Genomic DNA, 143,428 nt, shown 5'->3' on the forward strand with positions numbered 1-143,428 from the left:
GGCTGTGCTCTGAGTGTTGTGTCTGCACTCTGGGTGCTGGATCCCCTTGCTGTGCCTGTCCACGGAGCTGGGGGGTGGCAGCAGCTCCTTCAGCCCCTGCTGGGGCTCTTTGCCAGGTCTGTGTGGTGCTGATGGCCAGCACAGGGTATGGATGCCCAGCACAAGGTATGGATGCCCAGCACAGGGCTCTGATGGCCAGCACAGGGCTCTGATGGCCAGCACAGGGTATGGATGCCCAGCACAGGGCTCTGATGGCCAGCACAGGGCTCCAATGGCCAGCACACAGCTCTCATAGCCAGCACAGGGTGCCGATGGCCAGCACACAGCTCTGATGGCCAGCACACTGCTCCGATGGCCAGCACAGGGCTCTGATGGCCAGCACAGGGCTCTGGTGGCCAGCACACAGTATTGATGGCCAGCACAGGGTGCTGATGGCCAGCACAGGGCTCTGATGGCCAGCACAGGCTCCGATGGCCAGCACACAGCTCTCATGCCCAGCGCAGGGCTCTGATGGCCAGCACACAGTATTGATGGCCAGCACACAGCTCTCATAGCCAGCACAGGGTGCTGATGGCCAGCACACAGCTCCTATGCCCATCACAGGGCTCTGATGGCCAGCACAGGCTCCGATGGCCAGCACACAGCTCTCATGCCCAGCACAGGGCTCTGGTGGCCAGCACACAGTATTGATGGCCAGCACAGGGTGCTGATGGCCAGCACACAGCTCTGATGCCCAGCACAGGGCTCTGATGGCCAGCACACAGTATTGATGGCCAGCACAGGCTCCGATGGCCAGCACAGGGCTCTGATGCTCAGCTGCCAGACGCCTTTGCTGGCTCTGCACAGGGCGGGCTGTAACACAGCCTGGTACCGGGTGGGCACTCCAAGCAGGGCACAGCTGGGCTGCAGGCTCTGGCCAAGCCCCCCGAGCTCCAGACAGTCTCTCTGCTCCCTCCTGCTCTCCCTGCAGCCCGAGGCACAGAGCAGCTCAGCCTCTCCCCAGGTACCTGGGCAGCCCTTGTGGCTCTCACACCTTTGAGGCTGTGACAAGAAATACAAGTGTCCTGAGGTTTCTCTCTGTCACACATACAGGACATTTGCACGATGTAATTAATTGCACCCACAGTGCAAATATCCAAGAGGAAATAAATAGTTTTAAAGGTGCATAATGTCTGGGAAGCGTGCGCTGATCTCTGGGGAGCAGCTTGATTTCCTGAATGCATTTTGAAACTACCACTTCTGACAGGTCTCAGTGTTTCTACAAGCCATTTTCCCATCACTTACAGAACCCACTTCAAGCCCGAAATAAGGTTACCAATGTTTTCTAGTATTTTTTTATTAACCACCTCCACCATCTTGTAATTTAAAGCACCTGTCCATTTAAATTTTCCTCCTGACCTACTAAATAACCCTGCATGATACATACAATGAAACTAATGGCTTTTGGATGATGTTGTTGAAAACTAGCTTATGAAAAGTGAGTTGAACGAACCACACTGCAGGAAATCCTTTTCATACCCCCTGGAAAACTGAGCTGGAACACCTTTCTGGTTCAGCATACGGGCCTGAATTCTTAAACACTTATCACTCACTTTGCACTCGAAAAATGAGGACTGTCTTGTGATTTCTCGTGTTGTTGGTGTCACTGTGCAGCCCTTCCCGTGGTATTTTGTGAGGAATGCCAGAGGCATGGCACACTCAAGAGCACTTGCCCACTAAAAACAGCCATGCAAAGAACCTGTCTGCTGCCTTCTGCTTCACTTACTCTTGTTCTTACAAAAATAGAAAGCTTTGGCTTTTGTCGAGGAGTAATGACTACATTTTCTCCAGCCAGAAAAAGAGCAGCTCTGTGCCTTCGCTGCAGTTCCCACTTTAGTGTTTGCGGCTCCTGAAGCCTGAGCCTGGCGAGCCCTGGGGAAGGTGGGCAGCAGGGAGCAGAGACGGCACCTGTGGGGTGCCAGCTGCTTGCAGAGGAGGTTTCCTGGGTCCCTTGAACAGGGGGACCATTTGCAATTCCCTTGGGAATGGCAGTGACAGCGCAGGTGTGTGGGAGGCACAACTGCAGCCCTGTCCAGGAGGCCACAGAACCAGGACCTTTGTTTTTCCATGGAAAGCCCCTCTCCTGACGGGCAGCCAGGCATCGTTATCCACATCCTGCAAGGGCCTGCCACAGGCCCCCGAGGTTTGTCATAGCAAGCAAGGAAAAGATAGTTCAAGAGTTAGGTAATGATGTGCGCTGAGAATTGGAGACTGTGGAGATAAAAGGCAACTAGTAGCAAAGCATAAAGACTGACACCACTTAAAAGGGCAGGAGAAGTAAAATGGCTAGACACATCATAGCCCTAATGGGAAACACATGAGAGATGTTGATCAGAGAATGCTGGCAAACAGATGAGGTCTCTGAAAAAAAGGGAGAAAAAAAAAAGGAGGAAACAGAAAACAAGATGGAAAGATAAAATTTCAAAGCAAGCCCTAAATGGATAGCAGTTCCAACTAATAGGAAGACCTGTAGTGATTTTGCCAAGTAGTACACAGAGAAGCTGATGATCATTAATATCTTGATAAATTTATTATCAGACAATTCGGTCCTGTCAATGTCAATTCTCTCCAAGAGATTAGAGGTGGTTAATGTGGGTAAAAGCAAGTGAATTCCTAAAGCCACTGATCCTCCTTGTCTGCATCTCCATACACTGAACACTCAGGAGTTAAGACAGGCACAAGAGCAGCCAGCAGCAGCTTCAGGCCTGCAACTCTGTCACCTCCTCTGTCCTGTCCCAGGAGGGGATGGCTCCTGTGTCCCCTGAGGGCATGCCCACCCCAGGATTGCCCAGTGGCACAGATGGAGAGTTAGAGTCAGTCCCTGCTCCCTGGCACAGCTTCCTGCCTGCCTCAGTTTCTGGGAAAAGCCCTTTTCAACACCCCCTGTGCTCGTGGTGCTGAGGACAGGTCCAAGCACCCAGCCCTGCTTGGGGCGATGCCAGCAGGGCTCAGGGAGGTTCCCTGGGCACACTGGCTGTGTGTGCCTGTGGAGCTGCAGGTGCTGTGCCACGCACGAGCCGCATGCCCACGGTCCCAGCTGAGCAGCACAGCAGCCACTGAGCCTCATGGACAGAGAGAAAACTGAATTTCAGCAGTCCTGTCTGCTCCTGCCACCACCTGGAGAGCTGCTCCTGCACCTTCCCCATTGCTTTCTGAAGGAAATGTGAGCTCTGACCGTGTGCTGGAGTCGTTCTCAGGGCAGGGAGTCACTCACTGCCAGTGAGACACAATGAAAGCTCAGAGAGAGCCAAAGGCTTGGCTGTCCCACGGGCAGCACAGCTGAGGCACCGTGCTCTGCACACCGGGTACAGCCCGGGCAGAGCTCTGGGGAGGAGTCCCACTTGGCTTTATGGAGTTTGATGCACCTTGATTTTTTAAATAAGTTCATTACTCACGCCTTACACCATCTTTTGCAGCAAGGCTCTGACACATTTTAAAACTAAAAATACTCTTCTTACATTTTCAGTCAGGCTTCATTATGAATGGCAGATGCTTGAAACTAGAATGAAAATCATCATCAGTTGAATTTATTGGCTAAATTCCTGCAACACTCAAAGCTTGAGAAAAATCAAACATGTTTGACAGCTGGTAGAATGAAAGGAAAGGATAAATCTTACCCTGACAGCATGCACCATATTTATCATAAGCTGTTAAACTCAGAGAAGCACCAGCCTTCCACCAGAGCACCATCACTGCTCCAGCAGGGCCCCCGAGCTCCTGGGCAGCTGCTGGGGCAGCCGTGGGTGCCAGCTGTGCCCAGGCTGGGCTGTGCCAGGGCAGACAGGGCTCTGTGCCAGGGTGGGCAGGGCTGCAGGGGCCCACAGGCAGCGCTTGGGTGCCACCCACCCTCTGTGCCAGGGCAGACAGGCTCTGTGCCATCCCCAGCAGGGCTGCAGGGGCACACGGGCAGCGCTCAGGTGCCACCCACCCTCTGTGCCAGGGCAGACAGGGCTCTGTGCCAGGGTGGGCAGGGCTGCAGGGACACACGGGCAGCGCTCGGGTGCCACCCACCCTCTGTGCCAGGGCAGACAGGCTCTGTGCCAGCCCCAGCAGCGCTGCAGGGGCACACGGGCAGCGCTCGGGTGCCACCCACCCTCTGTGCCAGCCCCAGCAGCGCTGCAGGGAGCCCCAGTTGTGCCCGGGCCCCTGCCCAAGGCAGCCACGGCTGCAGTTCCTGCTCCTCCTGCACAGCAGTGACCCTCAGCCCTCGGGTAAGCAGGGCAGCACTGGTATCTCTTCCATCAGGGCTGTGAGATGATTTCCCAGTAATTTAAGTACAGAAAGATAAAGTTTCAGCTAACTTGTTAGCCTGATTGGTGAGCACTAACTGCAGTGTCACATTTCACCTCCAAATAATTGGGAAATTGTGATTTGCGTTCATTCCCTCTTCACCTGTGGGTCAGAGGTCTGTGGCATGTCCTACAGCATTTGAACAGCTGGTTTGAGGTAGTGCTGGTGCTGTGAGCAGGTTCAGCACCGTGGGCGACCTCCCCGTCCCGCTCGGAGCTCAGCGTGCCTCAGTGCTCCCTCCTTATCACCAACTGCTTTGTGACTATACAACACGCTTGCTAACTTCTTGTGGATATGTGTTTTACGGGCTAATATTGCTTGAAGACTGACTGTCTGTAAAATGGATTTCTAAAGAGAACACTGAAAAAAAGCCTGCCTAAAATAGAAATGCCTGTGTTACAGAAAAGTCCCATTTTATTATCAGAAGTTTGCAGATTATTATTTAGGTCTGTTTTCACTTGATTTTACATGATGTGGATTTATTAGGTTGCAATTAAATATTGGGGTAAAATAATTCTGCAAATGAGTGATTTACTGTGCTTATAACCCCATGATCTGTGTCTACAGAAATTAGCATTATATTTACTTTCTACTGAATGCAACAATCCCAAATTCTATCATCTTTCATTAAATATACACAAATTACTGCAGAGGGCAGTACTCTGAGCCCTGCTGGGGTCAGTCAGTCAGGAGCTGCATTGTGGGGCAGGCTGGTGGTGTTCCCCCTGCCCGTGCAGCAGTGCAGGGTGCCAGGCACAGGTGGGCAGCGTGGGCCTGGGGCAGCTGGGCCTCCCTGCCACTCTCTTGTTTGCTTTATGCAGAAGCATAGCATAGACAATGTGTAAACTGTTGGGAAAGAAGAAAATGATTTGGGGTTGAGCGCCTTGTCTGAACTTTGTCCTTTTCTCAAGCAAAAGAAAATATTATTTCACCTTTTAAAGAGCCACACATAATAAGAGGCAAAATGTCAAGACCAGTGTTGATATAAACCCCCAAGGAAAACAAACTCTATGTGACTTCTCCAAAAGGTCTCACTTCCTCACCCCTCTCCCCGAGTTTAAACAGATTTAGTAACTGAGGAGGAAGGGGGAGGGAAGGCTCTCCTTGGTCGCTGCTGAGGGTCCTGTGCATGCACCCCCCTCTGCAGCACCCACCTCTGCAGCACCTCGGCGCAGGGCCTGGCCCCACACAGCCCCTGGCAGGATGCACACGCAGGCTGGGAGAATCCCTGACTCTGCCCAGGGAACCCGGCTGCACAAGCACAGGACAGAGGCACAGACCCATTGCAGCTCGCGGGGCACGCAGGCTGCACAGCCAGGGCTCTGCGCTGCTGGGGCTGCCTGGTGGCACCGCGTGTGCGGGGCTGTGCGGGCTCCCACCGGCACGGGTGGGCACCGGTGGGCACGGGTGGGCACGGGTGGGCACACGGCCACCCTCGGGCTATTGCCTGTTTGGATCCGTTGCCTTCTCCAAGGAGTTACACGAGGTTAAAGCAGTTGGCACCTGGCACTGAGGAATGAAAAGCTGCTCCTGTGTGGGGTCATTCTCTTCCTGTGTTTCCTTTAGTCGGAGGCACAGCGAGGTCTGAGGCCCGGGCAGGGTGGAAGGCGCTGCACGTTTGCAGAGCAAATCTCCCCTCTGCCCTGCCCTGTGTCCTCACAGCTGCCGCTGGCCTCACCTTCCCCTGGGCTCCGCATTCCCCAGCATCCTGATCCTGCCACGGATCTTGCTTTACATGGCGTGTGTCCCCTTGCTGGGGACTGGTTAAAGCTCTTCCAAAGCCATTCAGCAGTTAGCCTGAAATATGAAATTCCCAATGATAATGCGGTTACTGGGGAACACAGGCCCAGTAATTCCTACCCACGGCCACAATAATGTCACGTGGTGCAACACAAAGTACAGAAATTAATAATTAATAGCCTTGAAGAGGCTTCAGAAGAGCTGTGTTATTACGTGCATCAGAACCAGGATAAATCACAAGCAATTCAGAAGTATATTCCCAGGTTCCCTCATAACCAGCATGGTATTTGGAGTCGCTTTGGGAGCAATAAATGACAGAGAGCCCATATTATAAAAATAAACATGAACTTAAGTGGCAAGGATTCATTTAAACCAAAAGGGAAAAGACTTCTCTACTTGCACTATCAGCTTAACGTGAGTAGAGCAAGCCTTACCCTGGAGTATCTGCCCCGTAGTGGAGGCAACTGGTTGACACTGGCTGCTTCATCTCAAAGGTTTTAACAAAATTCTCCAAAATATGAGCCTCAAAATGCTGTTCCAAAGTGAAAATAAAAGGCAAAATGCAGCTGTTTGTCTCATGGCACTCGTACTCAGTATTTTCTTAGATGTGGCAGTGACCTGCCTGTATACAGGGTTTCATCACAGGCATCGTGGCATTCAAGAGAGCCTTTAGAGCTGCCGTCCAGGAGCCTCAGTGGGATTCCCTGCACCGAGAGCCCAGTCCTTGCTCTCACTGCAGAGCTGACAGTGCCCCTCGCGCTGCTCTGAAGGCACGAGGAACTCAAACTTTATTTATTGACATTAATGGTTTGAAGCCACCTGAGTGGATTTTAAGAGCCTGGTTTGGAGCTTTTTGCTGAGTAAGAATTTCAGCACTTTGCCCAAAAATGCTTGTTGAAGTTTATGTGACGACAGGCTTTTGCAATCTGGCATCACTATTTTTTTCCTTTGGTAGAAGCAATCTTACAGTGTCCTCCAGCACAGACCAAAAAATACCAACCAAACAGTGCCAATGATTTGCTCAGCCGAGCCAGATGTGAAATGGCACCCTCCCTCTGCCCGGCGGTGCCCGGAGGGGGCACAGCCCGGCTCTGTGGCCAGCCCTTGGCACAGCGAGGATGCAGGGGGCAGGCAGTGCCAGCGCTGGCGGGAGCAGCCCCTCATCGCTGGCCGGGGAAATCACCGGAGGCTCGAGCAAACAATCCTTGCCCTGGCGATCCCGCCCCTGTGGCACCACCGCGCCCGCGGGCACTGCCAGCCCCGGTGCCCGCCCCGGTGCCCGCCCCGCTCCGAGCTGCGCTGCGCTCCCTTCCGATGCCGGCTCCTCCTCCGGCTCCGTTCCAATTAGCTCCCTAAATAAACAGAATTCTGATGTGTGGTCTCATAGTGGGTTATTAAACTGGCTCCAAAATGCTTTTCAGCGAGAAGCAGCTCACTTTCCACTGGATTATCCTGCTTCGCACTTCTGATGTAAAAACCCCGCGGGGTAAACACACACAAGCACTTGTCTTTTCCTTCATAGCAGCCTTTCTCCTAATCTCTTGAAGAATTAGCCTTTAAAGGGTTCTTGGTGGCCTCGGCCGTGTGCAATCTGCGGCGGCAGCGGTAGATGGAGCCAAGCGAGAAAGGAAAGGTTTGAGGATTGCGGCATTTCTCCCACGGTGCAGCTTTAGCGCTTGACTTAACTCGATTAAGAAAAAAATTTCGTTTAGTTCCTGATGCTTTGAAGGTAATACAGGGAATAATTATGTGTAGCTCTGCCAGCACAATACTCGGTGGAAAACAGTGACTTTTGGAAAAGTAACAAGTTGGAGGCAGTTTATCTTGAGGGATGAAGTATATAGTGGAAGGGAGAGAGGATAGTTGTATTATTTTTTTGGGAAGTTGAGAGATGAGGAGAGTAATCTGGGGAGGTGGCAGTCGGGCTTTGGGCACTGAAATACTCCTTCCTCTCCTGTGAGTCCTGCCAAGGGCCTCAGCGGGGCAGAGCCATCCCCAGCGTGCCCAGGGCGGCGCTGGGGGTGCTGCTGTGGGGCAGCAGGCTGAGGAGCCCTGCTGCCATCACCACTGCCCAGGCCAGAGACGCTGCCTTGCTGCCGGCAGTGGCAGGGAAGGTGGCATTCGTGCTCTGTGCGCTGTGCTGGGCTGGCACACACTTGCTCCGACAAGACACTCTGGTCTGAGCAGTGTGGCTGGTGCACGGGAGGCTGCCTCCTCTAACCGTGGGCCACGCACTCCCCCGAGCTGTGGAGGTGCTGTGTGCTCAGCAAACCTTGCTGCAATGGATGTGGAACAATAACATTTTGCCCAAGGCACACTCTAGAGTATGTGCTGGCTTGGTGTAAGGTATCGTTAATATCTGTGTTTTGGGGAAAAACACTTTGCTAACCAGGGGAAATGGAAAAAGTCTCAAGTGCTCACAACGGCCTCTGGTTTTGGGGCAGGAGAGTTACAAACTGACCCGATGGCTGCTCACAATTGTGCTGCTTGGGCTGTGCCTGCCTGGGGGGCGGAGCTGCCCCACCCGGGGCTGACCCCGCCCAGAGCTGCCCCACCCAGGGCTGCCCCCACCCAGGGATGGCCCCACCCAGAGCTGCCCCACCCGGGGCTGACCCCGCCCAGAGCTGCCCCACCCAGAGCTGCCCCACCCAGAGCTGCCCCACCCAGGGATGGCCCCACCCAGAGCTGCCCCACCCAGAGCTGCCCCACCCAGGGATGGCCCCACCCAGAGCTGCCCCATCTCGCCCTGGCTGCTCTGGGGGTGGGTGAATGCCCAGGTGGGAGCCCAGCAGAGCCCAGCAGAGCATTTACCCCATGTCCCTGTGCCCCTGTGCCAGGTGGAATGTGGCTTGGCAGTGGATGGCTGCGCAGAGCAGGGCAGGGGCAGTTGGCACCTGCATGCCTCGAGCAGTTCAAGCAGGTTGTGTGAGGGGCAGTAACTGGGGCTGAAACAGGAAAATATGAACGAGACCATATTGAACCCTCCCTGCAACTTTCATAAACCATTCCCTTGTTTAATGTTTTTAATTGGGCTTAACTCATGCTGAATGTTGCTGTATGAAGATGCTGTTTACTTGGAAGTTGCTGCATTCTAGTGGTCAATGAATACATCTCTGTGTGCTCCGAGTTCCATTAAACATCACATGGAGAAAGGTGATGGAGAAAGACAAGATGTAATCCAGTCCAGTTCTTTCTGTTTCTGCATTTGTTTTATTTTCAGCATCTGAGGTTTAATTCCTCGCCAGGAATACATTGTATGGGAAGAACTGAGAAAGACAAATCACTTAACATTGTTCCCTTCTTCCTCTGCCCTTACCTGTCTGTGTCCCTTCCCCGGGAAGGGGCTGCCCTGGGCACGGCAGGGCCAGCATCGCTCTGCAGGCAGCTCTGGGTTCTCACACAACACTTTTAGTACAGGTCCAAAGGTGCCAACAGACCCAAAGGAGATGAATCAGATGTTTTAAAGAGGCACAGAGAGCACTCAATCTGTACAGTTTAATAAATGCTTGAAGCACCGTTTGATTGGGGGTGTTTGTGGGGTCCCTTGGCTGCAAGGGGAGGAGAAGGGGCTGCAGGAGGCCTGGAGTGGGCTCTGCCTTCACAGACCCCGGGCAGGTGCCCGGGCAGGGCTGGCCAGGCCTCCTCCTTCCGTGCCACTTCTCCCTGTGCTGTGACCAGGCAGAGACAGAAACTAATGAGTAACATATATGCAAGCAGGGAAAATATATGGAAATACTATATTCCTCTGGAAGTACTCAGAAGGTGAATAAAAATCATAGATTTAAAAAGATTTAAAACTCTGGCCTTTTCTACAGTCCATTTCTACAAACACATTGTGCCCGTGCTGCTCCAGTGTCAATCAGTCAATGCAACTGGCAAACAAAAAAATGCTTTAGAGTTGTAATTACCTGAATGTTCTACGCTTAGCACATAAATATTAAATCCTCATGAATAATGTTGTCAGATATATTTGATTTCAACTGTATTGTACAGTTGTTAAATGAAACAAACCCTATATTTAAATTTATTCCCCTTACAGTCCCATTGTTCAGATTTATTTTGATTTCTTTTACAAGACAAAGAGAAAAACACGTCCATCCTATGAAGAAGGCTACAGCCAAAACAAATGCGCATCAAGTAAGTTTATTTAAGCAGATGTGCTCATAAAATGTTAACAAGACACGAGATAATTACAGGAAAAGGCTAAAGTCCAACTCAGTATGGAGTACAAAGGTCTGAGTTTTATTTAAGACTGAGATCAAATAAAATATGCACTGACAGTGTAACACCAAGTCTTCCATCAGTAGTGATGCAGCCATTGTTTTCAAGGCCAATAAACTTTAATGTACCAGTGGAGTTGTATCCAAATCACATAAAATGCCTAGCCATAGAACATGTAGAACAGACTGAAATGGGGGTTACGGTTCAAAATATTGCCCTAGTGCAGATTTATTTATTCCCACTCCCGTTTTGACACGGAGGCTGTTTCTTACATCGAGACGGTGCTTCAGTAGTTGGTGTTTCTGCTGCAAACACACCTTTGCTCTTTGCAAACCGGTTGCCTTCATTTACCTAAATCAGGCACAGGATGCAGATCCCTCGAGATGTCGCTCGGGATCCCTCCGCAGGCAGCTGCTGTGGCTGTCGCGATATTGGTGACAGGGTGCTGTGGCTGTCACAGTGCTGGTGACAGGGTGCTGTGACTGTCACGATATTGGTGGCAGGGTGCTGTGACGGTGCTGGTGACAGGGTGCTGTGACTGTCACGATAATGTGGCAGGTGCTGTGACTGTCGCGGTGCTGGTGACAGGATGCTGTGACTGTCACGATATTGGTGACAGGGTGCTGTGACTGTCACAGTGCTGGTGACAGGGTGCTGTGGCTGTCACGATATTGGTGGCAGGGTGCTGTGACGGTGCTGGTGACGGGGTGCAGCCCCGGCCGGAGAGGCTGAGGCCCCGGAGAGGGGTGGCTGCAGGCTGGGGCTGCCCTGCTCTGCCGTCCTGTGCCGGCCCTTCTGGCTGGAACTGCCGCTGCTTCTGCCGTGCGGGAGGGTGCCCTAAGGCCTGGGGCAAGCTTCAGGCCAAAGAGCTTCTCTGACTCAATCTTCGGGCTCTAAATAAATGGCTTATCCTCTCTTTGTTCCCACCCTTTTCTTATGGAAAGGGCTGGAATGCCGTTCCCTGAGCCGAGCGCTCAGCTCTGCTCTCCGCGGTCCGTGGTGCCCTCGGAGCCTGGCAGAGCCCCTGAGCCCCTCCCAGCACCGAAGGGAGAGAGCCCTGGTGCCCCCCTGGCTCGGGATGGGATGGGATGGGATGGGATGGGATGGGATGGGATGGGATGGGATGGGATGGGATGGGATCGGGTGGGATGGGATGGGATGGGATGGGATGGGATGGGATGGGATGGGATGGGATGGGATGGGATGGGATCGGGTGGGATGGGATGGGATGGGATGGGATGGGATGGGATGGGATGGGATGGGATGGGATGGGATGGGATGGGATGGGATGGGATGGGGTGGGATGGGATGGGGTGGGATGGAATGGATGGGGTGGGATGGGATGGGGGCCCTGCTGCAGCCAGGAGCTGCCCTGGACATGCAGGTGTCACTGTTGGTTCTGGCTCCGTGGGCAGGGATGTCTCCGCTCCGTCTGGGCAGAATCCGCTGGGGATGCTCGGCAGAGAGAAGTTTGGCTTCTCCTGCATGCAGGCACATCCCGAGCAGCGCTGTAAGGTTAAGAAAATGCTTTCTCTGCATGCAAGGAAAACTTAGAAATGTGACCAGAAAGGACCCCGTGTTTTAGCCACTAGGAATGAAAATAAAGGCTGGTTTAAGATCCTGTGCTTTTAAACTGCTCTTGTAAGCTCTCTAAAGCTAAGTGATGAATTTTGAGCACCTTGGCTTAGCGCTACCGGAACTGCCTTCCCCTCGCTGATTATTTTATTTCTATTAATTCACTAACAATGAGCAGCATTCCTACCTCCACCTGCTGGAGAAGTGCAGGTCTCGGTGTGCCCTGTGAGAGAAATTTGGGTAACATCTTTCACTTCATTCCAAATTATGGATCCAACAGATACAATTTGCATGTAGTAGCAACTGTAAATATTCCGGAGTTGTAGGATGGTGACCAAAATGTATGTGCTAGCAGATGCTTCTTTTTATGTATTTCACTGTAGTGAAATTCATCCTTTTGTTTTCTTTTTAAAATTTTCTTTTTTATTTTCCTTTTTATTTTTTTAAGATGCCTACTTGATTTTATATAATTTTAGAATATATAAACAAACTTTAAATTGTTTTCCCTGGACATTGTCTGGATTGGAACAGCAGTCTCAGAGGTGAAAGTCTTGTAATTAATACAACCTGCCAATCAAATCCCATCAGTGGCACATATTTCTTTAATATCTCTTTTTTCATTGTTGAGCTACATTTTAAACATTTTAGCAGCTCACATCTGTCTCTCATAGAACAATTGTAATTGAAATTAAAATTCTATTTTTTCCTAAACAATTATATTTTAGAAGCACACATTCTTGCTTAGAATACGATATTTTCAGCTCTATATCTCACAATGCTGAAAACTCTGTTTGACCACCAATAGCAACTGTTCTGTCTGTCTTTCACCTGCCACAGGGAAACAAAATGTTACCCTGAAAATTCCTCTTCATCCGTGCCCTGTTTTGCCCTCTATACCTCTTGGTTTGGCAGAAGAGATGCGTTAGGACTCCCCAACAAAATGAAAACCTGCAACGTTTCTCTATTTTCTTTGTAGAATTGAGAATTGAAAATTCAAAATCTTGCAAACTTCACACCCGTTTTATTCCCATTTAACAGTAGCGTCTTAATATCTTGTTAATAACAGTATATCTCATTAATTAATGTCTTGTTTAAATGTATTATTTTACTAATTAACCACCATTTTTCTTAACATTTTTGACTGCAACTCCTGCTTCCCACACAAAGGCAGGGAAAGGATTCTCCATCGTAAAAGGCGTCAGAAGCGGAGTTGTGAAGGCGCTGCAGGCTGCGCGCTGGGGCTGGGGAGCGGCAGGACGAGCCCTGCCCGGGGCGCGCTCTGCGGGGAGAGACCCGCGGGAGAGAGGGGGGCCCGGCCCGGAGCCCGCTCGGCTCCCACGGCGGGGACAGCGGGGCTCGGGCGCCGCTCGAGCGGCTCGCCTTGGCCCCGGAGCGATCTCACATCCCTCGTGTGCTAGAGCATCCACGGGCTCGGTGTGCGGGCGTTTACGGGCGATGCGTTTGTTCTGGGCGCTTATGAAGAGCAGGAGCCGGGAGCTCATGTGCTGCTGACGCCGGAGCCTCTGAGCTCGCTGTGTCCCAGCAGGAGCGCAGGTCCCGCACGGCTGGCCGGGCTCCGGAGCCTGCAGAGGCGCAGGCCGGCTCTCCTCCGCCCGTCCCGCTGCCCATTGTCCCGCAGAGCCCCGCGGCCCGAGCGGTCCGAGCTGCGGAGCGGGGCCGGTGCCGCCGCGGGCTGTGCGCGGCCGCGGAGCGCAGCCCGTGCTCGGCTGTGGTGCCCCTCTGCCGCGGCCAGAATCGGGAGTGTAAATGCATTTATCCATCAGTTTATATGATGGGCTGCTTGGGACAGAGGGGTTGGGGGTTTTTTGTTTTCTAAATTGGGTTTAAGCAAAGATGAGGAGTTGAGCACGCACGGAACTCGTTCTGTGTGGGCAAGTGATTGAACAAATCACTTTTTGCAACGGAACTCGCTTCGTCCAGAGCATAAGATCATTCCCGCGAGGGTGGTAGGCTGTTCCCGACAGAGCTTTCAGGTGACCGCGACTGAAAACGCGAATGTGTTCATATCCGCAGGGACCACATCGAAAATCACACTTTGAAGTTCTCAATACGGTCTTTCGGTTCCCTCTGTGCAGTCCCTTTCACCCAGGTTGGAAGGATGCTCCAATCTGCAGTAAATGTGACTGTTCGGGCACGCGTGTGTCCCATAAACTGTCTGTTCCTGGGGAACATCTTTCCCCGTCCATTACTGAACTTCAGGAATACCCAGGGAATCCCTACGGAAAGGGCAAAGCCAAAACTGGTCTAGGAACGGAGACCCTGCTCCTGACTCTTTATCCCCGTTTTCACATGTGGAGTCCCGAGACACCAAAAGGTCTCGATTAAGGAAGAATCGATCACCGCGACTCCGACGAAAAATATGCGGGTCCCTCGTTTTGAGATGAGCGTGTCTGTGTTGTGGAAGAGTGTCATGTGGACCCGTGTTCTTGGCTACCTGAGGCTGCGGGTGAAAGTGCTTATTGTCCATGATAACTTTTTAGCCGTAGGATCAGAGGTGATCCTAAAGGAAAAGACCTTGGGAAAGGGAATCCTCAGCAATTCGGTGCCGCAGCTGAGTTTACATAAATTTACTAGAGATAAATAGAAATAGTAAGCAATAAGCTGGGCTTATTTATAATGGGAGGGAAAATTAGCCGTGTTCCGGCATGGCCGCTGACAGGAGCGCGGGCAGCGGCCGCGGCAGGGGCGAGGGCAGCCCTGCGTCCCGGAGCGCTCCAGGAGCCGCTCCAGGCTCAACCGCGCCAGCGCCTAGCACGGCAGGTAACTCGGATATGCAAGAAAAGGAGAGAGAGGACCAGGAAACGCTGCCAGAAGAGCCTGCAGCCTCACGTGCGTCTTCCGAGCGATCAGCTGGCAGCAGGTGAGGAATCCCACGCTGGGAATTGCACCACGCAGCGCTCGGCGCGACGAGCTGCCCGGCGCGAGGTGCTGGAGAGCAGGAGGGTCTGAGGGGAGCGGGGCAGGAGCGGCCCCGGGGCTGGGCTCGACCTGGGGGGCAGCAGGGACGGCCTCCTCGACGCCCCCTTAGCCTCTCTCGGGGTTTGCTCAGCGTTATCCCCGCTTTCTGTGCGGCACGCAGGCTGCGGCGGTTTGCTTCTCTCTTGAATCGTGTGTGTTTCGAGTCCCGAAGCAAATCCTTCCACCCCTGCATTCCTTAATGACAGCACAATAATCGCTAATATAAACCAGAGCGGAGCGCTCCGCTCGGAACAGCGCTGCTTACTCGCGCGGCTTTTGATTTTTCCCGTTGTAAGTGATCGTTTTCTATTGACAAAGGCAGCTCCGGAGAGCCTCAGCAGCCGCTGCAGCGCCGTCACCCCTGACTGCAGCTCCTGCTGCTCATTTCTTTACGTAAAAGCGACGTCGTCTGCAGGCAGAGTCCACTCCTCTCTTTTCTCCTCTTCCTCCCCAACGCGTTTTTTCATGTCTCTTTTCAAGAAGAGCCGGGGCAGCGGCTCTGCGTGGGCGCGCAGAGGGCGCGGTGTCTGCGCGCTCCTGCCTGGCCCAGGCGCTTCATTGGCCCTACGCGGAGCTCGGGGCGGCCCCGGTGGGAGAAGGAGAGCGGCTCGGGGCGGTCGCGGCCCGCGCTCCCCTCGGCACGGCGCAGGGAAACATTAGTTATAACGGAGAGGCCTCCCAGAACAAAAAGGAAACGATTTCTCCTTGTTGTTATATTTCTTTCCCCCTGAAAATCGAACTGTGTTTAGGTTCCTCGATTAAACCTACAGAAACGATCCCGCAGCGCCTCGGAAAAGCAGAGGAGCGGCCAGCTCCCTCCTGCTCTGAGGAGCCGAGCCTCTGACGAGAGCCCGAGCGGCCCCGCCGCCCCGGCCCGACGGCTCCCAGCGCCCCCCGGCCCGGGCAGCCCTCCTGCCCCGGCAGCCGCAGATGGAGCTCGGGGGGCGGCGGGTCCCGCGGTGCCGGGATCCTGCCGGACAGCCCGCGCAGCTGCCGAACCGGCGGAGCGGGCTCCCGCCCCGTTCCCCACGCCGCCCGGCCGGCGCCGAGCGCTCGCCGTGCCCCGCGGACAGCCCTGGCCCGGTGCCCCCGCCCGGGCTTCTCCACGCACCTGGCAAATCTCGGGAGAAAAAGCAGAAGACTGGGGCGTTCTCGTCCTTTCCCGTCCCACTGCCCCGCTCGCGCCAGCTCGGGAGACGCGGCTCTGCCGAGCGTGTCCCTGCGGGAGCGCGTCCCGCCGGCGGGGACAGCCCCGGGACCGGAGCGCCCGGGCCGGCTCGCTGGTTGTCGCGGCCCTGGCCCGCTCTCTGGGGCACCTGCCGAGTGTCGGTGCGGGCACGGCCTCTGCCCGCTCCCCGGCAGCGGCGGGGCCCCGCCAGAGCCCCGGACGCCCCTCGGAGGCTGCCGAGCCCCGCGGCCGCGCAGGGACCCCGAGGCCCCGGCGGGCAGCGCGGGGGGGGCCGGTGCCGAGGCTCGGCACATGAAAGGCTGCGCTCGCAGGCGTTCCCCGCGCCGTCAGGTCCTGTCGTTCCCCCCCAGCCCCCCCGGGTGCACATGTCAGAGTTCACAGACCTGGCTGCTGCCTTTTACAACACTGAGCTGTAAAAGAGCGGATATTAAACCCGTATAATGGATCCAGCTCCAAGGAGAGGTTGAATTTCCCAGTGAAACGAAGGTATTTGCCCTGAACCGGGAAAGGACCCCTCCCACACCCCCTGGGCTGGGAAACCCGCAGAGCCGTCAGAGACCGGCGGTAAACTCTGCCCCCAGCCTCGCACCTGGCATCGGTCGCCGCCGGGGCACATGTGCGCGACACGCTGCTGCCAGCCGGGCTCGTCGCGCCCGCCCCATCGGGTCCCTGCCCCCGGCGAGCGGCCGGAGAGAGCCCTTGCGGTCGGTGCCAGCCGGAACCGAGCCCGGCGGCCGCCGCTGCTGTCCCGGGGCCGCCCCCGGCCCGGCCCGGCCCGGCCCGTTGGGTCGCTGCGGCTCAGGGCGGGTGAGGGACAGGGCTGAGCCAGTAACACGGCCCGCGCTAGAGCTATGCGAGCGGGCAGCGAGAGCCGGGAGCCCGATGAGGATGAGGAGCAGCCTCCGCCTCGGGCGCAGCCCTTGCGGGCCGTGCCCGGCGCCGGGTTGGTCGCGGACGCAGCGCGGAGCCGAGTGGCGGAGCTGCCCCGCGCCGGGCCTTGGAGCCGAGCCCGGTCCTGCGGCTCCTTGGGGCAGGCGGGGGGCTCGAGCCCTCCACGCCACGAGGCCGTCAGGACGGGCGCTCCACGGGCGGAGGGAATGCGGAGCCCGAGCTTGTCTGCCGCGCTGCCCTCAAAAATCCACTTAGGGAAGATGAAGGCGCATGCAAATGCGTGGCGCCTCCTCGCCTGTGCCTTTAATCATGGTAAATTGGCTCCCGTTCCTCCAGGCCCCCCGAAAAGGCGCTCGGCGGCACCGCACCGCGGCGGGGTTGGGGCTCAGCGCTGCGCAGCGCCCGCCGCTCCCTGGGGCTTTCCGGCTCCTCGGCGCGGCACCGACGCCCTGCCTGACCCGCCTCGCTCAGCAATTTTCCTACCCAAATGCTGTCGTGACGGGAACAGAGAGCAGAGATAGATAGCATCAAGCAGCCTATATCAAAGAGGTCCTGCTTAATTAAAATACCGGCTCCGCGCTCGCCGCTTTTCACGCGGCGCGGCCTCCGACCGCATTCTGCCTGATACTGCCCGCACCACCTTCCCTATCGGCCACCCTGGCTGGCCCCGTCCCTGATCGCTGGCCCTGTCACCTGCTCCGTGAGGCCGCGGGCGAATGGGGTCGTCTCTCCGGGCCGTGGAGCAGCCGCTCGTCAGACGGGCCGGTCCCGGTGGGGCTGCTGCGAGGCACGGGGAGACTCCGCGCTGTTCACGGAACATTTGTTTGCATTACTGAGCAACAGTCCGATAATTTATTGTTATTGTTATTAGTAACTACACTTAGTAGCTCGTTCACATCCATCCTTCCGAGGGGGGAGCGCGGGCTGGATCAGTCACCGTCGTGCGCCGGCGGCGGCGGCTCGTCCCGGGCCGGGGCCGTTCCGCTAGGGCTACCGAGCCAAATCGGCCCTGTCCTGGGACTGCCCGCTCGTCGGCGCCCGGGGGAGAGCCCGGCGACGTGGAAGCACCGGGCGGCGGGCGCCGCCACCGGGGCACGGTCGGAGCTGCGGACTTGCAGAGCCAGCTTGGGGAGCGCCCTGTTGTGGGAGGCTTCGCGGACAACCGGCCATGAGGCCGCCCGGGGGCCGGTCTCCGTGCCGGTGCCGAAGCTAGGCAGCTGTCCTCCGTGCCGGCAGCCTGGTGCCCCGGCTCCCCGAACGCCACGGGCGTTTTTCTGCGCGCCGGCGTCGGCCGCTGACGAGCGGGGAAGGCCGGGGCTCCGCAGGGGAGCGAGTTGCGGAGTCCGGCTGTGGGTGGAGAAGAACAGGACGCGGTGAGCCGTCGGCACGCGGCTGCCCAGGGCCTTCCCCCCGCCCCGCTGCCGCGGTGCCGCAGGGCTGGGGCCGGCGGCCGCGCACCGCTAGGCTGGAGGCTGTCCGGCCCGTCCAGGTGGGGAAGCAGCGCCGTCCCGGCGCTGCGCAGCTCCCGCTCCGGTCAGCCCCGCTCGCCCCGGCTGACCCCGCGCCCGACGAGCCCCTGCCGTGCCGCCGCGCGCCGCCAGGGGGCAGCATCGCCCGAGCCCCGCCGCGGCGGCACCGGGCCCGGCCCAGCCCCGCTCAGCCCGGACCGGCCCCGGCCCCGGCCCCGGCCCCGGCACCGGCCCCGGCACCGGCACCGGCCCCGCCCGGGGCTGCCCCGGCCGCGCCACCGGCCCGCACGGCCCGCACCGAACCGCAGCCTGCGGAGCGCCCGGCACCCCACTGGTCGTGCCCGCCTCAGCAGGGGAGCGGGCGGTGCCCGTCGCTACTGGGGAGAACGCGCGTCCCGGCAGCCGGGAATGCGCGCAGACAGACTGCACAGACGCCCGCGCATCCTCCGGCACCGCACGCTTCTGCGGAGAAAGCCCGGCGCCCCCTTCCCGGGTGCGGAGACGCCCGTGGCCCTGCCGCGTTCCCGCTCCCGCCCCGGGTCCCGCGGCGCTCCCCGCAGCGCCGGTACCGCGAGCGCGTGCACCGGGCGGCACCGACGGGCCGGCAGCCGGGACGGGGCGGCCGGTGGGGCAGTCGGTGCACAGGGCTCGGCCGTTGTTAGTTATCCCGGTGGTTCCTTCCTCCTGCCTCGTTTGGGAAGGATTGGGACCGACTGCGTTACTTGTTCGACTCTCAAATTTAACTCAAAACAAAGAGATTTGCCTTGCAAATAAAAGGACAATTCGAAGGAAGCCGCGGGGAGGTGGGGCTACTTAGTCTGGTTAGGGTTTATTTCTGTGATGGTTTTGCGCGTGGGTGTTTTAATTGCGTTTCGTTTTTCGTTAAAAGCATTATATAAACCTATATAACACCTCATCGAATTGTTCTCGGGGCAGGAGCGGGGATAACAATTACCCGGCGCAGTGCTCGTATACACACACGGAGAGAAGCAACAAACCTTTAATGTGATATTTGCGAGTAAAAGCCCACGAACAAAGCTGGAATTACTGCTGTGGGTGCAGGGCTGGGGGCTTTCGCTCTGCTTCCCGGTCCCGCTGCTCAGCGATGCCTTTTCGTTGGGTTTTGAGGAGGTTTTTTTTTCTTGTTCTTATATAGTCAGAATTTATGAAAATTTCTGCGAAACAGGGGCTTTAATTTTCCACGCAGTTGTAGAAGATGATTTGATGGAAGACCCGTGTGATGGAGAACTCCGAAACCTTACGCAAAAATAGGAAGCGGACATAAAAAATTAATGTGAACAATCAGCTTTTGCGCCACTGATTGAACTGTGAAATCTTAGCAGCCTTTATCTTGATCTCAGAATTAAATAATAATATATTATTTTTTCAGCATTAACGACAAAGATTTTCCGATTTCTTCCGTCTAGAACAAAAACAAATAGGCTCTATTACTGAAAACCTTTTCGAAAATAATTTACTAAAACACAGTGACGAATTTCTATCAAAGATTTTTTTCCCTGCGAAAACGGCTTTAAAAGAAGTTTTATCTTAAGAACCACAAAATAAAAGCATTAAGTAATTTAAGTAAACATTCGTCCTGCTTATTAAGTATCAATGTTTTAGAAGCATTACAAAATATACTCCTTCTCTTGACAGGGTCATGGCATATCACAGGTCACATTAAGAATCTCCACATAGAATCCTTTCTGGATTTTCATTTCCTCATATTTAGATTTTTAACGGTATCGGGGGGAAAAGGCAAACAAAGATACGAACAAAAACGAACGAACAAAAAAAAAAAAAAAACCCACGAAAGGGGAGCCGTCAGCGCGGGGTGCGGCGCTCCATGCAGGATCCCTTTCCCGTCGGTTTTGTCCTCAGAGGGAGTCCCGGCGCGGGGAGCGCGGGCTGTCCCGCACACGGGCGCACCGCACCGAGCCCCGCGGTTCAGAAGCGTTGGCGGCCGAGCCGAGCGGGCAGCGCTGCCGCGGGAGCGGGCACGGGCTCCGCCGCCGCAGGAGCACCCGCAGCCCCCGGGCCGCCGCTCCGTTCCCGCTGGCAGCCCCGGCGGGACGGTTCGGAGCCGCCCTTCAGGAAGGGCGTGCGCGGCGCGATCCCCGGGGCCGCGTGCCCGCCGGGGCCGGTCGCGCCGCCGCCGTCCGCGGGACAGAGCCGCGTCCCCGCCGGTGCCGGGGCCCCGAGGGACGGTCCTGCCGCCACCTGCCCGCGGCCCGGCGCTGGACGCGCGCTGCTACCTACCCCGGACAGGGCAGGAGCCGAGAGCCGCCGTCGGGCCGGGAGCGGCGCGGGGCGCGGAGCGGGGAGCGGAGCGGCCGGGGTCCCGCTCGTCCGCCACCCTCGGCAGCCGAGATCGCTCTCCCCCTCCGCGGCCCGCGGGGGCGCGACCCGGGCCCGCGCTGCCCGCGCCGCTCGGCCGCCCCGGGGCGCACGGAGCCGGCCGCCCCGGGCGCCGCCGCGCTTCAGGGGCCGCGGGGGCCCGGCGGGGCCAGGGCACTATTTGACGTCGAGGAGACGGATCACCGCGGCGCAGCGATACGCCGCGCACCAATGGAGTTCAAATGTCAGCAAGTTTGAGGAGGGGTGAGGCGCCGGGGGGTGTGTTCCTCCGCCGCGGCCCCTGCTCTAAACGGCGCGGCTCCTCGGGCCGCCGCACGGCTCAGGGGCTGGGAGCGCCGGGAGCCCCGTGCCCCGCCCGGCCCGCCGCGCCCGCGCTCCGCCCGGCACGGCCCGCCCCGGGAGGGCCCTCCGCGCCAAGCAGGGCGTGGGTCCGGCGCTGCCGGCGAGCAGGTGACACCGCGGCTGGCCGGCGCCGTGTGCGCGGCATGTGCGCGCCCGTGTAGCGGGGCGGCCCCATGGGCGGCGGCGCCGGCTCCTGCCTCTGCCCCCCGTCTCTGGAAGCCCGGGCAGGAAACGCTCCTCATGTCTTCCAGATAAAAATAAAAGCGACTCCTTCCTCCCGGCCGCAGAGTGTCCCCGCGCCCGGCCCGACGCGGGGCTGAGCTGGCCCCGCCGCCCGGCAGCGCCTCTCGCCGCCGCTCATGGACATCGCGACGGGTCCCGAGTCCTTGGAGAGGTGCTTCCCGCGGGGCCCACCGGACTGCGCCAAGATGCTGGACGGCATTAAAATGGAAGACCACCCCCTGCGCTCGGGGCCGGCCACGCTGGGAGTGCTGCTGGGTGAGTTGCCGGTCGCTTCTTGACTACGCCGAGAGCGGTCCCGCGCACCGCTCGGTGCCCGGGGCTGCGCTCCGAGGGGCCCGGCCGGCCTGATGCCGACTGTGGCCGGCCAGCCCCTGAGCCGTGCGGGGCGCGGGACTGTCTCGCCGGCATGTGCGGGGCATGCAGCCGTCGAGCTCGGCGTTACCGACCGGCTGGGCCGGGCGGACTGCGCTGCCCGGGACGGGGACTGCGGAGCGGGGCCGGGTTGTGTCGGGGCTGGGAGCGGGGCCAGGGCCGGCGCCTGACGCCGCCGTCTGCCGTTGCAGGGTCGGAGTGCCAGCACCAGGCCGTCTGCGAGGGCTGCCAGCGGCCCATCTCGGACCGGTTCCTGATGCGGGTGAACGAGTCCTCCTGGCATGAGGAGTGCCTACAGTGCGCCGCGTGCCAGCAGGCGCTCACCACCAGCTGCTACTTCCGGGACCGCAAGCTCTACTGCAAGCAGGACTACCAACAGTAAGGGCGCGGGGGGCGGCGGGGGTCCCGCCGGGGCGGCCCGGCCCGGCCCAGCCCGGCCCGGCCCGGGGCGCGCGGCGGGCTCGGGGCGTGTTCCCGACCGGGCCGCGCCCCGTGCCCGGCCGAGCGGGCAGCCCGGCACCGGGCTCACGGCTACGGATGCGGCCACGGCCAGCGGGGACCCCGGCGTGGGCTGCGCGGCGGGCACGAATGGGACCGAAGACACCGAGCCGTGGCGTCCGACACGGGCAGGGCCGCCTCCCGCCCCGGGCCCGCCGCGGTCCGGTACCGTGCGGTGCCGTGGGACGGGACGGCGATGGGGCGGCCCGGCCCGGTTTGGGCTGCGCGGGCAGCGCCGCGCTCGGAGCCGTCCCGCGGCTCTCTCCCGCCCGCCGCGAGTCCCGTCCCGCCCGCCGCCCCGGGGCCGCTCCGAGAGGCCGAGGCCCGCAGAAAGGCCGGTGCCGCTGCCCGGCGGCGGGCCCGGGGCTCGGCGGGGCCGTCGCTGCGCTGCCGCGGGCCGGCCCGGTGGAACGGCCGTCGGGCGCGGCGGGGCCCGGCCCGGGGAGCGGCGCGGCGGCGGGAGGAGCCCGGCGCTGGGGCTGGCCCCGGCCCCGGCCCCGGCGCTGCCCGCGCTCTCTCTTATTGCGGCTTTATCCCCAAATGTCAGGCGCCGTCGGGAGCGGCCCCCGCCGCGGCGCGGCCCCGCGCAGGGACGGAGCCCGGCCCCGCGCCGGGCCGCCCTCCCCTGCAGAAGCCCACTTCATGCTTGTCACCTAAATTGAGGATCCTTTTTGTGCCGGGAGGGGGGCGAACATGGGCATTTCAATCACTAGGACATAATATGGCTCTGCTAGAAGTCTGGCAACAAACAAAGAACAACAACTATTGGTTTGCATCAACTTTTGTCAGGCATTCAGCAGGCATCCAGAAAGGCCTGAAGTGGCTTAGTGGCAACAATGTGCATTTCATAGCTACAGCATGAAAATCCATCTCCATGGAAACGGGTAGTAAATGCTAACATGACATGCTGAGTATAAATATTGTGAGGGTTATAACTCTTGTATAAATGGCCCAGATAAATGTCCCCCTGTTTAGGAATTACAACAAAACATGTTATTTCATGCTGCAGCCCTCGCTAGCTCCCAGAGAGTCCTCCACAGCCCGGGCACCGTGCATGGGAATAACTCCAGGCTTGCCCGCGGGCTGCCGCCATCCCTCCCGCCCTTGTGGGGCTGCGGCTGCGGCACCTTCAGGGTTTTCTCGTGCCCGGTTTAGGGACCCCGTCCACAGGCTTTGCCTTGCATTTCTACGCAAAATAAACCACCCTGTGGTAGCTGTAGTTGGAGATCGGTGAAACTTCTTTTTCTATAGGTAGTAACACCTTAGATACTTTTTTTAATTAGTAAAGAATGTCGAATAGTCTTTAGGCTACCTAAAAAAGCATTATTTGGCAATGTAAATATTTACATTAATTGCAAATAAATGTACTCTCTAAAGTTCCCAACTTTAGTTTCTGTAAAATAAAGAATTGTACTTAGTGACCTAAAAAGCAAGATCAGAGACTATTGCTTTGTAAAACAAAAACACTTTTCTGACTGAAAACAGAATTGTTGCTGCTTCAGAACTTCCCGTATTACCAAAAGTGTCCAATTGTAGAGGGGGAAAATGGGGTAACCAGGCTGCCGAGCAATAAAAAGATATCAACATGTTGGCCTTTGTTGAATCCCAGCACCTAGTGTGACATGACATGGTGCCCTGCTGCGTGTGCCCCCGAGGACTGACAGCGGCAGCGGCTCGCGGGAAGGGGAGGGGAGACACGGTAAATCAAAATTTGTTTTCTCTGAGATTTTATTAGCCCAAAAGAGCGAACATGGGAAACTGTGCTGACACGGATTGTGTGCCCTTTCGGAGCCGGAGAAATATTCGTTTATGGTAGCAAAGGATAAAAATAGCTGTGTGTCCGTGCGAGTGGCCCTGGGCTGTGCAGTGCAGAGGGTCAGTTCCATCCCTCAGGCCGGGCAGGGAAGCCGTGAGCGCGCTGAGAGAGGACCCGGCCGATGGTGGAACACCGGGGTGGGAATGCCTGTGTGCTCAGAGAGAGTGCCTTGGGCTAGTGAGATGGAATGGAGCCCGTGCGGAGCAAGACAGGGATCGGTAACATCAGATGCTTTTTGTTGTCCTGAGTCCTATTTACAAATATCTGGGGGAAAAAAATTAAAAAGAGAGAATAAAGTTTACTTAAATATCTCAGTTCCTGAAATTTGCCTTAAATAGATTTTTCTGTACGTAGTAATGTAATTTAAAAGGTCAGATTTCTCCAGAACTCCCAGGACTATAATCAAGTGCTGTGTATATATCTTTGGGAAAATGGTGTCTCATCTTTCTAATGAAAGCAAGCTTCTGATGGGTCAGATATCAGACCTTACACCTTTCCCTGGGTCAGGAATGATTGCTGCCCATCCTTGGATGAGGGCATTTCACATTAGGGGGAAGGGTGAAAACAGTTTTTCTTTTTCTTTTTTCTTTTTATTTTGTTAAGAAAAATGTTGGCTATGGGAAGCTACCCTTATGCTTGGAATGTTACAGCAAATCCTGGGGGAGGTGGATTAGTAGCCCAAGCCCAGTTTGAAGTAGTCAGAGGTGCCTGATAAATGTAATTTATCACAAAAATATCATCAGTATGTCAGTGGGATAAGCTGGGCATGTATTTTGGTCTCTTTTTAAAGAAGGAATTAAACTTGCATGACTACGTACTGATGTTTTGAGTTAATGCAAAGTACTCATTTTGCTAAAATTTAGGATTTTGAGGGTCAGGTGCATTTGATGGCAAGGTTTTTAAGAAAAAAACCCCCAGAGCCGTGTCACCAGGGAAGGCTGGCTTTCACAAGCCCCAGTCAAGCAGAATGTCTTTGATTTTAATTAGAACTTTGCCAAATTGCTCCACTTTTGGAACCTTACACTGTGGGTTTTTGTTTTGGCGTTTTGTTTTTTTTTTTTTTTTTTTTTTAAAGAAGTTTGGTTTCTGAGAAATTGAAACCTTCAGAATTAATGGTTTTGAGTGTTTTTTTTTTTTTTGTTTTTGTTTTTGTTTTTGTTTTCAAAAATAGAAGGCTTGTGGTAGTTGCATTTTGGTTCTTTGCTTAAATGAATTTACTTATTGTATCACTCATAACAGTGCTTTCTAGTACAAAATGTTAGCATTTATAAATGATACATTTATTTTCCATTTGTGATTTAATTTTTTTTTTTTTTTTTTTTTTTGTGATTGTGGCTTTCTGGTTTGTTTTTCTCTCACTGCCCAGTGTTATATAGTGATTTGCCCTAGTTCTTGCTGATAGTAAAAAAATATATGTTATGAAAAATAACTGTTCCAGGATATGTATTTCATATCTAAGCAGTGCATATAATTTATAGAAAGATCTCTATTCCTGTTTAAGTTTTGGAAATAAAGGCTCTGAAAGAGCTTTTTATTCAGGGGACCAGATAGCAAACACCCACAGTCGCTATGTCAATATTTTTCATTAATGCATTCTAAGTTTTGCTTAGGGTGAGAAAGAGAAATATTCAGGCTTTTGTTCTTTTCCATGTGTCAGGTATCGTTTTAGCATCACTTTTGGATGCTGTTAAAAAGACCCACCATGTATTTCTGCTCTTCATCTCTGGGTCCTTTCTTGTCGGTGCTGGGCTCGGTGTGGCCGTGCAGTCAGCACGGAGCAACGCGTCCCTCGCAGGAGGGAAGGAGCCCCTGAAGCCCCGGAGCTGGGGGAGCCTTGGCCCCTCCAGATTTTGGGAATGCTTTCAGGCGAGCGGAACGCTGAGGCCGATGTTTCTCACTTCGGCTGCGTTTTAGATTCAAAATATAACAAAAGCTTCCCGTCAGTGAGTGTCTGTCGGTTTTGTGCCTGTTATTTCTCGCAGAGCGCGGGCGGTGGAATGTGGTGGGAGCCCGGTGCGGGAGGGACCAAAGCTCCCGGATTCTGCTGCGTGCTCAGCGGACCATGGCAATCCGCGAACGGCAGGATTTGATGCGTTTCCAGTGTTGCTGTTTTATTTTTAACGGGGGATCTGTTCGGCTCGTGGGTGCAGCCGTGCAGCGCTGTGAGCTCGGCAGAACCGTGCGGGTCGGGATCCCTCCGGCTGCCTTCGCCCCGTGCTGGCCGGGCGCTGGTCCTCGCGTGCGGGTCCCTAGGAAACAGCACGGAAACCAGGTGAAACTTAGAGACAGGAGTAGCCTGAGCACATGCCCAGGACATGGAGTAATGATTAAAGTTATGTCATCCACTAAAAATGCTTTTCCAAGTCACTGGAATACTCTGGCATTTTCTCTGAAAACCCCGCCGGCCCTGCACCATCGCTCTCATCGGCCCCATAAAGAGTCCTCAGCAGGATCGGAGTTTTGCGGATCTCGGAGCAGCCCCCGGGCGGGAGCACGGAGGAAGCGGGGCTGTTATTGCACCGCTGACGTCAGCGCGGTGGCCGTGCTGGGGCCGGGCCCCCGCGGGTCCCCCGGGCTCGGCCCCCGGCTGGCACCGGCCCGGCCCGGCCCGGCAGCGCTGAGCCCCCCGAGGGTCCCCCGGGCTCGGCCCCCGGCTGGCACCGGCCCGGCCCGGCCCGGCCCGGCAGCGCTGAGACCCCGCGGGTGGCACCGGCACGGCCCGGCCCGGCACGGCAGCGCTGAGCCCGCACCGGGCCGGGCCTGGCCCCGCCGCACCCCGGCAGCTCTGAGCCCGCACCGGGCCGGGCCGGGCTGCGAGCGCTGCCCGGGATCTGGGAGGGAATGTGTTCAGGATTTGGGGAGACATTTTGGTGTGCTGCTGCAAGCGCCGTAACACTGGACAAAATAACTGCAATGCAAGGACGCGATTTGCACTGATCCGTGACAGAAAACGATAGGGAAGATGTCTGTGCAGTATAGGCCATATGCAATTAAATTAACAGGAGTATAATTTATAATGCTTTACTTCTAGCATGAGAAAAAAAATCATAGATGTGAAATACATCGAAAGAAAAATTCACTTATTATAACAAACAGGAATACTTTGCATTCTGTTTAGAAACTGAGTCTGTTATTTTTGGGTCTAAATTTTTGAGGTAATTCAAAGGCATACATCCCCTTTCCAACTATCAATAATATATCATAATGAAACAGCTGGTTTATAATGTCTCTTTTTAAACTAATTAGGCTATCAGTGTGTTTCAGTGGTAAATATACACCCCTGTCACTTGCCTCCGTTTTGGAGCAGGCTGTAAAGCCTGGTATCTCCTAAAGTGCTCACTGCTCCGGTGTACCTGAAAGGGGGGGCGGAGGGGGGGCAGATTTAGCCAGCGGCTGCTTCATTTGGTCAGATATCTGGGCAGAAATATTCGAGAGAAAATGGAGTATGCTTTTCCTAATACAGCTGTGATTTTTATTTTTTTTTTTAATTCCAGATAAAATTTGGATTTAGGCTAAATCTGCTTTTTCTTGCTCGCAACAGGAGCTGATTCAATTTTATTCAATATACTCTTTCTTCTGGAATGGCGAGTGCAGCAGATAAAGGGGTTGGTTGGAGGAGAGCTGAGCCCCCTGCGCTGGGTGTGGAGGCCGGGGGGAGCTTTGGGAGGTTTGCAGCTTTGGGAGGTTTGGAGCTTTGGGAGGTTTGCAGCTTTGGAGCTTGGGGAGCTGGCGAGGCTGCGGCGCTCGGGGACGAGCGGGGCCCTCCCGGCGGGAAGGGAGCGGGGCCGGGCGCCCAGGGGCGGCTGCTCGGGGCCGGGGGCGCTCGGGGCCCGTGGGGCTGCTCGGGGCCGGGGGCGCTCGGGGCCGTTCCGGGCCCGCCGTCGCCGCCCGGCCGGGAGCAGAGCCGCATCCTCGGTGTGCGCGGAGCTCCGGCGCTCCGCGGGGCTCGGGCCGTGCCGAGGGTAACCGCAGCAGCCACGCTCCAGGGCAGAGTTAGAAATGGATTTTACACGGCTTGGGCCAGCCTGGACCAGGCTGCATAAAATGCAGAGTCAGAGAAAGGCTGTGGATTTCAAACCCCAGCAAGCTGGGAAAAGGCCGTTGCTGTGTCCTCTGCAGAAGGTGTGCAAGGCGAGGGACAGGTTCACAAAAAACAGGAAAATTCTTCTCTTTGCCTACAGGTTTTTTCCGCACATGATAAGTCGTGTTAATGCTCAAGTGAGGTAATGAACAAGCAAATAAATAAATAAATAAAACGGTGAAGTGACTTGATCAGCAATCTGCAGTAAAGGTAAACAAACCAGGTATTGCTCTGGGATGGTTTGGTGTGGTAGGAAGGGCTTTTGGCATGATTTGGGATGATTACATTACTCACAGGGCACAGATTGACTCATAAAGAAATGACAGTTTCTTGTTCATTGCAGAACATAAAATTTCCACATTTGTTTTAAAACAAAGGACAAGATTAGTTATAAGTTACCATGTGTTGTGAGCCCCAACAGCTGAGTCTGCAGCAGCCAAACAAGGGAGCTAGAAGAGTCTCGAGATAAATGGGTACAGTTAGGAACAGAATTTTCCTTTCTCCAGGTGAATTGAAATAACTAAATGAAGTGGGCAGGAAGTTTTTACTGAATATCCACCTTGCGGACTGTGTAGTTGTGGTTTGGTATAGCCAAAGCTATGAATGAAAACTGATCTTTTTGATAAAATAGTTTTAGAATTTATTTAGAAAGCAGAGGTGTTTTCTGAGTTATGGTATTTTATAAAATGTAAAAGGGAGATAACCTCATTTTGCAGCAGCGGAGCATTAACAGCACTGTTTACATTTGGGAAAGAGACATCACTTTTCTCCATTAGTAGCTAAGTAAAAAAAATACATTAACAGCTTCACATCTAACTTAAAATAAATGGTGAAAGTCAAGCTAGACTTCTGAGTCTGAGGGGAGAATGTATAAAAGAGAAAAAAGATGAAAATACTCATAAGGTAAAATGAGCCTGAATTTTTGTTTGAAATGCAGTGTTAGTGTTTCTAACATACATGCTAATATAGATCTGAATCTTCAGTATCTTGTTCAGGCAAATTATTAACTTGTTTTAGAAGCCTCTTTAAATTCATTACAAAATTGAGACAGATACTCAACTTTTTTTTCCTTTTTTTTAAAAAAAAATTATTTTTACATATCAACTTACGTTTAGTTTGCATTGCTGGACTTGCTTTAGCTAGACTTGTACTTCTTAGAAGCAACGGTGCCCTGCCGGAGCCTTGCTGCTCGGCGTACCTGCAGCGTCTCTGGCCGTGGCTGCTGAGCCCCAGCAGCGGGCTGGGAGGAGAGGCTGCTGCCCCTGGGCCCGGCAGGCTGCTCCCAAACAGCCATTTCGCAAAATAGGCTCTGCTTGCTCACAAACAAATCGCTGGTGGCTGTTGTCTCCTCTTACCCGACCAGCACTACCCCGGATAAGTGTGTGCTGCCACGGCCTTGTTCGTGCGCTGAACGTGCCTCAGAAAGACAAACACCGTGTGCCGTATGTTGGGCACTTCTGGTGCAGATCACTTTGAAGGAAAACCCTTAAAATGAAATATTTCCAGTGAGCAGCAAGTGCCTGCAGACTCCGGAGGGTGCAGTGCTGGGGTCAGCATGGAAAAGGGGGTCTGAGTGCACCACCAGCCCAGCCTGGCCCACCTGCTCAGCACCTCGCTCCCACTGAATGGGAGGGAGTTTTGCCTTTCAAAAACTATTTGCCTGTGGGCAGCCAACAAGTAGACTTTTCTGAGATTGTATTACAGTAAAGGGATTGTTAATATGACTAATTTCAGTTCATTATTTTCCTGGGTTTGAAATTTTGCAGCAATCTTCCTCACAGACACAGCAGAACTGCTGCAGCACAAATTGAATAAATACCCTTGATATCAGCATAAATAAGATATAGCAGATTTCTTTGTGACTTGTTAGGTGTTTGTGCTCTGATTCTTCTGTAACAGGCAAATAGAACACTTGTTATGGAGGTAATTTCTTTGCTTCCAAAACATAATATTTTCTTTAATATGCACAAAATTTTCCCTGCAAACATTGACATGAACTTGTGAACATGCAATTCCTATTGGCTTCAGTGAGAGCCATCCTCGCTCATCAAAGGAGGGAATTTGGCTCTTGATTTTACTGCAATCAGTGTTTTATTTATAATGTACAAAAGTGCACGTGCACCCTCCCAGTAAGAGCTGATGGGATTTATGTGCACATGCTGAGGACCAAATCCTCCTGGTAGCTGTCAGGAAGTTTACTTTCACATGCTCGTTCCTTGGTGTAACCTGAATCACCATTCACTGATGACAAAAACAAAACAAAACCAAACAAAGAATAATTGTCTACATCAGTATTTTTTTTGCAGTTGCTACTTTCATCATGTTAGTATTATGATAGGGAGCAGGCAAGCTGGTATTTGCAGAAGAAACTATGAATATAGTTTTAAAGCATTTTTAGTTACAGCCTGGGATTACTCAGATAGAGAGAGGCACCTCTGCTCTTAGAGGCTGGCTCTGGTGCATTCCTTGTGTGTCAGTGAGGGAGCACGTGTGGTGCAGCTTGTGCATGGGACCTTTGATGGGCACAGCTTGCTGCAGCCAGTGCACGGGGACCTTTGATGGGCACAGCTCTGCAGTCCCAGCAGAGGAGCTCACAGGGTGCTGGCTCTGCTCGTGCAGCTGCAGCCGAGGTCGGGCAGCTCTGTGGGACGGGGCCCTTGGGGGTGGCACCATACCTGACAAAGATCCTCACTGAGAAAGGCCAAATTCTCCTCGAACACCGAGCCCCCAGAACATGGTGTCTGACCTGTGAGGTCCTGGCAGGATGAGGTGTTCAGATATGGAGCTGTGGTGGTGTGGCTGGCAGCTCACAAGGGTCCAGTGCCACGGGCTGTGGTGGCTGGATGGCAGCTGGCACGGGGGAGCTGGCACTGGTGCTCCCTGCCTCCGTGGGGTGGGTCATGCAGGTTACCTGGGCAGGTGGGTATGCTGCTCTTCCAGCATTTCTGACCTTCCAGAAGAGGAAGAGCTGATCCTCCTCCCCCCTCCACCCCACTGTTAATAACCATGGTTTGCAGACTAAATATCTGTTCTGCGCACGTTCGTGTGTACCTGCAGGCTTGAGTCAGTCCTGCCATCTCCCCGAGTGCTCTGGGGCTGGCAGTGCATTCCCCAGCAGCCAGGGCCGTTCCCTGCATGGGGGGCTGGCGCTGCCACTGGACAGGCCCCGGGCAGGAGCTTGGGCCAGCAAATCCCTGCTCCCAGCAGTGCCAGTGCAGCCGATTGCCCGGCGTGCAGCAGCTTGCAGTGTCATGCAAGGTCAGTTTACCTGACAGCAAGTGGCTGGTGAGGGCTCAGTGGAGCTGCTCACCACAGTTTCTGGGGCTTTTCACAGGCCTAAGCTTCTCACCCACCCTAAGCAGAAGTTGCAGTTTAATATCATGAGATATCTTCGCAGTTGGATTTTGGCATGCGCTTCATCTGGCAGTAAGAAAAGTTTCCCCTATGGATTGGACCCTGTGGAGTCAGGTCCCACTCACGCTGGAGTTGATATGGAAAGTGTGGTGGGACCCTGCATGAACATTAGCGCCAGCAGTGAGGCTGGTTATTGTTAAGTGTGCAAACAGTGCAAAAATACAAACAGAGTAAAACAATTTGAGGGAAGAAATGGCAGTGTAATCTTGCAGCAATGCTATCTCTGCATGGCATTATTCATTTGAACCTGCCAGGCTCACTGCTTGGAGCTGCAAGAAAACAAGTGATTTAGCTGATGGGAGCAGAAAGTGTTAATAGCACTGACAGCTCCTTTGGTAATGGAGGAGCAGGCGGATCCTACTGCCAGGGATTCCCGCTGAGCCCTGGCTGCTCCTGGCCGGAGCTGCTGTGGAAAAAAGTTCCACGGAGGCGGCAGAGTTTGTGTTTCAGCAGCAGCTTTCGTTCATGCCTCGCGCCGGGGCTGCAGGGGCACACATGGCCTGTGTGGGGTGGCTGAGGGTCTCTGGGGTGTCCAGCTCCCCCAGCTCCCTGGAGCTCACAGCCCGTGCTGGGGCTGGTTCCCAGCATGGCTCTCTGGGTGTAGAATACATTAGTCGTGATGGCGCCTGCATTAATTTTATGTGGGAGAATCCCCAGGGATTGCAGAGCAATTACAGGGAGCGCAGTCTTGCCCCGTGCAGCGTCCTCCCCATGCTGCTGCCGCTCCCCACAGAGGGGACAGGCGGGCTGGCCGATGCAGGGCTGGCAGCATCCTCTGGCAAAGCCAGTGTGGGTGCTCTGTGGTCCCACTGCACGCCAGGCTGGCCCAGGTGCCTGCATGCAGTGCCAGCAGCAGTGGGGCTCACTTGGCCAACGTGTCCTGCAGAAAGGCTGGAAAACAGGCCCAAGGCAAGGGCACCATCTTGGCTTCATTCATGTCCCTTGAACACTGAGTAATTGAAGGCTGTCCCATTTGTGGCTTTTTTCTTGAAAAAATCAGCTCATGCTTTGGCAGGGTTATGTCTGAGTGTGTAGCGGATGCATTCAATTTTGTAATGTTCAATTTGTTGGATGCCACAATTAAACCTCAGGTTTTTCACCCAACCATCCAAAAGCTAATTGGACATTGTCAGGCAGAAATACACACAAACAAGGGCAATCCACAGCCCCGGATCTCAACAATGTGATTTTCATCACCTTACCACTCTTTGGGGAGTCCTCAGCTTCAATCTGGAAGTACCTTCAACCCTTTCCACCTACAGATCCTGAAATAGCTATAACAGAGAGAAAACCAAAATTACATGGAGTTTATTGCCATTTCAGAAGGAAAAAAGTGTTTGAAAAAGTTTATTCAGGAAGCCAAGGGAAGTTAAGTGGGAGACATTTGCCATTTCATCAGTCTGTTGGTGATAGCCATTCATGTCATAAATGGCTTGTGTCATTTGATGCCAAAAATAACACTGTTTTCCTCCCCAAAGGCCTATAGGGTTTTTTTGCAATAAATGTTTATTTGTTAATAATATACTTTAAACAGTCCAGCCTTGACCTCAAGTCTCCAAAAGAATCCATCTTCTCTCTGAAAAATCCTACAAAGTTTGTGTAATTTTTTCTGGGAAGGTGTAATTGATGGCGCAGTGAAGGGCAGTGTGTTTGCTTTAACTACTGCAGCTGCGTGGATTAACTGTTTATAAGGGCCTACTGTGCTTTGAATGGCGACTTGCTTAGATTTCAGGCTTTAGTTGACAGCACTTCCTAATTGTTCCTTGGATTTGCTTAAGTTCAATCAGTAAAAATAAATTTCTGCACTGAGCTCACCCATGGCTCTTCCCTCGCTGCCGCTTCAAACCCTTTGAACCGCTCATTTGTAGGAGTTTGATTCCATGGGTCACCCTGCAGCCGTGAAATGGGGGTCACCAGCACTGGGGCTGAGAGGGGCTGAACTCGTTCTGCATCTCCTGTTGATTTCAGAAAGAACGTCAGAGGAGTTTGGGTGCCGAGCAAATAACCTGCATGCAGATGTTGTTGATAGGCTTTTGGGTGTACTAATGGGAGTCTCTGGAGTTGAACATACAACTGACAGGTATGAAATGTGATTAAATGTTCAAAAATTTAACAAAGGGTTTTGTAAATATCCGTAATATAGAAACTGTTGTTTTGGGAGAAAACAGTAAGCAAGATAATTAATTTATAATATGTTGCACTGTTTTGAAATTGCCGTGCCAAAAGCTGGAGTTGGATTTCTGCTGGCAGAGTGTTTGTGGAATGCCAGTGACATGTGACCAGTACCACAGCAAGGCAACAATTGTCTCTTCACTAAATCATCAACTACCACTGATTTAACCAATGTTAAGTCACATTTTTAAGCTGTTTCTGTTCTGCCATCAGCCACTCTGATCCTTCTCATACAATTTTTCATGTGAACTTTCACTAAACAAGCAAAGTATTAAGGCATTTGTCAGATATTTTTTTGTTAGTCCTTTAATGAAAATGTGATTTTCTAGAACTCTGGAGGACTTATTTCCTTTATAATCATCTGAGTTGTGGCAGAGAGTTACACATTTAATTTCTCAAAGCAGTTCAGATCCCAGTGCTAGTTTGTTTTCAGTTCAACAGGCACTTGGAAAAAATAAAGAACAGTATGTATAAAATGAATGGAATTCATTTTTTTCTTTTAACATTTCACATTTGTGGAGCTAAATCTTTTGGATAACATGGACACTCAGGTGCTTTGTATAAAGTTTATTTTAGTGGAACTCCATAGTACTAAATGGCACTAGTTGTTTGCTGACAATATGTTTATTGTGTATTAATTGTAACAATTATATGATGCTTTAAAAATCTATATTTTGAGAATCAAAGCTTCTGGCTTGGGCTGTGCTCCCACATTTTGTAGTTGGCTAATTTTGCTCAATCTCCTCGAGTGCAATTTACAAGGAAAAGTTACACACACAGCTGGTTGAAGAACTGGGTGCCTGGTAGGTGATCGCTGACTTCCAGGGCATTTTCTGGGGCAGTCTGGGGCACAGCGACTGTCCTGGCGAGGGTTTGGCTGTTCACAGGATGGGTAAGGCAGGAGGGGACCATGGGGGCTCACCTGGTCCATCCTCCCCGCTGCAGCAGGGCCATGCCAGAGCGCAGGGTTCAGGATTGCATCCAGGGAGCTCTGGAATATCTTCAGGGAGGGACACCCCGTGCTCTGCCTGCACAATCTGCTCCAGTGCGTGCTCACCCGTGCAGTAAGGGAGCTCTTCTCACGTTCAGGTGGAATTTCACACCCATTGGCTCCTGCCTGCTGTTCAGGGCAGACACACGTGTGTAGGCTCACACAGTGGCTGCACAGCCATGCAAGTGACCCAGCTGCTGTGGCCAGGGACAGCAGCAGTGCAGCCGCTCCTCTGCACCAGCCCTCAGGGTCTGTCCTGTCCCGTCCTGTCCTGTTCTCCTCCTCTCTCCGAGAAGCGAGGCCTGTGCAGACCTTGCGGGTGCCCTGTCAAGCCCCCCTCAGGCTGGGGGTGCTGTGGTGCCAGGGCTGCTCGGGCCACCCTGGCCTGGGTGCTGCAGGCTGGCCCCGAGCTGCCCCTGGCCCTCAGCACAGCACGGGGGCTGCGAGGGCGCTCAGGGGTGCAGACACAAACGCTCCCTGACCTGGCCCTCCTGGCTCCCTGGAGGTTCTCCTGATTCATTCTCAGGTGATTCATGCTCTCAGCATCAGCTGCCTGTTTGTGAAACTGAAAAGAAGCAATCTGAAAGCAAAACCGTCACATTACTGAGGCTAATATGGATTTGCTCTTGTAAGGGGATGTTAAAAGTCCCTTTGTTGTACAGAGACTGAGCTTTACCGTGTTTTATTCTTTTTGTCAGCTTTCTTTGGTATTAAACCAAGTGACAAAACATTTAACTTTATCCCTGTGCATGAGCACTTGTGCTAATTAATTCAGTAACTCTTTTGACCTTCTGTTTAAACGATCACAACCTGTGCTGTTCCTGCCCAGACACCACCATCCCTCAGCCCCCTTGGTTGTTCTTGTATTCGAAGCGTAGCTCTGGTGGGGATGGCTGGCATCTGCGTGTTGTTATATTCTTGAAATAGCAAACATTAAAAAAGTTAAATGGACAAATGAATAAGAGAAAAAGCAGAAAAGCCAAGGAGCAATTAAATGTAACGTTTCATCATGAAAAGGATTTTGCTGGTTTATCTTCTAATAAGATTATGTCACCGACACAAGTACCTAGGAGCCTGTGATTGACAGCCTCCTGTACTTTTATCAGGCAGTGTGACACTAAACCTCGGGGCCTTTTGTCCGATAGAGTGAGCTCACGGAAACTCTCCGTCCTAATCCCCTTATTCATGTCAGGCACAGAAAAGAAGTTCTGATCAGATGGCATCTTACAACAGTGTCACCTCCACCCCCTTGGTGCTGGGTGGACATGGGACATGGGCCGCTTTGTTGGCGGTGTGCCGCGCTCCTGCCCTGCACCCTGCGCCCTGCCCGCGCTGCTGCCCGGGCAAACCGTGTGTGTCTGCAGGGCACCAGCGTCCCAGAGACGTGGCAGCACCGTTTGCAGGCTGGCTGATTCTGTTTATATTCTGCTTTTATTTCTCTGAAGAACGTATGACCTTTAAAGGAAGTACTTCCTTTTGTGTTGTAAGACCGTGTAGTGAAATATCTCCCTGAGCTTCTTCAAACTTTGCACCCAGGCAAAAGAGTAAGTGGAACTAAACCCCCTGTCTTTTCAGATGCACAGGATCAATGTTGTGGAAGTCAGCAATCGATCCCAGTACTGGTATTATAAGTTTCATAGCTCCAGCTCTTTCTTAGCTGCAGGAATTCCTTTGTGCGTATCCCTGCGGTAACCTATTGCAAATAGCGGTTCCCTGTGGTGCTTTATTTACTTGTCCAACTGTTTGGAAGTCTGTTAGTCTAAAGATCAGATGCTCTGAAACAAATCTTATTACCTTAACCAGCTCTGCAAATTCTTCTTTCTCCATTTTTATTGACTTCTTTTCAGCTAGAACTAATACATGTGCAGCAGGTGGGCAAGTACATCTTTCAAAGTTTAGCCCCTCAGATTTAACATGAGAAACTATAAATCTTTTTGTTTTCCTTGGAAAATGTGGGAAACCACAGGTATTTGAAGAGTTGCCTCCTCAGTGGATTTGTGAAGTTTATACTGGTTGCTGTAATTCTTGAAAGAGAAGTCTGGGAAATTTTGAAAGAATGCTTCATTCTGGGGCATAGTCCAATTAATTACTTCTTTCCTTGCATGAAGTATTTTTTCAAGTTGTAATCAAAAGCAATGGAATGGGAAAGTTTTAAGATATTTTTCTTTTCATCCAGCCTGGCACCACTGGCAGAGAAACTGCATCAAACTCCCTCCAACTCATCTGCTACAAGCTGGTTCTGTCAGCAATACTCACCAGTCCTCATTTGAGAAGGCGTGCCCAGCTCCTCTGTATTTTTCATCTCTATGCACATTTTAAAAGTAATTTTAGATGTAAAAAGTCAGTGCTAATTAAATGTTTTAAGAAACCATCCTCCAGGAATTCCCCTTTCTCCTCCCCGTCCCCCGCCCCGGCTCCTGGCGACCTCGCGCTCCCCGGTGGGTGCTCACATCCCATCCCGGGCAGATGCTTCCTCTCTTGTGGCACTTTGCTCCGGCAGATATCAAAGTCCTTTGCAGAACGGCCTGTCTGGGGCTCCTGCAGGCTGGGGCCTGTCCCAGGCACGCTTATTGCTGCGACACACAATTTCTTCCCGTGTCTCCTTAGGGCCAGGCTGCCCCAGGAGCCGAGATGGGAACGTTCCCATGTCTGGGGTGTGCGGAGCCATTCGCTGCTGCTTTGCCTCTATTTGTCTTTCCACTGTAAGCACCAGCAGCTGCCAGTGTGAAGTGTGAAAGGGAGCACACACAGAATCTCATTTTTAAAAAGCAAAGGAACCTGCAAGGCTGCGGCTTTCCTGCAGCAGAGCATGTTTGCTTTGAACAGCCAGCTCTGCTGGGATCTCGGGAGTGCAAGCTGGTGTCAGTTTGCTGTGGCCCCGCAGCATGGACAGGGCTGGAGCTGCTCTGCTGAACAGAGCCTTATGTACCCCGGAAACTGCGAGGCTGCTACAGTCCATCAGCGTCTGTAAACTTCTCAGGTCAATTAACTGATAGGTGAATTGAGCAGACTGTGTGATGGCAGGGTGAGCTTGGGGAGAAGGTTCAGTAAAACCCCAAAGGGAATCAAAACATTGGGAAAAGCCTTACTGAAATCCCGGAGTGTTTAACAGATATGAAGTGTTACATGCAAGCAGAAGTGATGTGGTATGAAGATGTGTGTATGTCAGAAAAGGGGACTTCAGAAAGCATCTGAGATCCTGTTAGTATCCCAGGTTTGACCATGAGGGCTGTTCACTCTCCTCGGGGCTCCGCCAGCTGTGGTGCCAGTTTGGGGCATCCTGCCCTAACACTGAACACATCTGTTGCAGAAAGGTATAGGAAATAAACATGTTCTGCATCTTCCAGAGGGAACCAAGCCTCACTGTGTGCCCTGACACTACACAGAACAGCTCCTCTTGCTCTCCTTGATGTGTCCTGTCCTTCTCTGAGCAAGAGGATCAGTAAATAGGGAAAAAACATTCACCCACAGTGAGTTTGCACTGGTGTTCCTGCATTAACAGCACTTGATGCTACAGCATTCTCATTTAAAGAAAAATAACGTTTGTTTGGACAAAAAAAAAAAAAAAAAAAAAAAGCCAACAAAAAACCCCCTTTGGGGATTGAATTTCAGAGACTCCCTGCCTTACTCTCAGCCCCCTCTGAAGGCTGAAATGATTTGTGAGCCAGGTCCTGTGACCCAGGGAGGCATCAAGCAGCAGAGAAGGGAAACATTTGGAGTTCAGAGGGACAGTGGGTCTTGATGACCAGTGTAAGACAATGCAGATGTTTCAGATCATGAGGTCTCTTAGGAAGATGAGAAAATGCCCCTAACAGCCTCTGGGCTGGGGTCTTCTCTGCCCTTTTTCCTTGGTGTAATGTTATCACATCTCACAGGATTGCATTTTTAGGGGTCTATAATGGAAGAATCTTGGTGCTTATTGCATTAGGTAATTCTGATGAGCAGGGTGGGATTTTAATTTCCCTCTGGGAAGTGAGTTACCGCTCTGCCCCATGAGTGGTGCAGGGGCAGGGGCACCCAGAGCAGTGGTGGTGGGGCTGGGCTGTGTGTGTTGCCAGCCCTGCCAGCCCAGTGCAGGGCTTAGGTACCAGAGCCCTCACAGGGCTGGGGGATGGCTTTATTCCCAGGCAGGAATCACAGTGAGATGCCTGAGAGACCACCCTGAGCACCAAGGTAGGCGTGGGTGCAAGCACCTCACGCTGCCACAGCTGGAAGTGACAGTGGGCACCTTTTGCTGGTGCCACGGAGGAAAGCCCCATCCTGTGCTGCTGCCAGGGTACTGAGCAATGGGGCTGGGCTCACCTCACTGGGTGTGCTGCAGCCACTGCTGCAGCAGCAAATCTCGAAATACCTCTGCAGTGAGAAAACAGGACACAGAATTTAAAATACTGGGTGTTCATTTGTTTGTTGGGTTGGTTGGTTGTTTCTCAAAAAATAGACAGCTGCCTGCTGGCTTGAGGGAGTGCAGAGGCTCCTCAAGGTCTCCCTGACATTTTCCTGGCTGGGAGGAGGGTGTGCCCTGCGCCCAGTGCAGGAGGGGATGGAGCAGGGGTGGTGAAGTCAGCAGAGCTGCTGGGGCCCCGAGCAGGCAGGGCTGGGCAGCAGCAGCAGCAGCTTTGCATCCTGGTGCTGCTGCCGAGGCCACTCTGGCTGGAACAATTCCCCTGGACACTGCCAAGCTGGAGCCTGGCAGCAGAGTGAGAATTTCCTAACTGTGACAAACGCCCGCCTGAAAAAATGTGTGTTTATTTATCAGTGGTGCGTTCAATTAGCCTGAGCTCTGGAAAAGCTGTCTCATTGCTCCAGCAGTTCCCCCTGCCGTTTGAACCACCTCTGCTGAGGAAAAGAATTAAAAATTTTAGGAACTGCTTATTTCTGGTGCTCCCCTTTGCAGCCCAGCTCTGCCTTCTGATGCTAACTGGAATGGGAACATGCTTCTTGGTTGTGTTTGCTATCGAGAGCCAAGTTTTTTGGGCCTTTTGTATCTGATGGTAAGTTATTGCTTTCTTATTGGCTAGAGTTAAAAAAATGAAACCAGAACTTGACACCCAGAGAACTTCTATCCCAGGGGGTTTGATTAAAAAGTCACGTCCATGATCTGTGATTGTGATAAAATTTACTTTGTGATTTTGGAGAGGTGGCTGCCACCTCAGTGTGGTTCCCCACCAGTGGGACAGACACAGTTTTGCCTTTTGACTTTGGCATTCTGCGTTGGGCTTACGATGGAATCCGAGCATGGCCTTTATTGTCATTATGGTTGAAGGAGCGTTGTCACAGGCAGAACTGGAGTTCTGTAAGCATGTGCTGGAACATGCACTTAAGATATTAAAAAGAGGCTTTCAATAACAATCGTGTTTAGAAACAAATGACCTTGGTTTTCCATTTCTGGGCTGTTCCGTGTGAAGCCAAATGATCGCTGTTCCACTGCTGCATTGACTTTGGGGTTTCAGGCACAAGAGAAGCAAGCTGCCTACTTTAAAATGGTGCTGAGCTAGCAACAATGCTTCTGCCTCCAAAACAACTCCACAAAGTACCATCTCTGGTAATCAGCTGATTTTTTTAGGTCATATGTAAATGAAGAACACATCTGCTTTCCATATGTCTCACATACACAGCGTACATATGTTTTTGGATGTATTATCTTAATCATATTTATTGGCCAAAGCAAAAAAAAATTGAATTTTAAAATATTTTTGGATTCATAATATTATAAAATCAACAACTATAAAGCAAATGAGTCATGTACTGCAGTGCAGCTACAGTGTACAATTGCAACAAGTATTTAAGGGCTGTATTTCTTCACTGGATCAAACTCTATCGGCAACTTTACTATCTCTCCTGTATTTTTGTCTAACAGAGATCTAAAGAAAAATTAATTACACTTCTCTGACTGATTGTTATTCTGCTGAAGTATGGTTCTAATCCTTATTAACATTCTCTAAAGTCATGCATGAAATATGACTTTTGCACCACACTCTGTGGCATATGTTTTCTCTTTCCAGTGTATTTTTCAAACTATCTTCAACCCTCACTGCTGTTCATTATTTTAAGATAGGTTTAAAGTTTGCCACAGTCTCAAAACTGATCCAGTACAGAGCATTGCAAGGAAAAAAAATGACACATCATTCTGCTCATGAACACAAATTGCTTCTGATTATTTAGCTTTGAATGTTCCCCTCATACTGTTTTTATTAAAAGCCCCAGTATATTTATTCTTGATAGTGTCTTCAATTAAGTTAAAAAGAGTCCCTTTTCTATAGCAGTATGTAAAGAAAATAGTTGTTACAACCGCAAAATTACCGAAAAAACCTGGTTCTAGTAAAGTACTACTTCAGTTCAACAACCACAGCACGAAGTTTGCTGTTTTCTTGTAAACTTTCCAGCCATTAGATAAACAGTGTCTGTGTCTTCACACAGAGCTGCACCCTCACATTGTTTGAGGACAGTTGTTTTCCTGCAGGTCTCTGCAAAATATGAGGTCCACTAATCCATTTATCAGTATTGGAAAATCTGTCTGTTCGGTTACAGAGTGACTCTTTGGCCAGTGGTGAGTAGGTCTCTGCTCTAGGAACAGTTTGTGTAAGAATTGCCGGAGGAGCTGGGCAGAGCACTCCAGTTCTGCTCATTGCCTCCCAAGTGCCATTAATTTGAGCTGTGACAAGGAAGGAAAGTTGTTACAAGTGGGATCCTGTGACTTCTGCACACATTGCACACAGCTAGGAATGTTTTCCTTTTACTCTTATAAAATAGTGATTTAGGAAAATGGCCTAAGTTTAGCAGTTTCTGTAGCTTCTGCTCTGTTTGCTTGACAATAGCAGATTTTTTTGAAAACACCATCTTTTGGTGCTGTGATGTCACAGCTTAATATTTTGCAAAGGTGTAACCGGACCAAACATGTCAGGAACATGTCAGTAACTTTCCATAAATTATTCAGTCTCTTTGGGAAAACCCCTAATTATGTGTTAACTCATTTTCTACTTCAGAGAAGTTTCATCCTGAACTTCAGAGTCCAATTGCTGGGAAGCTTTTATTTATTTATCTATTTATTCAACTTTTTTTTTTTTTAATGGGAGTTTACTGTATTTCTGCTCAAAATTCTTTGTGTGTGAGTTCTGACAGAGAACTGCAAAGATCTGGCAGAAATGGGATGTCAGAAATCAAAGAGAGGAGTCGCTTTAAACTCGTTTACAAACAGCCACAGGATGCAGAGGTCCCTGCCGAGCGCTCTCGCCCTGGCTCAGCCACGGCCGCACATCCCCGAGCGGATCCTCACCCTGCTCCAGGCAATAAAGCTGTTTGTGCTTTGAAGGCCATGGGGTATGAGCAGAGGGCTGTTTGAAACGTGTCACTTTGAACTGTGCTGGAGGGTCCCAGGGAGCTGGCCACCTCCATCCCTCGGAGGTCTGGTTCCAGTCTGCGAGCCCTGGAGCCAGCCCCATCGTCTGCTCAGGTGGCCCCACTGTGAGATGTCAGGCTGATAAGTGAAAGTAGAGACTTTCGAGAGAAGATCAAGAGTTTACTGCTTGCACTGCGTCCCCCTCTATGTGTAAGAGTTCAATATGGCAACAAAAGGGGTTTCCTGCCTGCGGACAGATGCTGCCTTTTCAAAATGTTGCTTTACATTTGAAGCCTCAGCATATGCTGCAATAAAGGCCATCCTGAAACTTCAATGGGTTGCATCATGAGGAAATTCAGAGAGGAAGGAGCTTTAGGTGGAGCTGTGGAATCTTTTATGAACTAATCCTCCGTGAAAAAAATGGGACTATCAAGTTGGGGTCAGTCACAGCTCAGGATCAATGTTTTAGCTATCCTGTGTTTTAGCTCTGCAGGAATTCCTGACAAGATGACTGGGTACAGAACAGGAACTGGAATGCAGCTGAAACACCCAAACTGCAGTGCTGCAGAGGGGGAAAATAAAAAAGGAAATGTTGATGCCATGCTTCCTGCCCAAAGGGTACACTGTCCTGTTAGCTGATCCACAGAACTTAGGTAGGTGCAGGATAAAGCCACATTCAGCCAGTTGCTGCACCAAGAGCTGGGAACTAATTGAATCTCCCCTTGGATTGAATCCGTGTGCATCCTCTGTGTCAGTGAGGCTCAGCAGGCAGACGTGAGGATCTGGCTGTTCTGTTGTCACCTTGGGTACAGTTTTCTCTCTTTTTCTTACCATCTCTGCTCCTCCAGACAGGTCACAGACTTGCATCGTAAGGAAGCAAGTGGCCAAAGGCAGGGGCATGATCCCGACTCCCTTGCTGAGGAATGTTAGGGCATCCTGTGAATGGGGAACGGGCAAAACATTTCCCTTGGCTTTTTATTTTAAAGCAGTTGTTTTCAATATGCTTCTGCATCCTGCTTCTGAAGTGGGCTGGCCATTAAGCTTTACTGGTACACGTATTTGTGAAAAGCAAAACAAATAAATTATTGTTTATTCTTCAAAATTAATCTCACAATGTGCATTGTGAGATTAATAGTTGGAATAGTTGGGAATAGAGGTTGTCTAAAGCAACACACGGATGCAGGGTGCAGTGGTTTATGGTGGATAATGACCAGAGTACAAATACTGGGGTTGGAACATGGAAAATGTGCGAAAGAGAGACAGAGTAATTGTGGTGAGGGACACAGTTCATTTTCTGCAATTTGCTCAGTGACAATGTTGAGTGGAAGAAAGGCTGTAAATTCCTGTTGGGTTTGGGACTGACAGTAGGGAGCAGTGCTAAGCTGGCTGCCAGCGAGAGTCACGTGGGCTGGAATGGATTCTTGCTTAAAAATGAAAGGATTTCTAAAAGAAAATATTTTGTGCCAGGAATTTGAATTCAGATTTTGTTATGGTGGGATTTTTAGAGGTTGGATTTGTATTTTCCCATTTTCACATATAAATTTTTGTCTGGCAATAGTGTAAATCTACAATACTTTGACTGATGCAGAGCAAAACTAGTGCAAAGTTTTTGCAACTCCATCTAGCTCAGATCTCCCAGAGCAGGGCTGTCAGATGAGCATGAACTCTCAAGCCCCCAGTAAAGGTGCTGTTATTAAGTATAAATATAGAGTAGCTTTTAATAGCTATAATTAAGATGTGTTATAGTTTTAAATTAATAGAAACAGGGTTTGGTGGCGGTGAGCAGTTCAGCCCAATTCAGCACCGATCCAAAGATGTCAAGTTGGTTCCAGAGGCAGAGCTCAGAGCCTGGGCTCAGGACAGAGCTCTGGGACAGGGCTTGAGGACAGGGCTTGGGCACAGAGCTCAGGGTCAGGGCTCAGGACAGAGCTCCGGGACAGGACGCCGGGGCAGCGCTCCGGGGCAGCGCTCCGGGGCAGCGCTCCGGGACAGGACGCCGGGGCAGGGCTCCGGGGGCCAGGCCGGCGCTCGGCGGGTGCTCTCGGCCGCGGTGCCGGAGCTGGCCCGCTCCCAGCTGAGCGCTCGCCAAGCGGAGCTGCCGCTGCTGCTGCGCCCGGGCCCGCGGGGCTCGACGCCGCGGTAGGCATGCAGGAGCTCACCGCGCACGCTGACAAGATCAGGTTTCGCACAGAATGCAGCGGCAGCCAAAACCTTCTCTTAAAGCGCTGCCGGAGGAGGAGCCGGGGCTGCACCCCCTCCCCTGCCCCCTGCAGCCCCCGGGGCGCTCGCTGGCGCCCCGCTCCCCTGGCAGCAGCCTGGGCACGGCGGCGGCCGCCTCGAGTGGGCAGATGAGCGTCCTCGCTGCGGAGCACCCCGATCCCCCCGGCCCCCGGGTGCTCGCCCGGTGACTCATCTGTGTGGCGCAGGGTGCAGATGGGACCTGTCACCCCCTAGCTCACAGGTGAGAATGCTCTCCAGGCTGGTGAAGGTGTGCACCTCTCAGGGGCAGGGGAGAGCTAATGTCTCCCACATCCCTAATCCACAAACTTGCAGCCCACAAATGCAATTTTTGCCGGCTGCAGGCAAAGGCCACTCCATAGGACCAGGCGATTGAGCCCTAATTGCTGTTTGCAGTGTTGTAAGATAACATACACTAATGTGTGTCCCACGAAGGAGCAATGAACAGCCTCTTGGCACTGTTCTCAGGTCTGTGTGGCACTGTTCACACGTGGTATGGAGGTGCCATCCCCTTGGCAGGGGAAGGGCTGTGTGCTGCCCGTTGTGAAATGTGGCACACGCAGCCCTGCGCTGGCACAGGTGCCCGCAGTGGAGCCAGAGCAGGCTTGCAGTGTAGAGTTCTTCGCTTCCTAGAGGCTGAGGGTGCGTGGGGTGAGGAGGCGATTGAACAGGCTGGCCTGGTGCCAGCTGGGGGTGACTCTCCACTTGGATTAGCGCTGGCACCAGGACTGCTCCCACACACAAGCTGATGGGAGGCTGCTGCTGCTTCGGTCCTGGGGGAAATAACTGGTGTGCACGTGTGAGCCTGCCAGGCTGATGCTTGCATGATACTGAGCCGGATTCCTGAAGCTTCTTCAGGACAGGTTGAGTGTCAAACAGCCTCTGTCAGCATTTCCCAAGCTGTTGTACCCCCTGTCCCACTTCCAGATAAACTTGACTCTTACACCCCCACATTTCTCAGCCTGGGCACAGTGCCGTGCTGACACGGCTGTTCCAGCTCCAGGAGTGAATCCAAAGCCCCCAAGCATTCCCAAATCCTGTCAAGAAGGAGTACCCGCAGTTGGAAAGTATTGGCATGTGTGGAAAATACTGGTTCTGTGGTCTGGAGAGCTCCTGGAAGCTGTAACTCCTGCTGATGTGTACCAGCGCTGCTGGCAGCCTGTTGGAGAGGTGCTCCTGAGGTGAGCAGGGGGACGGCCAGGAGGCTCCTTGTCTGAACCTGTGTCTGCTGTCCATGAGCAGAGTGGACAGGACGCTGGCTGTGAGCACAGGGCCTGCATTGGGTTCAGCCATATCTGTGCACCCACAGGCTCCAGCCCATGCACCCATTTTCACTGGAGCCCCGTTACACCTGTGGGTGCTTTTGTGTCCCCAGCTGCTGCTCCAGCAGTGCCTGCTGCAGTGCCTGAGTCTCAGGGCATACAGAGCTCAAAGGCACATAGTCCTCTCACCTCCCTGATGTTAGCAGGTAAATGTCTCAGTGTTTAGAGTCTCCAGACCCAAACATTATCTCACGGTGTGTCAGCACTATGACTACTGTCTGCCATATGCTGTTTACTCTGTCCTTCCCATGAGGACAGGCATGTCCTCTGTTGCTCTGTGTCCTCTTTTGGTGAGGTCCTCAGACTGTCAGCTGCACATTCAAGAGGCAAGGTTGGAAAAAGGTAGAAAACAAAAAAAAGAGTTTTGTCCTTTTCTCTACAGAAGGTCATGATGTGTTCACTGAGGAAATGCTTTATTCTCTCTTGTTCACTGACATCATCACTACCTTATTCACTTATGACCTGGCTGCTGATTGTTTATCAGTTGGCAACATGTGGGCACAGACTTCCTCTGGACACGACCTACACAAAAGCTTAAACTTTATTCACCTCTTTTTTCTAAGCCATCAGCTGTATTCCATATACCAAGGCAATGAATGCACCATGTACAGAAAGTGTCAGGGACAGAGGTGATCTTTGCAGGGACTTTAAACAAGGGATCCAGCAGAGTATCATGAGTGCATCTTAGAACCATCCTGGTGACAAACACCTGACCATTTTATTACTCTTCCCTGAACCTCTGTGCCTCTCCTTTCAAGAGACACAGTTGAGGGCAGTAGCTCCTTATTGCTGGCTTCACCTGCTGCCAATTTCCCCAGAAAGTTTGAAAATGGCAACTCCACCCTGGCTGTTTCCTGGGGGCTGGGCTGGGCTGCAGGTCTGGACTGGCTGCAGGCACAAGGGTGGTGCTGCTCTTCAGGGCACCCTGAGTTTCTGGGCAGATAAAAGTGCTGAAGGCTGAGAGTGCAGAGAAGTGACTGATGTGATCCTGTTGCAAGTGTTTCTTAGGGCCTGTGGTCTTGCAGCTGTTTGACTGCTGTGGTACCAAGGTGGATCATCTGTCCAGACAGCACCAGGCATGGACAGCCCTCCTTGTTGCTGCGTGGACCAAGGTCAGCTCAGCACCAGGAGCAAGACCACAGGAGGAGAAGAGCTGTGGGAAAAGGCTGAACTTCAGGCTGGTGTGTGGTGAAACCTCCCAGGAGAATGAGTTGTGGCATTTTGTTGCTGCTGCAGACAAGGTACCTGTGAATTTCTTGGTGAATCCTTTAGTCTCTGGTGGTCTGTAAATAAGCATAAAATGCGTGTTAGTTTTGGCTTAGGTTTCTATTCTCAGATGAATGAATTTGAATGAACTTGTCTTATCTGTGGAATCTCACTTGGAACTGATGTTTGCAGAGAAGATAAATGTGCTGCTGCCTGCCTGCTTGTCCTGACTTAATCTGTGATGCACCAAACAGTGTCCTGGGGGAATTAGGAAGGCTGGAAGCAAGCTTGGGATGTCAGGCTGCCAGAATCTGGTGCTGTGACCTGTATCTGTTTCTCTGTCAATGATAAGGCTGTAGATTGTGTGTCAGCAGTAGAACATCATGGTTTCCAAAGTGGTTTTTTGGAGAGCAGCATTAGACACTGGTGTTCCTGTTATAACAGCATCCTGATGAAGATACGTACTGGATGAAATTAATTTCCCATTTGCATAGGGCAGGCCGGCATGCCTGCCCAGTACAGCACATACTAGGCTTGTCTGCCCTTGGACGGAAATGTTTTTCAGCTTGTTTTTAAAAAATGTTAAACCAGCTTCAGGTTAACTGGACTGTATTACCAACTCCTTACTTAAATTTTTGCTACCAAGAGCTTGTGAAAATCCTAAGTGAGAGCATGCTGTACGCTGCAAATGCCATTTGTGTAAGTTACATTTGTAAATTGTAAACCACAAAAAACCCCAAACTATTGAAACTGTTTTATAATAGGAGTCCTTTATGATTAATTCAAACTTGCATTCAATGTCCTTAAAGATGCAAAATAAGCAATCTGGTCTCAAAATTTCATTTTCATATAAATGAAGTATTTTACCAGAGAATTGCTTAAGCATCTTTTAGTTCAAGGATTCATTCAAGGTGGAAATAAAGCTGAAAAACTGAAAATGACTGAGGAGTGAGCAATGAGCAGTCCCCATAGGCCAAATCTCAGTAGGAGAAAACACTTAAAGTTTCTTTAGTGCTGGCAGGTTCAAAAGTCAGGGCTGGTTTCAATTAGCTTGGGAGAGTCTCAGTGATAAACAATTCCTGTGGTCTTGAAGCAAAGGGCCTAGCTGCATGCAGCCATTCGAACTACTTGAGCTGGCCCTATTCCCTCTGCTCGGGGAGTAACTGTCTGTTTGAATGAAGTATTTGTCATCGTTTGTATATGAATTCTTCTGAGTTTTTGAGAGCAAGGAAAACATGAAGTTTTCTGGTTAAGGCATTTTTGGTCTGAAAATCCCCCAGGGTATCAGTTTAAAATATGCACAACGCTCATACGATTTATTTTCTTTAGGGGGCTGGAAAATGTGAGTGTGTGCAGATGTATTTGTGTGCACATGTGCTCATGGCTGTGTGAGCCTCAAGTCCTGCCTGAAGGGGAAGTCTGTGGGACTGCCCCGTGCCCCTGAGCAGTGCAGCCCCACAGGTGAGGGGTGGCAGCCCTGTGACAGTGACAGTGCTCCTGCCCACAGACTGGCCTCCCTGTGACAGTGACAGTGCTCCTGCAGGCACACTGGCCTACCCGTGACAGTGGCAGTGCTCCTGCCCACAGACTGGCATCCCTGTGACAGTGCTCCTGCAGGCACACTGGCCTACCCGTGACAGTGACAGTGCTCCTGCCCACAGACTGGCCTCCCAGTGACAGTGCTCCTGCAGGCAGGCTGGCCTGTGACAGTGACAGTGCTCCTGCCCACAGACTGGCATCCCTGTGACAGTGACAGTGCTCCTGCCCACAGACTGGCATCCCTGTGACAGTGCTCCTGCAGGCAGGCTGGCCTCCCTGTGACAGTGACAGTGCTCCTGCCCACAGACTGGCCTCCCTGTGACAGTGACAGTGCTCCTGCAGGCACACTGGCCTACCCGTGACAGTGACAGTGCTCCTGCCCACAGGCTGGCCTCCCCAGCACTCCCCACCCTGTGCACCTTGCTCCCGTCTGCCCGTACAATTTCAAGAGAGGGGACAGTGGTTCCAGGGTGCTCCAGCTCTGTGCGTGGGACAGGAGCCCATCCAAAGCTCCTGAAGCAGCTCTTGCTCTGTGGCTGCCCCATGGGCAGAGCCCAGTGCTGCTGGCACAGCATGGGCACCAAGGGACCAGAGCATCCTCCCCATGGCACTCAGGGCTCAGAAACTGCTGAGCGAGAACTTTCATGTCTTGTACATGTTATGGAGGGGGGGGGAGCAAGAGGCTGGGATGGGAAACGCTCTGCCTTTTATTCAAAAAGATCATATCCTCAATGTACAGTGCTGCTTGTAGGTAGTAAGGTGACAGTCCCTCTGTCATTGCCGTGACCCTCACTCAGAGCTCATGCCAGTTCCTTTTTTCCTGCCTGTAGTGACTGGATGTGCCTTTTCAGATGACCAGAACAGCCCTCTGAAAAAAACCCTTTAAACTAAAATCAATCACCAATAATTCAAATAATCTTTAAAAAGGGTCCTGGTACCCAAATCTGTGTCTACCCAACTTTCAGAAAACATGAGGGTGAATATATTTTTTTAGAATCACCGTTACAGCATTTCAATTTTAAGAACCTTGAATAGCCAAATCCATCAAAGAATGCAAACAATAGCCCCTAGTCTCCTGTTGGAAATTTTTAACATGTTTTGGACATAGCTGTTTTGATTGCAGGCTTGAAAAGTCTGAAGCCACAAAACTACTAAACACACACTACTTTGTGATCTTGGATACCTCTATTCAGACTTACTTACTGTTAAAAGATTTATGGTAGCATGCTTAGGGATGGGTTGTATAAAAATTATGAACCACCATATGCTCTTACTCCTTAAAACTTTTATGTCTAGACAAAATGTTAAGAAGCATAAGCTTTTGTTTTACATTTGGGAAAAAGAGGCTCTATTTTCCCTCTGTGGCCAATACAGCATCACCTATTCAAATGAATCTTGGGGAAATAAAGGAATTTTTGACAAACATGATTTTTGTGCAGCAAAACAAGCTGCACGGGGTAGTTCAGTAAGGGCCCTTAAATCACACACAGTGCAGATCCTGTGGAGCAGGAGGCTCTATTTTTATCATGTGAGCTTCCATAGCAAAAGCTGATTTAACTCCTTCAGGTGAAGTTCACGCCGGCGCATGTCTCAGTGAAAGATCAAACTCCCTTTAGCACCAGTGAGTGACCTGCAGAGATGCTGTGTGTGGAGTGCAGAGCAGATGTCCGGGCACAGCCACTCCAGCGTGTGCTGGGGACCCTCTGTGCTGCTGTGACAAGGTTCCTGCCCTGGCAGACACAGGATGGCGGGGAACTGTGCTGAACAAACTCCCTGGCAGTTTAACTGCAGGACAAAAACTCCCCTGTGGGCAGTTTGGAGCAGGAGGCCTTGCATGAGGCAGCTGAGAGCTCCATTCTGTGTGGGGCAGCCCCGGAGGGAGAGCCGAGCAGAGAGCAAGGGTGTGAGAGGGTGCAGGCGTCCCAAGGGAGGCACCTAGGGGCAGGGGGCTCTGGGCAGCTCTGTGGAGCGCGGCTGCTGTGAGGGCAGGGGAGCAGTGCCCACCCCTCTGTGCCGCTCTCTGGGCAGGCTGGGCTCCTGCAGCACTGCAGCACGCTCCGGCCACTCTCACAGGGTGTCCCTACAAGCTGTGATCCTCTGAAGCACAACACAATTTCCCTTTTTTCCATTTTCTATTTGTTTTAAAGTAAGTTTCTCGGTGCAGGTTCCACAGAAGGGAAACGTGGGGCGGGGTGGGGGGAGCTGTGACCCTACCATGGCACCTCAGTCACCAAAAGGTGGTTGGTGAAGGAGCCTACACAGCCAGTCTCGTTTGGCTGTTGTGTTCTCTCTGTCATGGTATAACACAGGTTCTGCCAATTAACTCTAAAGATGGATACTTGTAATTAAAATGTTTGCTTGAACTCAAAAGTGGGGAAAGCAACAAACAAAAATTTGATTAGCTTTGCAAACAAATTCAAATAAAAGTTCTCTATTAAATAAATGCAGAAATTAAAAGATAATTTCTCCTTCCTGAATCCTTCCCCTCTCACTACAGTAGAGTTTGGTTCTAAACTTTATTTCACTTTGAACTTCTTCTGAAGATTTCTGCACACCTCTTTAGTGTGCAGAAATTATTTGGGGAGTTTTGCTTAAGGTCCCTAGAACACCAACGGGTTTTGAACAGGAGTTGAGTTCCACAATCTCTGATCAAGCAGGATTCCCACAGAGTTCAGGGTAGGCTGTGTTAATTTTAAAATGCACAGGATTAATTCCAGCTTCAAAAATTTGACTTGTCATGTGTAGGTAAAAATTCAGAGCAACGTGCAGGCTCTGCTGTTGAAATGGCTCGGGGTGTCAGTGTTGAGTTGTGGAGAGTGTATAAATCATATGTGTGTGTTTCTCAGGCTGGTACCTGGGGATTTGCTTGATATGATTATACGCACTGCTCTGCTCACTTAGTTCATTTCACGGCTGCCTCAGGAGCGACCTCAGGAGGCGTTTACATTGATTATTTCCTTCACAACAGCCAACACAGTTCAAATAAAGCAGACTATGCATAATTAAAGGCATCATTGCTTTCTCACTCAAAATAGTAATGGGGCAGTGGATCTAATTTCCTACTTAACACAGCAAAGCTGTGCTTATTAACTATTCCTCTGATTATTGTTTACTAAACTAATTTTAATAATGGCCTGTTGTGTGTTTTTTCTCCTGCAAGACCCAAGCTGTTCTGCATGTGCTGTAAGAGCATGACGGGGCAAACAACGGGTCAGGAGAGGGATCGTGCCCAGCCCCTCAAAAGCGGGGCCAGCCAGGGCACTGTGCAGGTGCTCAGCTGGAGGTTTGCTCTGCAGACTCAGATAGATGCTGTGCTGCAAGATACACCAGTAAAAACTGCCACGTGTAAGGTGCCCAACAGAAGGCTGTGTGTGCAAATGCCGTGTTTGGAGTGGCCAGGGAGCCATCGTGCCCCTTGCCTTCAGGGAGGCAGGCAGGGCAGCTGTGGCGCAGCTCGGTGCCCCCAGGGCCGCCAGGCTCAGCTCGGAGCGCAGGCTGCCCTGTGCTGCAGGGAGCACCCGCTGCAGGCACTGACCTGTCAGCACGCCCCGCCAGGCCTGCCTCAGCTCGCTCATGTGGTGGACAGCTGTGGTTTCTGACAATGCAGTGGTTAGTGTAGAAGACGCCCACTCTCAAAGCCAGCCTTGTATCTGTTTTTCCTGTGGGAGCAGTTTTTAGCACTGCCCCTGGCCTCTGGCTTGCATGCTTCAGAGGACTATTGTGTTCTTATTTCATTAGCATAATAAAATCTGCACCTCCCAGATCATTCCAAAATATCCAGCTCAGACACTGACACCACTCGTGGCACTGAAAGAGAGAGTTAGCTGGTGAGGAATGGTAGCTGATGGCACCGAGAGGTGTCTGCTCCAGCCTGTGTCAGCTGTGAGCCCTGATCCAGACTCCGTGCCCTCACGGCAGGAAGCGATTGCACCACGCAGGGCTCCTGCTCGGGCAGGACTGGCACGTGGTGTCAAGCCCCAAATTACCAGCTCTCCAGAAATAGAAAAGCTAAGACGTTTTGTAAACTGCTCTTATCATCTGCTGGAATTACTAAGCCCAGGGATCCTTTGCTAAAAATCCAGGGAAGCTTGGGGCTGAATTCTGGGTGAATTTAGCCAGAGGTGGCAGGCAACACACTCAGCTTCGGGGCATGTAGTGAGAAAATGTTAATCTGATCATTTTCTCATCTTCAGCTTTTGCTGATCCTTCCCAGGGCTGCATCATGCTGGTGAGTGTCCTGAGGCCAGGCTGGTTTGCATTTGCAGTGCTCATCCTAGCAGGGACACAAATGACAGTAACTTCATGATGAATTCAACATGCTCTCACATGTTTAAATTGTTCGTATTTTCTGGGAAAGATAGACACCCACCCTGACAACAACTTGCTTGGTGAGTAGGGGAGCCTATAACCTGTGATCCTTGAGAAAAATATGTCAAACTTCATTACTTTCAGTGAATGAGCACTGTCAGCTTTCCTGGTTTATACTTCTCTTGCAAAGTTATTAAATTTCTTATAAAATGACTGCACCACTTGATGGTTGCTCTCCTGCTGTCTTTTGGCCAGTCCTACCACCCTTGCCCACCTTGCTCTGTGCCAAAGCTGAGCCCTGCATCTCCTGGTGCAGCTGGAGGCCAGGGAAGCACCTCACTCGGGCCAGACTGCTGCCTTCTTGAACAAACTGAGTTAAACCAAAAGCTAATGATTTTAAGAAATAACTGACCAAACTTCTGTGAAACAAGTCCCAAACTCCGTTTGCTCCATGAGCTGTTAAATATCTGACAAACTTCTGGTTAACTTTAGGAACGACCAACGACAAGAGGGTTATTGCCATTGTAAATTGTATCTAACAGTTTAATAGTTGTAATACCTGGTATGTTCTTTTTAATCATAAGTGTCTGGAGTGTTGCAGAGCAGAGAAAGCATCTGGATCTAGAGCTGAAGTAGAAAGTTGTTTTCCTATTTACAATATGACTCTGCTCACAATAACTAAATGAAATGCCTCTGCTATGTATTGGCTAGGTATTTAGTGTGTGAAAAAGGTGTATTTTTGTGTACCAAAGTTAAGATTATAGTGGGGTTTTTTTGTGGGGGGAATGAGGAAACAAACACTGTTTCCACTGTTTCCAGTGGAAAATGTCAGTCAGCTGGCTGCAAGGTTGTGTTACACTGAGACTAGGAGGTGAGCAATGTCCATCTGGGCTGTGTTGCATCCACAAAGGCTGGCCTTGCTATCCTTGAGCTGCAGCAGCCTAAAGCATTTCCACTCCACAAATGCCCTGCAGACAGCTCCAGCAGCTTAAACTTTTCCAGGCTGCAAGTACATGCCTTTTTAGATTCTCTTAATGGAATAGTTTCTCTTTAATTTAATAGCAATGTGTCCATCTGAGGGTAAAGGGGTTGTAGATGTGGCTGTATCATTCCTGACTGTACTTTAGAGACTTTCCCCAACAGCTTCTTTTACAGAGGAACTGTTTGCTTTAACTGATAGATAACTGGGAGGTAATAAATGTGATTTTGCAGAGCTCGGTGTCATGGTGTCTGGTCTCTGCGCAAGATCAGTTTTGGAATAGGTGAAAAGGATTCTCATGAAAACCAAAGCTGTACAGAGGGATGGGGCTCTTTCAACACAGCCAAAGTGAGCTGTGGTAGACCTACAAGGCATGTCAGATGAGACACTGAGACAGGTTTTTGTTTATTTCACAGATAGCTCATTTTTAGCTGATTGTTTCTGACCTGTTTAATAACGGAGGACACCGTTCCTCAGAGGCAGATTTGATTGAGCAGCGCCGAGTCCAGCCCTGGGCATGCTGCCCTGCCCTGCCCTGCCCAGATCAGCAGCCCCCGCTGGGGAGGGGTCCCGGCCCGAGCATCCCCGAGTGCCCCCAGGTGGGGCAGCCCTGGGGCACGGCTCTGCCCCCATCCCCGAGTGCCCCCAGGTGGGGCACGGCTCTGCCCGCATCCCCGAGTGCCCCCAGGTGGGGCACGGCTCTGCCCGCATCCCCGAGTGCCCCCAGGTGGGCAGCCCTGGGGCACGGCTCTGCCCGCATCCCTGAGTGCCCCCAGGTGGGGCACGGCTCTGCCCCCATCCCCGAGTGCCCCCGGGTGGGGCACGGCTCTGCCCGCATCCCCGAGTGCCCCCAGGTGGGGCAGCCCTGGGGCACGGCTCTGCCCCCATCCCCGAGTGCCCCCAGGTGGGGCACGGCTCTGCCCCCATCCCTGAGTGCCCCCAGGTGGGGCAGCCCTGGGGCACGGCTCTGCCCCCATCCCCGAGTGCCCCCAGGTGGGGCACGGCTCTGCCCGCATCCCCGAGTGCCCCCAGGTGGGGCAGCCCTGGGGCACGGCTCTGCCCGCTCCTCGCTGCGATGGAGAAAGGAGGGCTTGCTGCAGGCCTTCATTCCCCTTGTGAACCCCTCGGCTTGTCATTAATCCCCTTCTACCCACCCCAGACACGCTGGAGAGATGAAAGCAACAACATTTTAACAGGACTGTTGTGAAATGGAAATGGAGTAAAATAATTCCCGGGCTGGGGGTGCTTTGCTTCCCTCCCTCCTTCACCTGCAGTGTTGTCCTATTTCCAAATCTCTGCTGGGGCGTGGAGGACCAGACCCTGGTTTGCAGTGCCCTTGTTTTGGGCACAGCTGCGGGCAGGTCTCGAGGCTGGCAGAGCCCCGGGTGCAGGGCTGGCACCCTCAGGACAGCAGGGCTGGGTGCCCTGGCAGCCCTGCCCCGGGGGCTTTGCCACAGACCTGTCAGAAACAGAGATCAGAGGTCATCTTAATCTCTGGAAAACTCCAGTCCTTGTCCGGTAAACGAGATATTTGGGGAGCAGGCGTGGCAATTGATGTTTCAGTGAAAACTGGAAAAATTGCAGGATTTATCAGAGCAAGTTGCCTCCTGTAGCCTGTTTATCCCAGCCAGCTGCTAGTGTTCAATCTTGCCAGATTTCTTCCTCTTGCTTCAAAAGGGTATTAGCTAAAGTATTTTTAATAACAAACAAATGGTTTGATCACAAACAAATGTTTGAGAATTTGTGGGGTATAGGAGAAAAGCCTCTGTGTCATTCCTCTCTCTGTGGATAGATAGGAGGGGACTGGGGAGCCCCAGGTTTGGACTGGTGTAACTTTTGTCATTAATATCCTTGTCATTAATAACACTTGACAATTGGGCTCTGGAAAAGGATCTGGCTAGGTGGTTACACAAATGCTGACACCTGCATTTATGATTTCATGCAGTGAAGTCAAGTTAAAATATTGTGATGGGCCATAGAAGAGATCCCTAGCCACCGTGCTTTCGCCCCTCTACGGGGATGAAGCAATGTTGACCGATTTTGACAGGTTTTGCGCAGGAAATTGAGCTTGCACGGGGCTTATGGACCAGCCATACATAAGGTCAATGGGGTTCTCCACAGCCATCCTCGCTGTTGTTCTTGCTGTCCCTCACCAAGAAAGGTGTATGTGAGGTGGTTTTTGTCAGGACCGCAAGCTGGCTTTATGTGGGCTGCTGGTTTCTAGTTGATCAGCTAATTGTGGCTACTTTTCTTTTTTTGTATGGAGTATTTCTTCCAAGCCTATAGGAAGTGATGCCTTGTGTTACTGATCATCAGCTGTGGCTTAAGACTGTCTCACAGTGTTCACACAGCTGAGGTGCAGATACCTCACCTGAGTCTTTGAAAGTGTGTTTACTTTAATTTACACATTTAACATATGTCACTTAATCCTTGTGCTACTTCTCAGCCTGTAGAGGTGGAAGGAGTATGTCATTTTTCCAAAACTTCAGGACAAATGGTATCAGCAGTATCCAACCTCAAAGAACCGCTCATATGGAGGAAGATGTAGTTACTGCGTGTGTGATGTGCTCAGTTCTTGGGATCAAACAAGTGGAATTGACTTCTAGTAAGTGTCCCAGTAGGCCTAAATAGAACTTGGTTTTCTCAGATTCTGGATTTGTGCTGGAGTTAAATAAAATCACTAATGTATCATTTGAGTCTGTAGATGTTGACACAGAAGTGGTGAGGATCTGGAACATCGTCAGCCTGCTGCTCTGCTAGCAGTGGTGCTGCTTTGTGCTGGCCTTGTTCTCCAGCTCACAAAAGGAAAAATAACTGAGATTTGTCTTGTCTTGGGCTGACAGTATAGCCAAGTGATTGCCAGTCCAATTTGGCAGTTTTTAATCATTTTATCTCTGTTCTCCTCTCTCTGGGGAGACAGGCAGTGTTTAGCAGTCTGCTCAGAAAGACCTTGGGGCTAGTTTCAGCGGCAGTGGCTCAGAGCTCCGATTATTAGCTCTGCTCTTAGGAGCACACTGCGATCCTTCCCAGGGGAGTGGTGTGAAAAATTAACACAGGCTTAGAGCAGCAGTGCAGCAGCAAGCTATGTAACTGTAATTACTCCATTGATATTCCTCACACAATAACACTGTCATCAGTCATTTACATAAACTTTTTCTCCATGAAGAGGGAATGGCTGCTTATAACCCTATTGGGTGCTTCCAGAGCATGCATTATACATTTTATTTGTTCTAATTTCAGACTCAAGGCCTGTAGGAACAGAGTGAGGAAACGTGCAGCCTTTTTGTTGTTTTCTTTTCTCTTGCAGCAGTAAGTGTGCCACTCTGCATGCATGAGCATGCAAGCAGGCAAAAATGTGTCTTGACAGGGTTGTGGGAACTAATTCCAGGATTTTAAATGTTCAATGTAATTTCAAGAAATACAACAGTATATTTTAAATATTTTAAAAATGTAGTACCAAGCTCTGTTCCCGTATCTCAGCATTTTGACCAGGCTGGGTCCACAAGCAGCAAGGACTGTTGGGCTCTAGAACTCCTTGGGCCACACTGGGATTACTTGGGTTCCTTTTTCTTCCACAAGCGCCATGGCATGGCTCTGTGCCCCCTGCCTGTACCAACTCTCCTGTAGCTCTATTTCTTTCACTGTCACCAGAAAGAATGGGTGTTTAAGCCACAAAAGTGCTCTTCCTGCCAGCGAATGATCAAAGAAAGCAACAGAAAATAAGTGCTTAGTAAAATATAAAATTAGTACCATCTTGTCTTCTGCCAGGGACATTCATTTCTTTTGTGTGTCTCTAACGGTGTAAAAGACAGAGCTGCACAAAGCAGATTACCTTCCTTGAGGCCAGAGCCAGGCAGAGATGACATGCCAGAGCTGTGCCCATGGGTGCCTCCTGGCCTCGGGGTCAGGCTGGCAGGGTGGCACACTGTGTGCTCCTCAGACACAGGTGCCCACTGGAGGCCTGCCCAGCCTGAGCTGCTGGGCGTGCTCCTGCCTCAGGGTGTCACCCACCTGCAGAAGGGCTGAGAGGAGGCCATTTAGTGCTCAGCTTCATTAGGGACCAAATGTCCCTGTTCTCCTAGCAGGAGTGTTAAACTTGTGCAGATATTATGCTTCGTCTAATTAAAGTCTTTGGAGGTATTGCCGGGGCCAAGACTAATAACGTATTCAGGAGAATAATCGCCCTGTCTGGGCTGCAGTGTGTTTATTGATGGCGCCAGGAGCTGCTGGTGCTGCCCGTGCCCTGCGCGGCCACGAGCCCTGCGGGGCACAGCCGCCCACGCCGCTGCCACGGCGGGCCCCGAGCGCTGCAGCGCGACACATCTACTGGGGAAAAGGCGCATGATAGTCAAATTTCACTTGCTGAATATTTAATGAAGCCTGCAGTGTTTATTTGGTTAGCCTGTCGATTTTTATCGTTCTGTCAATAGCTTCTCATATGTGGCACGGTGATGATCTTTAGCAGCCTGTCCCCTGGGAGCCAAAGCGCTAAATGCAATTATGGATTTTATACCGCAATGTGTTTGATATTTCCAGTGATCTAATTTGCAGTCTGGTAGTTTATTGTTTGGCATTTTAATGGCGTTCAAATGCTATGGAAAATTTGATTTCTCTGTATAATTCATCCTAACATCATTAATGCTGGTAGCCGAATGGCATGGATTTTAGAGGGCTAAATATATAGGAAAGTAATTTTTTTAATATGGACCAAAACGAACAGAGTTTTAACTAAAAGGAAAACCATGTTGTATTTTTTCACGCTTCCTCTTTGTCACTTTCTATTAAATATTAAGATTACTTTGAGGAAATGGTGAAACAGATGCTTGACCTTACCAAACAAAACACAAGTGCAGTGTGTTGTATGATGGAAGCTTCACCATACAGCTCACAACTGCTCAGGAACCTTTTGAGAGAGAAACAGAATGAGAGTTATTATATTACAAAGTCTTTCCTGGCTGTTTCTCTCTTCTGTTCCAGACCACTGGTGACTGATAATTAATCCTCCATGTATATTTTTTCCTCTTTTGTAGCTCACAGAAGTCCTGAGTCAACCACTTGAGCAGATGCATTTATTTCACTAAAAAACCAAAACAAAACCCAAGCCCACCACCACCAACAATCCCAACGCCAAGCCACAGTGTGGTTGAGTTTTGGGTTGGGGCCATGGGCAGAATGAAGGGGCACACAAAACTGTGTGGGGCTGAGTGGCTTGGGGGAGTTAATCGTGGTGTTATTTTACACATCTACACCACTTTTATTGTGCAGTAACTCATGAGTTATGGGTCCTCTGCAACTGCAAAATAAATCCTTTAATTAACCACCTACTCAGAAACAATTTAACCTCCTCAGTGTATCTCATAAACTACATTAGCCCCAGATTTATTTAGAATAGTGTTGTGCAAGTGTGATCTATTTACATTAAGGAGTACATGCCCTTTGTTATGTCAAGTATTCTGGGACAAGAAAATACAAATCTATTTTATATGGTTTCATCCATGACTTTTAATAATTTCACTGAGTGTTTCCCAAATAGAAGCAAACCCATTTTTGTGCTGTTAGATGAAAGCAGAGAGGGCGATAACAGTTTCATCTGGGCAGGTAGCATATAAGTTCATTCCTCGTTGAGACTATTTCACAGAGAACAGTGTTGGAGAGGAACGTCGCTCTCCTCTGATGTCCAGTGAAGTCAAACTACACAGTGGCATGTTGACAAGAACTTAATCTTTTCCTTGAGTGCTGAAGAATTTGTTTCTGTCTTTCAACAGAGGTGAACGCAAGTCCAGTTTGTGTAATACATTTTACAGACTGACAGAACTAGAACATGCTTTGTGGTTTATGATTTAAGAACATTAAAGAAGTTGAAGAGAGTTCTGCTTTCAATGTAATCAAGTAGAAAAGATGACAGAAAAATAGGAGTCACAAAGGAGAGAGAATGAGGTGCCAAAAGCAGTAAGAAATGAATATAGGACATTCAGCTTTGTGTTTCACAAAACGCTTCAGTGTTGGGCTGAGCGACCTGTCTGCTGTCTGGGTGAGATTCCTCTGATGCAGAGGTTTCCAGTGCCTCTCACAGTGGTGACAGGGGTGCTCCTGCCCCTTGTGCTGCACTCGGCAGTGCTGGCAAACCTTGATTACACCTGTAACTCATCTCAAATCTTTCCCCTAAATAGATTTTCCTCGAAAAAAACTTGATTTTTCTCGGAACTTACTGAGTGACAAGAGCACAGGTGATCCTCTAGAGGAGAAACAGTCAATTGCCGTATTTCTTTCAATGGGGCAGAAGTCCTTCTCAGGTCCCTGTTTTGTCCTGTACTTGTTTGAGGCAGTGCTGGGTCACAGCACTGCTGGCCCTTGGTTTGCTGGTGCAGGAGAGGTGGCACGGATGTCACCTGGAGTCAGAGATATCCTTGGCCAGACCCTTCTGGAGAGCTGGGAGCAGCTCTCCGCTGGGAGCCCATCTTCTGCCTCGGGAGGTGCGGAGTGGGCTGGGAGTGCAGGAGAGGACAGGGCAGGAGTGGTGCGGCTGTAAAACGGGAACAAAGTGTTGGGAGAACACTCTGTGATACACAGACTGAGCAGCGGCAACGGGCTAAAACATCACACGGCTGTGTAATCTCCAGAAAATATATCAAACCCCCACTGTGTTACTCAAGCTCAGGCCTAGGATGTTCCAGCTGATGTTTTTGTTTGTAGGAATGACAGCTAACAGGCCCTCCCAAATTTGTTGAGAAACCTAGTTAGCATGAGTTAAAAAAAAAAAAAAAAAAAAAAAAAAAAAAGCCACCAAATTGTGGTGTGCTGCAGGCTAATGACATGAGGCCTGGCCCTTCAAGTGATCTGCTAGCAGATGATGGATGGATGTGCACCTCACTCAGCAGCACCACCAGCTTTGCTCCATTCTTGAATATCTGTCAAGATGTTAAGTGGATGACTGCAATCAGCAGTGAAATAAGACCTGTGTAATCTGATGTTCCACTTAGAAAAGAAAACAGAATTCCTACCACCTAATATGAGACTACACCAGCCAACACTTAAAGGTCTTTTGAGCCGGCCAGGTATCTGATAAAATCTTTACACCTCATTATCACTTGTAATTTAGAGATATGGGTACAGCTGTATCTACAAACAGGGCATGATGACATTTCCAGGGATTTTTTATCTGTGTCCCTTTCCAGTGAACGGCTCTTCCTTCACACGTATACTTTTCTATGATTTTTAAGGTGCTCTTTTACTCAGATTTAATCTGGTGGAAAAGGGAGGGCTGCCTGTTATGTCCTTTGACAATTTTGAAAATTTTTGTAGATTAACAAAAAAGGCAACCTTCTATTGCTCTGTGAGGGAAGTTCGGGTTTGGCAAGTTCTATTTAGTCAAGTTGTTTTCTAGAAGGCAGCAAGAAATATAGCATTTTGGTATATGGTAAAACCATAGCAAAGATTATTATGGAAAGTATTGAACACATGGAGTACAAGGCAGTCATCAGTCACATCTAGCTCAGCTTCATATGGGGAAGGTCCTGCTTGTCAAACTTGGTTTCCTTCTATGACAGGGTAGCCCACCTCGATGACCAAGGGAAGCCAGTAGATGTAATCTGTTGGGACTTTAGCAAAGCTTTTGGTACTCTCATGTAATCCTTCTGGACAAACAGTCCATCTCACAGTGGATAACCACTGATGAGTGAGATAGCCAGTGATGGGTGAGCAACTGGTTCACGGATGAAGTGCGTAGAGTTTCAGGGGCTGGGGTGACATCTGGCTGCCATGGTCACTGGAGGGGCTCTGGGGTCCATCCTTGCCTCTTCAACATCTCCATTAATGACCTGGACACAGGACTCAATACTAAGTTTGCCAGTGACACCAAACTGGGAGAAACAGCCAACTCCCTTGAGGGCAGAGAGGGCCTGCAAACACACCCCAGCAAATCAGGAGGGGAACTTTTATGAGGAACAGACCAGGGCACTTTGGAGCTGAGGAGAGTGACATCAGACCTTGCTGTGGGCTTCAGCATCCTCAGGAGGGGAAGCACAGGGGCAGGGACAAATGACTTTGCTCTCGTGACCAGTGACAGGACTCGAGAGACAAGTGGAAATTTAAATTTAACTGGAAATAGCGATTGAAATCCATATATTTGTCACATAAAAGGGAAGCTCTTGACCATACAATTGTCTGAGCTATTCTACTTGTTGTTAGTATCTCTGGATAATTTCCCTAAGAAAAAGAAGATAAAGAATGTTTCAAGAGAAAAGGTAGGAAGGAAGAAAGAAGGGAAAGGATGAAAGAAAGGAGCAGGATGAGAGAACAGGTTAGACAGGCCCAGGTAGTGATTGATGAAGATGAGGACTTTCCCAGGCACTAAGGCAGCAGCTTGCCAAAAGGCTGGAGCAGGGCTCTGATGGGACTGCAGGTCTGAGAAGGGAGACCAGGTCTGGTGAACTGGAAAGCTCATGGCAGATGGCTGCTGCTCTGTGCTGGTCTCCAGTCCAGCATGACTGATGTTTGATGTCTAAAATCTGTCACCTCTCTGGGCTGACAATAGTCTGCGTCCCATCTCAGGCAGTGCAGTACAATGTACCATGAAACTGCTTAATGCTGTAGAAAATTGCTAATGCAACAAAACAGAGCCCCTTGAAAAATCAGCTAACGCCTCATGATGCCATTCTGGGTCCTTTCTGACCCCATTCACAGGAGCATCACTTCACACAGAAGAGTTGATCTCCATGTGGCTGCTCCCTGGCATCCCGGAATACTGAAATTATCTCTAAAACTCAGTCCAAGCGCTGCACTGGGACGTGCAGCTCCCCAGCAAAGCTCAGAGCTGTGTCCTGGGCAGGGGGAGCCCAGAGGAAACAGACTGTTTCAGTGCAAAGGGAAAGCCAGTTTCTAACACTCCCCTGCTCTGTGTTATGGCAGTTTCTCAGTCCCTGGCTAGGCTATCACTAGGTTCTGCCCTCAGGACAATGCTCAGGCACGGACCCTGAAACACCTGGTAGCTCTGAGCCTCCCTTATTTTAGTACATGCAGACAAAAACCCCATATATAAACAAGGTCTCCCTGATTTAGCAGGGCCAGCATGGACATCACAGCTTGCCAGGCCATAAAAATTAGATTAACAAAGATTACCAATGTAAATGCAAGGGAAAAAAACCCCCAAACATTGTCAGTATACGTAAAAATATATTCCGGGCAAAAAAAACCCCAGGGACTCCTATGGGAAAAGATAATTATAGAATTTCATGCATTCTGGGAGAATGAAAGGACTTTGAGATATGTCAGCCTTTCTTAGAGCAGCAGAAAAACCTGAGTTGTGATTCCAGATATATTTTTATCTGACCAATAAATTACCTGGCCAGGAATACCTTTGCAATCATGGATAACCTAGAGAATGAGGGCAGGAGACACGAGTCGTGGCTGCTGTTCCCATGGCTGCCTTAGCTGCAGAAGGAGCATAAAAATACCCAAACCCAGAGACATGTAAAGGGCTGCACATCACTGAAAGTCAGGCAGCATAAGAGGTGCTTGAGCCCTTCTGAAAGGAGGGGGAGCCTGTGCTTGTGTTGATAGACTTAAGCCCCTTCCAGCCTCTCTGCAGCTGGGTAAATCTCCCTAGGATTGGGCTGGCTAACAGAAATATTGGCATTCCTCAGTGCTGGGTGAGAGAGTACAACTGATTCATTTCTTTGCTCTGCAGAGTAATTCTCAGCAGCTTCTTTTTAACTGAAAGGATCAAAGTCCCTAAATGAGAATGTGGTGAACTTGATACTTCTTCACAAGCCCAACAGACATGGACAATATACGTTCTGTAACCGAAACCTTTTGGGGTTTGTGTAATTCAATACCCTTTCTGTAACCCCCACCCTTCCCTCCATCCTCTTGACCCTGTTGCAGCTAAGGGACTGGACAGTAGAAAAACATGTCAAGCATGAAAAGCAGCAACTTGAGGGCAAACATGACCCCTCCACTGCTAGTTACTGAACTTCTGAAAGTGCATCAAGCAAGCAGAATCGGCTAAAAAGGGAGGCCAGGGACACCTCATGTTGTGCAAGATGGGAGGTGAGGTCTTTGCTCTTTAGAACTAAAGTGTTTTGTTTTAATCATGGGGAGAGCTGCTGGCTTGGCACTGTGTGAAATAGATTTAGAAATCCTGAGGAAGGAGGAATTTCTCAAAACAGTAAGGAAAACAAAAGTCAGCAATGGGGGAGAGTTGGCCAGCATTTTTACAACAGGAAATGTGGAGGATATGGAAAAGAGAAAATTAATGGCACTGGGAGTATGATCCTGTTAACCGTTATTGTTGACACCTCATCATTTCCAGACTAAAATGCCAGCTAAGGCCACGTTTCACTTCACACTATCTTGGGTCATCTTTGTCTTGCTCAGAGAAAAAGAAACTCCATAATAAAAATGGAGCACGTCATGAGAAACTCCTTTGTGTGTGGAGTCAGCTCAGCAGCCGGGCCATGGCTGCAGTAATCCTCTGCTTGATTGCACCAATATTGTGCTGCATTTTATTTTCTGAGGTAGAATAAATGTTCCACTCTGAGGAGTGGAAAATGCTAGCTATACCTATTTTAAACACCAGAGTAATGCTTTATAGCCCATGGAGGGATAATTACAAAGTACAAAATCACAGATTTTATAGCACGTTTTCCCGGGAGTGCAGTTAGGAGAACAGCATGTGTCATGTAGCCAATTTAGATAATGATTCTGATAAAGATAAACTGTATTGTTTATAATAAGTAATTGGGCTGACAAAGGCCCAAAAGACACAGAGGAGTGTGGGAGCTGCAGCCCTGGACGCAGGACCCAGCTCAGGCCTGCGGGACAGCTCGCGTCCCCAGGAGCAGAAGCGCGCTAAACACGCTTCAGAAGGTCCCCATGGCTGGGACTGCAAGGTGGTGGCTCCTGTGAGGGTCTGGGCTGGTGAGGGGTGAGCCCAAGGGAGACGAAGCAGCTGCTCTGGGAGACCCAAGAACTGGGTGCCCAGAAGCCTGAAAACAGCAAAGGAAAGCCTTGGCTTCCTTGCTCCTAAGGAAGTCCTGGGCTTGTTCAGAGCTGAACCATGAAGAATACTGGCCTGGTAAATATACAGTGGCACTTTACCACAGGCGGGAGATTACTTGTTGACTAGATTATCTCTCTTGAGATAAGGCAAAATCCTTCAGATGCAGTGGAGTATCTTGCCAGGCCTATTAGCACATGACAAGATGCAGTTTGGGTCCAGTGAACCTCTATCAATCACAAGATGAAGTAAAGCCCTAATTATCATTTAATTGCTGCCTTCAGCTTGAGCTGCCCTTCTTCACAGCTTCCCGCATCCATTGGAGATTAGGTTGCACTAAAATGAGAACCGTAAAGGGCCTGGCAAAGGTGTGAAATTCCCTGGGTAACTGAATTAATGGCAGCGGGTTCTGCTGCTGGGGGGGCTCTGGTCTCTCTGCAGACAGAATGAGTGAGGGCGAGGGCTTTAATGGGGAATTGGAGGCGATAGCTCTCAGCCATTTGTTCACAAGGAAGGATGACATATAATATGCTAGTTCGGCCAGGCTCAAGGGAACAAAGAAAATACCACTCACAAACATTTGTTTTTATGCTAATTTTGTGGAATTATGTTGTGAACGATTTTGTTAAATAAGAAAAAGTAGTAATATGTTCATGTAGGCTTGTGCAGGGAAGTACAAGTAGCAGAATATGGGCATGGGTAACTAGTTTTTTCTGGCCATTTTGGAAGTGGATTGAGATACATATTTTGGATATTTGGGCTCTGGTTTAGTTTTTAAGTCAGACTCATTGTTGATTTGTTTTCATGTGCTCTGCACAGCAGGTGTGTTTTCTAAGTAAATTGCAGCATCAGAACAGTTTCTCATGATGAAACTCTGACATCAGTAGGACACTTGTCTGTACCATGTAACTTTGCAACATCAAATCCAATTTCAAAGATAATTACAGGCCATTAGTGCCTGACACAGAGTTTAATAACAGAGTAAATATTGTGGTGATCTTCGGAAATGCATAAATAAATAAGTAAATACACAAAGTAGAGTTGTCTGGCTTTAAAAATGAGCTTTTAAAACTGGTATTGCCTGAGAAACAGGCGTAGTTGGAATTGGTCACTTAACCTCATTACATGAAAGACAGAGCTCTATAAATCCATAATTTTACTAGTCTGCTTGGCAAGCAAGTGCTTCTCTTCCCAAATAATACCTGTTTTCAGTGTCCTGAACAAGGTGAGCTGGGCAGGCAATACCTGGGAGCATGTGTGCTACAGTATAAAACAATAAAATCATAAAATCCTGCTCCTCTTGGTGACATGCTAATCAAGATGTAGCATTGTCTTAGCAGTGTTAAATGCAAGCCCTGGATGGCTCTTGTTCAGCTCTTCCTTTGCAATCATGAGGGGGTTTTAAGTGTCTCATTGTGTTGTTTGACTGCACAAAGCTGGTCTGTGGCTTGGCACTGCATCCTTGAAAGTGCAGTGATCTGAACACCACAAGCACTGAAGAGATTCTCAAATTATGATCAGAACAAGAAATCAGACTTAACTAGCAACTCTGGTAGGAGACTTCTGATGATTTCACTTGCAATAGGTCCCATCGAGTTCTGCGTGTTCCTGGGAAGGACCCGAAGCTCGCCCTGCCCCACGGGAGGAGCTGTCCCTGCCCAGGCTGAGCTGGGCTGCCGTGCCCAGTGCCCGGGCTGGCTCCGGGCTCACCTGCCCCACACCAGGCAGGTTGTGACCCCATGGCAGGTCTGGGCTCAGCTGGGCACCCGGGGCATTCCCTGCTGCTGCTGCTGCCCTTTCCAGACACCGCTTTCCACCCTGGGCTCACCTGCCCCACACCAGGCAGGCTGTGGACCCATGGCAGAGCTGGGCTCAGCTGGGCACCCGGGGCATTTCCCACTGCTGCTCTCCTTTCCAGACACCGCTTTCCACCGGGGCTCACCTGCCCCACACCAGGCAGGCTGTGGCCCCATGGCAGGGCGGGCTCAGCTGGGCACCCGGGGCATTTCCTGCTGCTGCTGCTGCCCTTTCCAGACACCGTTTCCACCCTGGGCTCACCTGCCCCACACCAGGCAGGCTGTGGACCCATGGCAGAGCGGGCTCAGCTGGGCACCCAGGGCATTCCCTGCTGCTGCTCTCCTTTCCAGACACCGCTTTCCATCCTGGGCTCACCTGCCCCACACCAGGCAGGCTGTGACCCCATGGCAGAGCCGGGCTCAGCTGGGCACCCGGGGCATTTCCCACTGCTGCTCTCCTTTCCAGACACCGCTTTCCATCCTGGGCTCACCTGCCCCACACCAGGCAGGCTGTGGCCCCACGGCAGAGCCGGGCTCAGCTGGGCACCCGGGGCATTTCCTGCTGCTGCTGCTGCTGCTGCTCTCCTTTCCAGACACCCCTTTCCACCCGGGGCTCACCTGCCCCACGCCAGGCAGGCTGTGGCCCCACGGCAGAGCCGGGCTCAGCTGGGCACCCGGGGCATTCCCTGCTGCTGCTGCTCTCCTTTCCAGACACCGCTTTCCACCCTGGCCTTGCCAGCTTTCCCCGGCGCTTTATGGCCAAAGGTGGCCTTGCCCGGCTGCTGGGCTTGGAGCTCCTGGGGTTCCATTCAGCTGGAGCTTGCTGTGGCCAGGGATAAACCCACTAATTATAAATAAGGGGTTAGGATTTGGTCCTTTTTAGACCAAGGTTTATTGCTAGACTGAGGACTCGTGTAAGTTGAAGGTAGAAAGACTGGATCAATATTTAGGAAAATTGTAGGCCTGCTTAGGACTTCAGTTAAAACAGAGATTTATTTTAGCTTTAGCTACAACATCTTGAGAACTTGTCTAATATATTGCCTTTTTTTATGAACGTAAACCATACGGCATACATCTGGACTACTAATTCAGAAGATATTTGTCTTTTAAATGCTCATTTTATTTTCATAACTGAGACTTCTTAAAAGATTTTAAGAGAGAATATAAAAATAATCATAAAAGGAAAATAAGAGAAGCTGTGAAAAGTCCTTCTGCACTTTGGGCTCAATGCTGTGGCCGTGGATCCTCCTGCAGGCTCATCACTGGCAGAAGCAGGGCTGGGCAGGTGATTAATTGCTGCATAGGTATTAACATTGCGCATGTACCTTCGAACTGGTTGAAGTGTTAAATAGTGGGCTTAGGTCAAGTGTGAAAGCCAAGAGTAACAAACATGACTCGTTGACTGAATTGCAGGGTAGGTTTTGTTCTCCTATATTCACTTTGCCATCTCTGGTGGGGAAGATTGTGCTTATAGGAACAAAATGCAATTTGAAGTGGAGCTCTGTTTACTTTGCAGCTATTATGATGTAAAACTGAAAAACATTTTTTAATCTCTCCATTCCTTGCACAATTGTTTCCACTCCAGCTCCTTTATTTTTTTTAATTATTGTTTGTTTCTCAAGAATTCTGATGCAAATTTTTCTTAACTCACAGAATATTTCAGAGTATGAAAAATAATTTCTTTCACTTGGAGCTTGATTTGCTTACAACAACAATTTCTCATACTTTTCCTAAATAATAGAATAAATAGACCATAATGGGGAATAAGGAGTTTACATTCCCAATAGAAAGAATACATCTGTGGAGATGAGTTTCATTACACTGTTAACTGGAACAGTGACTTTTAGAATTGATTCCATCTTTAGCCAGTGTAGTCAGTGCTCTCCAGAAGACTGTATTTATGAACTATTCTTTACTTAAGATAAGCAAAAACATAAAAGGAGGCCTCCTCACCCTCTTTTGCTGCTCTGGGTCAACATCACAACCTCTTGATTAGATTTTGAACCTACTAATTAGATATAATTCATTACCTGCAAGAATGAGATCAGAAATCAGGAGCTGCTTTTCCGAATAAGGCGATCCTTCCCCTCATCCATCATGGCTGTTAGTAACCAATTTAAAGTCAGACAAATGCATAACCAGCATTATTACCTTGTCATAAATAGTTAGGGAGAAAGACCTGGAATAACCTGGCATTATAAATGGTTTTTATCACATTATTTTGCAGTTATTTGTCAGCCTCTTTGCTTAAGATAAATGTAGAACAATAATCAGATTCTAAAACAGAGCAGAGAACAAGGTTTTGCTAATTGTGAAACCTCTTCTGCTGGCAGAACTCTGTCATGGGATGCAATTTATAAATTTCCTTACGGAGAAATTGCACTGAGCACATCTCCATGTTTGGGCTTGGAAGTCTAATAGGCCAAAAAATAGTAAAAGGGGTCTTGTCCCCTCCTTCAAACACGGTGAGGTCTCAGCAGTTGATGTCGTGGCTCGTGTCTCTGTAGGACTGCTGAGCCAAGGGAGAGGTTCTTCAGCGCCCGCTGGTTCCTGTTGTGTGCAGATGCCAACGCAGTGTGCCCCACCATCCGTGGGCAGAAGGGATGCTTCTGCCGTGGGAGGCTTCTCAGGAGGGCAGACAGGTTCCTTGGGTTGGGTTTGTGGCGATCACAAATGTTTGATGGAGAGAAGTACATGATTAAATGCTAATTGCAATAAGATTATGTTGATATGAGAATGGCCAGTGAGCACAGCACTGACCGCACGGTGCTTCTGGAGCACCACACTCCCATCCTCCCTGGGGTGGATCACAGGAACCCCTCTGAAAATTAGATTTCAAACATGGAGGAAGGTTTAAAGCTTGCCAACGGAGGCCCCAACACCCAAATCATGGTCACCTTTCTGAGGGATAAGACATGGAGCTTCAGAGTGGGGAGCTTGTACCCAGGGTGGGCGTTCCCATATGTGAAGGGAAAAAGATCTTCAGAGATCTTTTCTTCTGATAATAAGAATATTGAATATGATTTAGGGGAGCACTTTTAAAAGCAACAGAATTACTACAGTGTGGTTGAGATGACAGAGAACACCTCCTCTGGTGTCAGAGGATATGCAGCTACTCAGAAGTGGTGCAGCACTAAAATGCAGACAGAAGTCACAAAGTCAGCAGATCTGATTAACTGTAAATCCAGGTTTTTATTACACTCCCCCCACAGGTAGAGAAGGACAATAACTTGATTTTGATCTCAGCTGCAGCCAAGTAAGATCTGAGAGGAAGATATTTACTAAATTATTTACCTTATATAGCGCTGTCACTGAAAAAACAATCATGTTTGAAGTGCCATGTCAGTGCAGCTGCCCTCAGAAAGAAATACTGAAGGTGTGTTTGCTGTTTGGGATTTCTGTTCATTTTCCTAAAGCCACATCTAATTGAAAGTGTTGATATAATTGCAACTTAAGCAAAATGTAGGAGGAATAGGGACACTTGCAAGTGACAGGCCCTTGAATTGTCCTTCCGTCATGTCAAAGCTTAAGCTATCACTAGACCAGGTAGGGAGCAGCGATTTTCCTCATTTTTATGGAGCTGTCAGCGGCAGTTTTGGGCCGTGCATCAGCACCGTGTTGTGCTGCTGGCTGGGCTGCCAGCGTGTCAGTGCCCAGGCTCCATCCAGCACAGGCACAGCGCCGCGGCTCCGAGCGCTGCCCTCCTCTCCGCAGGCAGCCGGAGTTACAAACAAACGCATCCTGCAAGGCAAAGAAATGGTTCCACCTGATCTTTGTACCCCAGGAGCACATTAGAGAGCTGATCAGTCACAGCCTTTGGACAAAATTTCCTTTTTTGTTTCTGGTTCTTGCAGTTGAGGTGGCTGTAACAGGAGAAGCAGTGACAAACTGTTGGCATTAATGTACTGAGCATAATGAACACCAGCCATACAGCACATGGTGCTTGTCTGCTTATTGGTGAATTTAACTCACTTTAATTGCAGTGTTACTTAACATGATGGAGAAGTAGCCCTCAGAGGGATCATTTGAGGGGAAAATAATGTATTTGTGTAAAATTAAAAAAAATAAACCAAACAACTAGAAGATAGTACTACTAGCTGTAGTAAATTATAGTTTAATAATTATTATCAAGATAGTACTTGGCTTAAGGTTAAAAAAGAGGCACTTCTGGAAAACAGGATGAAAGCTTGCCTGGAGCACAGCCGCGGGGACTGTCTTTTGCAAGCTGCATTGGTGGCAGACATTGGCGATGCACCTGGGAATAAATTGACTCTGCTGGGAGGGGAAAGCATCTACCCCTGGGGCATGTCAATGGAAATAGAAGGTGACAATGAGCCCAAGGCCTGCTTGGCCGTATCACATGGGTCTCCTGATTCTATTGAAGGTATTGCACAGCAACCTGCCTCTGAGCATATCTGACACCTGGGAGGTTTTCTGTGCAAGTGGGAGGTGTAGGACCTTTACCCCCTGGAACAGAGCTGGTGCCCTAGGCACTGAGACGCTGGTGGTGTTAGAACCTCCTTATGTCTGTCATTTGTACCCTGAACATTAAATATCTTTCTCATTATTCATCCCACCACACTAGAAACAGCTGGTCTTCAAGGGAAATTACCTAATGAATCAACAATAAGGCTATTGTGTAGGCGTGACATTTCTGATAATAAATTACTGCTTTCAGGAGGTTGACCACACTTGTCAGGGTTTTGTGCGTTACAAATTCAGCTGCCTTGTCTTATGCTGTTTTACATAACTGACAGTGTAAAACCTTGGCATTTGACTGGAAGTTATTCCCTCAACTTCTAGATCTGTATCATAAAATTTCTTTCTTCCTTCATTCAGAATAATCTTTGAGCATTTCCAACTCATACATTGAAATTATTTTAATTTGGTTCGGTTTTATTATATTCATTGTGTCATATATATCTTGGACTTAAATATTAATTTAAATATTTTTAACTAGAAATGTAAATAGGCTAAAAATGTAAGGACTGCATTTTTAAATTTTATTTAGATAAAATATGTGTTTGCATATTTCTTGCATGCTTCACTTGAAGGAATATTTTTTTCCTAAAGCCATGGTATGGAGGAAGATCTAAATATTGATTAACCAGCTTTAAAAAAAATACCTGGATGTACCTAATTAGTTTGGAAGTGCTTGGCCTATATGAAGTATGCTCCAAGGATGAATATTTTAAAGCATTCTTCTTTTTTTGCATGCAAGTGTTATTTGCCTTTTACTTTGTGTATCCAGGGATGCGACCGGTTAGTGATGAGAAGCAGAAGCCTTTGCTCCCTCTTAGCTGAATGCAAATGGCTCTGAAACTCAGGCAGTATCTGCACCAAATTTCGTGTTTATCTCTGTGGAATTCTGTGGAACCAGTTCTTTAGCTTTTAATACTGTGAGTCTTTTCATAAGTAGCCAGCAAGGAGAGAAGGACAGGAGTTCCATTTTCTGCCAGATTTCTCGGGGCAAAATGCATTCTTGCAAATGTGAATGAAGCCTGAGAAGGTGGGGCAGGCTGGAGAGGAAGTTGGTATTCTTATGCAAGGAGTTGTGGAAGCTAAAAATGAGATCTAAGACAGATGAATGCATGTTCTAGCAAGTATACTGGGTTTCAAGTACTCCCAGTTTCTTTGTTACACTCCTTACCCTCCCTGAGGAGGACCTGTCTCCCCAAATGTCCTTTTGGGGACATTTCAGCTGCCTGTGGCCGCCAGGGCCCTGTGAGCTCACCTGTGCACAGAGCCAGCTGTGGAGCCCAGAGCCAGCTGTGGCGCCCAGAGCCAGCTGTGGAGCACAGCCCCGTTTGGAGGGCTGGGGAGGAGCTGGCCTTGTCACAGCTCCAGCGAGGGCGCTGGGGCTGCTGACAGCAGCAGCAGCATCCTCAGCCTGTTTTGGCTTGGTGGAAAGTCACTGGTACCTAGTCAGGGTCTTGTGCCTCAGGGGAAGGCCATTCAGTTAGGATACAGAGACAGGATGAATGAAAAAAAGAAGTGGAAAAAGAATTTTAAAACCTACAGCCAAAGATTTCCCTACACTGGTTTTAGGTGGGACTATATTGGCCCAGAAAATTTACTTAGATGTTAGTGATAATCAAGGTCCTCTGAATTCTATTTTTTTTCTTTAAATAATGTAGTTTCAAGGGATCCACTGTTGAAAGTAAGTGCCTGCTGTGCTCTTCCCTTTTCCAAACAATGGAAATTCAGCTGAAGCAAACAAAGGTGTTATAATGGTGTCACATTGTCATTTCATTTTCCTCAGCAGCCTTCTGATAAAGACGTGTTGTATTCAGCAGCATACAGACATAAGAGCAGTTCTGTCTCCAAAATCTGGCTTTGCAGTGTAAGGCCTGTTGAGTTTCCATGGCAATGGCCACAAATTCCTCCCCAGCTCTTCAAAGTGAAAGACATATTTGTTTTGCTGGCGCAACTTTGTAGCACAAAAGCTCTCTCTCCTTTTTCACGTAACACCTGCTAATCTGAGCCTGGGCCCTTTGAAGCCTCCTGCTGATCAGAAATTCAAATACATTTTTGCATGCTAATCTTGGTGGTAATCTAGAGCTTGTGTCTTTCACGTTGTGTCTGTGAAAACAGTTTTCTTTATAAATCACCAAAAGTGCTGGCCCTGATTGCTGTCCATGGGAGGATGAGTTGATAGGGCTGTCAGCAGCTTGGATGCCCATTCTCTCAAGATGCAGCCTGGACAGAGCTATCAGATCAGGGCTTTTTAACCGTGCACTCACCCTTTGTGAAGAGAAGGGCGCAGGGGGGACAGGGGGAAGGGCTTTCCCAGATCTGCTTGGTGGTGCTCTGTGTGTTCTGTCTGGCTGTGCAGGGCACCAGCCTGCAAGGGACAGAGCGTGGCACTGCCCCCGGGTCAGCCAGAGCTGTTCCTGTGCCGGGCACTGCCCTTGGGATCAGCCACTGTGCCAGGCACTGCCCCGGGGTCAGCCAGCAGCGTTCCTGTGCCAGGCACTGCCCCTGGGTCAGCCAGAGCTGTTCCTGTGCCAGGCACTGCCCCTGGGATCAGCCAGAGCTGTTCCTGTGCCAGGCACTGCCCCTGGGTCAGCCAGCAGCGTTCCTGTGCCAGGCACTGCCCTTGGGATCAGCCACTGTGCCAGGCACTGCCCCCGGGTCAGCCAGCAGCGTTCCTGTGCCAGGCACTGCCCCTGGGTCAGCCAGAGCTGTTCCTGTGCCAGGCACTGCCCCTGGGTCAGCCAGAGCTGTTCCTGTGCCTGGCACTGCCCCCGGGGTCAGCCACTGCTGAACCAGGGGCTGCTGCCAGGCTGGGACCCCCCGTCCTTCAGCTGCCCACACTGTGGCTCCTCCATGCCCCCCAGCCCCGGCCCTCAGCCCCGGCACTGCACAGAGAGCCCGGCTGTCCAGGGAAGGGGGTCCCAAAGCTGCCAGGTGTCCTGCGCTGCTGGTGCTGCGGGCGCTTTGGCTGTCCAAGGGACTCTGAAGGTCTGACGCCCCTTAGCCTGTGGCTGCAGATAGAGCTGTGCTGTGCTGCTCCAGCTGCTGTGCTGGAGCTGTGCTGCTCCAAGAGTGCTTGGTGGTATCTCTGTTTGCATCACCAGTAAAGGATTCAAATGGTTTGCCCTTGAGGTACTGCTGTGAGTCCATGACCCACCTGTGTGTTGCAAAGCACATTAAACCCCCAGGTGCCCCAGGTATTCCATCCCCACACCTCCTCTGGGTAATTTTCCAGTGGTGCTGTGTCCAGCCAGGGCCTGTGCTGGCAGTGCATGCCACAGACTGCAGACAAGCTCACAGGCCATGAGTTCCTGCACCCTCTGTGCTTCAGAGGTTCAAAACAAAAGGGTTTGAGTTTCCCTGCAGCTCACACCTAGGCAAGCCTCTGGGGCATGGCTGCTTTAAAAGAGTCGGTCCTTGCAGGGCCTCTGCTTGTTTAAAATGATCTTTTTTTCCACTACTTAAAAAACCAAAGATACTTTCCTAGTTAATTTCTCAATAATTCTGTGGGTGGATATGATTTGCCTCTTGGAGAAGATGAAGTTTTCCCACTTGTACGAGATGGGATCCCTGTTTAACACTTGCAAAGCTCAGCCCTGCCATCTCTTTCCTGCAGCCTGATGCCCACATCTGCAGAGCTGCATCAGTTTCCCCAAGCGCTGGTTGGGAGCTCTTCTTCCTTACTCTGAATTTTATAAAATCTGAACTTTCAGAAAAATCCTTCTTTATGAAAGCTCACATTGTATTTCAAGGAGGAATGCAAACTTGCTGTTTTGTACAGCAAAATATTTGAAAGAGGCTTTCGTGTTCATTGTCTGCTGCATCTCCCTGCTATTCAGGCTCTATTCTATTCAAATTTTCTTCCTTTCTTTAGGGGGAAGAGTCTGAGTGCACAAAGGGGCTGTGGTTTCTGCAAGCAGATAATATAACCATGTAATATAAACATGGCAATGATTTCCTTAGGCCCTGTGATCCATCAGGCATGTTAAGAGCAGTTGGCAAGGGTCTGGGAGGTTCCCACTGCTGCACAGCAGCTATGGATAGGATGCCTCTCTGCCTTGGTCAGCTGCAGGATCCACAGCCCTGGCGCTGGAAAGGTTCATCCCATCCTCTTTCCTGGAAGGGAAAACCTCTGCCTTTGAAGTCATATACCCACAGCTCCAGAGCTGACTGATGCAGCAACATCAGTAATTTACCAAAGTGGGGGGCAGGGGGGAAGAAAGCTGCAGCATAAATCTCAGTCTAGCTTTATTCTTTTACCTTAGGTTATATGTCTTTAAAGGAAAAATGCTGACAACATGCTTGCTCACAAAAAGCCTTTTGAGCCAGTGCCAAGAATTTGCTCAAACCTGGTAAAAAGTCACAGCTGGGACCTAAGAGCAGCACTGAATTCTACTTCCTTGCTTGATCTTAATTTTCTGGGGCTGAGGAGGTGTTCAGTATGCCTCCTGCTCTGGGGCTGGGTAAGAACCTGCTTTTGTCCCTTGGAGCAGGCGATCAGTGGTGTCTGATGTGGTGAGAATCCACCGTGGTTCTATGCTTGCTCTCTCTGTATCACTTACTCTTCAATTTAGAAAGTTTAAAGCAAGATTATTTGGGCTGAAATCGTGCAGCCAGGCAACAAGGGACCTTCAGGCTGCAGGAAGGGCTTCTCCCCTCTGCAGAGGGCAGCTTTGTGAACGGCAGCATCTGCAGCCAGCAGGCTGCAGAGCCCCAGCCCTGCCTGCAGCGCCAGCCCCGAGCCACAGCAACCAGAGCAGCCCAGCCACCGCCCCACCTGAAACCTCCCCAGCCCGAGCCCTCTGCTGCCTGCGCCCTCCCAGCCAACTTGGCACGCTGCTGCAGCAATGCTGTTGGGCTGCTTTAGTGTTTAGGACCAGCTCCTGGTGACCAGCTCTGGGGGAACATTTCTTCATGAAATTTCCGAGCATAACAAACCAGAGGGGGCAGTTTTTTGATGAGTATTGTGCCTAAGGGGAGCTGACCCCACACATTTTTCTTCTCTCAGCAACCTTAGTGCCTCCTCTAATCACTGCACAGTGACTGCTTGTGTCTGCATGCAGCTATTCTCGATTTTGGTAGAGTTCTTCCAAAGGGAATGGAGACAGGAGGCTTTGTGTCACCGTGGCTCCCACCTGAGCACTGCACAGAAGGGCACTGCTGGAGGAGTAGAGGGACAAGCCAGCTCTGCTCCCTCTGGAGCTCCAGCAGCAGCCTGGTCAGTATTGCTGCTGTTGCACAGGGGCCTGAAGCACCAGCGCTGATTGTGCAAAGTATGAACAGCAGCTTACTCACCTGTACAGATCTTCCCTAAGAATTAACACCAACGCCCCGAAATGCAGAGAGTAAAGGGCTTGGAATTGCTGAGGAGCTCGGGATAGGAATCCCAGGGAAGTTCCTGCCAGATTTTTTTTCCCCCTGATCTAGGCGAGGCAGTGAATGTGTTGTGTTCCTAGAGATGTCACATCCTGCCACAGAACAGCATTCCTTGCTTTGTCCCTTATTGAAGGCTCTTCTAGCTAGCTTACTTGTATCTATCAGATGTGATGTCTTCTTTTCCACTGAAGCTGATGGGTCAAGTCTTATGTCCAAACCTTGATGATTTAATTTTTAAAAAAAGTATGTTAAAAAAAAGAAATCTATTTCTAAAATTAATTACAAAATTTGATCTGTATGAAATTATGAAACCCCACAACTGCAGTAGTGATAGCAACATGCCTTCTTTTGCTTCCTGTGCTGCATCATGCACTGGTGCTGTAGCTCCCCAAGAGAATGCAGGAAAAGTTCTTCAACCCTGGTGGCTTCTGTGATCTTCTCACTTGCTATTTATAGCTGATTAGGGCTCAATCATGTGATATAATGATAGCTCCCCCCACAGTTTATTGATCCCAGTGGGAATGAAGGGCATTCAGCACCTCACATAAGCAGACCCTTCACGTCTGTCTTGCTGCTCCTTACAGAATATGAGCAGTAAGGCTGAGCACTCCTCGATTTTCTTATTCAGACTCATTTCAAGCTCCAGCTCAGACTGGAGATTTGCTGAGTAAATAGTCTCAACAATAATCTCAGCCTGATTCCAACTAATTAAATCCTGTACAAACATCCCTCTCCGGGCCAATATAGCAAAAGACAATGAAAACACAGAAAACCAGACATAGCTTTCCTCCAGATTTTGCTCGGCCCTTTAATCCTGTATCTTTTGAAAGATAGTAACGTCCATAAGATGAGGGGTCAGCCTTCCTGCCCTTAGCATCAAGCAGTGGAATTTTTCAATAATGAACAGCTGGGTCACCAGCGACACAAAAGCTGCTGTAATATCCTGTAGGCTTACGGGGCACAACAGAAATCCCAAAGCAAATCATGATGTACACAGAAAGGGACCGTCCTTTTCTATTAAGGAGACCACTTCAAACCAGTCTCAACACCACCTTTTCTCCAGCTTTTCGGAGGAGAGATTATCCCCTGCGTATATTTAATCACACATTATGGGGTGGCTTTGATTGCCTTTTCAGAGTCAGAGAAGTTAAAGAACAGAGTTTGGGGGCTGCTGTTATCGGCGCTGCACCCGCGTGCTCTCGGCCAGGCCCTGTTTACAAACAAGGCTTGGGAAGGGGTGGGAGCAGGAACACGGCTGGGCTGGGCACTGCTTTCTCTGAGCTGGTTGTACAGCCCTGCGAGGGGGAGGCACGGGGGCTGCCTTTGTGGCCCCGTTTTTATGGAACCCTGCGGAATTCTCCTTTTCCAGGGAAAGAAGAAGTTATATGTAGGGCTTTTCCTACACAGTAAAGCAAAGAGTGGACGAGGGTAACACGAACAAAAACTAAACGCTCTAAAGACTTTTTAATGTATCACAAAAGTCAGTCTGAGATGTGTGCAAGATATGCTGGAGATTCCTGATTAAAAGCAGTTTGTGTCAAGGAAGTTACCACTTGCAGCATGTAGAACATCTGACAGTGATTAACTGGAGCTAGCTATTAGATTTTCCTAAAGAAACAATACTTAAACATATCTCCACAAGTATGAAACACTTTATGTACTGTATCTGGTACACCTCATTTAAATTGACTTAGATGGAACAGACACACTAAGTCTAACTAGTAGGTTATTAAGAATATAAACCTGGTGCCCAAGAATTTACAATCAGTTATATGGGAGGTATCCTGACTTTCCTCCTTTTCCCAGGGCTTTCATTTACTAAGCATATGCTGTAAAGATGTCACATTTACAGCAAGGGACATGTTTAGGATGTTTCTTACAAACAGTTTTAAGTTACATACCTGTAGCAAATGCATCTTGCTATGCTGCAATGTGCTGTTAGAAAGTCTGCTATGAGCTCAGGAAAATGTGGGTGAAAGGAAGAATATATGCATTGGTACAAATGTATTTGTAACCTAGTTTTTCAGTTTACTTATTAGTGCTTGTGAATTTTTGATGGAAAAACAACATAAAATTGTTTTCTACAGGAAGATGAACTTTCCAGCTCTGTTAAAGCACTTAGAGGTTGCAGAAATATGGTTTAAATTAAGCATATCATACTTCTGGTTCTGGGGGGGTTACAAAAAGAAGAGCTTGGAGATTCATCCAGCCTGCAGTGTTTGGTAGTCGCAGATAAACTGTGTATTATATGTAATGATAATTTTCCTAAGAAATTCCTCTCTGTTTCCTTCCCCTTTTTGCATCAGGAGGCTGATGTTTACTGTGGGGCTGTGCTTGCACATAGGTGCTGCTGCATTCACGTTCCTACATTGCAGGGAGGAACAGGCAAGTCAGAAAACTTGGAATTCAGCATTTCAGTTTCAATTGATTATGGGTTTTGCTGCTATTTGTGAGATGAGTGGTGAGAATTGCTGAAGTAACCACTGCAGTACTATGAACCCAATTAAAAGCACTGCTTCAGAGTGAGGGATTTGTACGAAGAGTGTTTCTACCTCTTTGCTGTTTGTCACTTACTTTGGAAGGTTTTTAAAAACAATTGCACTTCTATTAGCAGCCACAGGAGCTCTGCTCTCCAGGCGGGCTCCTAAAGCCCCAACATACCTCACTCTCTCTATCCATACAGGGAGGGTCAAATCAGGAATTGCACTGAGCTTCCCCAGAGCAGAAGAATGCGGAGGGTCAGTGTTTAATAGGTGGGAAATCATGGAAACAGTCCTCTAGGGGCTGAGAGGTAATTTACGGTTAAGTCCAAAATTCTCTAATTTGCGTAATACCAAGCCTAATAAAATATTCATGGTAGCCTCTCTCACTTTCAGGCAATTTAAGATAGGCAAAAATTAAGTTGGAAAATACTGCTTAAAAATAGGAGAAAAAATTTGAAGACAGTGTCTTCAAATATTTTCCTGCTTTTAATTTAATTATATTTTTCAGAGTTACAGAATTGTTTGCAGAGTTATTACCAGGTAGAATTCTGCCTTATGCACAGAACTGTGCAGAGTTTGATCTTTTTAATGGGAATCACAAAAACTGCTGGGATTCCAGGGTCAGGCGGAAGATGGAGGATGTGGCGTGTGTGCTCCATGGGCTGGCACAAGTGGTCACGCTATGAGAAATGACAGCTTGAGGGGTAGTTGGTTTTCTCAGAGTTGGGTTCAGTTGAAATGACCAGAGCCAGAGCTCCCGCTTATCCAGGGGATCATGGAACTCCCTGAGAGTCGTGGCCAGTGCATTGTGTGGTGTTAGATTGAGGGGTAGTTGGTTTTCTCAGAGCTGGGTTCAGTTGAAATGACCTGAGCCAGAGCTCCCCCTTATCCAGGGGATCATGGAACTCCCTGAGAGTGGTGGCCAGTGCATTGTGTGGTGTTAGATTGAGGGGTAGTTGGTTTTCTCAGAGCTGGGTTCAGTTGAAATGACCTGAGCCAGAGCTCCCCCTTATCCAGGGGATCATGGAACTCCCTGAGAGTCGTGGCCAGTGCATTGTGTGGTGTCAGAGCAGGAGAAAGCACCGGAGCAAACGCAGCTCTGGGCTTGGTGCGCAGCCCCGGGCGCTCCTGCCCTCTGTGATGCCCCAGGCAGCTCGCACCGAGCCGGGCAGAGCGGGGGGCTGCGGGTGCCCCCGAGCCCTGGGATGGGGCACGGCCACGGGGCAGCTCCTCCTGCACACACAGACCCCAACTCTCCTTGGCCAGCCCGCGAGTTTCTTACTGCTGGCTATTTCACACAGTCTTGATATCACAGCATCTATCTAGAGCCTTGTGTTTGGAAAATGCTCATTTCTGCATTGCCATTAACTACCAAACCTGCAGAGTCTTTCTCAGAGTTCTGACAGAATTTGGAAATAAAAATTAGTATATATTTTCCAAATGAGATTACAACTCCAGTGGTTCAACCCACCGGTCATCACGCTTAGATGTGTGTCTTAAAGAGTGTGCAAGAGGACCTGATTGCATTTGTTCTTAGCATTTTTGTGCCAAATGATTTTGTTTGTATTGATTTACTCACGTGAAAGCATCAGATTTCAATTAGGCTTATAAATTTAGTCAATGGTAAATTTAATCACATTAACATTAGCAAACACAGGTTTTCATAGCATACAGCTGTGAGATGGTGCCTTCCTGACCAAAAGAATTGACTCCTGACCTGTAACTTTCCTTGCTGCTGTCAAGTTACATTTAAGTTTTGGTAAGAAAACATGAAGTGGAGCTGCTAATGGTGCAGAATTGCTCTCATCTGAATAGTGCTAATGGCTGCAGCAGGCACATAACTGGAAACTGCTTCTCAAAGCCCCCCAGGCCCCTGGAAGTGTCATTGTCCTCACCCACAAGGGTGGGTGAGAGCAGTTTTGTCACGGGCGCTTCCTTTATGCAAAAGAAATCGTATCGCCCGGTGCCAGTATAAAACACACGCCTGACAAGGAGACATTAAACCAAAGCCCACGTTTGGGGTGCAGAGGGAGGCTGAGGCTGCCAGCTGGAATCAGATGACAGATATTTTTGTTAGGAAATAATATCTTCCTCTGATTTCCTGAGAGGTTGAATATAAAGCATAAAACAATGGACAGTGATGAAATCCAGAATAATTACCTCTGTGTATTCTGGAGGAGAGTAAACAAGCACCTCTATGCTGTCCAGGTACACCAGGCACTGTTTGGACAGCTGCACTGCCTATTTAAAGGTGTTGCTGGCCAATGGCTTGGCAGTAGGAATGCCAGGTTCATATAAGGTTCATATAAAATTGTGCAGCCCCATAGACATGGCCATGACAATAAACCCGAGACAGCAGAAAGGCTGGATTCTCCAATGCACAACAGCTACTGATGTAGAACATGCTCCAGTGAGGATTACTTGAAAAACTGCATTTAGTGCTGCAATAATACTAAAAGGTCACTTTGGATCACATTTGCAAAAGGTCAGAGCTGGTGGAGATAACAGCCTGTGCACACAGAGCAGAATGTGGTGGGCTCATTTTAGCTCCATCTACAGTCACAGCGGAAAACCAGTCAGGATCAGACATGGAAAAAAGTTTCTTCCATTTTGACTGATGCTGCGGGAGAGAAGGAGTTCCTCATGCAGTAAGGGATGTCTTTGGGCTTGGTAAAAATCCTAAAAAATGGCAGAGGGATTTAAGGATTTTTAAATGCACCATTCTGTATTCTCAAGGTGCATTGGGGTGAATGCATGTTTCCAAAGTGGTTTTGGCAGCAGAGTTTCATAGAATATTGTTTCGTGTGACATGGTACGAGGTGTGTAATGTGCAATGTAAAAACACACTCTTCAACTTGAAATCTGTCTTATAAATCTTGTATGCATAAGGAATTTTTGTCCTCAGTTGGCTGGGAAGCTTTCAGCACGAAATGGTGGGAGTGCAATTGTTTGGTGCAGGGGATACTGCATTCTCTAAAGTCAGTTTTCCAGAATTCAGGAAATGCATCCCTCACAAGTTGTTGCTCTTCTGCAGTGACTTTGCAGCCCCACCAACAGCTGACAAACCTCAGGGATGGAGAAGCTTGTACCCAATACTGCCTCTCCAGCTGCTCTCAGCAAGTTGTGATGGGAATATAGCAAGGTTATTCCGAACGTTGTAGCTTTTTGCTTTGAACTAAATATATTCCAGGAGAGGTTCCGGTAATTGAAATGGTCTCCGGAGGAATTAGCATTTTTGTACATATCAGCTGTCTGTCTGCCAGGCCCAGAGGGAGCTGTGAGTGGGGGGGACTGAGGATCCCACCTGGAAATTCAGGTTATCACCACCATCTCACAGTGGCCTCTGCAGTTCTGATGTACATTGTCTGTGATCTCCAGCACAGCTCAGGGAAAGGGAATTCTTTGTGATGGATCTACATTGCGTTGAATGACTCTGCTGGCAATTTTTATTTGTATCAGGACATGGTCCAGAGGTGCCCTCTAAAGTAAGTCAGTCCTGTCCCTGTGCAGAGGGTAAATGAAAGTCTTTGCCTAATGAATTTGTATTCATTGTAAGCGAGGTGCATCCTTCTTTCTCTGATTTTTCTGATATCAGTTGAGAGACACATGAAATGTCATTTATATTTGAAAACACAATGTAGAGGCTCCCAAATGCTTCAGTGAAGGAAGGCAGCATATATTCATGGCTGGAGTCTGCCCTTAAATCTGATTCTCTGTGGGCCCCTAACTCCATCACGGTGACCCTTGCACTGTAAGGTACAATATAAAGCAGGAGCTGACAGTAGTTCCTGCAGCTGCTGGGACGAGGCAGGGCCTTACTGGGTACACAAGGGCATTCAGCCCCATTTGCTGGGCGTCTCTGAAGGATGCAGAGTGATCAGTGTCTGTGGAAATGAATGGGCTTTTCATGCTGATGATTTCATTTCTGGATGGACACAACACTTCCAACCGTGGTGATTCATCATCCTGGCTGGATGCAAGTGGAGGGCAGCCAGCGCTTTGCACTGATGCTCAGAGCAGACATTGAAGATAAAACGTGGGACTCTGACAGAGCTTTCCAAATATTTGACACAGAACTGCCAGGGAAGAGCAGTGCTATTCCTATTTCTAGGCTGCCAGCAGTGTCTAGTAAATTTTCCCAGAGACTCTCTGCTGTCCATGGCTCCAACACTGCACTTTCTTAACCCCCTTGTTCTGCTCAGGATTTACCTTTGCCTCTGAGGCAGCTCCACGTTGCTAAGCAAAACTCTGTCGTTGTGTGTCTGGCATGTTTGGGGCCCTGGTGCTGCTGAGCACACTCCAAACCAGCCCCGGGGCTGGGCTGGGGGCTGCTCTGCTGGCACCCCATGCCTTGTGCTGCACAAAATGGGGCAGAGGCTCCAAGGGGGCATTGCCAACCCTGCTGGGGCTGACAGGGTGGGCACAGGGTGAGCTGTGGGCAGCTGGGAGCCCTGCCCGGGGCTGGGGGCTCAGTGGCACTGCCCAGCAGCGAGGGGTGGCAGCTCAGATGCCAGCCTGCCCTGGCACACGGCTGCCCATGGGATGTGGCATCTTAAAAGCTCCAGCATTGAGGGGTGGCAGCTCAGATGCCAGCCTGCCCTGGCACACGGCTGCCCATGGGATGTGGCATCTCAAAGGGCTCCAGCATTGAGGGGTGGCAGCTCAGATGCCAGCCTGCCCTGGCACACGGCTGCCCGTGGGCTCTGGCACTGCCGAGGGCTCCTCACCTCTGTGGGAATGGGGCAGGGATGGACACGGACCAGCCATCCCAACTTTACAAGGTGTCTGGATGGAATGTTGATGGATTTGGGCCTCAGAGTGACTAATTAGCATGCAGGGTTCCTCAAAAGGGTTAACATGGGATCTTTTTAATTGTCAAAAGAGTTGCAGGCTATTAGGGTTGGCATATTCTTCAATAATCTGTTTTATTTTTACCTGCTGGGAGCTTAATTAAAAAACAAAGAGGCTCAATTTAAAGCCCATTACTATGCTAATTTTGTAAGAACTGGGCGGTGATTAAGAAGCTTTAAAAAGAGGAGTTTAGTTTGCTCTAGGGAATGGGTTGGAGGCAGGTTTTATTTCGTTTCATTAGCTAGCTACAATTATTTATAAACTAAATGGAAATGATATTAAAGAGTAATGAAAAAAACAGCATCTATGTATTATTGAACAGCAGAACTTTTTTTAATTTAGCATCGAAGTGTGCAGAGCCTTTATTACTGCAACTCACAGTTAACACAGCTAAATGCAGTTGTTAAATATAAGAGGCTTTTAAAATATGCCCATAAATACAGAACTGTCTGGTTTGCTTTTCCTGTAGATCACTAGAGTAAGTTTATAAAGATATCAATGTGACAATAAAGATGAACCACTGTCTCTTTAAAAAAAAAAAAATCTGAGGTTTTATATAGGAAAATTTCTTAGCAGAATAAATTAGAAAGAGTTATACAACATTACATATGTAATACGAAAAGAATAATCTAACAGCACTGCAAGCCTTCTACTGCCTTTTTCCTGTCATGTGAGCCCAAAATAATACCTGCAGTTCCAATTATGTTGGAGCTTTCGGGAGGAGCTGCTGCATTGCATGGATATTGGGAGCTGATGCCAGGCAGGGACCAGCAGGGCTGGAGATGTCACCCAGATGTGGTGGGTGAGGAGGTGCCAGGGTCACAGGGACAGCCTGGCTGTGCCAGGGGTCAGCAGGGACTGCCTGATTGTGCCAGGGGGCACAGGGACAGCCTGGCTGTGCCAGGGGGTCACAGGGACAGCCTGGCTGTGCCAGGGGGCACAGGGACAGCCTGGCTGTGCCAGGGGGCACAGGGACAGCCTGGCTGTGCCAGGGGGTCACAGGGACAGCCTGGCTGTGCCAGGGGGCACAGGGACAGCCTGGCTCCCGTTGTGGCTGTGCCAGGGGGCAGCAGGAGTGCACGGTGCTGGGTACAGATTTGGCCAGGGAGAGGCTGCCAAGCCATCAGGAGCCTGGCATCCAAGTCGTCAGGATCCCAAGGTATCTGTCTGTGGTGTGGGTGAGGATGTGGGTCGGGAGATGCACCCTGTTTCTGCCAGAGGAACTGGTAATGCTGGTGTGAGTCCTCTCGGCATCGGGAGGAGGAGGAGCTGCTGAGCCCGTGCCTGGAGGAGCCCCATCTCTGGTGGCACCAGAGCCTTGTACAGAAGCAACATGCTCCTATAAAACATCCCAGCTCACGTGGCACAAGTGAGAGCTGGTTCCCATGCGCAGCCTGGTAGCTGAGTTCCCTCGGCATTTGAATTCCCACTGAAAAGCCACTCTGATCTTGCTGAGGACCAGGAACCCCATGTCCCACCAGCCAGCACCGCCCTTCCATGCTGAAACCCTTTGTGCTGCTGCTCTTTCTGGGGAAGATTTGATGCTGTGCTAGGGATGGGGAGTGGGAGGGAGCCTGGAACAACTGAGAGGCTTCAGTGTCTACTAGGCAGAGCGGCGAGGAGGAAGAAGAATGGCAGGAGGGCCAGCAGCAGATGCCAGCCCATCCCCTGGGCTGCCTGGAGCAGCTGGCACTTAACTTTGTAAGGGTCCACATTGGTTTGGCTGTGACCAAAATTGTTGGTGGGCCATATTAATTTAAATAGATGTTGCAACCAGTAAAGTGTTTCCAGATGAAAGAAGTCACAAGAAGAATTAAAATTACCTGCACATCAGTGATTCTATGGACCCTGGCAGGAGTCCAGGTGCCAGAGCCTTCTGCAGGGCTCCTGCATGGGTGCCATGAGGTGCAGCATCCTGGAGCCGCTCAGCTCTGCCAAACCAAAGCTCACGGTGTGGCTCCCCTGGCCGTGCTGGGGACAAAAGCCTCGCACTGCGGGTCTGCTGCTGCTCCGAGAGCCCAGAGCTGCCTCTGGAGATAGATAGATAGAGGTCACACGGCAGAACAGCTTCAATTCCTCCACTGGTTCTAAAGGCAAAGCGAGCTATCCGAGATCCCTGAGGTTGCAAACGTCCCTTGGCCTTCTTGTGACCCTATATACACCTTACATTCTTCCTTTAATGATTGGCATTTGGTGGGTTTGTGCCTTCGGGCACGCCGAAGTTGTAGCTGCTTCTTCATCAAAGCAACTGTTTACAGCTGGTTTGAGTTGGATGCCAATAAACAGTATTCTTTTTGTCTCAAAATAAAAAGCAGCTTAAGTCCCTAATGATAAGGATTTTGTGCTTTGTAGAGGAAAAATTCAGCTAGCTTGGGACAGCCAGCCACTTAGCGTAGCAAGTTGGAGTACTTTATACTTCCTGCTAAACTGCCTTTATCTCCTCAAGCGAGCCGGCTATAGATTCTTATCATTGTGGCAGAAGTGATGAGGGTAACATCTTTAGTTGGAAATCATTGGCAACATGCGGAGAAAGCTTAAGATGTTGTCACACTTTAACTTGGTCCTAATCTGTTCAAAGACAGTTGATACTTTCTAACTGCACCAGCAGGTAGTGAGAGGGAGTCAAAGACCATCAGGGTGAAATAGCTCCTGCTTTTCTTTGCAGAGTTTATGACTTTCATAAAGCGGACACAAAGACGCTGTGGCGGTAACTGTTATTGTCTAAATTAAGAGCTTATGCTCACCCAACCATATTTCATTAACTTGTACACCCAAGCTTCTACATTTCCTGCCTGCTCCATGCAGTGCTAGAAGCAAATCTTCAATATTTTAACGCCTATTGTCAGTGAAGTGACAGGAGCAAGGCGCGGGTCAGCCCTGGCGGTGAGCGCCACCCCGGGCTGTGCCCAGCACGGACGGGCGAGCGCTGCCCTCTGCTCTGGCCTGGGGACGAGTGTGAGACCCAGAGAGAGAACTGCCTTCCTCCCAGGGGCAAACTGAGACACTGTCAACAACCCGCACATGCCGAAACGTGGCACCAAACTGCCCATGGAGCTGGTCGGTTCCAAAGTCATCTTCCCCGTGAATGGGACCCAGTCCTGCTCCTGATGCTCCCCAAGGAGTTTTGCATCTCACTCACTTGAAGAAAAAGCTGACACAGCTTCTACTCCCTTGTTCTTCTTTAACAGATGATCTTAAGAACATCAGAGCTCTTGATAAGCAAATTTCAATGCATTTCGGCAAATACCATGTTTTGAGAAAAAGGGCTTTGTCAGATCTGTAAAAAGGACAGTGCAATCAGAGCAGGATTTCTTTTCAACCAGATATTCAACAAGGCATCTCATCTTTGAAAATGTATATGAAACCCCAAGCGACACCATGTAACATTTTGGTGCTTTTCTAGAACAATTCCAAGCCATACAAATTTTCTTGCTGAAAGAAAGGAATGTGCTGATAAGATATGAGAGGATTTTGTACAATTTTTCTCTAGCAGGCATCTTTATTTTTTCTCTCTGTGTGTGTATAGCATATATACATATACTTAACCAAAAGTTAAGTAGTATTTAAGTATTTCAGCTTTGACCTACTTACAACTTTTCATTTAATTAAAAAAAATCTGAAAAAGTTAATAAAATGTTTAGACAAACCTTTCAGTCTTGTGAGCTTAAAGGAATAATCCTCTTTGCATGCCTAATAATGTTGTTGGTGTCTAATGGGATTTCATTTTCACACATGTGGAAGTGTCCTGTGTTATAAATGTTTGACTGCTGGAATAACTTAAAACCTGCGCAGACATTCGAGGCAGGAGGAGGACCTGGGCGTGCTGTAGGGCCCTGCTTACTGATAAATCTCTTTGTATGGCTTTAGAGCATCTAGTTTACTAAAGCCTAAATACAAACACAGATGCTGACAGCTGAGTCTTAGGACTCAGTCTGACTTAGTCTGTCAACCATATTTGGCCTTACAGAAGCCAGGAGGTCTTCATAGTTCTGTGTCTAATCTTAAAAATTCAGTTTATAGAGCAACTTTGGTAGTCATCCATACTAGAACAACAAAGCTCGTCTGTTCTTTAATTTAAAAAAGATGATTGAGATGTTTCAAGTCTTCAAAAAACACTGTATTAAGAGGAGTATTTATTTTCCATGCTAATATTAATAGTAAGTAATTGACATAAGCTTAATAAGAGTCACTTCATGTTACAAGAATAAATTACCATTCTTAGGCATGGCAGCAGACACCTTTAGTTACCTGAGTTTTGGGGGTTTGTGTTGGGGTTTTATAGTGTTCCTTTTCCTTTTTCAGTGGTCCTTTTTAGAGCTTCTGGTAAGAGTCCCTTGTTTTTATCAGAAGAGCAAAGTTTGTGAAAGGAGGACTATAAAAAGATTCATGTGAGATGATTGGGGGGGGAAAAATTTCATCCATTAAGGGTCAGCCTAAAAGAGCACAATTTAGAGCAGAATATAGCTGGAACTTTTGTAAGACAAGCAGCAACTTTTCATGCTTGGATGGGGATTCTTGGGTTAAATTGCTATCTTTGAGTTCTGAACTTGGAAAGGTATTAAAGTGGAATTAAACCTTTACACAATCCTGCTCTTGTGTCATTCAGGATTTTTTTGGGTTCTGTTTAATTGTACATCACAGCAGGGTTCTGAGTGACTGGTGCTTTAAAGAAATGAAGGGTAGGGTTAAGTCTGCAGCCCACTGCTCCCTGCTAATCCTTCTTGTTCCTTGAAGAAGGATTTACTTTTGCTGCCAGCTTGTGAAAGACTTTCCTCCTCCCGAAGAGATTGTTGTGGCTTTCCTGGGGAGGTGTGGTTGCTATAGCAGGGAGTCACGCCTGGGTATTCTCTCAAACCCTACTGAGAATGGGCCAAAAAAGAGCCAGAGAAGAGTAAAACTGGGGATTAAAAAATGGAACAATGGGAGACAGGAAGATAGGAGTGGGAACAAATGGGAATTACAGCACCAAAAATAATGCAAAGTGACAAAAAGAGGAAATAGAAAAATAATAGCTGACAGTTGGACTGAAAAGACAAACACTACAAAAGAACAATTTATTTTCAACCGGCAAAGAACATAAAAAGGCATCTGGGAAATAAGACACAGCCCTATGTTGAGGACTTTTTTTGTTCTTACTGTATTGCAAACATACAGGCACCAAGTACACAAAACTGCTTCATGCTTCCCTCTCAGTTCCCCCTTTGCCACAATCTGTTTATTTGAAACAAAACTTTCTTGAGTTTCAAACTGTGTTTATTTATTTGCTGCTAAATGATCTCTCTAACTGTGTCTGTTCCTAGGGTCTAAAGGTAGGGTAATTCTGGGCTTTTCATATGAAATCTTGTCATGCATATCAATAGTAGAAGAAAAGATCCAACTTTGCTCAAATTCTGTTCTTGAGTGCTTTCCAGAGAAATAACTGCCTCCAGCGGGCACTTGGTTTTGCTGCTGCTTACCGGAGAGCAATTCCTCGGCTGGTGCCATGGCAATGCCCCCACACCTCCACCTGGCCCTGCCGCACCTGGATGCTCACTGCGGCTCCGCCAGCCCATCCCTCTCTCAAAGAGTTTTCCTGTACGAGTGTGGGAGCTGTATTTTACACCTCACCCCCTTTGCTCTACTGACAGAACACAGCCATTTTGCAAATGTTCGAATATTTCTGTCTCAGTGAAAGAAGCAGAAATTTTCATTCAGTGTAAAATTTGTCACAATACAAATAGAATTTTAAAAGGAGCCTGTGCTATGTCTAACAGCAAATCTCTCTGAATGCCTTTCCTGCACCCCACTGCTTTATATACCGGGGAGGCAGAGAGATATAATAGATGAAACATTTTGTTTATGAAGTGTCTATGTTTTGTTTTATTTCACATGTTTTTGCAATATCGATAACAGATTACACCACAGAGCTTTCATTGCCTTGTGCTATAAAGATACTATAAAGCCTTTCTGGGTATTAATAATAGATTGTGTTGATGAGTTTGGAGAAGCTGGCAATAGACCCCCCACTGTAAAGACATTAACACCACAGGACTAAGGTATCTTTCCCTTGCAAATCAGTTGCTAAATTGGCTGTGCTGATGAGTTTGGGCACAAGCTCTCCACCAGCGTCACTGCAGCAGGCACAGGAAGTGATTTTGTTTTATACAGGCAAATAACGTTTCTTCCTTTCAAAGCTCTTAGTTGTGAGGAAAGCCTTGAGTAAATTCTTTCTCCAAGTCATTCTTGCCAGCCAAGAAATAACTTAGAAATTACATTTGAATTGCTTTGACATGATTATTTTTTTCTGTAAAAGTGAAGACCAGGCCAGTGAATCACAACAGCACAATTTCCCTGCTTATGGGGCCTTTAGGGTGAAATCTCATATAAAAATTGCATTAGAAGATTTTCCCTGTGTTGTTGGTGATGTAAATTCAGTGTGCCATTTAGTGAACAAGCAGGATGAGATGTCTGTCAGAACAGAGACTGGAGCAGCATCCCAGCCTGTTCCTCAGGGCCCCTCCAGAGGCCACTTCACCCACTGGATCCTGGCGAGGGCACAAAGGGACATCGAGGTGGATTTAATTTAATTTGTGTAAATATCTGAATAAGAATCCAAAGGGGAAAAAAAGGACCGCCCATTTTGTTTTGGCGACCACCACCCCCAGCTAGGTAGAGCTGTGGCAGAAGCACAAATGCCCTGAGAAATACGGTGTTTTTACAGCCCATCTGCGTGATTTGGAGAATGCAAAAAGCACAGCAGCAGAAGCCCATTTAGCCTCTTTGAAACTTACGGACAAAAATAATGTTATCTCACAAATGTTTGCACTCCCTAGAAATATAACTCTAACAAAATCACATATTTTGTTAATTCATTAAGTCTTCTTAATTGCAGCCCTAGCTTTATCAACTCAATTGGTGCCCTTAACTTTTACAACAGTTTCTGTTCTACAGAAAAGATTAGGAGAAAATTGCAGCCATAATCTGTACAGTGCAATTGCTGTGCTATAAAGAGGAATGGGAGTAGCTGAGAAGAGCAATTGGATTCCCAAAGGTGGAGCACAGTGGAGCAATATCAGTGACTTTGTAAATGAAAAATTGTTTTAATTCCCTTCTAACAGCAATAATTCTATTCTTCATAAATTTTTCCATCAAAGTGTTGTATGGAAAAATGCTATAAAATAGAACAGCATGGCAGTGATGGAAGACAGTTGAACAAAGTGGTCAATTAGGGGATGAAAATTAAGCAAAGAGAAGAATTCATTGTGTCACATTCTGCTCAAAGCTAGAAACTGCTCTGCACTTTGCATTTTATGTTGTACTTTATAGTTAGGGGAGACGTAACTATTTAGGTCATTCTGGTCCCACGTGAGCAAGTTGCATTAGGCTGTGAGCTTTAAATTCTGTGTGTCTTTGTGCTTTTGTCTAAGCCCCCCAGTTCCACCCCAGAGCTGCTGGTGGGCACAGTGGCCGTGGGTGCTGGTGGCTCTGACCGTGTCCGTGGTCAAAGTCCCAAATCTTCACAGCAAGATTTTGGCACACCATAATATGTGGTCCCTTACAGTTGTTTTAGCCGTCAGCTTGTCTTGGCAGGGGAGTACAGCACTCCTCACAGAAATGCAGGTAAAATATTTACATGAAGAAAAATACATTCATTACCAAGATAGGCAATATGTAATTTGTGAGTCTAAATCCACATTGTGAAATGCAGATTTAACACAAGCTTTCACCAGTGGCTGGTGTTCACACTACAGCACCTGTGGATAGAGGGTTAATAAATATTTTCTTCAGTTCTCACTGAAGAATAAAAAGGTTTCTTTGTTTTAGTTTCTCTCTAGATATTACAGATTTTTTCTAGAAACTTAAAAATTTTGCACATTTTATTACTACTTGATGAAAGGGAATTATCTTTCTTATACTGAAGTTTCAGCTATGAAATTTGCTTTAATAAACTATGTAATTATTTCATCTGCAGGGAAAATATGTTAAATTGATTATTTAATTTTTCAGGGGTGGGGGGTAGAGAATAATAAATTTATAATATTCCTGTTCTACTTTACTGCACTCAGGATGTTTTGTGGATTCTGAACTGAGTGCAACCAAACAACAGTTTTTCCACTTTATAAGCACCCGTGAACTGTAAGGCACTACAAAAAATATTCAAGTCCTGTGCTAGAAAAACCCCATGCATACTGTTTTTCCAATCCTATGTCATCTAAAGAAAGAATATCAAAATTTATCCCAAAGAGCAAGGAACAGCTATCTTTCATTAGTAATTTAATTTCTTCTCTTAATAAGACTCACTTGTGTGAAAAACATGCTGTATTTTACTCTGGCTGTACCCTGTTTCATAGCACAGGAGTGTGGAGCAAACTTCCAGCACCAGAGCAGGCCAGCAGGGATGTCCCAGCAGAGGAAAAATGTCACTCGCAGAGACTGCACCAAGAGTACTTACAAAAGCCGTGACCCCTACCTTTGCATATTTATTAAATAAAGAAAAGCCAGGTATCTGCTGTGGTTGCTGCAACACATAATGTCAGAATAACACGGAAAGGGAAATGACTGAAGGTCTCTGATAGGTAGGAAGCAGCATCTGTCCTCTTGCATACATCAAACACAGCTTAATAACTTCCTATTTACTGCTTCATGGCAGAGGCCCAGTAAATAAACAACCTGACTGAATTAGTCGATTTTTCTACCTTTGTCCTGTATAACAAACCTCTTGAACCACGCTTAATGTGAACGGCAAATTTCACACTGCACACGGACATCTCTCAGCACAGATTAAATTAGTTATAATAAAACAATTAAAATCTATTTGCCCACAGACAGGAGGAAATGAAGGACCTGGCTGAGGCACAGAAAGGTAAAGGGTGGGTTGTCAGGGCACCAGGAGAGTAAACAGCAGAGCCGAGATTCTCAGGAGCAAAGCAGGGTCAAACTTACTGTGAGATAACCGTGTGGGATATAATAAATCAGGGCAATATAATAAATATTGCACTCCAGATGGCTGTGCCATGCAGGAAGGCACAGTGCATCATGTAACTGTGGTTGTTTCTGAGGATTACTGATTCGGCCTGCCTTCACAGGGATATCCTAACAAATAAAATCTTTATGGCCTCTTCCGCTGGTGAACATTTTCATCTACTGGTTAAAGTCAGGACATGTCTTAGCATTTGCATTGCCCTGATACATATGCAAAATTAATGTAAGTTCACACAGTTTTGGCTGGCAAAGACTTTTTGATTATCTAGTACTGTAAAGTTGCTTCAGAGCATTTATTGTAAATACTCTGATGGACAGACAGGCCATTGTTCTGAGCTTTAGCTTGGCTGAGTCCCCCAAGTGTTCCAGGCATACAGGCAAACACACTTAAAAACTCCTAAACCTATTGAGTTGTCTTTCAAAATTGTCCAGGCAACAGAATTTATTTATAAAACTCCGCAATCATTGATTCAAAACAAGGTTTTCTTGTTCTGCTTTTCTTCTTTGTCCTCTTTGAACGATTTTCTCTGGAATGTTTTCGTTGTGCTTAGGAGTCGGAGATTTCCTGCGGCTTCTAATAAAGGCATTTGATTTCCACTCTCCACATACTTTAACACATCCAAGGATTTTGAGGTTTGACATTAGCTTAAGAGAGCTGGAGATAATCAGCCATGGGAGTAAAAAGCCAGAGTTACGCAAATTATTTCTAAAAGGTATAGAAAGCAAAAAAAAAAAAAAATTCCTTTAAATGTGGTTGGTATGGCACAGAGTCTTTGTCTCAGCACAGAATATCTGTGTGCTCCCCTTCAAATTTATGGCTGTGATTGAAACCTGTAAAGGGGTGATCTGTAAAGTATTCCTGCTATCCTACACTTCCCAACAGGTTTATTACCATTCGTTTATAAAATGAACAGTCTAACGAGCAGTGGTTTAGATCACAGCTATCAAAGTCTGGTCATTTGTCAAGATTAGTTTCCTGTTGTGAGATTGCCTTGTGCAAAAAGAGTGCATAACCTTGTGTTCCTCTTGGGAAGCTGAAAAAATACCTATAAACACCCTATAAGATAGGTTTAATGAAAATTTTATAATCTCAGAATTCAACCCAACATGCTGCTCTCTGTGTGTGTGAGTGTATTTGTGTGAATGCATGTTATAATACAGAGTTCCGGTGTACATGGGAGAGGAATTTTCTTGACAAGAGTTAAATTCAGGATATGAAGTCCGTGCAGTATTGTCAGGGCAATTTAATGTTCATTTGAATGAGTTAATCTACACTGATGACAGTGTAATTCGTTATAGCTAAAAGGCTGCCTTGGGAAGCGCTGTTGCAAAAGCACCATCTTTACAGGAATAGTCGGTTGCCAGTAAATAGCACAAAGTATTTTCTATTCACATTAGATATATTTATTTTGAAGAAAAAGAAAAAAACACAAACACTAAGGCAGTGTGACAACAAAGGTGCGGGTCAGGGAAACAACGGGCTCCACGGGACGAGGAGGTTATCTTTGTGTCCCCGTTAGAGGGGAGGCGCAGAGGATTTATGCTCTCCTCAGCTTTTCTTGTTGAAATTGTCTGTAACCTGTGTTGCATTTGTGTTTTCACTGCGGCTGGACGGTGGCGCATTGTGCGGCTTGCTTGGGGACAGCCGGAGGCAGCGGCAGCCCGTCCCGGAGCGGGGCCAGCCCTGCCCGGGCCCCCGGGGGAGGCTCCGCGTTCTGCCCGGCCGGAGAGGGCAGCGGGCACCTGCCCACGGCAGCCGGGCTCCCCGGGCCCGTGTGCGAGCGCTGCCCGGGCCGGCCGGGCTCCCCGGGCCCGTGTGCGAGCGTTCCCCGGGCCGGCCGGGCTCCCCGGGCCCGTGTGCGAGCGCTGCCCGGGCCGGCCGGGCTCCCCGGGCCCGTGTGCGAGCGTTCCCCGGGCCGGCCGGGCTCCCCGGGCCCGTGTGCGAGCGCTGCCCGGGCCGGCCGGGCTCCCCGGGCCCGTGTGCGAGCGCTGCCCGGGCCGGCCGGGCTCCCCGGGCCCGTGTGCGAGCGCTGCCCGGGCCGGCCGGGCTCCCCGGGCCCGTGTGCGAGCGCTGCCCGGGCCGGCCGGGCTCCCGGTGCTGCGGGCAGCGGCACCGGCCCGTCCCTCCCGGTGCTGCCGGCATCGGCACCCCGGGGCCAGCCCGTCCCTCCCCGCGGTCGGAGGGAACGGGGAGGGTGCCTGCAGAGTGCAAGTACATATGCAGGGACAGAGCCTTCGCACCAGCTCTGCCGCTCCTGAGGTCTCTCCCAGGTGTGCCCGTCCTGAGGGCATCCCCTCGGACAGAGAGGCCAGGCTTGGTTAAATGAGTCAAATGGGTTTAAGCAGTCGAACAGAAACAACTATTGTAGTGCACCTTTTTCTTTTTTTTTTTTCTCCCCTCTTTGTGTGTTAATCCTTTCAGATATAAAATTGTGCAGAGATAAAAATATTTTCTGCTTAGGAATTTGCTGGCTAAAGCGTTGTAAGGAAAACCTTGGAGACAAAGCAAACGGAGGGTATGGAATAAGCCATCCTGTTGATGGCAGTGCCCAGGGTCCTGGGTGGCATCAGTTTCCTTTGGATCAGTTTAATTCATTACACACCTGAAGAAGAGCCGCTCAGCCCACCGTGCACCGCTGTTACCTTGGGGCTGTGGTGGTGCAAAGGTGTGCGCTGAGCTGGCCAGGCTCCCGGTGTGGTCACTCCAGGTACAGCCAGGAGCGCCCCAGTTCCCGTCTGTGGGCCATTTTCTGGATGCTGTGTGCAGCCATACTGACATTTGCTTTTCCCTCCTGCCCACTCTGGCTCCAGCCCTTTGCCGAGGGCTTGTACTGCCATTTTCCTGCACTTCCCAGCTCAGACAAAATGGAGGCTCTGCAGGAATGAATAACTACCACAGCCTTAGCCTTCTAAAATCAGAGAGAATTGCCTTTTTTTGTGAAAAATTATAATTTTGATGAAAGGAAAAAGTCAGCATACCCCACGCTAAAAGGCAGAATCTAATTTTTTTTTTTTTTCTGTGAGCACGCTGGTGCAGTGGTGTTCATTTCCTTGCTGAAATGTAAATGTTCATGCACCTTGCACTGTGATGTATTGCCATAAAAGACACTGAATTTCAAATCACCAGCACACCATGTGACACAGGGATGTAACAGCAATCCGTCTTTATTTGAGGCAGCCCTTTTCTGAAATCTCACTTAGGGAGATTCCCAGTTGCCATTAGGAAAGCAAAATAAAATTAATCTAAATAATTCTAACTTAAACCTAGAAAATTAATGATGGATGAAAGACAGGGTTTACAGAGCATTAATAAGAACTAGTCTGGATGCGGTGTGTGTTCTAGGGTCTGTGATTATACTGGTAATTTGACAGATTGTATCACTGCCTATCTCTGCCAAAGGATGTTTCACACCATTTAAAATGCACAGTACTTCCTTCAGAGACAGGTTGTTCTGGAATAACTCAACATCCAAAGGAAAGCTGTGTTATTTCACTCCTCTCTTTATTGATTGCATGTGTACAATCATGTGTGTATGCACACGTGCTGACTTTGCCTCAGCAAAAGCACAAAGTTTTCATGCTCATTTCTGTGTTTATCAGCTTCCTCAGAGACAGGGAATACCAAAAATGGAAAGTCTGTTCAGAATAGGGCTTAAGTGCTGAAACAAGAGGCCCTGCATAAAACAAAGCATGAGCTGGTCCTTCCTCTAAAAGGTGAATTGAAATACATTTGTGTTTAAGCAATTATCTGACTTTGGGAGCTCCCTTTTGTTTCTCATTTTGAAAAGGAAAAACCCACTGAGATAAGGACAGATCTTGGAGGGCTTTGTCCAGGAAAGGTGATTTAGGGAATCTCAAGACCAAAGGAATTGAGATTTGGAAAAATTGCGTGTCTATGCTATTTCCAAGCCTAAGGATGTGAGTCTTGCCGTGTGCAGAAGGGTGAGCCAGGCTGATGTGTGCGGACATTGCTGGGTGTAGACCCACGCATGGTGTGATCTGAGGCTGCCCCTGACCGTGCTGCTCTCCTTGCAGGCTGTTTGCTGCCAAGTGCAGCGGCTGCATGGAGAAGATCGCGCCGACGGAGTTCGTGATGCGCGCGCTGGAGTGCGTGTACCACCTGAGCTGCTTCTGCTGCTGCGTCTGCGAGCGCCAGCTGAGGAAAGGGGACGAGTTTGTCCTCAAGGAAGGGCAGCTGCTCTGCAAAAGTGACTATGAGAAAGAGAAGGACTTGTTGAGCTCGGTCAGCCCAGACGACTCAGACTCAGGTGAGCTTTTCCCACACCTGCTCTGACTGGAAAAGCTGCATGGGTCTGTAGAGCTTTTGTATAGAAAAGTGCATCCATTTTCACATCCACTTCATCTATATGCATGTGCCACCTACGCAAATTTGCAGGCACAGCTGAAAACATTCCTACTGGCAGTCTGCTTTCCCTAACCTGACTCTCTTCCTTAACCTCCTGCTTACTAAAAGACAAAATCTTTCTGCTTTCATCAATGTGTTTTTCTGTAAGATCATAAAGCATGAATCAGACTGACTCTAGCTACCCAAGGTCTCACTCAAGTAAGGTATCAGTACGCTGTTCTCTGTAGGCATTCTTCCATCCACTTAACAAAATTTTCACGGGATCTTCTTCACATACAATTTCAGCACTAAACTAGGAAAATGGGCAGAGCAGTAATATGATTTTCAAGAGGAATCTCTCTGCCAATTACAAATAGTACCTTTAAAAAAGATTGCAAGTGCAACACAGAATTACTGAAGAGAACCTGAAAGTAACTGAGATGTGGGTTTGTGCCATCATAATCACACTGTTGTTTTCCAAGAAAATCAACAGTTACCATTCCATTACATGTACGAATGATATATTTGCCTCTGGTTTATGGGAAAATGTGTTACTCTGTTTTAACTGGTATCAGAAATTATCCTTGATCTCTAATTTGAAAGTCATATTCTCCACATTGCTAAAATTTGTATTTCCACACCAGGAATACCGCAAGACAAAGGTGTCTGCATGGGACCAGGGCCACTCTTGGAGCAGTGCTTTAGTTATTGTCATGCTGCATTTGCAGGACCTTGAGTGCTCTGCTCAGTAAATCGCAAGTCAGAGGGCCTGAGGCATGTGGGGCACGTGCTGACAGCTCCCTGACCATCAGCATAGCCTGCCCCAGCAGCTGCAGTGACCCTCTGTGCCCCTGCCTGTGCCCACCTCACCCCCTGTGCCCCTGCCTGTGCCCACCTCGTCCCTGACCAGCTCCTGCCAGGGTGTCCCCACGCTGGGCTGGCACAGCACCTTCCCCACTGCTGTCCTTGCTCACACTACGGCTGCTGGCAGCTGCATTTGGCACCAGCCTGGAGACGGGTGGGCTCCTCTTCCGGACCAGACTGACTCATGATCTGCCACCACGGTAGCACAAACCAGTCTTGGTTTCAATTTCATTTCCCTTCGGCACGAAGGGGAGTTTCTTAGTCCTGGAGATGCTTTTTTTTCCTCATTATTCTCTCTGTTAGTCCAACCCAAACCTGAAAAACAAGCTGACAAATTAAACAAGTTGTTTGTCTCCCATTGTCTAACACAGTGAAAACACTGATCTCCCAGGGGTCTGTGTGAGAGCACACAATCTGCAAAGCCCTGGCTCAGAACGTGTCCTGCTTCAATCAAATATTTATCCACTGGACACAAGAGTAACTCTCCAATGAGCAGTATTAATCCTCACAAACCTTTCCTTAGAAATGGCATGCTGGAAAGTTAATAATGTCATGGTTATTAAAATGACTGAACTTCCCTTTAATCATTAGGCCAAAGATGCTTATTAAAGTAAAAGGTAATTAGACTGCTAGGTGCATAATAATCAGACCCTAAAATGAATTAAAGTCTAATTTGTTGATTCCCCAAATGCAGTCTTTCAGTATATAAAAAAATTCCATGTGTTTCTTCATGTTGAAGTCCCTATAATAATGTGATAGTGTTTTCTGGAAGAAAAATCAGTAGTATGGTCAAATAAAATATGATGACTTGAAAGGTTGATTTTCTCAACAAAATGTGTATTTACCCATCAACCTTTGCCACTGTGCTTGAGATTTCCCAGGACAATATACTAACACACGTAATATCACCAGATTGTATGAGTATTCAGAATTTAATTATAGAAAATACAAATAATCTCTTTGGTCTACACAAGCACATAGATACTTGTATGCATTTACTGAAAAAGAGAAGTTTGTGCTTGTACATACAGACACATTTTAATGCACAGAGGAAGATTACTGATGTTTTCTGTGGAAAGTAGAAATGAGATGGCAAAGATTATATGTAATATTATTGCTGGAGCTTCAAAACATTCAAAACAGTGTTCAATAACTGGAATCTGTGCTATATTGAGTTAGATGGGCTTTGAGATACTTGTGTGATACTTGCTTTATGCTGTTTTGCTGCTGTAGCAGTGCAGGCAGATAATGCTGCAGGAGAAGCTGAAGTTCAGCTGTGAAGGTGAAGGTGTTTATCTGGTGCTGAGATTGGGGCAGGCGAGCACATGGGACCAAGAGGTGCTGGAAAGGCACAAAGTGTCTCTGTGCCCAATTCCTGGAAATACTGAAGCATTTTCCGAGTCTCCATCCCCTGATCAGGACCTCAATTAAAAATTGAAAACATTTTTATGCTTTTGTGGCATTTGATTTAGGCAGAGCACACAGATCTGAGAGAGTCTCTTCCTGCCCACAGCTGCTTTAGGCATTCAAATAACCATGGGACAATAGTTGAACGTGTTGACTGAAGAGCAGTTCTCAAACATCCTGTTTTCTTGGTGGAACAAGTGCAATTATATATCCTTTTTTCACCAGTCAAAAGTGATGATGAAGATGGAGATGTTAAGCCCACCAAAGGCCAAGTAACCCAAGGAAAAGGAAGTGATGATGGGAAGGACCCAAGAAGACCTAAACGACCAAGGACAATACTTACCACACAGCAGAGACGAGCCTTCAAAGCATCCTTTGAAGTGTCTTCTAAGCCCTGCAGAAAGGTAGGAGCTCCAGCAGGGCCAGGCCAGCCCTGACACCAGGCCATGCTGCAGACAGCCCTGCCCCTTCCCGGGGCCATAGCAGCTCTCCGGGGGAAAGCAGAGCACTCTTTTTGCACACAAGTCTTTTATGGGTAAATTTGGTTTATTTTCCTCAGCTCACACTCTTTGCTCAGTAGTTACAGAGCTGGTAGCGCCATTGGGGCAGAACTTGACAACACCATGCAAAAATATGATGAATTTTTAAAAGTAATTCCATACATGCAATTTTTGTTCTAAGTACAAACATTCCTCTTAACAAAACTGATTAGTGGTTTTTAGGTTGCCTTTTTTTTTTAACTTATGAAAAATTGCATCATTAAACATTTCCTCCTGCAGGTCAGAGAAACATTGGCAGCTGAAACAGGGCTCAGTGTGCGAGTCGTCCAAGTCTGGTTTCAAAACCAAAGAGCAAAGGTAGGCTGTTTGTCCCATCCTCAAAAGTCAAATGCAGGCTGTGTCTCAGCATGGGCTCTTGCCCTGGCTGCTGCTCACACTGCACAAATCCCACAGCTGAGCTCTGCGTGTTCTGCCTGCTCTGCTCTCTACATCCACTGGAAAGGCAACTTCCAAACACAGACATTAAATTAATATGCTCAAAGCAATTCAGGGTTGGGAGTAAATTTTGCATGCAAATCTGAACTGGAAACTGAAGTGTTTAAGCTTAGAATTGAAACCGAACCCACAACAGTGTGTGCATAAGCATAAATGGTCTGTGTTAACTGATGTTTGCAGAGAGTTTTGTAAGGAAACAAAATTGTTGCATTTGGAGCTACAAGAATGTTCTGTTCTTCTGCTTGTTTTCAGATGAAAAAGCTAGCACGAAGGCACCAACAGCAGCAGGAGCAGCAGAACTCGCAGCGACTAGGGCAAGGTAGGGGATTTGTGGGAAAGCAAAGTGAGAGAGAAAGAATCTGCAGCTGTCTGGCAGTGCCGTTCCCACATGACAGTTTAGTACAGCCATCAGCAGGGGAAGGACATAAAGGTGTGCCCGAGTGCCCATGACAGGTTACTCCGAGTTCTCCTGGTGGGATCAGACCCCAGAGATGCTCATGCAGAAGCTGTAACCTCGTTTCTAGTAGGAATGTGCCACGTGCAGGTGTCTGCACTGGAGGAAATCTCCAGGAGGCTTGCTCCAGACAGATGCCTCAGTTTGTTTTCTTCTGCAGAAAGGGGGTACAGTGCTCAGCTGGCAATCTGCACAGGCATCGGCGTTACTGCCCCAGCCAAGGCACAGAGAGCCCATCCTGGGGCAGGCACTGCACCCAGGAACTGGAACTTGCTCTGCTGCTCTCGGGGTACCCTTGAGCATCTCCAGCTCCCAAGACCCTGCAGCCTCCAATCCTCGACTTTACCCAGAGCAGAAAAACTGGGACTAGCAGGAGTTAGATAATAACTGGGCTCTGTCAGACGGAGTATATGGGCTTTGGGAGGACCTAGGAGATCCAGAAATCATGTAGAAATTACAAGTCTTTCAGCTCATTGCTCAGGGCTCTATGTTCAGACAAAATCTGGAAAGTTTCTCTGACTGACAGGATACCCCTGACTGCATTTGCTAGGGTTCACTGCTGCCACTGATTCTGCCCTGTTCCCCAGCAGTAACTGTTCCTCCTCTTTGCTTTGCAGAAGTAATGTCCAACCGAATGGAAGGGATGATGACATCTTACACACCACTTGCACCACCACAGCAGCAGATTGTAGCAATGGAGCAAAGCAGTTATGGCACAGACCCATTTCAGCAGGGTCTTACCCCTCCACAAATGCCAGGCGACCACATGAACCCCTATGGTAAGGCATGCCTCATTCTGCCACATCCCAAGTAGCTGGGTCCGTGTGCTGGATCACACTCCATAGGGGCAGCAGCTTTACTGGCTTTTAGAATATTTTTTCTGGGATTTGTACCAGGGAATTTGTACCAGTCAGTTTTATGTGTGTATTTTCTTGTACACATAAGGGGGTAGAACAGAGCTCATCTCAAGCTCTGAATGCCTTTCAGAACTATTTCATAGTATAATTTTGATAAACAATAAGCAAGTAACATCACCTCTCCAAGCTCCACTTTTTCAAACCACTGTCCAAGACACTGAAAAATAAACAGTACCAAATTCTAGCTCCCTCACAAATTTTTCCTTTTTTCTTAGAAGCTTTGAGGAAAAAGTGCCTTCAATAAAGAGAAGTAATCTATTCATTACAAAATGAATAAGCAGCCCTGTAAGACCACTCAGATTGGATGCGTGGATTTGTTAAAGAACAGTTCTTGAGCTACTAAGAGATGGGTTACCACAGGACATTTCTCCTGCATAGTTTTATTCTCTGTCCCAAATCAAGATGACGGTTTGCTTTCACGATTGCTTGACCCCACATCAAACGCATTACAAGCACTAAAAGCTCAATTATTGGCTCTGGACAATTGCAGTGTGGCATTTAAAGAGAATGCCAGAGGATTTTCCAGACTGTGATTCTCGGCCTTGCGGTAGCCCACAAGGGCCTGTTTCAGACTCCCTTCTGCTGACCAGGAGCACTTCACTTAGAGGCTCAATGCGCATCACTGCCCCCAGCACAGCGTGCACAGGCCAACAGGAATCTGCTTGGGGTCTGTGTCATTACTTTGGCCACTGAGACAAGTCCATGGTGCACACCAGGAAGTTGGGGAGGTCCTGTGAGGAGCTGAGGACATATGAAGTGCCCTCGAGCATTAGATGGCTTGTGATTTTGTTGGTTTGCTTGGCTTTCTGAGTGAAACTCCTTGGGAAGTAGGTTCTGTGCTCCAAAAGGGGTGCAGGGGATTGCAGAAAGCTCTTTCAAATGAGTGTGTGAGGAAAAAGAACCAGACTAACACTTTTGCAGAGCCCCTAGGACTTGAGCTAGAGCTTTTTCTGGTACCTTCAGTGTTGAAGTAAGCTCAAAACTTAGTTGCTAAGGGAAATACAAGGTGCTGTTCCAGACCAGCCCTAAAAGAGTGGAATTTTCTGAAGGAGAGCATTTTTACAGCTGTAGCTCACTTGAGGCCAGGGAAACTAGGTCTCTTCCTGGGTCCTGTCACACTGGTAGAACTTTTGCCTTGTGTGTATATGAAGACCAGTATGATTATGGCTCTTAGACCATGTCTCCCTGTCATGGGCACCCTGGTTCCACCTTTCTTGACAGTCCTGGTGCTCCCATGAGTGCTGGAGCCTGTGGAGAAGCTGGGGACCTGCTCCTCTCCAGCACCGTCTGCTCCTGCTGTCAGCCAAGGCTCTGTTTTGTGCAGCTGACTGAGATTGAAATTAAACCCTGGCAGGTTTGGGCGCCCTGCTGCCGGCTGACCCCCGCGGGTTGATTCCAAGCCCTCCTCCCTGTGGGTCAGGCCCTCGTGGCCAGTGCGTGTTAGCATGCGAGCACAGGAGCAGGAGTGTTCCGCTCGCTGCAGCACGCCAGCATCCCTGTGTGCTGTGTCCTCCCGGCTGCGCAGCGTCCCGCCTAACGTGTGCGTTTCATTTGCAGGGAACGACTCCATTTTTCATGATATCGACAGTGATACCTCTTTAACTAGCTTGAGCGACTGTTTTCTTGCCTCTTCCGAAGTTAACTCCATGCAGGCTAGAGTAGGAAACCCCATTGACAGGCTGTACTCTATGCAGAGCTCCTATTTCGCCTCATGAAAGTAAAGAGAACTAACAGCCGGCGTGCGTGTAGCCAGTGACTTTTCCAGTGCAGACTCTACAGCCATATGTTGCCCAGCTCTTCCTTCACAGTGACTCTGCTGCCTCTGGACTGCAAAGAGCGTTTTTTTAGGAAGACTGTCTCTGTTTGCATATATGTGTATGTATGTACATATATTTTAATACCTACATACATACATATATAGAGAGACAAAACACATCCACCCGTCCCATACCCTTGATTCCCAGCTGGCGCCAGACCACGAGACAAGCACGGAAGGAACAGAAGAACCTGCTCATCCTCAGTCTTTGATCTGGTTTGGTTTGAGCTCATCATCTTAAAAGAAATGGATTTTGTGGAAAGCTAGACCTTTTCCTCCTCTCTCTTCTCCTTTCTTTTGGATGTCTAAACTTTTTTTTTAGCCACTGATACTGACATCAGTCAACCATATGACAAATAAATCAAAGAAACTGGAGATTCCTCCTTTTCTTACTGCATGATTCATACTATGTTGTGGATAAATTTCCATTTGAACTGTGAGAAGTTAATGTAAATGTGACGTTCAACATTTGTTTCCTTTCTACACTTTTTCTACATAACCTAGATCTGCTCATTAGTTTATAGCCCTTATGCGTATGATACTGAGGAAACTGGTTAGCAGTATTTGTGGAAAAAGCCAGTGATTTCAGAGTAAGAAAGGTCTATGACCCTGGAGAGGAGATGCATGTTAGGGGCCGAGGCATTTAGGTTAGTATTGATCTTAAATAATTAAAACTAAAGGTGCTTACAAGACAGATCTATTTAATTTTTTTCTGAAGTGTGAGATTAAAATATTTACATTTGTTTGTAAGTATTGCAGTGCCAAATTTCAAGACTAGACCATGACTGGCAAAGAAGTGTTTTTCATTCTGTTCTGTTTATTTGTTTTGCATGAGGCATAAATGTGCTGTTCTTTATTGTTCATCTGGAATAATTAAGCACTGCTTTAGTTGCCTTGCCTCAGCAAGAATCAAGGATACACAGTTCTAGCCTGAAACACCAGAAGTCCTGAAATGTGCACCAGCCGGGAACAGCAAACTGTGAAAGAAATGACAATGGGAAGTTGAGGTAGGTTGAGCTGAAATTTTGGCAGGGCCTGCCAGGACCCCTGGCTGTGGTGCCAGCTGAGCGAGCAGTGTGAGCTCCGCAAGGACAAAGGGGTGGGCCAGCTGACGTCTGTCTCTGGTGCTGAAGTTTGAGCATTTGTCATATAGATTTTTGTAGGGCATAAAATATCATAAATAATAATAGTATAGCTATAAATATTGCCTGGTGATAATTATAATGTGGAGAAGCAGACAAGTACAGTCATGGCTCTCAGTAGAGAAAACTTCATGGGGAATATTTGCCAGGGTAATATCAGTAATTATAGGGTGTGTTCAAAATAGAGCTCATGGGGAAAGATTGGCAGGATAGGCACTTTCTTAAATAAATACCTTTAATATATTGACCATAATAGCTGAAAAACAAGTCCAAAGCTTTCGTTAATCTAACTCCTCCAGGCTGAGGACTGGTATGTGGGGCCGGCAGCCTCGGGGAGTGCTGTGGGAGCCCACTGGGAGCAGCTGATGGAGACAGACCCTCCTGGTGCTCCGGGGCACGCCTGGCAAGGGCAGCAGGATGGGGCCAAGGGAAAAAATACCATTCCCCAGCATGGAAGGGTGCACTGAGCACGTTGGACATTTCTTGAGAAAGCCAGGTTTTATCTGCAGTGTAAGTGCACAGGTTCTCACTCTGGAGAGGATGAGAGCACTGTGGATGAGGCTCTGTGTGTGTGTGCCTGTGCACGTGTCTGTGTGTGCGTGCGTGTGTCCGTGTGTGTACATGTGTATGTCTGTGTGTCCGTGTGTCCGTGTGTCTGTGTGTGTCTGTGTGTGTGTCCATGTGTCTGTGTCCATGTGTCTGTGTCTGTGTGTGTGCCCCTGAGTGTGTGCATGTCATGCAGGGGGCAGAGCTCAGTCCAAGGACCGTCCTCCCACTGCTTGGGGTGCAGAGAGCCCCTGTGTCCCACACACAGCCTCGGTCGGGAAGGGACTGGTGGCTCTGCAAGGGTTCCAGGGGACCTCCCTGTCCCTGTCCCTGTCCCTGATTGCTGCCATCCCCGGGAAGGTGGGTTTGTTGTGCCCAGATGCTTTGCCTAGTGACCGTTCCCTGCTTTCTGGCAAGGATGTGGTTTCAACTGAGCATTGTGAGCCCCTGGATATATTTTGAAATGGAAAGGATTTTCTTTTCTTACCCATCCTGTTCAAGTATTTTACCCTTTCTTTGTGTATCAAAATAAAAATTTCCTTTCTCTCTGCATGATAGCAAACATCTATAAAGAACTCAGGTGATCCTCACTGCTTGCAGGGCAGAAGCAAGCAGGTTTCATATGGCACATGTAAACATGTCATTTGTCACCACCAACCTCAATGGAGTCATCGTTTCCCTCTTCTCCCCTCTGCTGTGCTACTTTACAGTCATAGAAAAGCCTCTCAGATGCACCAGTTTGTAGACTCCTCACACAAGCACAGCCTTGCTTCACATCTCATTACTGGCAGGATCAAAATGGCATTTTTGGTGTTTACAGGGACTTAAATGAGAACTATAACATGACCTACAGTTTGGAGAACTGCCTTGTCCCAACTCTACCTCTGCATCTGGGATGGATGTTGAAAAATAATCCATCTCCAAGGAAAAAATCAGACATCCCATTTTATAGCTGAAGTATATATAATTCTTTGCTGATTTTTTGGATGACTGTTTGCCACCTTTTTTTTTTGTGCTTGTACATAACTCTCTCCTCTCCCTTGGTGTGTCGTATGATGATGCCTTAGCTGTTTGTTGCCCCACGTTCTGCCACCCTTGGAGCCACACACACGCACGCATCCAGGCCCTTGGCACGTGTAACGTTTTCCATGCCATGGTGGCCGCTGCTGGTCCAGGGAAGGAATGCATAGGCAAGGATTTCCAGTGGGCCTGCAATAGCTGGCAAAGGCCAAAGTTCATTAAAGCAAAATAAATGTCACTTTCTTTTTGTGGAATAAATTATCCTACTGGAGTGTGATCATTGTGGTTTTAACCTGGGACCTTGCAGTAAAAGATTATACAGCAACCTCTGACCTCTTTGATTTCTGCTTTACTCTTCTGTTGTCAAGGGAATGTCCCTGATCAGGTGAAAGTAAAATGTGTAATGGGCCATATCACAGTAATACCTTTCATTGAGTCAAATTGATAAACTCTTGCCAAAAATTCTTAGCATCTGGCACTTCCACGGAAACCACAAACAATGATTGCACATATGGGAGCTCAAAGGCCAGAGGTCATGACAGCAGTTTATTACATGCACCTTACAGTGATCATTTTCCCTAGGAAATTAACCCCTCTCTAACAGAAATGCATCAAGTGAGCTCTTCACTGTATTTCCATCGTATTGTTTTGGCTAATCAAGGAATAAGTGTGCAGCTAAAGCGGTGACAAGATGCCATTAAGTAAAAGATGATTGATTAGGTTTCAGTGTGCTTAATAATGTATAAAAAAGATGATTGTGAGATCAGAATGAATATGCTGGCTATGAGCTCAGAGGTCCTTCCCGTGCAGCTGCAGGTCTGTGAGGGTGGCAGAGGGTTCCAGCGCCCTGAGCAGTGACTGAGCTGCTGGTGTGGGTGCCAGCTGGGCACTGGCTGGGTGCAGCAGCCCCTTCCCTTGGGGGCTGGCTGCCCGGGCACGGCTCGGGCTATGCTGCTGTTCCAGACCCTGCTCATCACTGCCCTGAGCAGCAGCCCTGGGGCTGCCGGAGACATTTCACACTCACAGCACTGAAGATAATTGTGTTGCTGTAAATAAATGGTGGTGGTTACACTCACTTATATTGAAACATCATCCTGGGTATTTTGATCTCCTTTTCTTCTTTAAACTCTGTCATCAAAAACATCCAATCACTTGGCTCAGTCGCAGCTAACCGTGCCTGAGATGTGGCTCATGTTAGTCGTACAGTAGCTGCTGGGTGGATTTTTCAAATCCACCCTGCAGAACTCAGATGATCATTGCCAGGTCCTTTGAAGGGTCGTTGCCAGCAAACCTTCCAGAGATGATGTGAACCCACTTCCCTCTTCCTACTGTGCTCAGGACTCCCTTCCAGTTTCCTTAAGGGCCAGAGGTATATCCCAAGCCCCAGGCACTCCAGTGAACCCAGCTCTGGGATGCTGCTGGGACGCTGCAAGCTGGGCTTTACAAGAGCACCTCTATGAACCATGTCATAAGAACTCTGGTTCTCTCTGAAAGTCACTATAAATGAGCAGCAGAATCACGAGGAGGGGAAGGATTCTCACAAGCAGTGAAAGGACAGAGGCAGCTGCAGCCCAGCACGGCTGTGGGAGTGGAGCACAGAGTCTCAGTGCTTCGGATGGTGCTTCACACAGCCCCACCAGTGCGTGACCAGCGCTGCTCCCCGGCACGCAGGACCCTCCAGAGCCCTGCCACGGCCTGGGGGCACAGGGCAGCCCCAGGGCCAGCGCTGCAGGCGCCGCTGCTCCTTGCTTAGGGACACGCTCGGGCATTTGCTTGCCTGAAGTCTTTTGCCTTCGGTGGGCCTTCAACACGGTCTTGCCTCTCTGAGGCCGATCTGACTGCGCTGACGGCTGCTCCCCTCCTGCTGGCTGCAGCCTGGATCCCCTTGGCTTGGTGCACTCTGGTTCTGTTCAGCAGCAGCTGTGAAGGGGCTGCCAGATACTTTGCATTGGGAACTCTGTTTTTAGGTGAACACCCTATTTTTTAGCTGTGTATGGCTGTATTACTTGTATATTTATATATTCTGTATTTATGTTATCGAAATGTAGTATTTTGTAGCTGTCTGTTACAATTTGTTTAACTTGTAAAAAAATATGACTGTGCTCTCTCATACTTAACCAGCTCCTTTCACTGTAGATTCGCTGCTGCTTTCCCTCCGTGTCGGAAACAAACCACCATAATGTATGTAGATTGGAATTTTTTCTTTATTTAATTATTTGTCATTATTAAATTATTTATTAGTGTTTTTAATTTTCATTTCACTTCAATTTTTTTCCTGCCACCATTGCTGGCAGCCAAGATCCATGTTTCTCATGCATCACGTTCCTTCCCACGTGCATGTGCACATACACACACACACACACACACACACACACAGAGTATAAACAAAAACAGAAAAAGAAAAATAAGAGAGAGATTACACTTCAGTATATTTGTAAATAAAAGCAACCTGTAAACTAAGCAGGACTTTCTCTCAGCGTGCAGTTCTTTCTTTGCTTTTGCAGACTGAGAGTGTGCTCCCTGTGTCCCGGGGCTGCCCCAGTGTTGTGGGGAACCCAGGACAGCTGGGCACTCCTCGCTGGCTTTAGTGTGGTGCCGCTGGAGCCCAGGCTGCCTGGTGGAGGGGCACGCAAGGGTGATGGCAGAGCCCCTTTTGCCCTGGTTTTTGGCCTCTGAAGGCTGAGAGCCGTTCTGCAGGGATGGGGACAGACTTTCACACAACCTGGCTCCTCTGGCTGTGGGAGCCAGCCCAGCTCCAGCCCCGGCAGAGGAGCTGCTCCGTGGTGATTTCAGAGACCCAACACATGCAAGGGCAGCCTCATGCTAAAGCAGACAAAGTGTGTAAGCATTAGCCGTGGGTTATAAAGAATCCATCTAGTAATGACAAATTTTTCAAAATTATAGATACTTGCTGGTGTCTCTTGGACCATGTAAACATAAACATGGAACCTCAGCTGAGGTTTGATCTGGTCATGTCTGGTTACTCACTGCTATTCCTTAGGTCCAGAAACATGCCATTTCTTTTCTATGTCTTGGACATCAAATCACAGTTTCTATTGTTTAATAAAAAATCAAAGCATGCAGTTTTACAGATAACCTAGTATCACTAAATGGGACAGCCCCATTTCCACCCTCCCACGCCCCTTCAGCACATCCCTGTGGCCCTGGTGCAGCAAGGTGGGTTCCCCTGGAGGAGCAGGCTATTGCCCAGCCCCAGCAGGCCCTGCCCAGCGGGGCATCCAGGGCCGGGCTGCTGGCACCGGCTCTGTCCCGCTGCAGCTTGCACATCACACAGGTGACATCACACAGGGCGCAGCGCGTCAGGACGTGCTATCTCAGCGACATAATAAAAGTCAGTTTAAAGGGTTTTCCCCCCGTTCTGTTCTTAAAGCACCACAATGTAAGTGCTGAGCACAGATCTCCCTGCTCAAGCTCTCCCCAGGGTAAGGGAGGAGGCAAGCCCTGAGTCCCACCCGAGGACTGGATCAATAAAGCATTTCTGCTCCCAGTTTCATTCCCTCTTGCTTTCCAGCTCATCCTGTCCCACTCACGCTGGTTATTGGTGGAATGTCACTGAGGAAAAATGAATTGCCATTAGCAATCGGATTCACCTAAGCCAGAATTAGCTACTCAAATATTCATGCTCTGTGCGTATCTAATATTCATGAAGGAAGAATTAGAGTTGCCTGTAGCCATTTTTGAATCTCCCCCCAAAAATAGGTGAAAGGGATCACAAAAAAAAAGGGAGGAAAAAAAAGATTAATACATTTGGGGCTTGGTGTTGTGCATTGTTTGTGTTCTGTTTCTCTTTGGTGTCAGTGAGACAGAATGGAGACTGATTTATGTGCCACAGCTGTAGCAAACAAAAGAAGAAGAGACCAGGGAAATGGCTAGAGGTAAAAATGCCGGTGCAAGGGGCTGAAGGCCTGCACCTGGGTACTGCTCCCCATGCAGCCTCCCCCGCCTCGCAGCACCTTGTAAAATCAGATTATCTGCTGGACACCAGAGTTCAAACAGCCCTTCAAAAGATTTGTCTTAATAATTGCTGCCTTATCTTAACTTCTGGTTTTTTATCAGCCAAAATGCTGCTGGGAGGCAGATCCTGAGGATAAGGTTCTGTCACTCTTAATTATTATTACCTCTTATAAAGAAAACACATTTGTTCATCCTCCCGTGCACTTGGAAGTGGTGTAACAAATGAATGTCTAGTGTTTTATTAGTAATTTTAATAACATAAAAGAACTATTATGAATATGGCCCCGCTGTATAAATGATTGTACATCAAATGCTATGAAATAGATGGCATACGTGCTTCTCATTTATATATATTCAAATATAAACCAATTATTCAGTAAGAATGAAACACATTTTTATGTCCTCAGAAAACCGTTCTTTCCTGAAAACCAAATTTTGCAGTTAAGATGCTGTAGGGCTATTTTCCATCACAGAAAGAACATGATAATTAGCCCCAGAACTAGCAGGTGCATTCTGAAATTAGGTGATAGAAATGCTATTTCTTTGTTTACTTTTGATGGGAAAATGAAACAATTCTCTCTGAAAGCTTACTAATGAATTTGGCCTGCAGTATTTGCCAAAGCCACAGCCACCATTTGCAGTCTTCAGCTGGTTTTTCTCATACTTCAGGAACTAAATATGAATTGCTTGGATAAACTGATGGCATGGCGTCAGTTGTATGTGTGAAGACCTTAAATTCAGAACTGATCTGCACATCCATCTCCTTGGCCTGCCGCTCCTTGCACAGGTCTGATGGTTCCCACCAGCCGTGGCCAGGGCTGGATGCTCTTATCACAGAAAGCTCAGCGTGGCTTTTGCAGGATCACCTGGTGAGCCAGGCTCAGTATCGGACGTGGCCAAAGCTGCGCCCCAAACTACAAAGAAAATAAAAGTGGAGAATTACATAAAGCACGATATGAACTAGAGCAATGCACGTTTCACTGCAGTGAATGATGATAGAGTCTTTGCTCTGCCATGTGGACTTACACTGTCTTGACCTTCAGTAAGCAAGAGGGCATCACATTCTCTCATCTTTAGCCAAAATGTGGAAGTGAAGTGATATTTTTGTGTGCCTTTGGGATGGTGCATCCACAGGGAATCGTGCAGGGGTCTAACACAACATCTGCTCACCCCAAAATCTTCTTGCCATCCCTGGTACTGATTGACTGGCAGAGGGCAGATCCAGTTCCTAGAAGCAGCAGGTAATGAGGGTTTGATCAGACCCTGGCAGAGTCAGATGATGTCCAAAGCAAAAAAGAGTCTGTAAGACAGGCAGATAGGAGCAATGTTTTGTGGCAAACCTTTGGCAGCTGACAGGAGGGACAGGCTGGAGCTATACATAAAGCACAGGAGCCTGGCTCAAATCTCTCATGTCATCCATCTGTGACAGAAATTTTTGTCATTGTCATGTGCTTGTGTGTTCCTCCCCTTCCAAACAAATCTTTCCATATGCTGTGATATTTTACTTTTAAACAAGCTTAGGTAGAATTCACCTGGTTTTGTCAGAGTTGAGCCATTTTCCCATTCAAATTACTGTGGAAAAGAGTGGAGCACTGAAGGGTTCCTTATAGCTTTCTATCTGAAATACTACTTCCTGAATAAACAATCAACCTCATTTGGAGCTCAACACAGTTCTTCTCCAAATTATTTGTAGCTCTTTTGCTCCTTCAGTTCAGTGTTCAAGACAATGCTTTGGCTTACTGCCTCCTCCCCTCAGCTGATGGGGCCCAGGGAGCACAAGCAGGGAGTTGGAAATGAAGGTGAGGGAGATGTGGTCCACAGAGGAGCAGAACTGATCGTGCACTGATGGCCACCCCTGCTCACGACATTCTGGGCTGAGTCTGGGGAGAGCATCTCTGTGCTTCGTGACCCTGGCTGTGACCAGACACCGACCCTTTCAGCCGTGAACTGCTCTGACCCAGCGGTGGGGACAAGTCCTGTCCATCTCTCCGCAGAGCAGTGGGAGGGCACAGGCTGCTGCTCTGGCTCTGCCACTTCTGCAGCGATGTGGGTCACAGAGTTTTGGGTTGGGGTTTTTTTTTTTTTTTTTGGGAAGATGCTTCACAGTGAGTCATCTGTATAATTGAAATGAGGAACATGGGATGTGAAACGCCTTTTCCTTCTGAACACCCCTTCTGTAATTTCCTGCTCCTCTCCCCGTCCCCAGGGAGCAGTCAGGGGTGGTGGGCAATGGTTGGGAGCTGCACACCCGCACACAGCCAAGGTACCAGCGCCTCTCAGGTAGGCTTAACTTGTTCCTTTGTTCAACGGCTAACGAGTAAACCGGTGTGCAGCAGCACACAATGAGTTACTCCTGATCAGATTACCAGAGATACGTCCCATCTGGGGCATCCCCTCACACCTGTGTTGTCAGATTAGTGGCGATAAGGAGCCTCTGATAAGCCTTGCACCGAAGGGCTCTCCGGGAACCCTCAGCATTCCTTGATCTTTCTTTACACTTCAGCACTATGCGGAAACCTTTTGTTTTAGGACTGAGAAGAGAAAACATGTAATTATACTCCCAGCGGCAACCATCTTTCGTGCAGGACACAGCAGTGGAAGCCTGCTGCATACCGAGGCAGGCAAAATACATCTGACTAAAAACAATTAATTACGTGGTCCTGGCTAACTTAAACTCTTTTTTTCACTTGTATAAAGAGGGAGAAGCCCCCAGGCTGTGCACTAGGCAGAAAGAAACAAAAGTGTGTTGGAAGGCAGATTGCTATCAGGCCGGCAGCTCCTGGGATGCTCCAGGGGTGCAGCTTCACTCGGGGCTGCAGCCTGAGTCTGAAGCTCTGCACCCAGACGCGGCTGCTTCTGCCTGGTTTCTGTATCAGCTGATCAGCACAAAAGTTGGAAGCGATATCCCGGTTTGGTTCACCTGCCTGCCTTGCAGCGGCTCCGGCAGCGCCAGCCAAGCGCCCGCGTCTGTCCCGGCTTGCCGCGCAGGGCTCGGAGCGTTACCGAGATCGCGCTCCCTTCTCAACGCGATCGCGCTCCTCACTGCCGCGCTAACAGCCAGCTTGCAAAGCTCTGGCGCATTCAGATCTCAGGCGAGCGTGGAACGGACGGTTCCGACGAGGACCGAGCGCCCGCGCGGGTCCGCCCGCGGAGCTCTGACTCTGCCGGGACCGCCCCGGCCCCGCGACCGCGCTCGCACCGCGGGGAGCGGAGCGGCCGCCCCAGCCCGGTAAGCGCGCAGCCCAGCTCCACCGCCGCGACACTAACGCCGCTCTAATGGCTAATGATAAACCAACAGCGCCGTAAAAAACTGATACATCATTAGTTTTCAATTAATACATAAGTTATGAATAATTAAGTACTAATTTTAATTACAGTTGTAGCAAAAAAATGCCAGTTTCTTCACTTTATTTCTGAAACTTCCATGAGGACTTTCAAATACAGAAGATTCATCTAAGACAACTAGAACATGCATGAAAAAGAACAGGCTTTTGAAATCTAATCTTCTCCTGCTTAAAATAGAGGTAGTGCTGGGCTGTTGACAGTAGGTCTCTGAAGACTTTCAATATAGGTTTTATTCTGTGAGTCTGGCACCACATAGGAAATTAATTCAGTGACAATATTTTCATTAGATTATAACCCAAGTTCTCAATCTTAGGCACATTTGTATGCTTGTAATACATTCTAATTACTTGTAAAGAATAAGTCTGTGTGCTGGTTGGCTTATTGAATATATTAAATTAATGAATAAATAAATTTGTCTCCATGCTGGGAATGCATGGAGATGATGTCAAAAGCTTTTTGGCATCAAAGCTTGCTGCAGAAGGAACCAGAAATGCTCTTGGTTGTGTTTTTGATAAACAACGTGATTTGTATTGTAGATGGACTTTTATGTCCCTCACAAGAGTGGTGAGTGAAAAAAGCAACTTTTATCCCCTAGAACAACAAAAATCTATGTGAAGGGACTGCTACTCTCTTTTTTTTCTTTTTTCTTTTTTCTTTTACGATGGCTACTTATTGATTTAGTCAAGAGAATTGCTCTTGCTGGCTCAGCTCAGCACCTCAAACTTTTTCCCTAGGATGGAGCTCTCAGGAGCACTCTAAGGCTTTCACATATTTTTAAGTTATGCATGTAGGAAGGAAATAGCATATACATGAATGAAAACAGTGATACTAGAAAAACATGTCAGATTTTAGTATCGTGTAGTGTCTGCCCATGTTGTGGAGTCTTCTGTTTATCTTGTCATATTTCAATAGGAAAAAAAAAGTTATTTTAGCATAGAACAAAGTCATCAAAAGTAGGACTTCTCAGAAGATGGGAAATCCAATATTTTTTAGAGTGCTATTGAGCTGCCACGGTAGAAAGGACAAGCTTCGTTGTTTTTTAGTGCAGAACTGTAAGAGGCTCATCTTGCCCCACACTTCACGGTTTGTTCATCAACTTGTTTACATACTGAATTTTCTTTCCCTGTAATGATTTTCCTCTCTGGTCCATAAGAGAAAAAAGGGCAGGTCCTGGCGTGCAAGGAAGCCAACCTGGCATTCTGGAGCCAGCGCTGTTCCCTGCAGCTCCTTCCTCTGGCCTGCTTGGGTTTGCAGCTAAATGCTTCTCATTTCTCAGAACAATTTCATCCCTTGCAAGTGTCAAATTTTGTGATCAATGGTCTTCCAAAATCCAAAATGCAGCAGGTGCAGATCTTTTCCAGACAGCAGGATCCCTTGACATTAGGAACTGTGTCTCCAGAGGAGCTTAGTGAGGACACGGGGCAGAACACAAGGGATGCTATCTCTTAGTGAAAATGCAAATGAGATTTGAGAGGTCAAAGGAAATATATTCCTGGTGCTGGAAGGCTGCTTCTTCAGGCAAGGGACTCAGTGGCAAGGCTGGAGCAAAGAAAGGAAAACTTCTCTTCCAGCCTGTTGAAATCAGAGTCCATGTAACAAGACAATGTGGTTTTCAGTGTTGTTCAAGCTGCAGTGCTTTGTCAGAGAAGTGTTCATCCATGTGAAAACACGTAACCCTGTCAAGCTGCCAAGTGAAACTTGGGGTGATCGGCTGCGTAAGCGCTGGTAGCACAGGATAGAGCTGCCTTCGGCTACTTTCAATTACACACCCAATTCTTTTAAGACTTCTGAATATTTGGGAAGGGAGAATATGCAGAACTTGTTTGTTTACATCAGATTGTGCTGTGTTTTCAGGTTTCTTAACTGCTTTTGGAACATGTGAGCCTAGCCCTTCCCCTTCCACATACCTGGCAGCTTTGTCAATGCAGCAAAGGAATCCTCCCCAGGAGTAAGCAGCTGTGTCAGACTGATATTGTGCAGGTTTCATCGTTCCAGCCGAGCGGGAGCTGGGCAGAGGCAGGCGTTCAGGAGCTGATGCCTGGCACAGCAAAGTGCCGCGATGATTCGGCAGCCGTGGGCACTCTGAGCTTGGGCTGGAGCAGGAAGGTGGCACCACTGGCAGACCTCGGCCTCCCACCTGTGGGCACTGCTGGGAGCGTGGCCAGGCTGCACCGACCGCGGTGCTGGGCAGAGCAGATGGGAAGTGCACTCGGTTTCTCTGTGCCCCTTCGAGCCAGGTCAGGCACGGGAGCTGGCAAAGCACACAGCTGTGCCCGGGCACTGAGTCTCCCAAAGGCTTGGCAGCCTGGCACCCTGCAGACAGCACCAGGGAACCTTGGCAGGGAGCTCTAAGCATTGCATCTTCTTCAGAACTGAAACGGTTTTTCGTGGCTTGGGATGCTCTCAGGATGGCCTGTCTGTGCAAGTAGCTTTTCTCCACAGGTGATTGCAAGTGAGGTCTTTTGGATGAGGAACTCACTGAAGTTGACAGCTTAGTTATTTTGAATTTATATACAGCTCTCTGTTCAGCACCAGGGTGGTGCTCAGCCTGCCCTAATTAGCCCAAATTACCGTAGCTACAAAAAGCAGGAATTGATTCTCATGGTACCTTGCTTATCTCTACATAGAGGTACTGCAAAGACATGCCCCTGAGGGCATCACAGTAAATTTCTGAACCTTAATTCACATGTTCAAACTGTTATTCAAACTTCCACACCAGATCTATTACTGCACTTAGTAATTTTCAGCTTCTAGTAAAGAACACTGTACCTTTCTTTTCTAATCTTCTGAAAACACGTAGCAGCATTCAGCTGTTAGAAGGAGTACCCTGAAGGGCCAAGACACCACAACCTCGCTCCAGGTGGCCAGGGCTCCACAGCTCAGAGCTGCCCTGCCCCGTGACAAACCCACCCAGCCTTGCTAGTCCTTGCTCTGTCCCAGCATTATTCTCCTCACCCACTCCCAAGGGAGCCAGGCCTCGGGGCAAGGAGGGCAGTGCAGCTCCTGCTCACACTGCTAATGGAGCAATGCCTCAATCAGCTGTCGGAGGAGAGTCAGTCTTGAAGAACTGGAGGTGGTATCTGCAAGCCTGGAATATTTTTGTTTCTGTACCAAAAGTAACAATTATACCACAAGAAGAAAAACAAACCTCTACAGAACAAGGAAATAAGGAGGTTTAGTAAAAGCAAAGGTAGTATTTTAGTAATCCTCATCATTTTGCTTTGTCAAAATTGATAAAATTGGAGAAAAAAGGACTTTTTTATTGTAGTGAAAAATCTAACAGACTGGAGTGGAAAGCTAACTTTCTGACCACTGGGAAAAAAAAAGTCTGAAATTATTGGTTTTGAACCAAATACATATATAAGTGATTAAAGCTTTTATAAATGAAAATACAACGGTAACATTACTGTTTCAATACAACCGAAAAGTAAATAAAAAGTTTACTTGACATGGCATTTCTATGCAAATATTATTTTATATTTCTGAATTAGAATTAAGAATATCTGAGTAAGACCTCTTTTTCCTCCAAAGTGCTCTTGCAAAACTTCATTATGTTCCAGGTACCTGTTCTGATTTTCCTATAAATATAGGTTGGCATGTTTTATGTTTCTGAACCCAGAATGGGTGTGGCATGAACAAGATCTTATATGTGAAAATTCAAAGGTGTTTGTGGCTTTTCTTTCCCAGTGTTGCATGAGAATCAAATAGTCATTCCTTGCATACTTCAGGCTTCCCACTATTTACCTTTCAGACTTGTTATAGCTGCTAAGAGCATGAAAAATGAAGCATGAAGGAAAGCACGAGTTTATGTTAAATGATGAGCACCATCCCTGAGGTGGGCAGATTTCACAGATATATCCTGTGTGACAGCAGCAGGCCGAGGAGAACCTGATTTTGAATGGCACAGAGTGCAGAGCATTGTGAGTCGAGGATACATGCTACTGTCAACAAAAACCAGCGAGATAAAACAGCTGCTCAGAATTTTCACACTTGTGTCCATGAAGTGTGAAGAGGCTCTCCAGGTGAGGCATGCCTGGACAAGGTGCCCCACGTGCTCCACCTGTAGCACAATGGCCTGGACAAGGTGCCCCACATGTTCCACCTGTACCTGTAGCACAATGGCCTGGACAAGGTGCCCCACATGTTCCACCTGTACCTGTAGCACAATGGCCTGGACAAGGTGCCCCATGTGCTCCATCTGTAGCACAATGGCCTGGCCTGGACAAGGTGCCCCACGTGCTCCACCTGTAGCACAATGGCCTGGACAAGGTGCCCCACCTGCTCCACCTGTAGCACAATGGCCTGGCCACTGCCACCAGCCAGTACCAGGAGATGCCCACGGGGAGGAAAAGCTGGCACTCCTGGAGCCCAGGCAGCACTAAGGACAGGACCTGTGTCCTGCTGGGAGAAAAATGCCCCATTCTATTTGCCAGAGCCACACACTGCATGGCGAGGAGGCGCTCCTCACAGACTGGCTTTGACATGGCAAATACCAACACAGCCACCGCTCTTGGCAGCATTTCAGAGCAGGACTTTCACAAGGATTAGCTGTTCCTGAACAATTTCTCCAATATATAAGGTACAAATATTCTTTTCTTCCAATCAGTCATGCAGGTCTTTCTTGTACAAACACTGTGGCCAGCAAAGGGAAAATCCTGCCCTCGAGTCATGCAAAATGCCTTCAGTGCTCCTGTGGCAGTTCCATGGGTGCTGATGGAGAGCAGGACTACGTTCCTCAGGGCCAGGGTCTCTCAGCACTTTGTCCCTACACACACTCTCAGGAAGAAAACCTGTACCAGAGATCTTGTCCTTCTCTAAGGAACCAGCAGCCAGAGCTCAACAAGTCCCAGCTCACAACCCATCTTGGTGATGCTCTGTCAGAAACCAACTGATGCTTCTTGTCTCTGTTAAAAATACTCATGTTGTCACCTGTGGTGGCAAGTGAAGGACATGGCAACTCCTAGATCCCCAGTCTGATCTGGAACAGGGGTTCACAGGTGTCATAATTCCTACTGTGGGAGTGTTTAAGTTTTTTGTCATTAACAACACGTTGATTTTGCACCGGACCTTGGTCCCCCAGCTTGCACTTCTCAGACTGTACATAAATACCACATTTGAAGCAGTTTTATCAGAGATTTTTATGAATAGCTGCCATCGTAAACTGATACAAATCTCTAAATTTTTCTTTTATTTTGATTTCATGTTGATGCGGCTATCAAAGCTCTACCACATCAAGGCAAATGTAGTCTGTTATGATCAAAGTCCATAGGATTTCTAATGTAATCACCATCCAAAACCTGAAAGAAACATTATGGGAAGGATTAGTTTGGTTTCAGACAACTGAATTAGAAACAAAATTCCCATTGATACTCAGTAGCATTTTGGCAGGTATGTCCTAGAAGCCCTCTGGAAATCCTGGACCAGGCCAGTGGGTGATGCACCATTTCAGCACTGCGCTCAGTAATTTTATCCTCAAACAATTTTAGTTAGGGGCACTCCCAACATCTATCTCACAAATTACTGGTGGAGTCACATCCCCTGCAGCACTGCTAGGATATTGTATCATGCATCTTTTTTAGCTTATGACTGGAAAAGATAAGATCTGAAAAGAATTTGGTGGTGAGGTAGGTGATGAAATTCTGCTGCTGTGTTTGAATACATCAGGCAGGAATTGTTTTGAGTCCTGAATATGTATTTGATTTCCACAGGCTTCCAGGTGAGCGTCTTTTGCAGAGAGAGTACGAGCACTGATATGCAGATAGAGCACAATAACTATCAGTAATCCAATGACACCAAAAAAATCAGGGAATACATTATTCCATAATAGTAGATGAACTAAGAGCCGTTCATTTCTTTAATATTAGATGCCTGTGTTGTCTCAAGCCTGGTTCATATGGATAGGTAAATACAAGTTAAATAATCTCTTTCAGGATGCTTATCAACCTCTGCTGCTCTTTGCACTAAAGGTGTAATAACAGTCATAACAGCAGGGGCAAGGGCATGGACACCACTGCAGTTGTGACCTCTCTCCAGCTCCTCGGCGGTGATCTGGCAAGGGCATACTTTTATTTAACCCACACCACTGGGCATTGTTCCTTTGGTATTTAGTTCAGGTGTGAACACAGGCAGTTGCTTGGATGGATATGAAGAATAAATGCAGTTTAGTAATCACATACGATAAACTGTGGGAAAAGCAGCCAGCCGCTGTGGCACTCTTGGTAGCAGTAGCTTTATGGAAAGGGGGACACAAGGCAGTGATTTTCTGTAAGGCCCAGTAGGTAAATTCTGGGAAACAGGTAACCAGCTTAGGCCCTAATGAGACAAGCATAGATCGCGCAGGTTGTGCTACGTCTTGCTGAGGCACAAGTGGGTAGTAGCAAATGGACATGCTGGGATCTGCTTGCTGGCTCCCAAGCTGGGAGAAAGGTAACCACAAAAACAGAGAGTGGAAAAAATTATTCTATGCTTTTAGGGCACCTACATCAAACACATTGGGGAAGTAAAGTTCCAGCACAGGAAAACAGAGAGCAGCGCTACTTTCTAATCACTATTTTCTGATGGCTTGTCTGCTTGCAGGTTAGTCAGACTTGCCTGTTCACTCCTGCATGGAGAGTGATCTGCCAGAGGAACTGCCAAATTATCCTGACACCTTACAGCAGGCAGCCTGTTACCTGCACATGAAACAGGCTTTGCTTTGTGGAGAGGGTCCCGTCTGCAGAGCCCTTGCAGTGAGGCAGCACAACTACTGTGACAGCCTCCTGCTACACACCCCTGTGCTGAGGTGGGATGTGAGGCTCACAGCTGAAATGTGCCTTTCTCATCCCTTTTATGTCACAGTGCATCTGTATTTCTAGGCAGGAGCATTTTCCCTTCTTCTATTTTACCTTACAATAAAGCAAAGCAAACAAAGAGGCATCAAGGGGGAGACTACACACGTATGCTCGGGCTGTCCGGGCTCTATACCCAACGCGGTGTGACACAGCAGACGCAGCGTCCCCATTGTCTGGGTGACCCCAGCTGAGCTGGCAGGAATGGCCCAGGGCGGGGGAGAGAAGGATCAGCTGTGGGCCTGATCCCAGCTGCACCAACCAGCTTTGTGACAGGCAATAAAGGGCCAAAGAAAAGACTTTTGTCCTCGATTGCGAGAGCGACGAAGCTCCTCTCATTGGCAGGGATGACAATTAACCGCAGAGGATTCGTGCATTGTCTGGCACTCGAGATCTCCCAGCAGTTGTCCACTCCAGCATGCCCAAATAATGGGCGGCACCTTGGTTTTGTGAATGGCTCAGTCAGCTTTGTGTGCCTGTGCCAGACTGTCAGCCTGGAGGAGGCCGTGGCAGAGAGATCTCGCTGAGATACGGCTGTGCTGGAGAAAATGGATGAAAAACACTGCCAGGCCAGGCTGAAGAGTGAAGTGAGGTCTCCTTCCAGTGAACCTGGAATAAACAAACAGTGCCAGGCTGACAAGCATTTCATGAGGGCTCCATCACCCCATGTATAAAATCCTTTCTGAGAGGACATGCCAGGTAGGCTCCTTATGCTGAGACCTCTAGCTTGGAGTGAGTGTTATGGAAGAACTCTTGACCCCTGGAAAAGGGCATAACATGAGAGCAAAAAACAACACTGCAGCAGCCCTCGGTGCACTTTCCTGTAGGAGCAAGGACTTCCCACTGGCTCGGCTGGGGAAGAATGAATCCCATTCAGGGAGGGAAGCTCGGACTATTGAGGCTGCCACCAGACACCTCTTCCTGATGCTAATCCTATTCTTCTGCTGTGGATCAAGTAATTCTTGTGTGAGTATTTTTCATGGGCTAAAGAAAAAAGATATTTAACCACAACAAACCTGCTGCCAGCAAATGTCAATCTTAGCTTCTGGGGTCTAAATTATAAGCACCGGCTACCAATTTCTGGCTGTCATTTTTACTGCAGAGGTACCTCACACATTGACATGGATCTCCTGGCAGTGCCTGTGCTTTGCCATCTTCCTGAAAGCAAGCACATTCTGAAAGCAAGCGGTCCTCCAAGACACAAGAGAAACTTAATCAGGCTTAGTGCTAGAGGGCACTGATAGCTATATTTTAAATAATCTCTTGCAATACTTGTTTGGAAGTGCAGGAAAATTCTCCTTGCAGAGAAATGCCTTTGCTAATTTGTGGAGTAGAGAAGTACTCAGAGGATTTGAGCCTTGCTCGGTCACCAGCCTGCTCCTCCTCCTCATTCAGGCGACTCGGTCATTCTAGCAGAGGCTGGAAGGGGGTAGGGTCCTCACAACATCCTGCTAAAACAGTGCAGAAGGTCAAGAGTGCCCCATATCCTTGTGAAGCAAAGTTCTGAAATACGTTTTCAAAAATCTTGTTGCAACACTTCCAGCAAACCAAATGGTTTATGTTTTGTTATTCATTTTTCCTATATGAATGCTAGCAAAAACTGTCCAAGCCATGAAGCTGATCTTCCACTGTGATAGAGAAGGGCCCTAAATGTGGATTTATTGCCCTGATATCAACCCCTAGGTTCCCAGACCCTGCCAGGGAGTCCCATGCTCAGCCTCAGAAAACAACAGGAGACTTGGCATTCTCTGAGGTGTCTCTCGACCCTGACCAGCGCAGCCCACAGGCTCCCACCCACGGCTGGTCAAAGGAGAAGGACGTGTTTCAGCACCTCTCCCCAAGGGCAGGGAATCTGAGCGGCCTTGCAAGCGCCCCAGTGACCCACACCTGATGAGTTACACGTCTGAGGGTGGAGCAAATTGTCAGCTTGACGGAGCCACTGCTGTGGATTGTCCTCAGCACGCTCCTCTGGCGCTGAGCCGCTGTGGGCATCTGCCCGCACGCCTGCTATCTTTGAAGTCTTGCAACATATAGTTAGGGTTGATGGTGAGAATTGGCAACTGCATCATTTTACACCAGGCTGCCATCCTCTCGCACAAATGTCTGTAAATATTTCCTTACCTACCAAGGCATCTTCATTTTGCCACCATTATCAGACCCAAACTCAGCCAGAGGAATTGATACCTCCATGTACACTTGTGACTTCTTCCGAGTCCAGTTGTAAGGTGCACTTGAAAATCCAAGAAATGAAGTGGCTTCCTGTAGGTTTCCTTTGCTAAAGTCCATCTTCTGTTCCCATAGCTTTTCATTCTTCATTGTCGAGCTGGTGTAAGGTTAATGTAGAAATTGCTGCTGTGCCCCTGGGTGTGTGAGGTTCCTTTCTCTAGTTTCCCTGCAGTAAGCCCAGGAAATGCTGGTCAGCAAAGCTGGCATGTAAAGTTACTATTCAAATAATGAAAGAGAAGAAGGAAAGATGAACCCTATTTTGTTTCTAGCCATGATAGACATTTAGTATATGCTACTTGCTTAGCACTGCATTAAATTTTGTTATTGCCCTTTTCATGGCACTTCTCAGGACACAGCTGGAACCAGGAGGCCAGAACAGTATCAAGAAGAACAGTTAGATACATTCACTAGAAAGATGGTTTCAGCATGGGAAGATGCTGCTTTGTAATAACAGCAGCTGGAAACACCAAAAGCTGAACTATGGTAAGCAGAACAATGTGGTAGTTAACATGCATAAAGTATAAAGTTTTATAAAGCCTTCAATGTATGTGCCTTGTTGGAATTTACAATAATTTAAGGTGCTTATTATTCCTTCAGGCATGGAACTCATAAATATTACTCAGTGCTATTTGTCATTGGCTTCTCTGTCATGCATAAAGCAAAATTAAATACTTATCTCTATATCGTTAACGTATTAAACATTAGGATTTATGGGGTTTGAGATTTTACTTGCTCTGAGAACATTAACTTCCTGATGAAAGATCTAAATGCAAATAGAAGGAATGCCAAAATACCCTGGAACATAATTAAGGATACTGAGGTGCGAAGAAGCCCCAGGCAGAGGAATGTGCAGTTTTCTTATTTCCACTGTCATGGTGGGCTAGTTTTCTTTGTTCTACATTTTTGCACACTGCCCCAATGTGCCACCTTGTTTCTTTCTCATCAGGTGAACAACATATTAATTCATTCTTACATAGATTAACAGTTAAGGAGTTTTCCTGGTTTAAAACATATCCTTGCTACCTGTACTGGGAAACAACAATTCTGAGGTGTCTAGAATTTTTTAAAAACATCATTGATCACTCTTTCCATGGGAAACAAAAATTCTCTTGGTAGCTTTACTGATTTCTTGCTTCACTTGCTACTCTGGGTTCCTGCAAACAGGAATTGAAAGGGACAATCTTTGACCAAGTGTATATTTCTGCTGCAGAAAAGATATACTTTCTGTGCTGGTGTGCATCTGTAACTAAATCTACATCCTGTTTTGTCCACACCATTCAGAATGATCACTGCCACACTTTCTGTCCTCTTCGCACGATGCCAAGCTATGTCCCAGCAGCAATGTTGGTGGCCACTCCAAATAGACAGATAGAGCTTGCTGGCTCTGCAACATCCTGTATCTCACCCCAAAGGACTAAAGTACTTTATTCAGAAGACATTTTCTGCTCTACCTTGTTCTAGTAGATTTAAATGTCCTTAGTCATATACTTGACACTTCGCTTATGAAACTTTCTCACAGCCCTGCAGATCTCACTGCCATTACTCATTCTTGATAGAATGATAGAATGATAGAATCATTCCATTTATGATCCTGAGTAACTCCTCTCCCACTTATAAGTCTGCTATTACATCTTACCTTTTAAGCCAATCAACTTCTGCCATTTTTTTCTTCTCTCTATTGGCCTATTTTTAAAAATATTTTGATTCTTGCTAATATTTGTGACTATTTCCATTTAAGTACAAGTAAGTAATGGTATTAAATGACTCGATAAAAAAACCCACAAGTTAATGAGTTCAATCTTCAAACTAACAGTTGAAAAATCCAAACTGAAAACTCCCCACTGCTGATGAGAAGCAGAGAACACTGGGGGGTGTTCCACTGCCACCACTCACCCACGGTACTGCTTTGTTCCATGCTGTATGGTTGGTTCCACTTCTGTTCATCTGCCTCTTCTTGTCCTTGCTGAAGTCCGAGAGCACCAGGTGTCTTTTACTAAGTGCTAAGTACTGGAGTTACATCTTGCTGCTTGAGCACCAGCTTCATACCAATACACCAGTTGGAAAAAGAGGGCAGACACTGCAGCTTGCTTCCCCTCAAGGCAACCGGGGGGGAGGACTTGCATCATCCATGGTAAGGCAAACACGGGATAGGTTTGCCACATCTGTGCAGAGGATTTGCAAAGCTTTGTGCTGTCCTCCATGGACGAGCAGCAGCCAGCGACCATTCAGTACTCAGCAGCTGGGGGAGCTTCTCTGTGTCTTGATAAAAGTGCCTTTCACAGGTGGCAGGAGTTGATTTAATCAGACTGTCCAAGGGAGCTCAAAAGAGTTTTCCTGTGTACAGATCAAAGTGCACTAGCACTGTCTTCAGAGTAGTGATGGTTGTCAGACAAACGATCTCCCAGCTTCCTCCAGGTCACTGCTGCATTTGTGACAGTCTCTTAACTCTCCAGAGAGCGTGGCACACACAGAACCCTCCAACCTCACCATGCTGCTGTTCTGAGCCTGACCTGTGACAGGAGCTTCCCAAGGCTGTGCTGACCTCCCTGTGCTCCACAAAATGCCTCTGAAAACCTCACTCTAAACTTCAGGGTTTATGCAGATCAATGTATTCACAAGACAAATTGTGCTCCTGTTCCAGGCTGCTGTAGATGCATGTGGTGAGATTTTGAAGGCAACAAGACACAGGTGGCAGCTGACTTCAGCTCTGCTTGGTCTCTGTGCTATTTTCTAGGTTGAGGTCAAAGAGCTGTAACTTCCCTGGTTGCTTGAATTGTGCACAGATTAAGGGCCTTTATTACTGATTAATAACTAAAAGAACAGTGATATCTTCACATGACCAAAGTAAAAGATTTAAAAAAAATTAAAGAATCTCAAAAGATTAAAGAATTTGTTTTTTGTTGGAGATTATAAAATTCAAAATGAATACTAAAATGTCAGCAACAAGATTTCCAGTATACCAGTCTTTTTTAAGGAGGCCTTTCTCATTCCGTGCATTACGGATGTTTAAATGAAAGGTTACACACAGGGTCATCATCAAGGCTCACAATGCCTCCAGCCCTACAATACACTCCACTTCAAAGGGATTGGCTGCATTCCTGAGCCTTGTACCAATAAGCACTAATAACACTGAAAAATGAAAACTGAACCAGATGTCTCCAATAGCATTGATTCTTATTAGCTGTTCACAGCTATTCTTACACCTCTGGGCATAACGAGGCAGAGCCGCGTTGGGTGTGTGGCTCTTGAGCCGGTAATGCCGTTGGAATGCTCTCACGCTGCTCTGAGCTGCATTCTTGACAGACTGTCTCCATTATGATCTTAAGAAAACTTCTTTAAAATGTCATTTAAAAATGCATCAAATACGTAAACTCTTAGTCAACCAGGATGGGATTTGACAGTAACATGTACCTAAAATTAACTGGAAAAAGTGACCAAATGGACAGCAGAAGTGATCCATACACTTATCTGTGCCTTGCTGCTGATCCCAAAGCAGTTGAGGCCACCCAGAATGAGTTTAGGGCAGGTCTGTGGCAAGAGAACAGAAGAATGGCAATCAATAGCAAAAACAAGTGTGCTGCTATGCTGTAAATACCCCAAGCAGACAGGTAACAGCCATAAGCTCTTTATAGAATCTGCTCAGTGAATGGAAGTGAAGCTGCTTTGGAACAACCCACAAGAACAATGAGTATCTGTATCCTTGTCCAGAAAACCAGAGCCTAAAACGCCCACCTCTTTGGGTTTGCAGAACTCACTTTCCTGCCTGGTTTTCTAGTACCCTCTTGTTCTTGGACATCATCTTTCTGCTTAGGAGGAAGGGCAGCCCTGACAGACAGGGAGTCCACAAGGAACAGATTTTAACATCATTTAATTCACATGCCACGAAGATTGCTCCTGCTGCAGAAGCAGATAATACTTTTATTCTGAAGGTTGATAGTCCAAGAACACCTTTCAGAGTGCACCAGCAACCTGTGTGACCACAGGTAAGGAGAATAGATATTTATTGTGTTCACTTGGATGCACTGATGAATAGCAAGTGGAGAATCATTCAGCTAATTGGATGAAGCTCAAGGTAGATAGACAAATTTAGGACTTAACCAGAATTAAGAAACCCTGCAATGACTTGTAAAACATGTCTGCTGGATCTTGGCTTCAGCCATCCCCACTTTTGTTTGTAAAATCCATTCCACAAGTTCTGTATTGGGGAATACTCCAAATGAGATTATTTTACACACAGCTATGTTTAATTTGCAGTGAGGGAAACACCTTGGTTTGTTTTATGTCAACATGCCTGTTTAATTGGGCTTCTGATTATTTAATGTCACTGCTGAAGAGGTAGTTTTTATGAAGCACAAAAGAAAATTTAATGAAAATTATTCACAAGCCCAACTTCTGACTAGTAAAACCAAGAGCTTAATGTAAGAGCTGAAGTCCCCATCTGCTACTTCTCTGAAAAGAGGAGCCTACATGAAGGATTTATTGTGACATTACAATGCTTGATGTCAAATAATCTAGCCAGAGGAACAATATTGCCCTAAAGAGAGCCATCAGGCCCAGTGTGACATGGGTATTTGAAAGGATTAACTGCACTTAAATCAATATGGGCAATGAAAACAGAAATAACCAATCTCTTGGCCGCTCAATTATTTAAGACTGTCTTTAGTCCCCACAGAATGGAATTAAACGCTTGTTTAAGAGGACTGACAATTAAATCTATTTCTTTAATGTCAAGATAAGAACATGGGGTCTGTGACTGCAGTACAGAATGAGGAAGTGGAGTCTCCCAGAGGGGAACGTGTGAAAAGGAGACGTTGGGTGTGGCTGGCAAGGGGCTTTCCTGGGGAGGGACCCCAGCTGCTCCCCACGGGCACAGCCCTGGGTGCTGCACACACACTGGGTGCTGCACACACCCTGGTGTGGCTCTGAGCCACAGAGCCACTCCAGGGATCAGCTGGCACGGGACCACATCGGGTCACCCGCTCCAGCCTCCCTGCCCAGTCACTGCCATCCTGGAGCGCATGGTGCAGGATCGTGTCCAGGTGGTTCTGGAATATCTCCAGAGAAGGGGACCCCATAGCCCCTCTGAGCTCTGTTCCAGTGTTCAGTCACCCCTGTAGGAGAGAAGTTCTTTCTCGTGTTCAGGTGGAACTTCCTGTGCATCTGTTTCTGTCCATTGCCTCCTGTCACTGCTCAGCACCACCAAGAAGAGCCTGAATCCATCTTTTTGGCATCCTCCTTTCATTGATGAGTTCCCCTCTCAGTCATTTCTTCTCAAGGCTGAACAGGCCAACTCCCTCAGCCATTCCTCAATAAGAGAGAGACTTGTGTCCTCAATCAAATCTGTGTCCCTCCGCTGTCTCTGCTCTGGGAGCTCCCTGTTTCCCTTGTGCCGAGGAGCCCAGAACTGGGCCCAGCGCTCCAGGTGTGCCTCAGCAGGCTGGGGAGAGCAGCGGGATGCCCTGGCTGGGCCCCGGCCGCGGCAGCCCCTTGGTGTGGGGGCAGCCCCTTGGTGTGGGGGCAGCCCCTTGGTGTGGGGGCAGCCCGGGGCTGGGGCTCAGCCAGGGGTCGGTGCTGCCAACCCTGCCCCTGGGCACTCGGGAGCAAAGGCTGCACCCACACACAGCGCCTTGCTCTCCTCTTCCCTTCCTTGCTCTCCTCTTCCCTTCCTAGTGCTTTGCTTTAGGAGTTAAAACGCAGGCTTTAAAATTCACAAAGACTAATAACTGAGTGTTATTGCACCTGACAGTACAAATGTAAGATCATTTAATTGAAGTGGACTGACAATTTCCCAGTTATTTGACTTTTGAAAACTTTGTCAGACCTACCCCAATATTGTTTTTAAGACCTTTTTAAAATGTTTTACAGAGCAACCACTGTGACCTTTCCTGCTGATACTATTTCTCTTGAGGTGTTTGTTCATCTCAAATGCAATGAAAAAATTCCTGGTGTGAAAACTTTTAATAAGAAGTTGTATTTTCAGACGATAAAAAAGAGGTAACAGAGCAGGATGTATGCAAAGCATTGAATGTTCAGCCATCATATTGCAGATACCCTAGGCTACAGGGAAATATCAGATGCCTGCGTGCGGTCAGTTAAAGTTCCTGGCCCGAAAAGCTGAGAGATGTTCTTAAATTGGAGACAATTCATTGCACCAGAAATTTGAGGAAAATAACTAGTTCTAGTCACTGTTGTCCATCATGAATTTCAGTTTTTCCAAGGCTTCTGTGAGAGGCAGGACAGATAGAAAAGTCTGGTTTTTATTTTTACGCTACTTCAGAAGACAGCAAGTCTCTGCAGAAGCACTTTTCTGCTTGCTAACCAAATTATCACAGTAATTCTCAATGTGCCATAAGGCCTTCTTGCTGCTGTTGAGCTCCTAGTGATGACAGAAAAGCTCTTCCTAGATCTTCTGCCCTTTTTATGTATTTTTATCTCTCCATTAAAATATAATTTGGTATTAATTCCCTTTAGCCAGGAAAAAAGGTGCTGTCCAGAAAAGCTGATATTTTCTAAGCACTTTTTTACAAACAATTTGTGAAAATGTATTGCAGAAAATCATTACTCATAAACTTTGTCTTGGCAATTATAAGCATAATAGCTTGGAGGTATTGTTGATTAATGATTTCTGTTTCCTCTGATGTTCTTGTCCTAACTTGTCCACATTTCGGAGTCATAGACTAAGGCATAAAACCAAAAAAAAACCCAAAAAACAACAACAAACTAAAACAGTTGTCATTTTGTAATCAGACACTTAGATTAAAATCAGTAGATTTTATGGTTTATATGTGCCCTGACAGCATTGCATACAATTCTCAAATTCAACACTTGCCATTGATCCAATAGCTGCAATGCTGAGCCTTGCACTCTGCTCATTACCGGTTTTGTGTCACCTCACTAATTATTTTCATGCCATTATTTTTCTGATCATCACAAAATTATTTATTTCCTCATCTCCTGCATCACTATTACAGAGTTGTTCATTCTTCTTTAAAGCATTTGGACCACTTTGTCCTTCCTGCCCTGTTACTCTTCACACATTTCATGGCAGTTCCACCACGGCTGGCCACACATCTCTCAGCCACACATGAAGCCCTCCAAGCTGCAGTTATACTGATTATTATTATATCTTATTATTATACTGATATTATTATATACATTATTATATCTGCCTGATATGCTGGCACTCCTGATATAAGACGATTCACGATAGGTAAAGATCACAAAGATCTGCAGAACATCAGGTATCAATCAGGTGATGCTGGTCCACATGGTCAGAGCAGTCCCAACACATCTACAGCTGAAGCACTGCTGATGCTCTGACAGCTACAGGTGTGTGTTTGCCATGACAGCCTGTGCCTGTAGTGACAGGGTGCACAAGGACAGGGCAAGGACCTGCCTGCAATGACAGGGTGCCTGAGGAGAGGGCAAGGGACCTTCCTGTAGTGACAGGGTGCACAAGGACAGGGCAAGGGACCTTCCTGCAGTGACGGGGTGCACGAGGAGAGGGCAAGGGACCGCCCTGCAGAGCTGAGCACTCTTCCTGAGCCACAGTGAAGGCCAGGCACAGCGCCCACAAGGGAAAGGACACTCTGCTCTGGGCATCTGCTTTGCACGAGCAAGTTCAGGTGGCTAGATGAGACCTGCAGCGTCCCTTTTCCAATCCCTTGGAAACAGTTAAACAAAGCTCATGGTCTCATGGGCTGTTTTCTGTCATAAAATTTCAAGGTACTGATAGTCATGCTTGGCAAAATTTGCATTAAACTATGTGTTTATACAGGTTAGAGGCAGAAAAGGCAGATTTGATTTGTTTGTGGGTTTCAGAATCTCAGAAGTCAGAACTAAGGCTGACTTTCAGAGGAGAGGAACGGCTCTTTTTCCAGCATGGACTTATTCTACAAATTCACATTTGGAGTATTCACTCCGTACTAGCTTACTTCTACAGCTCCTGAAGCATTTGAATCTTGAATATTTATGATATTTCTGGCATGATGTTGGAGCCTGAGGAGCTGAGAATGATCCTGATGCAATGGGCAGCAGACCAGCACTGAGCTGTGCAGCCATGGGAGAGGCTGGGCAGCACCAGCCCCTGCACAGCACCCTGATGTTCGATGCCAGCGGAGCTGCTGGGCACTGGAACACAACGGGAATCTCTCCCTCGCTCTCCTGACTTGAAGGCTGGATTTCAGCCACACCGACACAGGCACAGAGAGTTCTGTTTCACTTTCCATCCTCTTTTACTCAACAAGAGCCATTGTTACTGCACATTGCAAGCAAACTCCATTAACAAATGCTGGCTGCAACCTAGGAAATAATTGTGCAGAGCGGGTTCCAGGCTCCTCCCCTTCCCACTCCTTGACCTGAAGGCGTTTTCTGGTTCCCCCGGTAGGAAGGCACAAGTCTCGGCAGGAGAGCCTGGGCTGGGTCGGGGAGGGATGGCTGTGGCTGTGTTTCCGTCTGTGTCCCGGTTGTTCTGACCCAGTCACCTGCGGCTGCTCTCTGCAGGGCGAGTTGGTGCCTGCCTCTCGCCACTCGCTGAGCCAGAGAACCCGCTCAGGCTGCGCTGTCACTGTTATTCACCTGACAGCAGACTGGTCTGACATGGTTCTTGTCACTCAAGTGGTGTCGAGCACAGATCCCTTTAATCCATCTAACAAGAAGTTCTCTTGTCTTCTCTCAGCGCCAAAGCTAATTACAAAGCAAACCACAAGTGTGTGGTTTCATGCAGCAATATAAGGAAAGAAAAGACAGTGTTTGCATGAGGGTGTACAAAAGAGCGAGACATAAAGTCTGTCACATTTTGCCTCCTTTCGGCCCGTTTCCTGCGCCTGAGAGAAGGCAGGGCGCAGTTTGAATGCAGCTCGATTGCGGGAGCCTCAGCTGGGCTCTCCTCTCCTGACGCCGAGCCTTGGCGCTCTGTGCCAGGCCAATGCTCTAACTCCTGACACGGATTTTCCTCCACAGGCTTTGCTGTGAGCTGCGGCAGACTCTGCCCATGGGTTCTGTGTCCTCCTCATTCGCAGAATGGTTCAAATCATGGATCCCCTTCACAGGACCCCAGGTTTTCCACCTATAGGCACATCCCATTGCGACCACTATTCCTGTGGCAAACTGAAGCTGATGTCTTCAGTTCTCATGCCAGGGGTCAACTCTTATTTTCGAAGTTTCAATAGAAGAGAGATTCAGTTTTTTCCAGATGAGAAAATAGGGATGTTTTCCCCATATTAATTATTCCTGCTGGTTTTTAGCATCATAACAAACCTGGAGCATTAGACTTTAATCCACTTCTTTGTCCAGCTGTTGACAGATGGACAATAAAATAAAATTATTCAAGACAAGAATTCATCCAATGCCAGTGCTTGTTACTTGTCTTGGTAGTTGAAATCTGTGCAAAATAATTGGAAATACAGTCATGTCTGCTTAGGCAGAAAGACAAAGAATGAGCAAGAAGTAAAATAAGAAGTCTAATCTTCCTAATTGTTCTCAGCCCAGAAAACAAAGGGCCAGGAAGGAGGGAGCTGATGGAACAGTAGGTTACTTATTCTCTTATGAAGAAATCTGACTCGGGCTGTGTGTTTTGGAAGGAGTGTGCTGGACAGGTTTGAAAGCAACATTTTACTTTGTGACTATACTGTTAGTATATGGTGTGAGCACAACTATAAGTAGATGCACAAGAGCACAGGATTTGAATCAAATCTCTGTCTTTTGTAGCTATCTACTGCAGAAAATATATAATTCCTGTCTATAAGTTACAGAAATGGAAAGGATGTAAAAGAACAAGCTATAAAATCCAAGGCATAGATCAAAACTCCATTCCAAAAAGCAGCAGTGTCTTTATGTCCTGCATTGCTCCTATGTTAAGAATGCAGTTGGCACTGCCCTGGTGCCAGCCGTGCACCTATAAAGGTTCCAGTGACCCCTGTTTGTGGGAAGGAGAGCCTGTGGCTGGAGGGCTCTCGGGGCTGAACATTCCTCCTGCAAACCACCAACTCACCTGTTTTGAAGCTGGGCCCAAGCTCCGCTCCTCACCAGCACCCCTCATCCTATTTTTTATGGAAAATGGTGAGGATGGATTAATCCATGGTGAAGTGGGCTGCTGGTAGCCCTGGGGCTGCCCCAGCTGTGGGATGGAGCTGGCACTGCTGGGGGAGGATGGCTGATGAGTTTTGCACCTTGAATCTCCATGGGCCTGGTGCTCCCGCGGGGAAGCCCATCTCAGATCTGAGACACATCTCAGCCCAGGCTGGCCAGGCAGTGCTGTTCTTGCACAATGGCCTTTATTTGGTTCATTTGTCAGGACATAACACAATCAGGAATCCTTCAGAAATCTCACCTGATGTCTCTTCTGCATTAATGTGAACAAAATTTATGGAATCCAAAGTAAGATACTCTTTGTTAATAAAAGGCATGGCACGTCAGAGTGGCATGGTATTTGTGGGCCTGTTTGGAAGCAGGGGCCGTTCTGAAGGCAGCAGAGAGGCAAAGTGTGTTTGTGCATACAGTGAGAGAGAGAGGAGGGGTGTTCTGGCCTCTTTTTCCCAGAAGGAATGGAAAGCACCTGCAGCACATCACGATGGACCTCTGAGGGTCTGCTGGGGAATGGGCAGGTTCAAACTAATTCTTATTTCTAGAAGCCAATAATTCTGCTTGTTCCTATATGAAACAGAGGGAGTGACTTGAAATGTGATCCTGCTTCAAAATACACTTTAGCTCAATAAAGCAACATTTCTGAAGTGAAGTCTGTCCTGTCTGTCACTATGGCAACCTGTGCAGTGTGGTGCAGCAGAACCTGCGCTGGGGCTGCATCCCCTGCTCGTGTCTGAGGGCGATCCCGTATGGCAAAGAAGCAAACACTGCTTAACTTCTTCAAAAAGATGTTGAGCAGGACTTCTCAGCAAACTGAGGATTGACAAACAGCTGCCTGTAAAATTACCATTTGGAAATCCTTTCTGACCATGTCACTCGCCCAGCCCCTCGCTGCTGTGACACGGGGGTGATGGCTGGCAGCTGGGCTTTGGAGCAAGTCCAAGAATTGCTGCTTGCATATTTGTAAGACTACTAAGAACTTGTTAATATTGCATCATTTAATATAAAATAGCAAATTAAGCAAAGAAAACCCCAAAAACTTTTCAAGAGAGAACTTCTCGGATAAAAGGCTTTAGAGGTACCAGAGGCTCGGAAATGAGAAATCACATTCTGCCTTTTTATTCTATTTTTAAGGAAATACAGAATGATTGCATGGTCTAAAGACAGATGTTGGTAAACATTTCTGCTGGCAGCCCAGACTTGTCAGGAAAGCACCAGTTTTGTTTCACCACTTCTGACCAAAGCATATTTTTCTTAGAACATCTGCATTGAAAAGTTTATTCCAGGTTGAGAAAGGGAAAGAGAAAAGGTCTTTTTCAAAAGAGATCCTTTTTCTTTTGTGATGTCTGAGGATATTTACAGATTATTAAGTTTTGAGATTATGAAGTATTTTATGTTTTGTGTTACAGAAATTAAAACCCTTCAAGATGTAAATTCAGGCATTTTGCTGGAAGCAAACCTCCTGACCTGCAAGTGAATGCCAGTTCTGCAGGTAGAGTTCTCAGTGATAAACATTTCTGGCACTCTTACTGAGGCTGATCTGCCGTTCACCCAGGGTCCACTCCAGAGTCTGATGGAGAAGACAGCAGCCTTTCCCCAAAGCCCCATGAGGTGAGGTCTGTCCTGTGTGCAGACAGCCCTAAAAATGAGTCCTAAATTGCAAACATATCCACTAAAACTTCTATTCCCTCCCCTGGACCAGAAGCAAAACTGCCCCTCTCAGCATCCTGGACAGGCCATCTGTGAGCAGAACATTCAGACTTCTCTTTTAAAGCATGGAGACTTAAAAATACTGCACAAATAGATGAATAACTCAGTAAATGTGCCATAACTTATAAAAGTAGCAGAAATAAGTCCATGTCTCCCATAAATATGGGAGAAAAAGACATTCTGTTTGTCTCATTCAAAAAATAACTCTTCAGAAGTTAGAAAAGAAGCATTGAATGTACAAAATGTATCATATGTAAGATTAATCCCTGCAGGTGGTTTAAGGATGTGGGTGCTTTGTTTCTAGCTTCGGGGAGCTCCTGAGCTGTGTGAATGCAAGGCTCTCAGTCGGGCTGGAAACAAAGGGTCAAATCCCTCTCGAGTCTCGGATGACCAACCCCAGACCCAGTTCTAAGCCTTGTTCTGGCCTTTTCCTACAAGTGAGGTCCAGCCTACGAGGTTTCGTGCTCAGCAATGCTGTTACACAACAAATGTTGAGGTATTCTTCGCAGCATATTTGGAAATCCCATTTTAAATTTATGCTGGGAGAACATTAGCAGCAAGGTTGCTTGGAAAGCTGGTACCCATTCTCTGCTCTGAGAACACCGTGCCCTACAGATGCAGCCAATTGTGCTGAAGGTGACTTGATCAATTGCATTTAGAGTTTTTGGGTTGTCAATTATGTTTGAAAGTTTTTAAAGTTGATAGAAGAAAACAATAATATTGTTTCTAGAAAGTGGAATAAGGTCATAATTTTGCTTGTGGGTATTCTACAAACAGGAAAGAGGACACATTTACTTAATAAAAGATTCACCATGAATTAGACACCAAATATAGACAAAAATAAAGTTCATTAACACAGTCATGACTCAGCCTTCATGGTTTCAGCTGTTGCTTTCTCTTTGAAGTGGCATTTTATTAACAAAAATCAATAAGAAGATATTAGTTGCTTTCTTATTATCTCTATGACCAGTGCAATATAATCTGCTGAGATAGAGGACCAAGAGGTAAGAAAGAAGAACCCCAAATGTAGGCTCCAGAATTTCAGTGCGCAAAGGCGAGGCAGGGATGCAAATTAAGTAAAAATTATTCTTACACAGAAAAGGCATCTAAAAATAATAGTGGACAAATAGTGTCCTTTAGACAATGCTCCAGAAGGTGTAACAGGATTCCTAGAGAATTAGTGGAACTGTGGATAGATCACTGTGTCTCTTAGATGCTCCATAGAAGCAATTATTAAAGATTATTAATGTTCCAGTCATAATAACCACGTCCTTTCCAAGCAGGTCACTCCAACTTCCCTTCACTGATTTCTCTTTAGGCCTAGTTGTGGAATAAAGCAGGTTGTTACTGGGATGAATTTGTGGTGCAGATTACTTTGGAAAGAGCACTGTGAAATAACTGGGGAGATATTTTTATCTGCACACCGCGGGCCTGGGGCTGGCCCAGAATTCCAACTGCTGGACATTATCTTGCACAATTATGGACACAAGATTGGCTCTTGGTGCATTTCTGTGCTCAGGATTTATAGAAGACGCGTTTTCATTAAAAATGGCTGAGTGGTAAGATGGAGACAAAGACAGTGAAGGTGAACAAAAAGACCTGTATATTTATCAAAAGGTTTGGCATAAATATGGTGTTGGTAGAGGGTTTCAGCTGTTTTATGTCTCAGCAACAGTTTAGACAATAACATTCATATCACAGAATGGTGTAGATAATATCTGCAATAAAACCGTGTCTTTTATGTTCACGAGCAGACAAAGCCGGGGAAGCACATTGATAAATGAAACGGAACCTCTGCATTTCGTTGTGGAGGAGCTCCCTCTAGCTTATAGCATTAACCCCGTGTCTGTAAATCATATTTGCTCAAACTCCTACCTCCATTTTCAGGGTAGAAAAGGCTTCTGATTCTGTATTCTTGGAAGCATTTATGACATTTATAATTCGTCTGAAAAAAACAAAAACAAACGTAAAGCTGAGCTGCTAGCTGAATGGCATTAACGACAATGATGACTGTAAATTCCAGAGTTTTTAAAAAAGCAGTATGGAGAAAAAAATTGTGATGTCGGGGGATGTGATTGTCATAAGCACCTTTCTGCCTCTTCCAACTTTATTCTCTTTTATTTTCACACATAGAAATATACATATATATCTTCATCCGCTTGGGTGAGACAACTAGCCATTTTAAAACGGCAGTGAGAAAGCTAGGGACATTTTGCTAGGTAAATTTATTTGTTAAATGAATAAAGGTGCATTAAATAACAAATTAGTCAGAAGAATCACAATTTATCCAAAAATAGTCTATTCACCTTTATTTATTGGTAAGAACAAATCATAAAAAGTAATTAAGGAATATCTTAGTCTGATTAAGGTATCACCATCACTTCTTTTGTGCAGAGTAGTTTCTTTTAGTTGCAGATTCCACACATGTTCCTCTCTTTAGGATTCATCTGTTTCTCAAGGCTGAATTAATGGGTGTAAATACTAACTACACATTTAAAAAAAGTGTAGTGAATGGTCCATTATGGAAACATTGTTTTGCTGAAATGCTAATTTGTGTAGATTAAGAAGACATTTCTGAAGAACAATATCCAAAATCTGATATGAAGCCTAAATAACTGCTGAAATGATAAGCAGGCAGAGCTACAGGAGAAGAGTTAATTAAAAATCTCCAAGGCAACTTATATTCCTTTGTCACAAAAGAAAGGCTATGCTGCTGATACGTACCTGGAAACTGAAAAATCACCAGCTGCTGTAGCTAAGCAGAGAGTAGGAAAGGATTTGCTGGTTAGCAAAGTCACAAATATTCTGCATTTTAAATGCATTTGGCCACATTGCTTCCCAAATATTGCTCCCTGGGTTTTCTATTTAACTTCAAAACTACTCATCCTAAGCTCCTTTACACACCGAAAAATTGGGTTCACTCATGTTAAAATTACCAACAAAGAATTGTCTTATTACAGACTTTGAAGAATCTGATTCAATAAGAATAAATATTAAATTCTTATTGAACACTGAAATAAAATAGATGCTTGTTTGGGATTCAAAAGCCTAATGAAAAACAAAGCTATAATACTCTTTAGGGCTGAAACTGTGTCTGTATTATTATTGCTGCTTCACCACCCCAAAGAATTAATATATGAGATTAATTTTATTTTTTTAAATTAAATATGCTATTTCGATGTGTTAGTGTGCTGAGATTTAGGAACTGAATGCTCTGAAAACTCTTCAATCAGTGTGCCAATTTATCTGCTAAACTACAGCACTGATAAGAGATAAAAGTCTAAAAAATGTTATTTGCTGCAGTTTTACTCTTTATTAGCTAATGGGAAGTAATCCTCCACAGAAACTGCTGTAATTCAAATTACATTTTGATGTATCCTAAACAGATAAGTAAAAAGAGAAAAATACTGTTTTAAAGGGAAGAATATCCCACTTTGTTCCATCATTTCTTGTTGTAAATGTCATGGATCTTCTCAAAGTGTTTGGATTGTATCATAATTAAGAAAACACAAATTAGATTAAAATGTTGTCTGATAAATGCAGTGTAATTTAGGATGAGTTTTACAGGTAGAACTCCATAATCACAGCTTATTAATGATGGAAAATTAAAAGAAATAGGTCTTTTAAAAAACATTTTTTCTGTAGCGGGCAGTGTGGGTGCTCCTGTTTGGAGTATCAGCATGACAAGGAAATGTGACAAAATTCCTTGATTTACTGCCCTCATGTTATATAAAGAATTCTTGGCCTTGAACGACTCAGTGTCAAAATTGCACATCCAGTTTTGTGGACTTTTTGACTGAGTTACTTTCCTGTTAGATGCTGAAATCAGTCTCTGTCATCAAAGTTTGGAGGAAGTTAACAGGGCAAGAGTCTGATGCTTACCATCCCTCAGAATTTAGGGGAATTGTCTAATTTCAAAGCATTTAGTCCGCATGTGATCTAACAAGATTCTTTTCACCTTCTTGTTTTAAAGTGTGTCACACAATTTAAACTTAAAAACAAGTGCAGCTTGCTATGGTGGTCGGTAATCACAAGTTCTTTTGAAATGGGTATGATACTTGGAACCACGTCTCGTCATCCTAAGTACCAACAGATTTGAGAGTCATGCACAGGAAGAACCAAGAGGCTCTTTTCATTAAACATATGATTAATAAACTTGTGTTCCTTAATTCAGGCTCAATACAGAGTATTTGCAGCAGATTTGTAACTGTTGGCCGTCCTTAATGATCTTCTGATAAAACAGAAATTGCTCTAATGATTTCAAGAATGAAAACTGGTTAATTGAAGGTTTTTTTTTTTCATAAAAGATAACTATAATTATACACTGCAATACTTTAAAAGGTCAAAAACAATACAGAAGTTCGCACAAAAATGTGTGAAATGACACTGTGTCAGTGCTGTAAGGTACAGTGCCTTGCTTACATGAAAATACCTTATTTTTGAAAGATCACTGCTCTGAAAATGCTTTGCAGTTGATATGACTAGTCAAAAAAATTATTTATTTTGTAGCACATGTAGAGAGAGATGTTATAAACATGCTCACATCCAGCTTGGGTTTGCTGTGAGCTTAGAGTAATCAACACATTGGAAAATTAGAAGAAAAACATGACAACAATAGATAAAATGCTGCAGTGTGCAATCAGTTGGCTTAGACTGGAACAATTTGGCACAAACATAGTGTGTTTATTTTTAATCCTTTTCAGTAAACATTTTCAGACTACATAAACCAATATTTTTTTTATTTAAAGGCTTGCCCTGTAGTTATGCACACAAGTGACTTTATGTACAAAATATAAGACATAATTGTAAAAATCCTTTCAAATTTATATTTTAAAAGAAAATTGTTCTTACCCAATTGAATATTATAATTTTATTCTGCGGGCTCCTTGTAAGGACTTCCTTTTATCTTAAAAATTCTGTTAAGACTAAACCTGCAACTTCCTGCTTCTTCTGGACTATTATTTCATCACTAAAACTATGGTGCTCCTGTGACTGAGAAACCTATAGGGAAATTCTCTTTTTCTCTACTTGCTATATTTTCCCTACTTGCTACAATAATTTTGAAGCTTCCAAAATGAATTTCTAAACTGTATATAACCCTGAAATATTTGCCCAGGAGATGACACAAATCAGGGCAAGACAGGACCTCTGAGGAGAGAGAACACGCACACATACATCCCATCAAGTGTGTTATGCATGCTTCCACAGACACAGGAAGCCTCTGTATACACAAGAGCGTGGAGAACCAGGGAGATAAAAAATAAAAAAAAACCAAAAGAGACTGCAAGAGCCAGCAGGAAAGGCAGAAAGGCAATGCCACTGCTTCCCAGGCAGGGCAGGGCTCCGGGATGGGCCATCACAAGTGTCATTATAGATCACCTATTGCACAGGGATAGGGTGCTTTGCAAATGAAGAAGACAGCTAACATGAATTTTAAATTAGCTCCACAAATAATTTGCCTTACTCCGGAGTTTTGAGCTGTTTGCCGTAGGTAAATACAAATGGCCAGGCCAAGCAGGAGCACGGTGGCTCCTGTCCCTGGCTGCCTCCCCAGCCCAGAGAACAGCTGCAGGGGGGTCCTGGAGGGGTCTGTGCCTCCTCCTCTTTTCATCAATTACATGAAATCATGAGGGTAGCAGCAATAATTTTATTTCTTGGGCTTCATAACTCCTATGTACTCTGGGAGATAAATTGTTTGAACTATTTGTTTCAATTTTTTTAGTTGATAAGTGCTACCAATTTTTCTTTAAAACATATTTTTAAATATGTAAGAGCTAGAAAGGTGTGTATCAGTTAGTAGATAGCGCAAGGGGGAAGGAGACCCACAATGATACAGTGATACTGGGATATTTCACTGACTGATTTCTGGACAGCACTCTATTTGTGTGTGTTTTCCTTTTGTGTTTCGTGGTAACTAATAGAGTTCCTTTTTTCTAATTCTAAATTTTCTCTTTGGAATTAGACATTCAGCTTCTGCATTTTAACATTCAACAGCATTTTTCAAGTTGGAGTATTCATAGAAACATTCTTAAAAAACAGGCATCTAAACTCTATCACATGCCTTAAATCAGAGACCCTCTTTTCTGCTCACAAATGTTGATGTCTTCTGTAGAAATGCATTTTTATGCCATGTGCAGATATCACGTTCAGCAAAACTAGTACTGCCCCAGATTACAAAACTCATATCACTCACAGCTGAGTCCTTGTTCTTGGCTGGGTTCTTGTCCCTCTTCATTCTTTGCTCACTGAATTTTCCTCTACCTCAGCCGGGTTAAACCCTGCCCTTCCCACGCTCAGTGGCTCACCCTCAGTCTCCACGGCCTTGGGGCAGTTTGTCCAGCCGCAGCGTGTCCCTGTTTGCCTGGGATGGTGCTGGGCGAGCAGAGCGAGCTGCCCACGCACCTGGGCCAGCACAGGTGAGAGCACCAGAGAGGGGCTGCCAGGATGGGCAGGGAAGGCAGCCGTGCAAGAGCTCCCATTTGCACTTAGACCCCAAGCTTAACAGATTGAAGCAGTAATAGGCAGGTTATAGATGAGCTATAAATTTCTTTGCAAACATTTGCCTTAAGGAGAAGAGACTGATTTTTCTTGCATCCTCAGAAACAGGATCTGTTGCTCCACAAAACTGTATTTGAGCTTGTGAGCTTAGTTTAAAATGGGATTATTAACAGGCAGATCCAACTTCAGAAAAATTGTTGGTTTACACAATTACTACAGGATTTAAGAAAAAGTAATGCAAAGTGCACTGACCTGTAGTCATACTTGGGTTGAAGATCTCAGCAGATGAAGGCCAGCTCCTCAAGGCAGATAATGTAAAATAACTTGCCTCAACTGTTCTTGGTTAACTCCCATTTGAAGGCACAAAGGCATCCTTTTCCTAGTCAACTAGCAGGCAGTAAAAAAAAAAATGGAATCAGCTAATGGAGAAACATGGGGGGGGAAAAGTGTCCTTAGAAGGAGCTCCTCTTATGTGGGGAATGTGAAGTGCATTACTTTTTGTGCATTAATTTTCCAGTGTAATTTAGCAAAAGGAAGAGGTAAAAATTGTCCTCAAACTTAGTGTGGCAACTGTGCCAGGCCCTCAGCAGGCTGAGTGGGCTGGATCCCTTGGGCTGGTGCTGCCCCAAGCACAGGCAGCAGCAGGAAGAGCCAGAGAGCTCCGGGAGCGCTCCCAGCCCAGCTGCATCTCAGCCCTGCCTGCAGAGATGCAGCCTCAAAAGCAGAGGTTTGCCTGTGACCTCTGAGGGCTGTGACAAGCTTGGCACCTGTGCTCTGCCTCCCCGCAGTGTGCCCAGTGCCACTCTGGACGGGCTAACAGGCTGCAGGGCATGAGCAAAGGAATCTCTCCTTTCTTTCCCCAAGTCCATCTGCAACCCTCAGTCCGAGGCTGAGACACAGTCTGATAACAGCTTCACTGAAAGATTTCTGGAAGCAAGGTAAGGACTGTCATTTCCCAAATGCCACTGCCTTTTAGAAGAGTTTATATATAGCAAGCATAGCGTCATCTCTTTGGGGTTTTTTTGTTTTGTTATTAAATTGCACACGAGCTAACAACTGAAATATAAATTAATTTATGCTGCACATTTGGCTTTGGAGTATCAGCATGACAGGGAACTGTATGAGCCCGTTTTCTGCTCAGTGAGAGAGCCAGCAGTGATGTTTCACTCAGTGCACTCTCTGACAGGCCGAGTGTGCACACTGAGGGACCAAGGCAGTGTCCCTGCTCTGTGCCAGCCTGTGCTGTCCCTGCCCTGTGCTCACCCACGGCCTGGGGAGAGGGAGCTCTGATCTGTGAGACAGCACAGCTTTCACTGCACAAACACAACCCTGGGCTTATGCAAAGCTTTTCCCACTGACATTCAGATTAGCCCAAAAACACTGTGAAAGAGCATGATAGTGTGGCCAAGGGGAAAAGCAGGAAAGCTGCCCCTTTGGAGAATGGTGAACCTTAACAAGGGATGTAAGGAAAAGCACGACATTATTTCTTAGGGAAATAATCACCATTCAGCTGCTTTTAGAGAAATGCGTGGGATTTGGTGAGGTGCTTTAATGTTCAGCCATCAGGATGCAAAGCAGGGGTGCCCCCTCCCACACCCCAGGCACCCCTGGCCCCCTGGCCCTGCTCAGGGGCAGCAGCCGTGGTGCCCACATGGTGCCCAGCGTGCAGCTGGCCTCCAGCTCTGCTGTGCCCACCACCAATCTAACCTAACTGATCAGGGCACTTCTCCATTAAAAATATCCTCAACTACAAAGTTCAAAATAACTGTGTTGTTATTGTAAATAACAGGGTGTTTATTAATGAGTGAATGATGATGCTAATAAATTTTGATATATATATAATCATTAAATAATTTGCCAGCACATTCTAAATGAAATTTCCTAAAAAATGCAATGAATGGAGCTGGAAAGAGTAGGTGTATTGAATCTCTCTTTTCCCTCGCAGTTCTGCTTAAGCAGAGTGATGAATCAGGAAAAGACACAATTTAAAGACCCTCATGGCCTTGTCTGTGCCTTACACGCCGTAAAGGACCGTTGGCCAGCACTGGAAGGTGCTGCAGCTTTTCAGAAGGATGAGAATTCATTGATACAACCTTAAAGTCATAGCTCAATGCTAATTTCTGAAGAATAAAGTCAAGAAGAACCAGTATAAATTCAGAGGCACTTTAGTGTGACTGAAGCCAAGAGAAACTGATGTGTGATTTAAAGAGCTCATAAAAGCAGACAACTGGCTTTAGAATCTATGGAAAGCAATAAAGCAGTTAAAAATTCTCCCAGTTGCAATGCCTATAGATTTCCTTATCTGAAATTCTTTGGCTAAGCCCCTGGAGCAAATTGCAGGGCACGTGATGGAGTTTTGTCTTTCAGCCCGGGGCTCCGGGGCAGCTCCGGGCCCCCCTTGCTGACCCCCTCGGCACACAGTGGCTCCCCGATGGGGGAGCTCGGCTTGGCGGCAGCGTCTAGACATTCCCAGCTACTATCCTTCCTGACAGTCTCATGCCAGTGGTAATTTAAAAATTGTTTGGGATAGGCTGCGCCTCATAGACGCAGGGAGCCAGCAATAACCCCCAGTTCAGTGACCCTGGTCGGATCATCAAACAGGCCGTACAGGCAGGCGCGGTTCAGCCTTGGGTCAGGAATCATGACCTCCCCTGACCTTTTTTGTAGATTTAAAATTGTTTTGAGAAAGAGAAGAATAAAAAAAGATACAA

General features: G+C 47.9%; 1 protein-coding gene across 2 annotated transcripts; it reads left to right on the forward strand.

Moving 5' to 3' along the window:
* The first annotated feature begins 21,452 nt into the window (after window positions 1-21,452).
* Window positions 21,453-103,429, forward strand: LMX1B (LIM homeobox transcription factor 1 beta). 2 transcript variants are annotated; one of them, XM_058038282.1, is made up of 8 exons: window positions 21,453-21,591; window positions 21,900-22,086; window positions 96,583-96,815; window positions 99,389-99,567; window positions 99,943-100,020; window positions 100,411-100,477; window positions 101,230-101,391; window positions 103,087-103,429. In XM_058038282.1, exons 1-8 carry the CDS (start codon window positions 21,453-21,455, stop codon window positions 103,242-103,244), a joined length of 1,203 nt encoding a protein of 400 aa, XP_057894265.1. In that variant the 3' UTR covers window positions 103,245-103,429. The 2 variants fall into 2 exon arrangements, with proteins under 2 accessions (XP_057894265.1, XP_057894267.1); XM_058038284.1 differs by having other exon boundaries at window positions 101,233-101,391.
* The last annotated feature ends 39,999 nt before the right edge of the window (window positions 103,430-143,428 follow it).

This window comes from Melospiza georgiana, chromosome 20 (genome assembly GCF_028018845.1).
Source record: "Melospiza georgiana isolate bMelGeo1 chromosome 20, bMelGeo1.pri, whole genome shotgun sequence".
Classification (NCBI taxonomy): domain Eukaryota; kingdom Metazoa; phylum Chordata; class Aves; order Passeriformes; family Passerellidae; genus Melospiza; species Melospiza georgiana.

Coding starts and splice junctions, on each gene's coding strand:
- LMX1B (XM_058038282.1), top strand. CDS start 21,453: ATGGACATCGCGACGGGTCCCGAGTCCTTGGAGAGGTGCTTCCCGCGG. Junction 22,087..96,582: donor TGCAAGCAGGACTACCAACA/GTAAGGGCGCGG, acceptor CTCTCCTTGCAG/GCTGTTTGCTGCCAAGTGCA. Junction 99,568..99,942: donor CTTCTAAGCCCTGCAGAAAG/GTAGGAGCTCCA, acceptor TTCCTCCTGCAG/GTCAGAGAAACATTGGCAGC.